Source organism: Thermobia domestica, chromosome 12 (genome assembly GCF_964235325.1).
Source record: "Thermobia domestica chromosome 12, izTheDome1.hap1.1, whole genome shotgun sequence".
Taxonomy (NCBI): Eukaryota; Metazoa; Arthropoda; class Insecta; order Zygentoma; family Lepismatidae; genus Thermobia; species Thermobia domestica.
This window is the reverse complement of record NC_137465.1, coordinates 149,739,104-149,864,593: the sequence shown is the minus strand read 5'-3', so window position 1 is coordinate 149,864,593 and position 125,490 is coordinate 149,739,104. Positions and strand designations below refer to the sequence as shown.

The 125,490-nt window shown below is 36.8% G+C and overlaps 1 protein-coding gene across 1 annotated transcript; it reads right to left on the bottom strand.

The window, feature by feature from the left end:
- Window positions 1–15,243: 15,243 nt before the first annotated feature.
- Window positions 15,244–105,511, bottom strand: LOC145666732 (uncharacterized). The gene is made up of 3 exons (XM_081734262.1): window positions 105,304–105,511; window positions 40,980–41,222; window positions 15,244–17,202 (listed from the first exon to the last, which is right to left on the bottom strand). Exons 2-3 carry the CDS (start codon window positions 41,191–41,193, stop codon window positions 16,871–16,873), a joined length of 546 nt encoding a protein of 181 aa, XP_081590388.1. The 5' UTR covers window positions 41,194–41,222; window positions 105,304–105,511; the 3' UTR covers window positions 15,244–16,870.
- Window positions 105,512–125,490: the final 19,979 nt, after the last annotated feature.

Genomic DNA, 125,490 nt, shown 5'->3' with positions numbered 1-125,490 from the left:
GTCGTGTACGAGTGTATATACAATTAAATTTAGCGAATTCAACATAATTTAGGTTTTAGGATTATTTTGTATAACTGGAGTGTGGAGTAAGTCTAAGTATTGTGTTTTGATGCGTTCCAAGAAAGTGAAAACCACCTAACGGCCACGTACATGTTGCGGGAAGCTGCAAAAGCAAGTATTTCTTTAAATGTCGTAGCATATGCTTGTATTTACTGTCTTATATTTTCTAAGAGAAATAATACACCCTGTTTCAAAAAGAATATACGTATTACGAAGAATTATTTTGTTCAAACTATCGATCGCTGCTCCTCGGCTTGACCATTGGGGAAACGATGAGTTGAGTTGATTTTTAGTTTAGCGTCCCCTTCAGCAGCGAGGCTATATGAGACGTGGACCTACTGATTAACGTGGAATCCGAACCACATGAGCTCCCGCCGGGAATCGAACCCGGGTCTCCCACGCCAAATGCGCGTACGCTAACCGCTTAGCCACGAGGGAGCTCGCCATTGGAGAAACGAATACATAGTCTAGTTTATATTAATAGCCGCTAGATGTCAGTTGTCTTCTGTTTTGCTTGGTAACCGTCATATGTTTAAAATGTCTGCTCCGCAGCAGAAATCATTTTGTGTTCTCGAGTTTGCGAAGTGCAATTCCGTGTTTACAGTGCAAAGACGTTTCAGGTTGAGGTACCAAATTGATCCTCCGAAGGGGTGGAACATTCGCAGATGGTATCGACAGTTTGTAGATACAGGATGTGTATGTGAAGGAAAGAGTCCTGGCCGCCCTCGTGTTCCTGAAGAAAATGTTGCACGAATTCAAACTGCTTTCCAACGTAGTCCTTCAAAATCACCTCGTCGTACCAGTCGGGAGTTACAAGTGCCGACAACAACAATTTGGCGTGTTGTGAGACGTCGGTTGGTTATGAAGCCGTACAAGTTACAGCTGTTACAAGCTCTGCGTCCTGATGACAAACGCAAACGTTTGGCATTTTGTAACGAGATTCTGGATGCTATTAACAATGATAACACTTTTGCACAACGCATCGCGTCCAGTGACGAAGCGACTTTCCGTGTTAGTGGTCAGGTAAACAAACAAAATGTTCGAATTTGGGGCCTACAGAACTCACATGCAGTCATTGAACATGTACGAGATTCGACCAAAGTCAATGTGTTTTGTGCGATATCCCGATCATCTGTTTACGGCCCATTCTTCTTTAATGAAAACACGGTTAACAGTCAGCAGTATCTCGCTATGTTACAAAATTGGTTGTTTCCGAGGCTGCACGAAGACAACTTCATTTTTCAACAAGACGGGACACCTCCTCACTGGAGTCGCCAAGTGCGTGAATATCTGAATGAAACTCTACCGAACCGTTGGATTGGTCGTCAAGGAGCTGGCGACTTAGCATGTCTCAGCTGGCCTCCACGGTCACCGGATTTCACACCCTGTGACTTCTTCCTGTGGGGTGTCGTTAAAGACAACGTTTATGTACCACTACTTCCACAGAACCTGGAAGAGTTGAAGAACCGGATCCGTACTCCCATAACATCAGTGACGCAGGACATGCTTGCCCGAGTATGGGAGGAATTTGAGTATCGATATGATATTGTTCGTGCCGCTGATGGAGGACATATTGAACATCTGTAATTTGAACTTGAGAGGTTCGTAAATATGTGTGTAAAATTTCATATTTGTATGTCTTAAAGTTTAATAAATATATGCATTCGAAATACGTATATTCTTTTTGAAATATGATGTATGCATTTAATAGCAAGTGTAGGATTAAAAATTAAGTTGTTCATCAATCCCGAGTTTCAATACAACTTCTATAACACAAACCTCATTATTCATTGCTATGATTAAAATCATTCTTTCTATTTATTTGTTTTTCAAATTTGTTATTAAATAGTCTGATTACACGGTTTTTTCAGACAGATTTTAAGATGTTCATGTGCAATGAATCAAATCTTTTCTTACATCTTATTTGTTTAATAGTACTAAAGGCTAGTACATCTACATCTAATACAAAGGGCTGGAGCTTACTTCCGTTGTTCTTGTCAATTAATAAAATATGAAGTACGATACGGTATTTTAACCGAAAAACATAGTATCCTATTAGTTATACAACATTTCGTCAAACAAAGTTTTAGAAACAACCAGGGAACTAAGATTGATATACAAATATTCAGATCATGTCTTGCCCCCCCCCACACACACACACTTTCAACGTCCAATTGCCACCAGTGGTTCGAGCCTTGTTAAAAATTATTGAATGGCATTTAGCATTGCCCGCTATAATAATGGTCGGTTCACGTAGGATGGAAAGAGATTCCTGAAACTAGGTAGGAAATATAGCTTGATTCATGTCTTCATGAGAGTTTCCTGTTATTTCAGAGGTAAACAGAAGACAACAGTTTGGCATGAATTTAGAGCACGTACCAGCAGGAAGTTTAATCTTTCCCCCTTTACTTATGGCAATCCCATTGTCCCCTCAAACGTGTCATCAATCTTCCCTTTACTAATACTGTGATTGACGTTCACCCACGTTTCACCAAGCCACATTATTTAGTCGAAATTATGCTTTAGCATTTCCCGAAGAAATCTACAATACCATAAAGAATCTCCGGCATTTCCATAAGAACTTTTCCTCCATTTATTATCTTTAATAAAAATCCCAAATTTTTAATGATTGCTGTAAGCGAACTTTTAGTTCCCTGGTAAAGTTTAGCTTCTTTGAGTGACATGTACAATTTTGAGGCTGTGGGATGTTTTTTTTTTTTTTTGTGTGTGTGTGTAATAGGTATAAACATGTCGCCTAATAGAATCCTTTTGGAAACTAATCAAATTTGTCACTCGTTTTCCCTAGTGTTTCTGACTTTGAAGACGCGGATTGATTGTCTTCTATTTCAAACCCTTCTTTCCCAATTTTTACAATAATGCTTTTGTTTATTTTTGTAGCAGCACCAGTTCTATCAACTACTTTACTTATAGGAATAAGAGGCTCTCCATTGTTCCTTTACTTGTTCGAAGTAATCTCGAACCGAACAAATAATTTCACTCGTTTGTCCTGTAATGAAAGTGCTCTTTCTTTGAGTTCTTCCTGTGGTTCGTTTCCCGCGGAGAATCTCGTCCGATCCACTGGCTATGGTTTAAAATATACAGACTGTATTACTTACACCCACAAACACGCACACAACAAATACATATATACATACATCATATTGTGTATATATATATACACACACACACAAGGACACGTATAAATACAAATATAATTAGCATAAATAGATTATTTTCACGAATCCCTTCTAATTTGTGTTATGCATAACATTATATCTGCCATAAGATCAGTTCTAAATTGGGATAGTGAAGTATCCAGAACAATGGAATTTACAACAGTATAATGTGATCTAAACTCTATATAGCGTGACAATGCGTCCTCTGGGTGCTGTATAGTATGCAGAGCTGTCCGAGGTAACTAAGATCAAATATTCTTTATATACTGGGTGTCAAAAAATTCCACCGACAAACTCCGAGAGGTAAATCCTCTCATACGAAGAAACAAAAACGCTCAGTAAACTGGGTCCGGAAACGCGTTGTGTCGGAGATATAAGGCGCCGAAACCGTGGGAAATTAATCTTCAAAGGCGTATATTTCAGAAACTATTCAACGTAGAGGGTGCGGTTTGAAAATTCACCAGCGAAGTCATATCTGCTCTTGTTAAACATGCATGTTTCATAATCTTGCAATGCCTGCGGAAGGGATTCCCCAAAGGAGCATAGGGATTCCCGGATAATCTGCCGAGTGAAGATGGCTCGAAAGACGCTCCCCTCAAGATCTGTTGTGTTTTTCTCTCAAGATCTGTTGTGTTTCGTGAAATAACAGCAGGAATTTCCTGATTACTTAACCATCTAAATGAATGATTTTACTTAGAGCCATCCCGTCAAGTCGCGTTGCCTAGGACTAAAATAAATTAAGGGTCAATAATGAAGATGAGACTTCCATATCAAACATGAAGAGACATGTGGATCGGAGATCTATCTTTGTTCGAACTTTGATTTTTCAAATCAATGATGGGAAATTATATTATGAGTACAATTTTCGAAAGTAATAGTATACGATCGTAAAAATATCTTACAAAACGATAGTTTATTGCAAAATACTTTGACTCAAAGAATAAATTACAACTTGTTACTTTTCCTGAAGAGTCTAAGTCTTGAATGAGACGGAGGCTCTCGAGCGTAGTGCTTCGAACGATTGCCTCACTTGTTCTACCTTCCCGTGGCGCAGCCTTAATTCTACTTGATCCTAAACGGGTTATTCAGAAGTCGAAGTCGGAAGATGTTCCCCGTTTTTGCAAAACACTCTTGGTCGATTACAATCTGCCTCACTTGTGAGGAGACAACCCCATGCCGTAAGCGTCGGTGGACCACCGTTAGTCAACTAGCGACATGTCCCCAAAAATTGGCGGTCCCGCAGTGATGATCGGCGGTGGTCCCACTTCCGTTTTGAAAATTATACCACCAGCGGCAGAGAAGCGACGGAACGCCAACGAACCACAAAATTATTCCCCTAAAATACGTTAAATCGCCAATATGCGTAATTTGTTTTCATTAAGGTGAGTCTAAAAACATTTTTAAAAAAGTAAAAAAAAAGTGCCCTGAGCTGGGCGCGAACCACCAACCTTAGGATTACTAGTGCGTGTACTTCGGAATTCGCCACGGAGGCGATTATGAGAACACAGCTTGTAGAGTGATAAATCGTTGACATATCTGGAAATGTGCTGACTGTATTCGCTATCCTGCTATTTGGGGTTTTCCTTTGCATTAGGTGTTTTCACAATTTCAATCACTCTGCTTCGTGTGTTATGCTGTAGCAACACCGCACGTGCCTCACTACGAACCTTCGATTGCATATTCACATTCACAGTACTTCATATTCCAAACTTCATTATTGGGCACCATCCGTATGTGGCGGTTATGCAACCACACACAGCAGGTATATAAGTGTCCACCATTTTGTATCCGTTTGAATTATCGTCTTGGTATAAGGAAGTACTGTTAACAGGTGAGGAAGTCGTCCATTCATACCCCTTTCGAGCCATCTTCACTCGGCAGATTATCCGGGAATCCCTATGCTCCTTTGGGGAATCCCTTCCGCAGGCATTGCAAGATTATGAAACATGATTGTTTAACAAGAGCAGGTACGACTTCGCTGGTGAGTTTTCAAACCGCACCCTTTACGTTGAATAGTTTCTGAAATATACGCCTTTGAAGATTAATTTCCCACGGTTTCGGCGCCTTATATCTCCGACACAACGCGTTTCCGGACCCATGTTTACTGAGCGTTTTTCTTTCTTCGTATGAGAGGATTTACCTCCCGGAGTTTGTCGGTGGAATTTTTTGACACCCGATATATATATATATATATATATATATATATATATATATATATATATATATATATATATATATATAGTCATTCAGGGGATGACCGACAGTTGCGGAACATCGACACTTCTAAGCTTAAAACACTGTCAATTCTACCTGGAAATGAAGTAATTGGCGTAATCTGTACTAAGTGAAACTGTGGGGTGTATGGAATGTATATCTGTAAAAGTTTAAAAATGAGTAGAATAATTTGACGAGAAAGGTCTAAGTTTATGAAATAAGGTGTGAGAGATATGTGAGTCACTGTAAAATTTGAGTATGTTTTGTTAAGCTCTTGTTTGTTAGTAAAAGTTAGTAAAAGTTGTATTGTTCAGCAGTCATGATGGTCAACATACAGCTGAAAGTTGTGCAATTACAGGTGTGCAGTGTGCCGTGTTTCTAACTTGCAAAAAATATAGTTAAGTGCAACATATACATTCGGGGTACTTTCGACACACACATTTGGGGCACTTCCGACAAATGCTCCCCCCTCCTTTCGTTGTGACTTTTAATAACTACATCAAAAATACTACATTAGTATTAACATAAAGAAAATAAAATATCTGCATCCTTTTTCCATTCCATTATATGAGATGCTCCTGGAATTTGAACAAAATGTCAGTAGCCATAGAGGCCGTAAAGAATGCAATGCTACTTGCTACTGCTTCAAGAGCTTTACAAGTTCCTCGGATACATTACGTGACAGGTTATTTAAAGTTAACTGCAAGAAACATTTAGGCGAACATACAGTATTTACTGAAGAAGATGAACACGCACTAGAAAAAGTTAATTATATTAGACTGGTATGGGTTCATCCAAGAAAATGAGATGTGGTACTATAAAGCGAAAGACAATAGTGCCAAACTTTTAACATCTGCACAGAAAAATAGTAAAATAGAAAAATCAAAAGGTAGTGACACATAAAAGAATGTACAGACATAAAAATGTTGCAAAACACAGTAACAAAAATGAGAAAACTCAAAAAGAAAATTATTGTGCTATCTGCCGAGGTTAGTTTACGGCAAAAACAATTCCGCTGATAGAGTTCAATGTACAAAATATTTTCATCGGTTTCACGAGGACTGTGTTCTTCATCAAGACGATCCCTTCTTTGTGTGCCAACAATGTGAAATCTCAGACAAATATGAGTACAATGTTTGCTTTTTCTTGTATGAAGCTAGCACTAATATTTTAATCTATAACCACACTTTTAGTAACATATGATTAACATAAATTAACAAATACTTTATCATGAAGTACAGAATTTTTCTGCTCTCTGCACTAGCTCACATTTAGTACATTATTTTTTAAACGAAATTCTTGTTTCATATATTTCTTGTAACTGAACGAATATTGTGATTATTCTTTCCCTCATTTGTAACTCAGTGACATTTTTAATATTTTCCGGAGCTGTAAATAAAGGTATTCTACATTCCTAAACTTATAGATTCCCGTGTTTGTTTAAAGTCTATAAACTACTTTACGAACAGTAATGTGCGTTGTGGAATTATTAGTGACACTATCATAGTATGTAAGGTTTTAATGTTGATGTCAGTATTACACAAACAACCCGTCAGTCTTCCCCATACACTTCTTCATCGTTCATTTCAATTGTGCCTCCACAGCCACACATTGCTTTTGTGTTAACATGTATTGTATCTGTCAACTAGCTGAAATAATGTACTTAATCATGGGCTATAATTCGTTTATTTAATAATTCATTACAATCTTGTAGTAGCGTTAATGTCCTTAGGTTGCCGGTATATATATTCACGTTGCCCCAAATGACCACAGGTTCCTAAATTTTGTGCCGCGAATGTCTGGATCCTCGCAAAATATTCATTGATGTGATTATATATGTGATAGAATTAATACATTTCAAGAACATCGCACACTTAAATAGAATTTCATTTTTTTTATTTCATTGAATATTTCCTTGTGGCTCATCAAACACAACGATCACTTGGAGACACTAATAATTGGAATAATTGATATTAAATAATGACAACACCTTAGCCGTACTGGAATATCATTTCTCGTGAGGTCAAAGAGGCAAGCAGTGTCGGATCAAGCCACAGGAAAGATGGCTCACCGTGTGTCCTCACCAGATGGTGTTGGCATTGTGGCATCCACACCGCACTGTGTTGTGAGAATAATTGATGAGCTAATTAAGAAAAAAGAAATAGCGCACTCCGGTCTAGATATTTAGCATTAATAGCAAGGGATGCCGATGTGATGAACACACATCGCCCAGAAGACATGAGTGCCCCAAGGCCCACTAGTAGGCCGCGGTTTCCTACCTGTTGTTGCGTGAGGAGTTTAGTTCTTAATTTGAAAGAGTTATTTCCTCTGCAGCAAAAAAAGGAAACCCCTTTCCGTCTACCAACTGAGTGAAGTAAAGAGACTAAAAATAATCCTGACATCAAAACTGATTTTTGATTACTTTTTGACCCTAGTGTCTTGATTGTTACATCGCCGAGACTATGGACGGAGTTGGTAACTTTCCATTCCAAATACATGTATGGTCAACATTATAGACAAATTTCTTAGAAAACTTGCCTATACGAGGTTTGATGGATAAATACTGAATTATTAATTGTATATAACATATTCACTATGATACAAAACCTCCCCCTTCCATGCAGTGCCATTAGCGTTCACTTCAATATATGTTGCTTGCGTATGTGGAGCACAAATCAACGCATTATAGAGCTTTGAAATTTAGAATACATTAAATTATAAAGTGTTTATTGTGAGGAGAACGGGTTGGTGGTTTAGTGTTTTGCCATTTGGTGTGTGTGTGTATTTAATATAACAAAAGGTATCACGGAACAAACCTACCACAAGAGGTATGACAGCTCGAGATGTAAGAAAATAAACTCAGGGAATGACATGTCAAGTACACACTCTTGTTATTATTTTTAATGTGCATCAGTCGAATGTGAAAATGAGAATGATCCACTTGATTCTCTGAGAGGAACGAAGAAACACCATCATACAATATGTATATGCAATTTTCTTTATATTTCACGAAATTAAATTATATTCTTGATTCAGGCCGCGGTGGTTCAGTGATTCGCACTCATCTCTGGTGTGTAGAGTCTCTGGTTCGATCCACATTCTCGCCAAGTGAGTTTTGTGGTGGACAAACACCGTATACGTGGGCTTTCTCGGACATCTTCCGTTTCCTCCTATTTTCTTCATTCCATCAAGTCGTCCAGTGTTGGGTAAGTTACTTGTAAAAGTGTAACGCGTTACAAGTTACTTTACTTTCTCTTAAAATGTAACGCGTTAGTAACGCGTTACTTGCCCTTAAAAAGTAACTGTTACTTTACTTCGAAACGCGTTACTTTTAGAACTGTTAGTAACGCGTTACTTTTAGGTCTGAAACTTTAAAAATGTGAACAAAAATTATGACTTCAATTTTCCGTACTACTATTACTACCGCTATTATTATTATTATTATTATTGCACGCTCTGAATCGCTGTATGTAAATGCAAGGACAAATTTTTACTTTATATATGAACATTTTTACTTAATGTAACATTGACAAAATGCCATACTGCGTTCCTCGTAGGGATGGACACGAGCGAGTTCGAGCGAGTTTTGTTTGACACTCGATTCGACTAGAAACAGACATCTTTGCGCTCGACCCGAGAACTCGACTCGAAAAATTTCCTCCAACTCGACTCGAACTGGGGTCGAATTTCGAGTCGACTGGAGCCAAATCCGGTGTGTAGTTTCGAGTACATTCTTCAAGTAGGCCTATATTACATAGACAGTATAATTATTATCAATGACACTACTACTACTACAACTTTTATTATTATTATTATTATTATTATTATTATTATTATTATTAATTACAACAACGTTGTATATAAAAATGAAAGATAGGCGGTTTGTATTTGAATACTAAAAAACTAGTTGATTGCAACCTCGGTAGTCGTGAAGTCTAGGAGTCAAGGACATTGTTCACGAGCTTCTGAATTTGGGTTGAGGGTCTAGGTTGAGTATTCGGGCTCGAGCTAAACACTGTTAAAAGTTCTAGGGCACTGGCCAAATATCTCCAAAACTGCTCGGCCTGGGTTTAGAATTGTCAACGACTCGAGCAGCTCGGCTCACAGCTCATTCACTATCGACCCGAACCGAGAAGTGAGCCGAGCCAACAGCTCACCCAACCGACTCGGCTAGAGCCCTCGCCTCAGTTGAGCCGAACCAAGCAAATGGCTAATCCCTACCAAGCCAGCTCGAGCCGATGATTCACCCCAAGTGAGCCGGCTCGAGCCATCTTCTCAGTTGAGCCGAGCAGAGCTGAGCTTGTTATAAAAAAATCTCTTGTGGTCTCGCTATCGAGACGAGACGAGATGCGAGCAGTGTCTCCTCTCGTGAGCAACACTAAAAGTATTCCATATTACTGTTTAGCTTACATTTCTCATGGTTTTCATTTTCCAGTGTAATCAGGCCATGATTTCAAGACGACTTAAAACTAACAAGCCATTTATCAAACTTGACTGGACTCGAAACTCGACGCGAAACACTGAATCGGCTCGGAACTCGACTCGAGGATAATACCCTTGAATTGACTCGAAACTCGACTTGAATTCGAGTTGAGTCGAGTTTTAGCTTCACTCGTACTCATCCCTATGCGTTAGAAAAAATGGTTGCTTATTATTATTCTGCTAAACTAATTATATAATAATAACAATGTTGTTATGTAAAATTAAAAATACAGAATATAGAGAAACATTACACTACTCTATAATCAACGGGATCCTAGGATAAGCAAACTGATCTGAAAGAATTCCAATATTACAAATCATCAGCAAACTATTTTCTAGTAATAAAGTAGGTCTGCTCATCAGAACACAGTTTATTCATATTAACCCCTTACTGAAAATCGTTAATTATGGCACCCTAGTTGTTGATAAATATTTTCTGCCGGGACACTTCAGACACTTTACTTTTAAATTCTGTCCACCATCGTACTCAGCTCTTAAGAAAAAAGTATTCTTTCAAATGTTCGAACGGAAAATATTTTCGTTCTCCATCTTTATAAAAACAACACCAATCAAAGTAAAATAGACTACCGGTATCATTGCACTCCTAGTTCACTCACTGAATATATTGACTTGGAGCTGTCAAAATCTACGACAAAATCTTCCAGGTGCTTGCAATCAGTACACGTGATTTCCCTAAAGCTGTCTTCATCTTCAAAAAACAGCAAGTGGCACTACGAACTTCTCTGTTTCTCTGTGTGTCGGCGATTGTCGGTCACTGACATATGTAGTTCATGCTCGATTGTTTCATTCTGAAAAATTCACTTACAGGAAAGAAACATTTGTTTCCGAAAAAAATATACATATATTGTAGTTACTCATCCGAAATGTAACGCAAAAAAAGTAACGCAAACTAGGTACGTTACTTAAAAATTAGTAACGCGTTACCGTTACAGTTACTTTGGAAAAAATGTAACGCGTTACTAGGAAACGTTACTTACAAAGTAACGCGTTACTTGCGTTACGTTACTTCCCAACACTGAAGTCGTCCATAATGCAATCATCATCTCTCTTAACTTCTGTGAATAAACGTGGAACATTAAACTAATATATATTTGTAATTGAACTGTTAAACTCCCTTTTTATTACCTGTAGACTAAAGCAGATAATAAACAAACACAATGATAATTGAAGAATTAGTGTAATTAAGATAATGGGAGGAACTTGGAAAACTCCGAGAAAACCCAGGAACGCGTTTCCACCACAAGTTTGTAACGATTTGAATGGACACAACATCAGAGGTAAGCGCTTTATTACTGAGTCACAATGTAATCCGTATTTATATTTCATGAATTAGTGTCCAGCACGTAATTGTTTCCTTATGCAAGATTTTTGGGTCTCGGGATAAATATAAAATAAATAGAATATAAATTAAATAGAATATAAAATAAAATAAAATATAAATATAAAAAGTATCGGGATAAATATAAAATAAAATAAATAGAATTGTAGAACATTGACTTTCGATTTGAGGATCCTAAGTTCGACCCATCATGGATCTTAATGTAGTTATAAGCTACCTTGAATCTTATTTGCATTCGTTGTCTCGTGAAGTTCCGAACAAAACCGAGGTATTATTCATACCACATTTGTAACAGAAAATAGTATTATTAATAAGACAATACTATGATGATGGTTATTAGTGTCATAATAACATACTGGATATTGCTCACGAATACCTTCGTTACACGCAACATTCGCTCAATGAAAGCTGGCTTTTTTCACCAGAGATTTGGCAACAGTGCGCTTTGGGCTCATTGGTTGACGCCATCCGCCAGTTTGGCTGACGCGAATTTTAGAGTACAATGTGGAAAGAAAACCTGAAACTAATAAATAAACTTTATAAAGTATGATTTTAAAAATTTATTGTTCAGTTAATAGGTATACTGTATTATTTCCAAGTGTACTCGAATACTTTAGATAAGAATCTACATCAAAACAATGAGGAAATTATTCTCAAAAGGGAGTATTTCCATTTTGCGAAATGGAGCATGCCCAAAATTTGAATGTATTTATCTCCCTTGATTTTTGTTCAAGGACAATAGTCCGCTACTCCTATTCTAAGTTGAGCGTGTTTCAGTTGTAAAATGGAAATGTTCTCTTTTGAAAAATTAACCTCCTTAAATTTAAAGTAACGTTCATAATTATAAAACAATACAAGTATAGTGTAAATAATAATATATTATTATTAATTATAGTACAAAAAACTAAGTAAGACGTTACATAAGTATTGTAACAATTATATGGAACCTTTCAATTAAAACAGAAATGGTCTAGGTAACGTAAAATGTTAATTATTACTTTACACGTAACATAATCATAATGGAGTTAATAAAACTTAAACCATATTCTTAAGAATGTGAAAAATTCCATCAGTTCTGTACAACAGAGACCAGCAGTGAACGCAGGATTTCAAGGGGAGTTCAAGCACTTAATCATATATCCTTTTAGGACAAGCGTAATTGTATATATATATATATATATATATATATATATATATATATATATATATATATATATATATATATAATATACACTTTTATACGAGGCGCATTTTAAAAGAAAGGACCGATATTTAATTGGAAACAGGTAAGTAAGTTTAGCAACATTGTTTTATTGGGTAAAAACAAGTACCATTATTCATTTTTCAACTTAGTGATCATTATTTTCCAAGCACTTTCTGTACCGTGGCATAAGGTTTTTTATACCCTCTGCATAGAAGTTCGCCGCCTGGTAGTTCAGCCACTTCAACACTGCCGTTTTCAATTCATCAGGTTCTTCAAATCGTTGAGATGAAAGCCACTTTTTTAGGTGCAGAAACCTTTGGAAATTCGATGTGTAGAGCGGTAATGGTGAAGCGACGATTTCCTTTAACTTTTTCATTCACTCGCTGCACCAAGTCGTCAGTCTGAATGCTTGGTCTTCCACTCTTCTCTTCGTCGTGGATATTTATACGGCCTTCTTCACGACACCATTGCCGTATCTTTCCTTCACTCATTACACTGTCGCCGTACACTGCACACAGTTCTCTATGAATTTGAGCAGCACTTTGTCCTTTGGCATGAAGAAATCTAATCACAGAGCGGACCTCGCACCTGGCGGGATTGTGTATGCGCGCAGCCATTTTAACACGCTCCAGCACACACGAAAACAAACAGATGAATGGCGAAACTATGGTTGTTTGATAGCCAATGGACCAAGTGATGTTACTGCACAAGTGTGATCCGATCACTATTGCCAGTCTGTTATAATAAAATATCGGCCCTTTCTTTTGAAATGCGCCTCGTATAATGTCTAGCTCAAGGGAGCTTTAAACCCGAAATCCCCTTGCATGCGTCACTGACAGGAATAAATGGATTATAATAATGAAGACTTTATATTCGACAATTCGAAAAACCTCTATCGTCGCTGTAACTTGGCATTAGATAACGGAAATAAATAAAGAATGGGAAGTTAATTTGATATACATGTGCCATAGAATATTAAATTACACAGTATTAGTAAGAATTGGAAAACGGTGACTTAATGAAATAATTATGAGGACTGTAGTATCACCGACAACTAAAGGACAATTTATTGCGTAAAAAGAAAAATAATAAATTAATTTTGAAGGAGAAAGAACAGTGCAGATAAAATTTCAAAGAATGCAAAGAACAGAGCGTCATTTCTTTGAAAGAATGTTTTGAGTGAAGCTAATGTATCATATTTTGTGTTCTTTAATTTTTGTATTATTTTATATTATCGGTGTATAAGTAGTCTTTTTGGAAATAAAAGTAAAGAAAAATGACGCGTCTCACGCGAATGATAAATACGTCTATCTAGCAACAGAATATCACTTAACTTGGTCCGTGAGCAGCAGGAGTGCAACTAATAACAACTGGGATAACACGCTTTAAAGCACGTGAGAAACCAAACAGTGGGAAACAGGTTCAGCTTTAAAGTTTGAAAATAATATCAAGAGTATAACCATTATCAAATAGCCTAAAATGCTTTAATACAGGTAAGAAAACAAATAATATGGGAAAGGTTAAAAATTGAAGTGTGAAAATAATACTAGAAAATTAACAGTTACAAGTGGAATACCAAGCTTTGAAAAAGGACAGAAACCAAAAAGTGTGAAACAGATTGAGATTTAAAGCGTAAAAATTGTTGCAGAAGTGGAATCACTAACAAAAAGGCTTACATTCTATGATTTAAACCATAAAGATAAATTTTTGATTGCACTGTTTCTTTAAAAAAAAAAAAAAAAGTATTGGTAGTAATATTTAGTATTGAATACATACATATACAGATAAAATGATTTATCTAGGGAAATGTTTAGTCAAGTTGACGTATTGTTATTTCTTAGCTGAGTAGTTTGTGTCTTGTATTGTGTGTTTTGTATTCTCTCCATCTGTATCAGTCACGTTTCTTAGTCCTTCTCCTGTCTATGTCCAACTTAAAAATATGGATATAAAAATAAATAAATAAATAAATGAAGAAAAATATCCGATTATGATAGCACAATACTGTTTTAAGTACCGGCCTAAAGACGGATCTGAGCCAAAATGTAAAAAAGAAAATGTCCACTCCTGTATTGATGGTGATGCGTTGAATCGGAAGTGAGACGATTAGCAGAAGTCTAACAAATACATAATTTTGTATGTCATTATATCAAAAGTGTACATTATAAAAAAATGTACTTTAAAAAAATCTCTGTGCGTTTGAATTTTGCTGTGTATGTCAATAGCCCTTTTGTGTCTGGATACCCAGTAGCGATTTCTTAAAAAAAAAAAAAAAAAAAAAAAAAAAAAAAAAAAAAAAAAATGCACTGTCTCTTTTTCTTTGCATTGTTACAGAATTTTCTTTCTTCTTATTATGTATGACTTGGATGGAAGTGTGGCAAAAAAAAAAAAAAACTATAAATGATGCATTACTAAAACAAGGAATGTTTACTCCCATCTCTTTGACAACCCTTCGAATATGAACCATATATGTTTATATTTCGGACTGAAATATATCTTTATTAATGCAGGTCAATATTCACATAATACTACCAATCACTTTGCATAATAATGTAAATAATTAAAGTGTCGATTTGGATAAGGGTTCAATTTGTTTTCGTCTCATCTTTCAAATGCGTTGTTCTCTTACTTTGTTTGTATGGATAAACGCTTGTACTAATTTAATCTTATATTTTAATAAGTTTTGCATGAATACAAATTCATATACAAACAGTAATTTATGTAATAAAATGCATTTTGAAGGAAATTTGTACATAAGCCCATATCCAAACCACCCTTCAATCGAAGTACAATTACAGAGTCCGCCAGAAAAACGTATACACTATTAAAAATAAACTATATATCATATTTCTTAATTACATTTAATTATTGTTCAAGCATGTGTTACAAACCTTCAAGTATGTAAATGTTTACATTAGATGTTCAAAATATTGGCTGTTGGCGGCCAAACACCTAACAGAACAACAACGAGGGGTAGCTGAAGCTACAGCAGTCAATATATCAGTGGAGATTGATTAATATGCTTTTGTAATCTTCTGGCTAAGGTTCTCGAGCGTGTGCGGCTTACTTCGATACACTTCATCTTTCACAGTTCCTCACAAGAAGAATTCCATGGAGGCATAGGCGCCAGAAGGGGGTCCCGGCCCCCCTGGCTCACGAAAATCTATATAGGAAACCACGTATATTAAATACCAGACGTAATATAGCAATCATGGAGATGTCCCCCAATAGAAAATTTTCTTCGGGCGCTCCTTAATGGAAGTAAGATCTAGCGCAGCGTTTCCAACCTTTTTCAACTTGCGGCACACTACAAGTGTAACTTGAATTCTCGCGGCACACCCATATATATATATATATATATATATATATATATATATATATATATATATATATATATGGTATTTTTATGTGGTTACTGATCTCCTTCTTACAGAGAAAAAAGCTCGATCACTGATTTTCCCTCGTGGTAAATCATTATGCTCATTTTTCATTCTAATATTAAAATAGAAAACAATTGCAATGAAATATAGAACTCGGGTTTTTAAAAATCCACTTTCTTTTTCGAAAACTGTATCTAACCTTTCACTAAAAGAGAAGATCACTAAATAACGAACAAATAAACAAATCTCCTATACTTTTAAAACACAAATGTAGATAATTTGTATGCATGTTTGCTTTGTTGAATTTATTGAATGATATGTTAAAATTTCAAGTTACGAAATAGTCTGCAGCAATAAAGAAGCAATAATGGTCATGACAATGATAAATACGTTTTTCAACATTAAAAATGCACAGAAAAGTAACACAGTATGAAACTTAAAATTGTAGATTTATAGTAGAGTAGAAGTTCATAGTAATGTGAAATACAAGTACACATTTTCCCCTATGTCTTGCAATTTGGTTCCTATAGAATTAATAATTTGTTTCGATTTCCTCGCGGCACACCAGCGGCCCATTCGCGGCACACCGGTTGGGAAACGCTGATCTAGCTAATAGGGAGTGATTACTTCAAAACGTACTTATGCTGCTCGAACTTCAAGCGTACACCTGTCATTTTTTTTTTTTTTTTTTTTTGTATCTCACTAACCGTGCTGACGGTACCGACATCTGTTGAGCGAAAAACCTTACTACAACATAATTTTAACTGAAAACAATTAACAAGACAATGCCAACATCTGTTGGGTCAAAAACCATACTTAAATTTCATCTCATACTGATACAAAATGACAAAAAGTGTATACATTTTTCTGGCGGACTCTGTATTATTTCCTCATTGATTACATACAATATGCCACCTCTATACCAATTTCACAGCTAAGATGTTCATGATTGCAAAAGTAACATCTTAGCTTAGTTGTTAAGATTGTGAGTTTTAAATCATGAATTTCTCAGTATCGGGACAGCTATTCCTATTACAACTGCAATCACACTAACAACGGTTCCAATAACGGATGCAGTTTCTGACGTACAATGAGACTTGATTGCATTTAAAATAACATCTCCGAATATTTCTACGAATTTTATTAACCAGTCCTGGCAATTTCGACGGCGAAACGTGTATGGAGTGCCATTTTTTTCGTGATTCACTGCTCTTTCTCGTAATTTACTTGGCGAGGTTTCCACGGAGCCTAAAAGGTGATATTCCCCGTCCTCTTTCGGTTCTTCTCTTTTATATGTCGGAACCAGAAAATTTTTCCAATTTGAAAATGCTGAAAATAAGAGAGAGAAAAGAATTATTAGTTGAAATATATTTATGTTATTGTTATGTGAAATTAACACTGGCTCAATTAATAAAAGTATAGATAACGGTTAATGACAACAAGCTGTAACTTCCACTTTGCATAAAGTTGGTGCGAACGAACGTCTAGTGGGAAACTCACCTAAGCAATAGAAGACAGGCATAGACAACGGTCACACTTCTAACATCGCACACTCTGTACATGTCTAGCAAACAGGCTGGGGTTCCCAGGCAGTCAATAGGATGGAATGTTAAAGAGGGTAATATGAAAAGTGCACCATGGAGAACACACACTTGCGAGTGATTATTTCTTTTACTGGCTCAAGCTGAGGCATTCTACTCAGTAAGACGCAAATTAATATAATATATTTGGGCGAAGAATGGAGAACAAATGCACCATTTGACATTGGTTTTGTCTAATTTTGTTCCAGTGATACTGTAGTGCAAAATAGGCCTCGTGGGTACCGACCAACATCAGGTTCGGATGAGCTCCTCAGGAGTCTGGTCCCTCGGAAATGTTTTCGTGCCACTCCAGACGAATTAGGCATGCACCCAGGGGTGTAGCCAAGGGGGGGGCCATCGGGGCCGGGCCCCCTCAAATGGTTTCCTGGCCCCCCCAAATGACCAGCTTTTAAAACATCATAGTAAAATTATCTCGCTTCATTCATTTAAAAGTAACAAAATTTATTGACAATTAATAATTTATGGTAAAATAGTAAGGAGAAATATTGTTTTTTTCCCATACCGATCGAAAATAGTATAATGTCTCTTCCTTATACCGACCGAAAAATAGGATAGTTTTTTTTTTTTTTTTTTTTTTGTGACAGCAGATTACACAATTTACTGCGATTTATATTTGACAGTTGGAAGACAAACGTTTTAACAAGATACTACAAATACAGCCATAAAACAAAGGTACAAAACTGATTTGTAACTACAGTATATTTTTATATGCTTTAACAAGTGTTTTAAAAGACATAGAGGATGGAAAATTTGGCTAGGAACAATGCTTTTATTCAATTTGAATTTCATTCGCTCTCTCTTTTATTTCTACTCAATGTAATAAAATAATTATGTTTTTTTTAGTCACGAATAATAAATATTTTTGTCAGGAAACCGTAAAGAAATTAAGTGAAATTTCAAAAAAATTAATCTTTGTGTAGATAGGTTCTGTATACAAGGTCTTAAATTTAAATATAAAGGTAACCAAGAAAGGTTTTGTTGCTCTTTCACCCACCACCTTCGAACATTGATATGTCACCTAACCTGGAAGATCAAAAATAGTCCCCATCAGCATCAACGACCTTCTGAAAACGTTCTGGAAGGCCATGGAATCCATCGCGGTAGAACTTGGTGGGCCATGAAACGAAGAAAGTATCAGGTGCATTTTGGACTTTTACTAGGGATTTGAACTAGCGTCCTCTAAGGTGATTGTTCAAAGAATGGAACAGGTGATAATCGGACGGTGCAATACCCGGGGAATATAGTGGTTGCAATATTGTTTCCCACCCAAGGCGGAAAATGGTGTCCTGAGTCATCTTACCCACGTGGGACTTAGCGTTGTTCCGTAAAAGAGGACCCATTTGCAATTCAGAAGCGATGTCTCCAGAGTTTTGAGTTTTTGTTGAGCACAGCTCAACTGCTGACACTACACAGTTGCATTGATACTCTGACCAGCTGGTAGCAGTTCCCGATGCACGATGCACCAAACACACAGAAGGACCTTATTCTGGTACAGTGCTGGTTTCGGCTGTTTTGAAATCGGTTCATGGGATGCTAACCAATGATGACGGCGCCGTGGAGCTTCGTATAGGACACATTTTTTATCACATGTCAGGCTCTGTCCAGAAATTGCTCCGAAACAGTAAATAAACACAAGCGACTGCCGCGTTGCCTTCTGGCCCGGATCAAAATATGTGAGACCCATTGACCCAACTTGTAGTGCTTCACAAGTTGATGGATGTGCTGCCGAATGGTTTCTCCACACACTGAATTGTAGTCCCAGTTCCTCTTCGTACATGTGTTGGTCTTCTGGCACGTAGTGTTTTCGGGTGTTTCGTAATCGTCCTTAAACTTGTTAAACCATCGCTGCAGTGTCCGCGTCGTCACGACACCCTCACCAAAGGCCTGGCATATCTTCTGTCCCGCTACAGTGGCGTTTGACCTCCATTTGAACTCGTTCAGCATACATGCTCTTATGACGCTCTGTGGATTTCCCATGTTCCCTCTGTCTTGACGCAAGTTCACGGTGTGTCTGAATTGCCACAACCAGGTAGTATGTTGGATATACCCACACCAACAACTGACGTTCGCCTTATCTCCACTCGCATTCAACTCACGGTGTGAGGTCCAATTGAACACAGACCTCCACGAAAAGGGACAGAACTTTCTTGGTTACCTTTATAGTTATGTACAAAAGTATAGCGTTTGGTCCCGGGCAGTAGTTCTTGATTAAGCATAATAAAAACTATCTTGAATATAATTTATATAATTACATTGTTAATACATGTTAATTGTAAATATATTATTAATTATAATCATTTATGGATAATAATAATAATAATAATAATAATAATAATAATAATAATAATAATATAAGCTAAAATAGTGTTTTTAGACTTCCAGAAGGAAACCAAAATTTTCCTTTCTTTCAGGCCTCAAAAACACTAGCAGCAACACTTTTTTTTGGCTTTGTACATTGTAGCTGCCCCCCCCCTAAAAAACGACGGGCCCCCCTACACAAACCTGCTGGCTACACCCCTGCATGCACCATATCACTGTCGTGCAGCAGCTTCATGTAATCGGTAAGGTGAAAAAGTTGGACTCATGAGTGACACGAAGAATCACCGTTTGGATGTATGCAGTTCTCTAAGTGTAAGAAATAATCGGAAAAGTTTGCTGCATCAGATTGCCACTTATGATGCAAAAAATGGGTCTCCTACGACAATTGTAAGTGGTCAGAAGAATCTTGGATCTTATAAAAGTCCAGATCGGTTTCCAAAACTCCTAGAAGATGTTGCTAATATGGATATAAATGAAGGGGTTGATCCATCATGCCTTTCCCCATCAAGACCAGATCATCACTGTGGATCGTTACAGTGCTGATCAGCATGAAATGCACCGCAACCACCCATAAATGTTCAAGATATGTCTTTTTTGCATGATAACGCATGCGCAAATGTCTGTCGAAAGACATTGCAGACTTTCCATGAGATTAGTATGAAATCCTTCCTCGTACATCGTATTTTGCTTTCTCCCGCCGACTATCACTTCTTTCAGCGCCATGATTATTACTTGGAAGAGAAAACCTTCTCTGATGATTTGGCGGTGCAAATTCAGGTTGAGAATTTCTTCGTACCGCACATTCCAGACTTTTTTTTTTTTTTTGCTACGAATCCAAATGTCAGCTGAGCGATGGGAAAAGTGTGTGGTTCCAGATGGCGACTATTTTGACTACTTTTCATTATTATTATTATTATTATTTTGGCATATGAAAATGATGCACTTGGGGCGGATATTTCATTGGCACCAACCTAATAATATTTGTAGGGGGGAAAATTGATTTATAATTCCTTCAGTGATCAATAAAGTTACACACGAGTTGACACAAGACAGAATTTTCGTGAAAAGACGTGAGGCGAGACAGCTCTTCCAGTAGAAACGAGACAAAATACATTACTTTCAGGACTCGTTTTTGAGACGAAAGTCTCAACTCTTGCCTTGTGCTTTTCCTCAGTGATCAAGTAAGCTTTTAAACGCTAACTATTATTTCATTGGTCGACAGATACGAAGAAATTTCTACGGAGAAAATTTCAAACTGATTTTCGCGATTTATGCTCTCATAGCTTTGCTAATGACTAATAAGATTAGAAAATAAGCCTCAAACAACAAATCTTGCAAATTTCAAAACAACTCAATACATTTTATCAAAGAAACAAAATATGGTATGTTCCGACTTATACACACGGCCCTTTTGTCATTGATGACTCTGCATAACCTTCAAGCAATAGTTTGAGCTTGCCTGCTGTGCATCTGAAGAATGATCTTGGGAAGGACATGCTCTTTTTGGTTTGTAATTATTCCTAACTTCAACCTCAGTATTAATGAGAGCTTCAACCAAGAAGCGAACTCCCAGTTGGCGGTTCTTAAACTCAATTTAACTAATATCTAATCCAGTGATGGCCAAATGGCGGCCTGTGAATAAAAACGAATGGTGTATAGTTTTATTTATTTATTTCGACTTGTTTTACACGTCGATGTTGAAGTTGTAAGAAGCCTTATCTACCACCTAAACATGATACAGAATTCAAAGATTATAGTCGACAATAATAAAGGAAAAGAAAGTAAAAAAAAAATAAATAAATAAATAAATAACAAAGAAACAGACTCTCACTTATACACACTCTCGCTCACACACACACACACAACACTGATATTATAGCGCTACACTAGAATAATGTATATATAAGTTAAAATACGTAACAAGTGTTAAGTTTTACATCCTTACGACGAGCTTCTCTATTGGCTCTTCTGTTTCTGTGTACATTTAACCCTGCTTCGGTAACAATAAATTGTAAACTGCTCTTGTGAAAGAAGCTCCAGAGCTTGATACACTCATCAAGGTTAGCAAAGCATTCCAATCACGACAGATTGAAATTATGCATGACTTCAAGAAATAAGTAGATCTATGGAGATGCATTGCAAGCTGGCCGTCAAAGCCTGATCTTGTGTCCCTGTCATGGAAATTGCTTTAAAAATTAAGGTGTTTTAGAAACAAAAGAGAGCAGTACCTACAAGTGCAATTTATGCTGCTGCTGCATCTTCAGCCATTGTAACTTTCCAAAGAATTGTGTTACATGATCAGAAAATTTTAAGTTAAAAATAAAACGTATGCAAGCAATCCCTCCCCTCCTTTGCAAACGCTTTTGTAAATGTATATCAACATCAGTTAATAGTGGGGTGCGCTATGTCTGAATTTACACATCCGTGTGCATTTCTTCTTAAAATTGAACTAACACTTGATTTTTGTCCTTTCGGTGATGATTTAAAATTCTGACACGGTTGCCATTTTTTTCGTTCATCCAAATCCAATATGGTGGCTATCAAAGATGGCCGCTTTCGCGAATGCACAGCGCTGTCTTTAAAAGCCTATCTTTCCCAAACTAATTGACCAATCTTCATGCAACAAACACCAAACGACGTAGAAAATAATAAATTTTTAAAAATTGACAAGAATTATTACTTATCAATGCAATTAATAACGTGAGAAATAATTTTATTTCAAATTTTGCACATTTAATGATGTTTTCTTTATATTTTTTAAAATAACAAGTAAACGGCAAGTAATTCAGAACAACGTTGTGTACCTTTTAAAAGAGTAATAAATTGTTTTTAAATTGTCATGTATATCATTCAGTTTGGTTAAGAAACAATGAAATTATAACAAATTAATATTTCCTTTTTGCTTGATTTTCCCACATGAGTAGAGGGAAACCGAGACTTATAGGAAAACCAACCATCAGTACCGGTCTGGCGCAATCACGGGCCCTCGGCTAAAGTTGGTTGTGAGGCCCCTCATCGAGAAACTTTTCACAGCGTATCTTCGGTACTTACAACAATGATTAAAGGTTTGTTTATGAAAGAAAAAGTTTCTGAAGTATGTTACGATAAATGACAAGGTAAAACATACTTAAGCAATATAACGTAGATATAAATCATGATATAGGTTTCGGCGTTTGTTCATCATTGTACTATATGTTGTAATGAGGCCATGAGTGAAATAAAGGGAAATATGTTGATATGGCAAAATTATGCGAAACCGGTGTAGTTATAAACAACTTTTTTATTCTATGAGATTTAATGACAAATATTGAACGTGTATTATAACATTTATATGACCACATAACTGTAAAAAGACGAAAATATTGGCATGCACAAACAAAGTGAAGCTTATTCTAGATTTATATTAATACAAACAGACAAATTATTGATTACTACTAATAAATGATTATAATATCATAAAGCACATAATTGTAAAATTAAAATTGACTTAGACACACACAGGAATTACGAAGTATCAGGAACATATCAATACATTAATTTTCTTTTCAAAACTTCGTTTGTCACCGCAATTTCATCAATGACTTTATTTTTGTCCAAATTTATAAACAAGTCTCTCTCAACATTCATCAACATTAAAGAAGATAGTAAGTTCTCGCTTAAAGAAAATCTGAGTCTGTTTTTTTTTCAATTTTCAATTTCGAAAAAACTCGTTCACAAGTCACCTGAGTGGATGGAATGGTCATTATATATTTAAACACAGTATATAAATTACTAAATAATCCAGACTGTGACGATAGTTCATAGAGAATGGGAAATGCACATGAGAGACATCTGAAACATTTCCTTTTAGTACCACACTGAGTTTCAGACTTTTTCTTTTTATCTTCAGATTCTTCTTTAGATGTCACACTTTCATCTGAATCACCATCACCATCATTACTTGTAATTCTCACAAATTTACACACTTCTTTCTCTTCTGGTTCTTCAGACTTGTCACTAAAATCTGCACTCAAATTACGATACTGGCTTGCAAACTGTTTCAGTTCTAACAACAACTCACTTCTATTCAAGTTTGCTAATTGAGAAACAGTTTTCTAGCAATCATCTGGAAAATCTTCTACCTCCATTGCAACTATATCCTTGTACGTTTTTGGGTCTAACCAGGAACAATCAAGCAGTAGAGTCTTGTTGGGTACAAACCGTTCTTCTATACTTTTACTCGCATAATCGAGAATGTTAAAGTATAGTGCTTTGTATTTCTGGTCATGTGACAAATATCTAGCCTCGTCAGAAACTTATTCACAAGGCATTTTCTTCACCTTGGAGTTTTTTTTTTCTGGAAAATCACCTTCTATATCAATTTCCCCATTCCTAAAATAAGCTTTGATGTCTTTAACCAGGGATTTACATTTGTCATACAATCTTTTAAAATTTTTGTCACTTCTTTTTCTTCTAATTTCGTCTAATAATGGGTCTACCGACTGCCAGGCCTTTGCATAGTCTAAAGACTTGCTTTGGAGAAAGATGGACACAGGAGAAGTAACTGAAAACATGTCTAGCATGACTACAGCTAGAAACAAATTTTCGAATTTGCACCACTGTCCTAGAAGGGAACGCACTGTAAATTTTGTTTTGCAATCGAAATTGCCTGTTGACATATCTAACAAAAATATAACGAATTTAGAAGATTGAACAAGTTAACGCTGACCTCACCCCACTGTAAACATCCAATAATAGACTAAGCTACCGCTTCAATCTTTTTTCTAGTGATTAAATGACTGTTTTAAGGAAGTTATACATGCAGAGAACACACACAGGAAAATACGAAAAGAAAGGAACAATAAATCTATGAAAACTGTCACAAAGGAAAGTGCGGCCACTATAATGTCCGAAGGGAAATAGTATAACAGATAAATAATTTTCGGTACTGTATCTAGGTAATGTTATTAGAGAAGATACCGTATGAACTGTGAACTGAAAATTAAAGTTAGATAGCAAAAAATGTCATTACATCCAACTTACTTTTTTTTAATATTTTGGGGGCCCCTACAAGAGTGGCGCCTTAAGCTATAGCTTGTTATGTGTAAATCTGGTATTGGTTGTTTTTTAACTGGTTTTCAAGCATTACATTAAACTATGTTGTTGTGTTTTAAAATAATCAGTAGTTAATTCTGTTTTTGTATTCTAAACATCTGATAATTAAGCTATTTTTTAAGTTTTAAATATTTATTTTCCTATGGGCCCGGGCCCTCTCAAAGGCTCTCGGGCCCTCGGTGATTGCCGAGCAGCCGACCTAGCCAGACCGGCACTGCCAACCATGAATCCGTTATCTACTCTCCAAGACAAGTAGTCGCATGCTATACACTGACAGACACTCCTATTAGCGCACCTTAAGTATATCATCATGCAAAACTTCTGGAAAGTCCAGAAATAGCCATAAAATTCTAATGGAACGTTCTAGGAGGCTCTAGAGGCTTCCATGGCATTTTGTTAAAACGTTCTAGAACTTTCGGTACTATTTCTAACATTATAGAACTTTCTAGAACTTGCCCGAACATTCTAGAACTTACCTGAAAATTCAAGAACATTTTAGAACTTTCTTGAAAATTATAGAATGTTCTAGAACTTTCTCGAACACTCTAGAACTTTCCATTAGAATTCAATGGGGTTTTAGAACGTTCCATTAGAATTCAATGGAAGTTTCCGGAACTTTCTAGTACTCGGGCAAAGTATATAAGTGCGGCGGAAAGCGGAACTACTCACAGCAGGAGAAACTGTGCGGTTACTTGCCAAATTTCAATTGCAACGTAAGTATTGTATCTTATCACTTGCTTTACGTTACCTTTAGTCCTCTTGTGGCTTACTCTTCGTTTCTAAAGTGTTTCCCCAATTCTTTCTTGCACTTTCAGAAATGAAATTGTGTAATTAATATACAAGATGGAGTCACCAAATGTGAAAGAACTTGATTATAATCTCTGTATCGTGTGCCAGGATCAGAAAAGAGGAGACGTAACTCGAAATCCATCTCTTGAATCACTAGAAAAGCCAATAACAATTGCAGTGGACGGAAGCAAATTTGATGATCTTCAGTATTCAGCGGTCGCATCTCTTCTTAAACCGTTATCTCCTGAGCATCTGCAGGAAAATGCAGCATTCTTCCACAAAGTCTGTTACTCTAGTTTAGTTCACACAGGACACTATGATAAATCGAAGCGGAGATATGAGGAGGCTTTAAAACATGGATCCATAGTACCTACTGTTGCGAAAAGAGGACGTACATCGAAATTAACAGTGAATAGTGCAAGTTTGGAGACAACAGTCGATGCTCCAAGTTCAACAAGGTCTTCTACCTTTCCATTTGACAAAAACAAATGCATATTTTGTCAAGAGGCTGAGGGTGAATTTCATTTAGTGCAGACGTTGCCCATGGGACAAAAAATTAAGAACGTTGTTGAAAATAGTTCTGATGAATTGAAGTGCCACCTTCTCGCCTTGTTGAACGAACCCGGGGACGCAATTGCATATGACATGAAATACCACTTAAAATGCTTGGTGTATGCTGAAAGAAGAAAATCTTTATCAGAACCACATGAAACTGGATTGTTAACATCTTCGGCAGAGGTTTTGGCTGACATCGAGTTACTAAATATCTTGCAATGCACATTTTATCGGGATAAAGATGCTATAATAAAAGTATGCTGGATGTCAATACAACTTATCTTAATCTTCGCTCTGAGAAAAGTGGAAAGATAGTTGATGGCAACTATAAGCGTCATCTGAAATCACAAATACAGAAGTTACCAAATGTGAACTTCGTCCGTCCACCACAAATGAACGCTCCTGAGAGTCTCTGTGCTTCCAAGACGATTGAAAAGGCCGTTCGCTTCGAAAACATTTCTCATGCTGACGCATCTGCAGTACTCAAAGCATCACAAATAATTCGTGACGAAATCCTTGCCAGTGAACACTGGAAATTTGGTGGACCTTTCGACGGGTATAGCTCTCCACCAATCCTCCAACAGTTCATACGTTGGCTGATACAAGGCTGTAAGTCAGAGATTCAGACAATACGACGAGCAGAAGAAGTTAATAAAGCCGAAACAACTTATGCCAATTGGTTGTCGCTAGCTGTAGATCTGATCGTCAAATTAACTATCATCCAAAACATGACGATAGTAATTTCCGACAACAAGCTGATACACCATTAACCATTGGGCTTCCGCTACTCATTCATCATAAAACAAGAAGCAAACAGCTTGTGAGTGCATTGGAGAACTATGGAATTGGAGTTAATTATAAGAAAATAGAGGACATTGAAGTTAGATTTGCCCATGCAATGCAGACAGAAGTGAGACAGTATGATAATGTTCATATGCCTCCATTCACAGTTAAAGAGAAGCCAGTGTGGTTTGCTGTTGATAACATCGACTTTAATGAAGATACAGTCACAGGAAAAGACACTTTACACGGAGCTTGCACCGTAATGTATCGAAAGCAGTATTCCAATGAAGTAATGATAGTTCAGAAGTTGCGCTTCAATCCTGAAGGTAAGATCAGTCACGAAAAACTTGCTCCGAGTGTGTGCATTCGTCAGTTTTCAGTTCCAGTTCCTCAGCCATAGACTCACAAAGGTTATTGTACAAATGTGTAATGACAAGAACATTGTGTAGATTATGTCATTATGTGCATGCATAGCAAATTCAAGGACATGTGATTCACAAGAAGAAAATGAACGTTATGGGCCAAAACCTGTTGCGAAGTTCATGATTCCTTGGACATCGTACAAATCTTTTCTGTCCGAACCAGTTAACAAGATCAACGTTTCCGTTATCACACCCATTTTAAGAATTTCACCCACAGAATATTCAGGACTATTTAGCGCTCTGATGAATACACGACGCATTTGTGATTTAGTTATGGGTTTCAATTCGCCATGTGTTGTAACCCTTGATATGCCTTTGTACGAGAAAGCACAGAAACTCATGGCCCGCGAGGATATGAGAGGAAAGTTCGTACTGCATTTGGGTGAACTACACACTGTCTTGGCATGCTTGCGTTCTATAGGATTCTATATTGAAGGTAGTGGGCTTGATGATTTGGGTTGCTGCTGGAATTTACAGCCCCACTACCCTACGTCAAGTTATTCAGGGAAAACATTTATACAGATGAATAGAAGCACACACGTCTATGGTGCTCGTTCGCTATTCCCATTATCTGGATTGCATATGGCAGAAATATCCAGAGAAGAAGACAGAAATATATCCAACCTTGGACAAGCTTCTTACTGCGGTATCTTCTGATCCAACATGCACACAGGAAATTAGAGAACATAATGTTATGTGCACTATTCAGGAGGAAAAATTTGGAAGCATTCTGGAAGAGGGAGATGGACAATTGAGTGATATGGCTAATTTTGTAAGGAAATATATGAAGCAATTTGAAGCTATGCTGCGCTACATTCGGGCCACAAGGGAGGTCAACTGGTTTCTTCATCTTTCTGGTCAAGAAGGCCTCATAAAATATTTCTTTGCAAATGATCAACTAAGTACGCCAGAATGACCACTCTGTATTGTGCAGAAATGCGAGATCTGCAGAAAAGCAAGCCTGAAGTATTTGGAAACCTAAAAGAAGGAAGCTTTTGCTTCAACAAGTCCGGTCATCCTTTTACATCGATGGGCTCAGATCACAGGATAGAACATCAGATTCGATCACTGAAAGTAACAGGATGCATCACTGGATTAACACAAAATGAGTCAGCTCTAGATCGCTATCTTTGTCGGCACACGTTGTAACTCAAGTCCTCCAAGAATTTGAAATGTTATATGGTTCAAAGATATACTTGCAGTCACATAACCATCATCGTCTCGTTGGAACTTTAAAAACTCGAGTGCTGCAAAATGCAGACGAATTGAAAAAGATTTTAATTCACTATGGTAATCCTTTTGCAGGAACAGGAGAGCTTGTAAACATCACAACCAAAGCAGTTGTTTCCGAGAAAATAAAAACAGATATTCTTCTCTATGATGACAAGGAGACAGAGCAAGCAGATCAGTTCGTGAAATCTCTCGACTGCACGGTTCCGCGCAGACAGTGTTTGATAAAATGAAGCTTAATTTGGGGTCCTTCAAACATCTGGCGAAGAAGCTAACAAAAACTGTAGCCGGTAAAATCATCAAATTGAAGAGAGAGAAGTTTGTTAGCGCGTTTTGTAATCATCTGTCGTAAACGCAATGACTTAAACATAAAAAAGGGATTGGAAAGTTTGAGCTATCTATGATCCTTCGAGCACTCTTTACTGCAGATGGTTTGCTCCTATTAGGCACAGATAACGGCCACTATTATTCGCACTTTGGAAGGCATGCTAGATTCACGCAACAGTACCGAGCCAGAAATTGATGAAAACTCGAGCAGGAGTGTTCAAAGTAAAAACATCATGATAATTGATGGAATGTCAATTGTACAAAGCATGAAGAAGACCCTGACCGATAAAACCTGCAGTGATTTTGCAACCGAATTTGTGAAAAAAATAGAGTGGTTCTCACGATCGTCAGATGAAATTCGCATTATATTCGATAAGTACATCGAAAATTCCTTGAAAGAAAAAGTGCTAGCTAAGTGAAGTGGAGGTACACCACTTGAGTTCCATGTGGATGCTTCCACAAACATCAGTAATGTATCTATGAGCTATTTTCTTTGACATTCCAGAACAAAACGACATTTAACAGCATTCTTGGCGAAAGAGAACATCGATTACTTCCGAAATATGTCTTTACAAAAGCAGCTCATCATTCTGCGGGAGGATTGCGCAGAAGCAGCATCAGGTTTGCTGGAAGACGAGTTGAAAAAGCACAATCACGAAGAAGCGGATACATTCATTGTTTTCCATTCAATCCATGCTCAAAGAAAATACCCTGACGCTCACTTGACAATATAATCACCAGATACAGACGTAGCACTGCTTCTGTTACATTACTTTGAAGACATTGGCCCGCAAGTCACCTTTGTCGGTGATCCCCAGGGATGACGCGTAATTCATCTTTGGGATCTCTATTCAGATCTCGGAACTAATTTGCGTAGAGGACTATTAGGTTTCCATGCATTCACTGGCACAGATGTTTTTGGAAAATTTGCTGGAAAACTGAAAAAAAAAAAAAACAGCATTTAAAATCTATCAAAACAGCGACAAAAATATTAGAGTCCTTTGCCTGTTTAGAACAGACTGTGGACCTACCAACCGAGAAAACATGCAGCAATTTAGAGCGATTTGTTTTTGGTATGTACTCAACAGGCACTGACTTCAGTAGCGACCTCTCAGAGTTGCGATGGCAACTCTTCACACGCAAAAATGCTGAAGGGGAACGACTTCCACCAACATGCGCAAGTTTAAAACTTCAGATTTGGATAGCCCATTACGTGTGCCTTTTGTGGAGAAACAGTCACCTTCCCCATCCCGAAGTTCCACCCCCAACAAATTACAGATGGACAGAAGAACAACATCGTTTCAGCCTATTCTGTGTTTGCAGCCACCAGCACCGGACGCAATTTTGTTTGAATGTTCACTGTGTCTGTAAAACTGGATGCAATGCGTGCCGTTGCAAAAATACGCCAAGTACCTTGCACGGAATTGTGTCAGTATGGAGATGAGTGTGAAAATTCAGCAGATCATGTGTTAGACTATGAAGGAAGTAATTCTGAAGAAGAATCAGTGTAACTATGAAACAGTTTCACAGTTTGAAGGGAAACAAAAAAACAAAAAAAACAAAAAAAAAAATTCAGAGGTCTGATAAACACTACGGTCACAAACATTCGATACTCTACATTTGTCTCCACATTCATGTATTTTGCGTTTTAAAATATTTTTTATAATTACACAGCGTTGTGAATCAAGTAAATGGGCAATATGTTTTTAAATAAACATATTGATGCATATACCAACAGAGAGATATCCTACGTGCACAAACTTTTTTTTTTCCTTTTGGAAACAACAAATGGTGCTAATTCCTGATTATGTATGTTACCATATTGCGCATAACGGCTGCTGTATAACACTGTCCAAAATACTTTCTATTTCAGCGTTATCTTAGCAAAATATAATTATAATATACAATTTAAATATGTATTTTTGTGTTCACAAAGTTTAATAATTTTTCAAATGTTTGTGTTGTCTGACTATTTTCACCGCCCATTAAGTGTTCTTAAGTTTTATTAAAGATATTGAATTATTATTATGAAGTGTGTTAAAGCAAATAAAATTGTGTTTTACAATATTTAACATGATTGAATTAATACAAAAAAAAAAAAAAAAAAAAAAAAAAAAGAAAACATGAGCAGGACGTAGGAATTGAGGATAATTTATTTACATGTGCTTGCACGCTCTGAATTCGGTTGTCAGAGGTAAAAGCAATAACTAGAGTACCAATTTTCGCTCACCAGAAATATCATCCACGCAACAATATAATAGGTGCTTACCGGGTGTAAGCGAGAACAATGTTTTCGCTATGGCAGTCATTTTGATGGCCGCCATATTGGATTCGGTCAGACTGGGACCACTTCAATTCCTCTTTCATCAACACATCCAACTGGGAAGATTTCAGCAAAGTGACTCTTTGGTTATTTTATTACTCTTAGCCCCCTCTATTAATGTGGGAAAATCAAGCAAAAAAAAAAGGAAATATTAATTTGTTATAATTTCATTGTTTCTTAACCAAACTGAATGATATACATGACAATTTAAAAACAATTTATTACTCTTTTAAAAGGTACACAACGTTGTTCTGAATTACTTGCCGTTTACTTGTTATTTAAAAACAATATATAAAGAAAACATCATAAAATGTGCAAAATTTGAAATAAAATTATTTCTCACGTTATTAATTGCATTGATAAGTAATAATTCTTGTCAATTTTTAAAAAATTATTATTTTCTACGTCGTTTGGTGTTTGTTTCATGAAGATTGGTCAATTAGTTTGGGAGATATAGGCTTTTAAAGACAGCGCTGTGCATTCGCGAAGGCGGCCATCTTTAATAGCCGCCATATTGGATTTGGATGAACGAAAAAAATGGCAACCGTGTCAGAATTTCACAGCATCACCGAAAAAAAAATCAAGTGTTAGTTCAATTTTAACAAGAAATGCACATAGGATTACACGATACTCCCACTATAAGGCGGTGTCACAGTACCCCAGATGTAGTACTACTAGAGTCAGAACAAGTTTTTTTTTTCAACTGTATTGCTATTTTTTTTTTTTTTTTAATTTGCAGAGCAAATGAAGAATTCCAAAAGTCTTCTTGCATGATGTGTTAATTTGATCAGACCAAGTTAAATATTTGTTAAATATGACGCCAAGATTTTTCACAGAGGAAGAGAAGGGAATATTTTCGCCATCTGAAGTCATGTTGGGAACAAATGAAGCATCTATTAACGTAGTCGAACGTTTGGAAGCAATTAAAATATACTTTGATTTGACTGGATTTACATTCAAATAATTATCTGCTGACCATTTAGCCAAGGCACTCCAAAAAGAAAAAGAAAGAAAAAAGCTCTAGGTGTAACGGGGAGTGTGTAGCTGGCCAGCTGGCCATCATAGTATACCTGAATCGAGATTTAATTTTTAACTGTGAAAATACAATATTGGCTTCGGAATCCGAACGTTTCAGATCTCGAAGATCTTGGAATATGAACGAAAAATTCGAGCAAATTTTGCCTCGGAACATGAACACTGCTTTGGAATCCAACGTCCGAACACGTATTTCCTATGTTTTTGCCAGTGGCGTACAGTACTTTCGATCGGAGAAAAGGTTATGAATAGTAATACACCCTTTGGCATTGTCAAACCAAAGTAATATTAGCATACGTTTAACACGGAAAACAATGTTCATATTTTTTTCTCGAGGATCTTCTCTCGTTTTCTCCCACATCATTCTACACACTTTCCTAATCAGCCAGCTTCTTTAGCCTAAATGACATAAACATGGGAAGTTAAATGCTTCATTTCATTTAGTGCATAAAGTTTTTTATTAACATGGAACAGAATAAACAATTAAAATAATATTTTTAGTGCGAATATTTCGTACGCGGAAGGTGAGCAAATAGTTAAAGCATCCAAAAGTAAAAATAACCTTAGCCAAGGTTGTGTGAACTGGAAAATAAACTTTTCCACAACAAGCTATAACATAACACATAGCTAACCTCGATATGTGCATTTGTGTTCTGATATATTGTTTGCAAAAAAAGTTAAAAATAAAATATTTGGTGATGTTTTGGTGGCAAATAAACAAATTTTTCAAAACTAAACAAAAAATAAAAATAACCTTTATATTTGTATACATAACAATAATATTTATTTAAAAAAAAATTAACTGGTTTAAAACTCAAAAATATAGTGCCAACTAGTTGTAACAAACAAGGACATTTACGAGTATAAAAAACAAATTTTAGAACCAAGGAACCATTCATTCGAAATCATTCAACGATCATTCATTTGGCTTCCACCATTTCGGATTTACCTCGTTCCATTCAGAGCTTCTACATGAAGTCTCTGAGTAGCTGTCGTCAGAACATTAAATATAAACTCAGAAAGAAAGTATAACTAATGTATGGTATAATATAACAAGTCAAAATTATCTATTAGCAATTTATATGCTTTTGTAGTTATTGTATTTTTTTAATACTGTAATATATTTGTGCATTTGGCCTATGTGTAATTATTTCTTTTATTCTAAATATTAATTAATTATATTATGCATTCTTCTTATTATTTTTATTCAATCTCTTTTATTCTACAATCTGTCACATCTAAATGAAATGCCATAAATCATTTGGATAATGGTATCCATGTGACAGGCAATACACTATAACTATAATCCCACTATACTACCCGTTCCATTATTGTAATATATTTTACCCATTACACCGTTAAAAATCAATTTTATTTATTTTCTTTATATATGTTACTATGTTATCTAATATTCTACTCTACACTGCTAAAGACAACCTCTGGGACTAATCACACACTCTCTTGTACGTTTTTTTTTTTCACATTTTCATTATTTTCAACTATCTCATAGTGATGTTGATAACCTACTGTACTTGACAGTCAATCCTTGTGTAATCGAATGTCTTTGCGTAGTACTTGGATGGAGATGGCTTTGAGACTATTCATGGCATCTACTGTTTCCGTAAAAACGGCCACTAAATTCTAAAACATTATAGACGTCTTTTCTGAAACAAAATAAACATGACCAGTACGGTAATTTATGGCTTGATGAACACCCAATCAACCGTTTCATAGAATTATAGTGACTACTTAGAAAATGCCTAATGAAGTATTTTACTATATTTTAGTTTTAGTGAAATATTTTAGTTCTAATTTCTGTATGCCATTTAAAATAACCGTACATTATCATAAAATTCAGTGAACGGAAATGACATAATTTCGCTTGATCTATCATACACTGGTTGGTTCATTTCTGGGCAAAACGAAATTTCTGAATACGTGAACCGAAATCAGGTACCATTCACCTGTTTTGCTGTCGGCTTATTTACACAGATTTAATTACCACTATGGAAATCTAAGCCTGTCTGGTTTATATTTAAAAAAGTTACAGAATATCACATACAACGTTATACAAATGATGAACAAATTTTTTTATTCCTCCTTATCATCATCATATGTATTCTGCTGCCATTATTGGCAGGTCACTTGCCGCAGTTGAGAAGATTCCATGCTCCAAGGTCTCTCGCTAACCTCTTCGTCTTCATGTACGATTTATCTGCTTTGATATCATCCATTAATTGTAGTCTCCTTCCCCATTCCCTCTGCTTCCTGCCACCATACCCTCTACACGTCCCTCATAATACAGTTCCTTCTTAGCCAATGTTCCAAACAGTTTCTCTTCCTCTTCTTAATAATATCTAAAATTGGGGAGCAACTGGATTGCGCACACTATAGATCCCGAATTGCTCACAAATCTCTGTTGGCCTTTCTGAACACAAATTTTTGCCCAACGTTGCCACAATGGTAGATTTAAAATCTGTGCGCAATGAAGGTTTTCCTTCAGACTAGGATAGAAACAAAAATTTGAAATAAAATTCATATTAGGCCTATATTGAGGATTAACTAAATATAATTTGGTCAGTAGATACAAGAAGTCATGATACCTCCAAATTTACAATCCAAATGTTAACATTTCTTGTCTCATAATCTGAATCCCTTTGGAGTTCTAGTACCTATTTTTAGGTACTAAAGTAGCGTCTTCATTATTCGATTCAAAAAGAACCAATAAAGCTTTTTACTTTTTTTTTTCAAGTCTAGAGGCACTGTAGAACACGTTACGTATGGTTTCACGCCTTCCGCGTCGAGACATACGAGGTGGTGACATCATAACTTTTAAAAAAATATTTTTGTTAGGCCTATTTTCATTATTTTTTGGTGGGCTTACTTTCGCACCTAGAAGATTGAAATTTTGTACAAACATTCAGTCCACCGAGTACTATTTATTAGATTTTTTCGGATCTCTGCGTTAGCACAAGGTGGATCCAGAGGGGCAAAAAGGTAAATAAAAAGGTTTTTGTTTAAAAAATCCTTTTTTTTTTTTTTTTTTTTTTTTTTTTGCTATTTTCCCGCCTGAGATACATGATGGAGACATGTAAAGGGTCCGTTTGAAAGACAGTTTTATGATTCTAGGATAAATAGAGATGTCCCAGGAAATGTTCTGCCTGAGATAAAGGTATTTTACAGTAATCTGGGCATTGTGGGGATTATTGATATCTTTCTCGCCTTGACTGTTCAAGATAAAAGCTTGAAATTTTGTACAGGCATTTAGTACATCTCATAGTGTTTTCCAGTTGACTTTCAGGTCTCTGCATTAACACAGTGGGGGTCCAGAGGGGCATAGGCGCCGACTTTGGGGGGGCAGGGCACTTTTGGCCCCCCCAATATTTAAAGGTGGGGTCCTCGCCCCCCCCAATATAATTCAGTTGAGGAAGAATTACCGAAGAGGAGCAAGAATTTCTGTCGTTAATTACGTCTTACCTTTAATTCAATATTAGGAACAGCCTTCTTATTCGATAAAAAGCACCGTTTTCAAATCGGCGTTTAACCTTTTTAGAATTTCCACTTTTTGAGGTAAATTTTAGACTTTCACTCAAACAGCTACTGCTTCCTTACTATTTATCGTAGGATCGTGGTTTATACCTCGTTTTTCTCAGGATAGATCATACTTTCCAACGGTACCACTCCCTTGTCCGTATTAAACACCAGAAATAAGAAAATTGAAAAAAAATATATATGAGATTTTTTGAAAAATTTCGAAATTTTTGTGTCCCTCTGGCCCGGGCCTGGGTTCACGTAGGGATCTGAATCTTTAAAAAAGTCTTGTTATATACATAATACGTGCGCAAAATTTCGTTCTTGTATCTTGGAAACTGAGGTCGGGAGAAATTTTTGAAAGTCTGAAGGTGACCCATCTTTTCATATATTATATAAATAGAGGAAGTTCGGGTATTATGGAATAGTCGGATAATATGGAATACCACATTAGCTCGCCTGTGATGTGTTGCTTCCAAGCGGAGAGGAAAGAAACTACTACCTCACGTCCCCATGATGCTCTACAGTCGGTCTTCATGTGATTGTGACATTCGTTGTGTTGGTAGACGTGAAAATCTGATTTCTTATTCAGGAATACTTTTACAGGTAAGTGTTTTACAACCTGCATTTTCCTATTGAAATGTAATAGAACAACAATTCTTTATTTACTATGACGTTGGATATACAGAGTGGTAGTTTGATAAGCGTCAGTATCCTATAAGCCTTCGAATGCGTTTAACAGCTCTTTCGTTTCCAAGCTGGCGTGGAGGGCAATATGGAATACCCGCAAGAAAAGCATGGTATTCCGTATTCTGTATGGTATTCCGATTAAAAAAATATCTATTGTTATTTGGGCAATTAAACATACATTTATGATGACAACAATGCTAAGTGTATTTTTTATTACAGCAAATTTTCTGATGATACAAGGGGTGAGCTTGGGTCCAGCGTTCATCATGTTTAATGTGAGCACACAATGACTGTGCCGATCCTGAAGCAGAGTATTATATTTATGACTTTTGCAAGTAATCACAATCAGTTATGGCTTGGCATTCAGAATTTTCATATATTGTCACTGTGTTCATTGTATGTTCAACAGAAAACTTTTTTCTTTTCTATATAGCATTTGCATTCCATATTACCCGACTATTTCATATTACCCTCCAAAGTGATTTCTTTACAAATTATAAATTTTACCCACCCCCGTAACGAAACTTTATCAAGATATACATAAATAAAGCCAAATATGTAATGCGTATACTTGTTTACCTTTTTGTTTCAATGTGCAATTATTAAGTGAGTTGAGTTGAGTTGATTTTAGTTTAGCGTCCCGTTCAGCAGCGAGGCTATATGAGACGTGGACCTACTGATTAACGTGGAATCCGAACCACATGAGCTCCCGCCGGGAATCGAACCCGGGTCTCCCACGCCAAAGGCGCGTACGCTAACCGCTTAGCCACGAGGGAGCTCCAATTATTAAGTGAGTTACAAGCGAAACAAAAATGGTATTCCATAATACCCGAACTTCCTCTATATATACCTAGGTATAAAATATTTTAAAAAATGTACTGCGTCATTCCTATTTAGCCTAGAGTCATGGTTCAAACGCCATTTTCTTCAGTATAATAAGCCCTTTCCAACGGTATCACTCACCTGTCCGTATCATACACCTAAACCAGATAATTAGGGAAAAACTCGGAAGTATTTTTACAAATCCAACCAAAACATTTTGCCCCTCTGGCCTAGGCCTGGGTTTACGTAGGGATCTGAATTTGTTTCTAAAAATACATTGTTATGTACATAATACGTGTGCAAAATTCCAATCTTGTATCTTAAAAACAAAGGGCAGAAAAATTGTTGAAAGTCTGAATTTAGGCTCTCTCTTTATACACACACATACGTATATACTAATTATAAAAAAATACTGCGTCATTACTATTTAGACTAGAGTCATGGTTTAAACGTTATTTTCTTTAGTATAACAACCCCTTTCCAACGGCGCCATACACATGTACGTATCGTATTCCTAAACCGGAAAAATTGGGAAAACTGAATTTTTTCTTAAAAAAAAAAAAAATCAGCCCCTCGGAACATTTGCGGCCCTCGTACCCGGACTCGGCTTCACGTAGAGATCTCAGAACATTTGAGAAATATCCAAAGGTACATACAATTCCAATCTGATATCGTGAAAACTACAGGCGTGAAAATTTTTTAAAATTTGCCTTATGAAAAAGTAAAAAGTCACGCCCTTCCGCACCCACTTGGCGCAGCCAAGTTGACCATCTGGTTCCAAAACGCATCTGGGGTGTTCTTTGCTCCATCCTTGACTTGACTAATAAAAAAATAACTTAGGTACCTGTTGTAGAACCTAAATAAGAGGTCAAAGACCATAGTACGCCATGGTAATAAAAGTTACCAAAAATCCTAAAAGAGTTAATAGAGCACTGAAGCTTCAACCAACACTATGGTAACACTGATATGAGAAGTGAAGATCAATGTGGTGCAGTGAAGTTTCTAGAATTTGAACTTGAATTTGTTTTAATGTGTTCACACAAATTTCACTTAGGTCATGAATTTAGCAGCGGCGCGGATGCAGCAGACCGAGATATGGAGGGATAGGTCCTTTATTCAGCAGTTGATAGAAAACGGGTGAATATGATTATATATTTATTCATTGTTTTGGCCCCCCCAATATTTTCCTCAAGTCGGCGCCTATGCAGAGGGGCTCAAACTTTTTTAAAAAAGAAATATTTTCAAAGAAAAATCCCGATTTCTCACAAAATTTCCCGCCTCAGAGACATGATAAGGATATGTGAATTGTACCATTTGAAAGGTTGCTCTATTGTAAAAAGAAAACGAGGTATGAACCATGATCCTATGATAAATAGGGATTATGCTGTAGCCGCTTGACTGAAAGTCTGTAATTTACCTTAAAAAGCCGGAATCTATAAGGGTTAAGCATTTCATACTGCTTCAATATAATGTTATGTTTCTTTAAATCTTCCTTTTTTGTGTATTGGTATAACCTTTTGCAATTGATCTTAATTTCAATTTTGTTTCTGATTGTATCTTCAACAAAGAAAAGATCATCTGATAAATATCTGGACCAAGTGAATAGAATTATTAATCGTAATGTTTGTGAAATATTTCCGCCCTATTTTCGTTCGAGGAGCTACTGAGGATTCTGAAGCCCATATTCTAGGTGGAAACCTAAATACAACGAAGCAAACATTTATGATGACATTCTTAATGTTAATGATGATAATAATAATAATAATAATAATAATAATAATAATAATAATAATAATAATAATAATAATAATAATAATAATAATAATAATAATAATATAGTATACATACTTCCCACTACTAGCCAAGTTTTATGGAAAAATTGAAAATTGAAAAAGTGAATAATTTTCTCCATTGTAGTAAAGCTTTGATTTGGTAAATTTATTAAGGTCTGTCGTTAACGTCTGGTCATATAATAGGATACTTGTTACAATAATATGTGCGATACAATAAACTTAAATTACAATATTATTAGTATAATACAACGATGTGAGTAAAGAACTTCCTCATACTAATTACACTGCATTCCAATATAATCCTTGCAAAATTACACGATTTACTTATTAATAATATGGAATATGTCAATATATATGTTAAATCACCTTCCTAAATCTAGTTAAAATATATAAATAGAAACAGTATTTTGTAGCTACCTGCTAGTTTTATTACATACGGTACACTACGACTATGCACAGTAAATGCTATCATTGTTCGTACCTAATATTACTCGCACAAGTTAGGACGATAATCTTAGCTTCTTCATTTATAAATAGTAACTTTTCTCCATCATAACTCAACTTCTCTTTCAATCACTTACTGAAGCAGCCTCTGTAATATTTCTAGGAAGAACTGGTGTGAGATTTTTTTTTTCGAATACAGTATATAGCTTCCCTACCCTTATGTGTTAATTCCTCTGTATTTTCTAAATTAGCTCAGTCCTAATAATTTTATTCGGGCCTTGGTTCGGGTATTCCGCTGCTCTTTTCTTACAGATTTACATAACAGAAGAGAAAATATTTTCCATCTGACAACATTGCTTAATTTTTCTGTGCGCAATCCTGTACATAATGACAGCTTGTCAATGACTTATCAGATAAAACTGATAAAACTGGAAAAGTGTGCGCAATCTCATTGCAGCCCTAAAATTGTTCTTTTCTCCCCGAACATCTCAAGTACCCTGTCATTCATGTTATGTTCTACTCAGCTAATTCGTTCCATTCTTCTCCACACCCACTTTTCGAAAGCTCCTTTACTCATGAGCAAATTAAAATCACATAAGCGGACTGAACTGAGGGGCTCATTAGATATTCTTTTTTTGGCATAGATTTTAAATCCTTTTCTTTCCCTTAAAATACGCATTTTAATAGAAGTAACAGGATAAAAACAACAGTTCGAGATAGGTACTATGCTCGAAAAAATAGTTTCAAATGGTTCAGACGTTTTCCCGTGAAGAGATAGACAACGCTGAATGGAGTATGGAGGAAACACAATAGAAATTGCCCCTTCGATATTAAACCAAATTTTTGAAAACACCAAAATCTGTATAAAATTATTTTTAATGAGAAGTTTATATGCCGAGTTTCATCTCCGCAACTTTAACTTGAGAATCTCCCAAGTTTATTTTATTTTCGGCATAAATTTTGAACTTTGAATTTCCCTTTCGGGTACGTATTTTCATCAAAGTGACATGATAGAAAAAACTCAGTTCGAAGTAGGTGATAACTAGACTCAAAAATTAATTTTAAATGGATCAATCTTTTCCCATGATGTGATCACAAACAAGATCACTTTCATTTATGTATGGGTAGGTTTATTTTGCTACGAATGGTTTGGATCTTCGCACCAAATTTAGTTAAGATCCATGAAGAAAGAAGAAAAAAACTTGGAAAAGTGTTGCATTTCTTGGAAATTAAAATAAAGCTCCGGTCGCTACATTTAATTATACTGTACTATATCCGTTTTTTTAGTATCTTGAAACCTAAGAAAATATGCTTTAAAATTCTACAGTTAATATTTACTAGAACTTACCTTCTACGGTAACACTTATTCCATCTATGAATTTGAATACAAGTGCCCAGTGAGATGCGAATCCTAAGTTTATACCTAGATTTTTTACTGGCGTTTTAAACAACCACACAGTGGCAGTTCTCTTTCTGTTATCATATTCTGCTTTTATATCCCAATCCGAATTCCTCATCTGTGAAGCAGAACGAAAATTTCCGCTAAATGTACTTTTCCACATGTTTAGTGATTAGGTCTACTGTTTTACTCCTGAAAAATAAATTAAATACTGTATAATAATCTAACATAGTTTCAAACTAAGGACAAACAAACATGAAAATAATTAATTTCTTGCTAATCATTTTCAGAAGTATGTACAGGAACAAAAGTGCATTCACATTTCCATTTTTCATATCCTGCGACGTTAGACAACCAACAATTCTGTTAAGGTTTGTAGATTGAGAACTACACAAGGCGTTCTACAAGTGCTCTAGTTTCTTTGAAAAATGTCAGTGTAGCAAACTTTAAAAAATAGAAAAATATCCATGCCTCTGCGACGAAAAGAAATCAGTTAGAAGACACCGTTTAGTATCAACAGAGCGATTGATATCATGAGAGAGTTAGAAAATTTTTATTTAACCTTCGATATACCAAGGAAAAATCAATGTTGGTGAAACATTCATTTTATTTCACAGGTTACAATATTTTGTAAAATCTCTGAATGTTTTACATTATTCGTTTCAACGTTACTTTCAGTTTTGTTAGTTATCAGTTTTAATATCTCTACTAAAACTTTATGAAAAAATATCAGATCGAGAGTATTTAACTCCGAACTTTGTTTCGCGAGAATATTTTTTTACTCCGAACTTTGTTTCGTGAGAATATTTTTTTATCAGCAAAACCATCGTAGTTTTTATTTTTTAAATGTATTATTATTATTATTCATTTACACATTAAACCTAACAAGAATATTTTCTGGAGTTATATTACTGGTTTTCAGTGTGTTCGGAAATTAAACAAAAAAGAAAAAGAAACACAACGGAAAAAAGAAAAACAATTTAAGAAAGTAAAAACAAGATGTGCAGTGCGTATCAGTTCAATTTGCGAAAACCATTGCATCAGTAGAAAACATGTCAGTAGAAAACATTTCTAAAATATGACAAATAGTCATATTATGTGCGCACATGAGTTTGTGTAATTTACTCTACTAATAATACAAGCATGTTTTTATTAGAAGCATATACTATATCAAAAGAACACGAGTTCTCCCTTGTAATACGCCGTAATACCTGGTATATCATTCACTATCTCTTGCTATATTGTAAGTAATCGAGAACTGTAATTTCGTAAAGAAAAATAAATAAAAATGAACTAAAACAATCAAATATGAATATCGATGAATGTTTAGGATAGTATTTCAATTGAAGATATCCCCACTCTTTCTCTCTCGGTTAACATGTGCATGATTCTTGCATCTCATCTCTAGATGGAGAACTTTGAACAAAGAGAAGTTATCATACACCCTGCAAGAACAAATTACATTTAAAAGTATTAAGCTGACTTTGAGTAGACTTGAACCTATGACCCCCGGATTTCTAATCTAGTTCCTATAACACCTCGACTATTCTTTCACTACTGCCGAAGTCTCCCAACTTGAGAGTTCTGCCATGAAATCATGGTCGGAGGGAGAAAGAACGGAAACGAACTTTGATTTATAAAAAAATAACAGAAATAAACAGAAACTTTAGGTTTGCCGAATTAAAGCTTAAGTAGCCAAGTCTCGGTTAGGACAACCCTTTTGAAGAAATCTTGAGTGTGACACAATATTTCTTTTCTACTATAGAAACATGTGTATCTTGGTAGGTATTTAATTAATTACGCTGAAATCTATAAAAAAGCGTCTTGTGTGGTGAAATAACACATTACTATCTGTCAAAAAGATTTTTTGTCGCGGGTCTGCATTGTTTAACCCTTCTTGGAATCCATATTATGAACAATCAGTTCATACTTCGTAATTTAATTATATTTAACAAAACTATTCAAGTGGCAAATATGAATAAAATTGTTATTTATATTTATTTTAATGTTGCAGCTTAGACAACAAGCTGTAAAAATAAAAAAATAAAAATCAGAACAAATCTTCATACTTAGCACTTAACGTTAATACAAAAAAAGTATTACAACTAGTCCGAGATATTAGGTTTGTTACTGAAATTTCTGCTGTGTATTAATGGATGAGTTGATAACGTACTTGGACGGTGAGATAGTTATTAAATGTCTTGGGTTCGAATCTCCACCCCAGGTATTTTATTATTCTTTTTTGTAATGCTTGTTAAAAAGCAACCATAAATAAATTGAACACTTCAATCATTTCCATTTGGAACTGACCACGTGATCTTTATGCTTCAATACTACGTCGAACAAACGTTTGTTCATAATTTTCCTTTCTTTCAGCAAGCAACTATATCCCTGTATTCTGGTGTCTAGATCGCTCGCTGTGAGTGTCGTACGTGCAAATCTCGCTCTTAGTCGAGGAGCCGTACATAGGTCCTGTTGGAAAGTTTGACTTCAGAGAATTTCTCTTCAGATATTTGTTAGACAGCTGAAATGCATGATTTTTGGCTTGGGTACGTTGTTCCAGTACCGTCAGTTTTTTTTCAAAATGGCCGGCAAATCCAATATGGCGGCCAGATTTAACATGTTTCAAATAATAAAACAGAAAACTCATATATTTTTTTAAAATACGTTAATTTTTTATTGTAACTTTTTCTACATAAAATTAGCTTTCCAAAGACATATAGAACGTGTGTTCGAATTAAACTTTTGGATTGAGGGGTGCTTGTGCTTATTAGTATAATAGATATAAATTAAAATGTAATGTATCTTATAATCTCTTTTTGTTTCGTTCGTTCTCTTCAGATATTTGTTAGACAGTTGAAATGCATGATTTTTGGCTTGGGTACGTTGTTCTAGTCCCGTCAGTTTTTTTTCAAAATGGCCACCAAATCCAATATGGCGGCCAGGTTTGACATGAAAACTTGAGTTTAGTCACCCCAGCGTTTATTCACAGTTCCTTGCTGGTGGCTTCGTTGTGCAGCATGGAGATCGTAAGTTTAGCAGCGTTGCATGGATCAAGCTATAGAGCAACTGTACATCAAGCCTGCAAAAGATCACAGTGGGATTATCGGAATAACGCGAAGAAAACAATCTGTAGCACAGCGTGACCTCATAAAGCATGAAAAATCGAACATACATCAGTTCCACCAAAAGATGTGCGGTCTCCTCAAAGAGTCTGAGTACACTGTGTATCACTAATTTTCTTCATCAATTACCAAAAGGGATGAAGCAAACATAAAATGCATCATGAAATACATCAGTGAACGTGGAAATCCATTTGACTTGAAGCTAAATGGTATGTTTGATATCATCACTGGGAAGCACTTTGAAGATGATGATCAGCACTATAAATTAAATTTTGTTTCACATGACGAGAAAGAGTATGACTCTTTTAAACGTGAACGTTTCGTTGATAAGACCAAAAGGCTATTAGATCCTCTCCCAAGGCTGAAGAAAGTTATACCAAAGAAGTTGCAGGAACCAATCAGTGTTGAGAAAGAAACTGCTGAGGCACTCCGTACTATTGATGTTGCTCGAGAAAGAGAATACCCAATCGATAAGTTACTATGTTGGAAGCTGACATCGACTTCATTCTTTCTAACGAAAGATGGCTTTCTTCAAAAACCTAATAAGTCGGATCTCGTTCATGAGCTGGAAAGAGAACTTAAGGAATGTAATATTTCTCTTCTTCCACCTGCAAGCTTAAAGACTGCAACTGTGTTTGACTTCATGCTGCATGCTAGAGTAATTTCTTCAGTCAAAACATCAATGAAAACATTTGGAGATTTTGCACATTTAATTTTACAGCGTATTCAAGCTATTTCCAGTTGTTCTTCTCGAATAGATATTGTCTTTGACGTTTATAATGAAAACAGTGTCAAGTCATCGGAACGTTGTCGAAGAGCAAAAGTAGATCCCATAGAGATGACTATTTCAGGGTCAAAAACTCCTCTTTCAAAGAATATGGAAGCATTCTGGGCATCGGCAACAAATAAACTTAGATTCCAGCCATTTTTCGTGAAATATATGCGATCGACAGACATTGAATGGCCTGACAGAGAGATATACATCGGTGGATTTGGTGAGCATGGAGAAAAAAGTGGGATTATGAATGGTAAAGAATTCATTGAAATTGCCGATCTTTCGTCACAACTTGAAGAAGCAGATGAACGATTATTTCTTCACATTCAGCACGCTGTAACTGACACAGGTGTTAAAAGAGTAGTACTAGCTTCATCTGATGCTGATGTTTTTGTCTGCGCAGTGTATTACTTTTTAAACACTTTTAGGAGCAATGGTTTGAGCAAACTTTGGGTTCTGTGCGGAAAGGGAAACACTTCACGTTATGTCCCCGTTCACGTCTTTGGCGATGTTCTGCACTACAAAGTGATTCAAATCCTTACCGCTGTTCATGCATTAACAGGGTGTGACACAAGCAGTAAAATAGGAAGTAAACGTTCAGCTCTGAATTGTGCCAAGCATAGCCCACAACTTTTAACACAGTTCGGGAAAACTGAATTGTCAGACAATATGGTGGACGACGCAGAGAAATTTCTTTCTCAAGTCTTATCACCGGAATTCACCTCAATAAATGCTCTCCGCATTTATCAGTACAACAGAATGAAGAGACTTGATTTCACTAAATTAGCTCCAACATCTTCAAGCTTACGACTGCACATAAAACGTGCATACTTACAAAGTTATAGTTGGTTTCATATTTTTGACAAGATGCCCAAATTAACTCCAACTGAATACGGTTATATGCGTAAAGATGATGATATTATCCCAGAAATTATTGAAAGTAGTTTGCCAGATGATTTTCCTCATCCATGCCATTGTAAAAAAGTGTGCTAGAGAAAATACCTGTGTTTGTCGAGTTCACAAAATTACCTGTTGTAGGTTCTGTGCCTGTGGGAGAAACATTCATTGTCGCAATCAGTATGAATGAAAGTTCTGCGATGAACGCTTGAGTCTTATTATTTTATAGCTGAATAATCATTGTGATAAGTATATCAACACATGTACACTGTTTCTTTGTGATGATGTGAAAGTAATAGTGTGTAAGTTATGTTAATGTGAAATTAACAAACCGGCTGAAAGAAATTTATTTCGTTTTTATTATGTTTGGTGCAGAATGTTTTGTGGGTACTTATCCTAAATAATATGAAAATGGACCTAAAGTGCAAGCGACATCAACATAGTCTAGATCCCATGGGTCCTTTTTGAAAGTTCTTGTATAGGAATTTCTCTTGAAATCAATGCTACTGAGTCCTTTCATCAAAAGCATCATTTCATATTTTCGAAAGAAAACACGTTTTTATTTCATTGTTTGACACATGTCAGTTTTGGCCGCCACATTGGATTTAGCGGTCATTTAAAAAAAAAACTGACGGACTGGAACAACGTACCCAAGCCAAAAATCATACATTTCAACTGTCTAACAAATATCTGAAGAGAACGAACGAAACAAAAAGAGATTATAAGATACATTACATTTTAATTTATATCTATTATACTAATAAGCACAAACACCCATCAATCCAAAAGTTTAATTCGAACACTAACGTTCTATATGTCTTTGGAAAGCTAATTTTATGTAGAAAATGTTACAATAAAAAAATTAACGTATTTTAAAATATATATATATATATATATATATATATATATATATATATATATATATATATATATATATATATATATATATGAGTTTTCTGTTTTATTATTTGAAACATGTTAAATCTGGCCGCCATATTGGATTTGCCGGCCATTTTGAAAAAAAAAACTGACGGTACTGGAACAACGTACCCAAGCCAAAAATCATGCATTTCAGCTGTCTAACAAATATCTGAAGAGAAATTCTCTGAAGTCAAACTTTCCAACAGGACCTATGTACGGCCCCTAGACTATCTAGACATGGGCGTTTTTAAGTTTTTACGTCTACTTGCACTCGCATTTTTGTTTGATGACTGGCGGCTAATGTTAGTGTTGCAGCATTGCGAACGACCAAAGTATTTCAAGAAAAAATATTAGCAGCAGCAGCAGCAGCAGCAGCAGCAGTAGTAGTAGTAGTAGTAAAGAACAGAAAATATTACTTTCTAATACTCCCATATATACTTTAAATAACATATCTTTTTAATTCCGTAACTGCCCATTCCGTTAATCCATTTTAAAAAGCGAAAAACAATCCGCCATAGAGTCTAATTTATATTGCCTCGCAGCGAGCATACAACGACCAGATTTCTACAGCGCGGCAGTTGGAGCTTATGGCATGAAAGATGCACTAAACTCAAAATCAAATATATTAACATTATACGCGTTTTTGGTGTAGGAGTAGGGATGGTATCAGGACGAGAAGATACTTTGTACACTCTCGGTCTCGTCTCGGTTGATAAATAGCTATTTCGGTCTCGATCTCGTCTCCAGTCAAAAATCACCGAATTGGTCTCGTCTCGAAAGAAGTAATGCAAAATTAAAATTGAAAAAGTATTATTATCATATAGTCTGTCGTTTCCGCTTATTAGTTTTAGCTTTCACTCTTGATTTAGAATTATAATGTGGTGTATCTCTTTATAGCTAATTTGCTAGCGCCAGTGGCGAAGCTAAGGGAGGGCCAAGGGGGCCAGGCCCCCTTGCTCAAATTCTTGGCCCCCCTAGTGGCTCCCCTACACAGTGATATTGCTATAGGTCGGCAAATGGTGAGTGGGTCGTTACTACAAGTGAAACTACTACCAAAACGTCTCTCGACAACAGAATTACCAACTGCAGAATACCGTATGTTGCAATAGTCTGCGTTCCGAATAAAATACCGGTATCGTTACTCGTTTTTGCTTGTAGTTCAGCAAGATCTAATTCACTGAAATCTGTGGGGTGTATATGCGATTTTTATTTGTATATGCATATGCATTGATCTCACCACCTGAACATTCCTTTTAACCTCTGTCCCTTATCTAGTTATTTCCTTTGTTTTAGACAAAGAACCAGAAAGAAAAATCAAATCAGTCAGCATTCTCATTCGCTTCAATGTTGAAGGTCATACTAAAATATGAGATGCTTACTTACAAACAACATACACTACAGAAAAACATTACACTTGCGTTGGACGAAACAAGTTTTCGTACATTACTTATTAAAATTTGTGCACCAAGTAATTAATTACCATGGATTATGGCAACATAGAACAAATGCATAGCATCCATTAAATAATTTGGCATTATTATTATTTTCAAAGCATCTTAATATCGAGCCGGCTTGTTTAATTAACAATAAAAAGAAGAGAACAGAAGTTTTTATTACTTGTGAAATAATCATTCCCTCTGTTCGCATCCTGATCGTTTTGAGAAATATTAGATGCTGAATACTACGAGCAAGTACTATTTGCTACCGATACTGGTTCTCCCGCTCGATTACCTTCTGGTCTTGTCTTTAGCACGTCTAGTTTCCTAACGCTCTTGGCCATTAGCAATTCTGTAGAATCCTTCTGGTACAATGTTAACAAGCGATACTAGCGGCCTCCAGGAAAACGGAGTCAGAGCTTAATGGACCGATACTACTAACTAAAGCCTGGGGAAATGTAATAAAATTCAGTGATTCTTTGAAAATAAATCGTTCAGAAATATTTTCCTTTAAAAATTTCAACTGTAGTTTCATCCCTAAAATGCTACTTCATACAGAAATTTGAAAGTTTATCACAAAGCCAGTGTTACAATCTCCTGATTACTAATCATCAGGTAAGATACCGAGATGATACAAGTTGGTCGCGGTAGTAATGTTATTTTGTATAAAAGTAATAGTTACTCCCGTGACCAGGTTGTGTCATCCCGTTATCTTATCTGATACTTAGTAATCAGCGAGATATCAGGAGTTTATGGAACTGGTCTATAAAGACTCCATTCAGTGAGTTCAGTCACTGAATAACAAATTTTATCGCAGATTTATATTTGTTCTTCGTCAAAATATGCTTAACCATTTCCGAGACAATTACATTGTAGGAATTATGCAGAACAGTAAATCAGTGGTGACGTGAATTTTGAACAGGATATAAGCCTACTAGTTAATGCTGTGCCTTCATATCCAATCTCGAAACTAACAATATTAATTTAGCATCGACTACAGGATAGTAGCGTTAAGTTACTTCAACTACATTTGAATTTATTTTAAGGTTTTGAAACATCCGAGGCTCAGAGAATATAAATGAGGGAAATGAGTCAATTGGACCATAAACATTTCGCTAGTGAACTAAGGAAGAATCTTGGTAAACTCCTAAGTCGAAATATTTGCCCACGAGGGATCGATCATATCATCTTCCGAATCTGAAGTCATTGTAATACCGCTAAGCTCAAATGCACATGGTTGATCATACTTTTGTTTTTGTATTCATAAGCAGTTTTATTAACTACCTAACTAAACTACATACTTTTTTTTGTAATGTAAACTGTTACAAACTGGTATTGATCAATGTTTCTATGTGTTACAGCTGCCAAGCACACAAGTGAAATTAGCTATTTTAACAAGACAATATAGACGAAGCGCTGTTTTTGAAATGTATAATCTTCCACCTTTTCTGATATAATACTGTCCGTACTACCGTTTAACACAACATAAAATAATTTGCCTTATCACGTAATAATAGTTGTTTTTTAAAAGATTTAGAAAGGTAACGAAAGTGTATAGTTTATACAAGTGTTTGAAGTGTTATATTTAATGTTTTTCTTTGTTGTGAGAGTGAGGAAAATCATTACAATAAATAGAATAAGTTCAGTTTACCTTTAATGGAGTTTCCACTAGTCTGTTTGTGAGAACCTAACATAGCAGTATGCATATCAGCTTGATTCGAAAGTAGAGCTAAAGTTCTGGTAACTCTGCCTTCGTATATAATAAGCAAATTCCTAAAATAACTAGCATCATGATATAAGTGCAAATTTCAACGAGGCACTTTGTTTCCTTTTGATTTTGAGTATGTGTGTGTGCATATTTCTCTGCTTCTACGTTTCACCTAAATCAATCAGCCACACATATTTTAAACGCCGTGATTAAGTAACTACTTATTTAGAATGAAAATCAATTGTATAAATGTACCCTAGTTAGAGGTAGTAAATTCTTATATTTTCGCTGTTTTGAAAACAGTAAAATCATGAACAACAAAGATGGAAACATTCATCTTGAACACACACACACATATTTTATATATATATATATATATATATATATATATATATATATATATATATATATATATATATATATATATATATATATATATATATAATTTAATCAAGTTTTTCATTCATTGGAGATGGCCCCCTCAAAATTTTCTTTGGCCCTTCGTTGGCCCCCGCTGAAAAATATTCTACCTACGCTACTGGCTGGCGCTAATGCTTTCCATGCGTGTGTTCCAGGTTCAATCATCAGTGGGTATATCACATCTGGGATAAAACCCTAATAGTAACCTATATTTCACTTTCAGCAATAGACTGTCTCTATAGCCTCAGTACTACATATACATTTAAATTCTAGTAAATTAACTCCAGTACTATACAGTAGTTTCTTTCTTTCCTTTGAATCAGAATTGTTCAATACCTCCTAACGGATAACGCAACATAGTAACACAAATGTATTTAATGGTACCGAAATTGAAATTTTATAATTTTTCATTTATTATCCAATACATTCTGCTTTGACTGTCATTTTAAAAACGGAATATAACGTTCATTACCTTAACAAGTAATGTAAATTATTACTATAATATATTTTGTTTCAAATTGATCAAGTGCTTTATTACCGTTTCACATCTCCGTGTTTAATTGACACTTTAACACAAACTTACTGAACTTTGTGGTGGGAGCTACGGTACTCATCTTTGCTACGTGTAGTCTCGGGTTCGATCACCAAATAAGTTAGATTCGAAGTGCGATGTTTCGCAAAGTTCGCGTCTCACTTTAAGTACTCACTGTTTCTTATACAAGTTCATAAGGTCGTAATGTATCACGTAAGCATATATCCACTGCCGTAACATAGATTAAGCTTATTCCTGAACTCTCAGTAGTGCATGTGGTCTGTATTCGAGGAAACTAATAGTGCGTTCACTACATTTTATATTGATTGAAAATTACTTGCGAAACATTGGTATACATATTATATAAGTATATAGGTAATTCGAGCTATCAGTATCTATTTTCTCTTTCTCGCCAAAACAAGTGATTCTTAACTTTCTAGTTTTCTTTTGTATTAATTTTTGTACTTTTGCAGCAACATGTAAGATTTAATAGTCAAAAATATTTTCTTCGCTGTACGACTTTCGTTAAATTTTGAATTCATTTTTACCCTATCTTATCTAGTAATAGTTTATAGGGTGAGTCAAAAGTCCTTGGACACCTGCATAAGTTTGAAAATCGACGGGAAAAGTAAAAAGTGATGATGGGAACAGAGGTTTGATGAGGGGCCGCAACTTTTGGAGTGTATGTCATTCATGTCCGCCATCCTGAAATCCGCCATTTTCGATTCGAGTCACTTTTTTTTAAATGGGAAGGTGGGTGTATGACCATTAGCTTGAGCTCAGGAATTTAGTAATGTAATTTGTTTTTTCTATCTTGTACAGTTTAGAAGTTATTAATGTTCAAAGGTGGGAAATTACCTGATACTGAATGCTACAACACATGTTCTACGCGTTGTCAATCCTGTGCAATGCACAACTGTAGTCGCCGCAACCACTCTGACTGCACACGGAGGAGAATGTCTCCTGAAATTTGGTCACAGGCTTGTTGGATGAGTTCCTCCAGGTGTCTCAAATCACGGATTGTCTCAACATACACTATTTACTTAAGATGTCTCCATAGATAAAAAGGGGCGTTAAGTCAGGGGATCTAGCCGGCCACTCCACGGGACCACGGCGACTAATCCACTTCCCTGGCAGTTGTTCATCCAATCATTTACTGACATCAAGTCCATAGTATGGAGGTGCTCCATCGTGCTGAAAATAAGATGGGAAACTGCCGTCAGCGTTCAGTGTGGCAGGGAACACAAGGTCCTGCAGCAGCATCAGATACTGTGGTGCAGTTAAGGTGTTGTAAATGAAAAATGGCCCAATGATGCGGGTGTCCCATATGCCACACCATACCATCACCTTCGCTGGACTATGTTCTCGACTCGGGTCAACCCAGTTCAGATTTGCGTCACACCAGTATCGACAATTATGTCGATTAACCTCCCCGTTCAAAGTGAAATACGTCTCGTCGCTGAACAGTATGCCCTTGGCAAACGCAGGATCCAGTTCGTGTTCTTCAGTAGCCCACATGCAGAACTCCAACCGGCTATCAGGGTCATCCTCGTTCAGTTTATGCTGCATGTGCAGCTTGTAAGGATGCCACTGATTGGCATGCAATATCCGGACAACGGAGGATTGGCTTATTGCACATGCTAGGGACACACGACGGGTACTTCGTTTAGGACTTTCCACAAACGACACAACAACCGCAGTTGCAGTTTCCTCATTGGTGGCAGTCTTTGGTCGCCCACTACGTGCCCTATCTTGAACAGAGCCCGTCTCCCGGAATTTGGTGATCACGTGAGCCACCGTGCTGTGCGATACCGATTCTCTGTCTGGGTGCTGTCTGTTGTAGTCAGCTGCTATTGTTCGGTAGCTGCGTTCCCCTGATTAAGGATGATTTCGATAGAGAACTGGGTCAGTATCAAGGTAATTTCCCACCTTTGAACATTAATAACTTCTAAACTGTACAAGATAGAAAAAAAAAAAACAAATTACACCACTAAATTCCTGAGCTCAAGCTAGTGTTATTTGATGTGTCATACACCCACCTTCCCATTTAAAAAAAGTGACTTGAATCCAAAATGGCGGATTTCAAGATGTGGCCATGAATGACATACACCCCAAAAGTTGCGGCCCCTCATCAAACCTCTGTTCCGATCATCACTTTTTACTTTTCCCGTCGATTTTCAAACTTATGCAGGTATCCAAGGACTTTTGACTCACCCTGTATATATATGAACTTTAGAGGTAGGCTACGCTAACTCATTTTTTGGTCTAAATTGAGTTAAGAATACTTTTTAATAGACTATGTTCTTTCTAGTGGTGTAATAATGTAAGTCTTAAAGCATCCTACTACTTTGTAATTACTTAATATTGTAATATCCTATGTGATGTCGTAAACAAGCAGTTCCACGCTTCAATGTTTACAAACTACACCACATGGTTCGGCAAGAGGATCTTCCACCAGAGGGACCTGTAATCACATGCAGACGACGGCTTCTGGCCCCTCCCATGGAGCAGAAGACGACATCGGAGCAACAGCGCCACCGCCACCCAAAAGGACCCTATAAATTGGATGGACGAAGGCAACTCGAGACCAGTTCTCTGGTGACCCTCCTCTAGTCTGCTACGGGACTCTTGGAGTAACCTAACCCCAGGCCTCTAGTCTGCAACGGGACTACGCCTATCCTATCTCCTGGCTTAGCCTGCTACGAGGCTCTGTCTGGGAATCCCAACCTCAGCCGCTTAGCCTGCTACGGGGCTCTGTTGGCAACTTAACCTGCCTCTGCTTGCTACGGAGCATTGGTTCCTTAACTCCACTCCTCTTAGCCTGCTACGGGGCTCTGTTGGAGATCCTGTCTGCGACCACTCGGTCAAAGACTACCTTTTACTCACCCTTTTAAATAGAGACCAAATTGTATAGTATTTTGTACAAATACTCATATAGTGGATTTTTATAATAAAACTGGTAGTGGGAGTCGATTCCGGACACTCTTTTTATTATCTGCTCTACCTCTTCCTTATATGAGACGAATTTACACAAAGTTTTACATGGTAGAGGCTTGACCGACTCAGAATAAGCTCTGAATACTCCCCTACCGGACAGTATTTTTATTAACCGGAAGTGGACTTTTTTTCTTTGGAAGGTATGTGAATTTTAAAGTGTTAGTGCTTTTAGTGAAGTGAATTTTGTTTATGCCTCAAACTAGAACTGGTAAAAACACTTTTCCAGAAAACATTTTTAACATGGAGCAAAATTCGCGCCCTTCTTTTAATATACCACACCTCACTAAGTATTCGGGACACGTTACGGAGGACCCCGATAGATTTTTTATGCTTTTTGACCATCTTGCATTATTGCATTCGTGGAATGAACAGAAAAAGAAAGAACTATTACCTATGTACTTACAAGATGTAGCACTTGATTTAGTCCTACAGTTAAAGGCCCAGAATCAGTTAGACGCGCTTAATTATGAACAATTAAAAGACAAATTAGTTGCACTGAGTAGACCAAGATTACCGGCATATCGAGCGGAATTCGAAATTTTTCAAGTCCAACAAGGTGAAAACGAGCCAGTAGATGCTTATTTTCTCAGAAAATTAAGGGTCATTAGACAAGTTCTGCCTCAGGCCACCGAGGAGCAGAAAATAAATTATTTATCTTTAGGTTTAAAGAAAACTTTTTTGCAAAAGATAGCGTTAGAAACATTTACAACTGTTCACGCCTTACAAACGCATTTACACAACCTCGAGAAAGCAGATGACCTAATGAAGAAACGTGATTACGTGGAATTACAACAGGCATTTTATTCACTCTGCGATCAGAGTACACCTGTCAGCAGTTTACATTCATCAGCAATCGCTGGCGCTTCCTTCCCTGTGCATCAACAACAACTGACCTATCCAATATGTAACCCAACACCTAGTTGGAATCAATACCAGCAACCAGCTTCAGTTTTTCCTACACCTTCAGCACCACAGCTACAGGGTGCATCACAAAATCAGATAATTCCAAATTCTTTCCCCCAAGTTGCTAATCCGAATCCCCGTCCCGAACCCCCCGCGCCTAGCACATCTAGTAATTCCAGTGCAAACAATTCATTAGATTTCACTAAATTAGCAAATCAAATGGCTGAACTATCTCTTCTTGTAGCTCAAAATGCTATAAAGAACTCACAATTTAGGAGAGGTGGCCGTAACAATTATAGGTCGAAAAGTACAAATAACGGAAACCAAAATCGGCAGAAAAATGGAAATAAGAACAGTTCTAAAAATAATAATAATAATAATCCTAGACCGGAAACTGTTACAGTATGCGGTACGTGCTATAAGAAAGGTCATTCTTCCAGTACATGTTATAAGAACAATCAGCAGGGAAACGCCTAGGGGGGGCCCAGGACAAACCCTCTGAAGAACATGTTCTGAGGGCCGAGAATGAGGAAAAAAGTGAACAACAAAGATTGGCAAATACATCACTTTATGCAGTAGCTCCGTTATCAGATAGAAGGGAGAACATTAAAATGTTAAATCAGGAACATAAATTATTAATTAATGTAACAATTAATAAAGAAAAATATCCTGTAATCATAGAAACTGGCAGTTCATTGAGTCTTTGGCCTAAAAATTGGCTTCCACCAAACACAAAATTGATTCCTTTTAGCACTAATCTACGAGGAATTGAGAATTCTGTCGTAAACTTACGCTATATAGCTTTGATTACATTCAGAATTGGCTCAACAACATTTTCTCATTATTTTAGAATTTTAGAACATGGAGATTTTTTGCCTTTATTCGGTGAAGACATTCTAAATCGATTACAGACCAAAATTGACTTAAAGAATAACATGTTGTCAGTATACAAGAAACCACGGCCTCCGCAGTATCCAATTGAAATTGATACTCAGGAAAAATTATCTGCTAACGCTATGTATACAATAAAACAGCACAAGTTGGCTGATGTTTTTACAACACGAAAGGTTACCATACCAGCCAGGTCACATTTCTTTTTACCAATTAATATCAAGAATCGGCAAAAGAATAATAAATACTTTTTTATCTCTCCATTAGAAAATTTGCTGGACAAATACGGACTACAAACGTTGCCTACTAAAGTACCTAAGAATAATTTGACTTTATTGATATCAAATCCTACTAGTAGACCGGTAACGTTAGTAAAGAGCACCCCAATTGCGTATATTGAAGACAATGTTCAAGAAGTAGATTTACAGGGAGATTACCAAAAAGATGAACAAAATGACGAAACATTTTATAGAACGGAACAAGAAATTCAGAATAGGCTGGAAGAGACCAAGTCACTTTTTGATATTAAATTATTTGACATCAGTCCAAGTTTAACGAGTCAGCAAAAGAAAGCTGTGCATGATCTACTTTTTAGATACAGGGATGTCTTTTCTTATACACCAACTGACATTGGCTACTTTCGTGGCTATGTACATAAAATAAGGATAGATAAAGGAGCCTCTTTTCATCAGAGATCACCTCCCATTCCATTGGCAGTAAGACCCCAAATTGACTTACAAATTAAACAACTTTTAGATGCCAATATTATTAAAGAAACTAGTGACAGTTCCTTTTCATCGCCACTTCTCATAGTAAAGAAGCCAAATACTTCAGAGTTCCGTTTAGTTCTCAACCTCCAAGCTTGCAATAGGTTCTCACACTACTTAAGTATACCATTTCAAAATACGGAGGATATTCTACACGTTTTAAGAGGAAAAAGCTCTATATCCACAATTGACATAAAAACCTCGTATTTCCAGCTATTATTGCATCCCAAAAGTCAAAAATACATGACTTTTGAGCTCAATCATACTAGGAAGGCATATAAGTTTCAACGTTGCGTAATGGGACACACTTCGTCCGCCGCTGCCCTAAGTATAGCTGTACGAATGCTTTTAGAGGGACTACCACCGCGCATAACAGCCTTTGCGGATGACCTCGTTATAGGAAGCAAAAATTGGAAACAACAATTGTCAGACTTGGAATTGCTCTTTAAAAGGTTAGGGAAACACGATTTTAGAGCAAACCCGAACAAGACCCATCTATTATACTCGGAATTAGAAGTTTTAGGATTCACAGTTAATGGAAAGGAGATTAAAATATCACCTAAAATTTCCAATAAAATACGCAATTTTAAGAAACCAACCTCTAAACGCACCTTGAAGAGTTTCCTCGGACTATGCTCTTATTTGAGGGCACATATTAAAGATTTCACGGAAAAGGTGGAACCATTTCAAATTCTTTTAGACAAAAATTCAAAATTTAAATGGACAACAGAGCATGATGATCTATTTGAAAAACTTAAAACGGATATTATACAAGCTCCATCTTTATTTCATTTTGATCCATCATTGGAAATCCGAGCATATTCAGATGCTTCGTCAACCTCCGCAGGCGGCATATTGGCTTGTTATGATACTAAAACCAATCAGGAACGTGTTGTTTCCTATTGTAGTCGACGTTTTACTAAAACTGAGAGAAAGGCCTCCACATGGCAAAAAGAACTATATGCCCTCATATATGTTCTTCGAAAATTTCGTTATTTCTTACTGAATAGAAAATTTAAATTATTTATAGACGCTAAATGTTTGACTTCACTCACTACCCAACCGGACAAAGTCGGAAAATTTAGTCGTTATAAAATATTTTTGGCAGATTACAATTTTGAAATACAGCACATTAAAAGTCAACAGCATCCTGCAGACATTTTTAGCCGCTTAGAAGACAAACAAGATATACAAAAGGACGAGAATCAAGAAGTTGATAACTTCTCCGACACAGAAGATGCTAAAGTTTTTGCTTCACATTCTTTAGAGCACACTTTTCAAATTGACCAGTCCATTATGTTACCTAATTTAGCAGATGAACAAAGGAAGGACCCTTCATTTTCGGACATCATTACTGTATTGGAAAATAAAGAACCTAGCACATTATCTACACTCCGTGCGGCGAAATATTTTTCTCTTAAAAATGGATTATTATATAGGACTCAGAAACACCCTCAATTAGGACTGCTGTATTTACTTTGCGTACCAAAATCTTTACTAGGCAAATGGTTCGAGGCTATTCATAACAACCCAATGGCACCACACTTTGGTTACACCAAGACATACCAGTCGGCGCTTAGGAAATACTATTTTCCTAACATGAAAGCTTACATAGCCAATAGAATAAAGACATGCAATCTTTGTCAAAAACTAAAGAAGTTACCAGCTAAACCAGCGGGCCAATTGCTGCATCACCCATCTAAACCCATTGCCACTGCTTGGCAGTACGATTCAATTGGGCGAGTGCCGGTCGGAGATGGAAAATTCAAACACATACTAGTTGCTATAGAAATGTCCACGCGATACTGTGTCACCAGAGTTGTAGACAACATCACAGCAGAAGAAATTGAACAATTTCTCATATATGACATTATTCTTAAGTACGGAGCTTTTTCATACCTGTATTTGGATAGACACCCTGTACATAACGCTAAGAGACTGCAAAACTTAGCAAAATTCTACAATTTTGAATTTAAATTTTGTCCAGCGTATGACCACAAAAATCTGGGTGTAGTGGAAACATTCCACAGAATAATACAGAACGCTCTTAAATTTTTTGTACAGGAGAATCAAAATCAATGGCCAAAACTAATTCCATACATAACATTCGCAATTAATACATTTGTGCAGGCCGGAACTAAATATTCATCTTTTTTCCTCATGTATGGATACGAACCTAAGACCATCTCTGATATTGCATTAGCGTCAACTCCAACATTATGTGTCAACAAAGAACATTTGAATAAGATACGAGGGATCGTTCAGGATAATTTAATCGCAAGTTATAATAAACAGAAAAAATATTTTGACAGCAGACATCAACAAACTAATTTTGATAAGGAACAGAAAGTACTTGTATTCTTTCCCAATCGTCAAGTTGGGATACCAGAATCATTTTCATCCAAATATGTAGGACCTCTAGAAATTATCGAAAGAGTTAATCCTAATCTTTATAAGATCAAATTTCCAAATTCATATCGTCAAACAATACAGGAGATTTCAGTAGACCGAATCAAGCCATTTCATGAATATAAAGATCATATAGAACAAGAATAAATAACTTCATTTTATTTTCTACACGAGCGAAAAAAAATGCAGTACTCACCACTAAGAAGAAAGAAAATACAGAGACGCGAGTTCAGCAGATAAAACACTCTTCATAACGACACAAACATTCATTTCCTTTTTGTTTTATAAAAAGCTGATTCATTTATTTTACGGCTGAAGAAAAGAATGCTGACATCTCCATTTTTGCATTTAAAAGGCAACTGACCTTTACAAGAACAATCAACTTATAATCATACAACTTCTTCATTCTTTGAGCTAAATGGTGCCACCAACATAGAATATAAATATTCTACAGGACGTTCCAAAAGTTATGACCACTTCTACATTATACAGGATGATCAGGAATTCAGGACCACCATTATTATTGTCATTGACATTTAAAATTGGATTATTTTATTGAAATACATATCTTTATTGCATATATTTTAGAAACTTTTACACCTTATACAGGGTGACCAAGAAATCACGCCGTTCGAATCAGAACTTTCCAATATAAATTATCTTTATATCTCAGTGTCAATAGTAGCTTTTTTATTACTCCTAACTCTTATAATTTTAAATAGATTATATATCAGTCTTCGCTCGTTACCAAAAATATCCAAAACGCCGCTTAGAAATATCTCCTCCAATTCCGATGGACACATTTAATACCAATATTTTAACTATGGAGCAACTGACATTACAGACTCCAACACCATTCACTATAAGTGAACTAATATATGTGTATTAAGCCAAAGCTTAAAACAGCCCTACCTCGAGGGAAATGAAGTGACATATTAAAATGCACCGATCCTGCCTGTGATTAGGGACTAACTGTTTAGTGCTTTCTTCCGCTACCTTATTACTGCTCCGAAAAGTGATTTTTTTGTGTGTTGCAAGTGTTATTAATGTTTTAGTGCTTTTTTGTGTGTGTGATACCTCAGTGTTGCCAACCCTCATATAAAGAAAAATAACCCTTCGGCTTATTTTTTAAACAAGCCAGGGTGGTGTAATATCCTATGTGATGTCGTAAACAAGCAGTTCCAATCTTCAATGTTTACAAACAACACTACATGGTTCGGCAAGAGGATCTTCCACCAGAGGGACCTGTAATCACATGCAGACGACGGCTTCTGGCCCCTCCCATGGAGCAGAAGACGACATCGGAGCAACAGCGCCACCGCCACCCAAAAGGACCCTATAAATTGGATGGACGAAGGCAGTGAAGCAAGAAGACGTGCGCTTTTTTGCTCTCGCGATACGTGTGATACTTAGTGAAAATAAAGACAATCTTTCCCAGAACTTATTAGAAACACTTCCATAAACACTCAAAGTCACCCTGTGAACTCTCTGTTGTGTTGTGAAAGTGATAGTTTCAGTGGAAAGTGCTTTGATTTAGTTAGCTATTTTGTAGAGTAGTGTGTGCACGTGCATGTTTTGGTCACACAAAGCACTGCACCCACACTTCCCACAAAAGAGAAGACTGAAAAGTAGTCGTTCAGGAGCGCGGACACGAAGGAAAGCACCCTTGCGGGATTGGCCAGTTGCACATCCAGGGCTCGCTCCTGATTGGCTGTTTTAAACTAGACTACTCCAAGCCCTTTAAAAGGCAGAACCCAGGCGCTCCACGTTCATTCCGCCACGGTGAGTGGAGGGAACAACACCTAGAGACCGACTATACCAGAATATATAGTGCATCAGAAAAACTTTACAAGTGTATACTCCCATATGAATAAACTCTCATCCTACTAAGAACTATCTCAAGTGTAACAAACAGTAATACATTGATAGGCAAAAAGAAAAATCGGCCGGTCGGGAGCACGCCCAAAAAGCTCCCGGCACCCCCCCCCCGGGAAGTGAATATCAGTGATTTCAGGGTAAGCGGCCCTTTCAAGAGCCACTTCAATAACAACCCGTCAAGTCGGACCATGAACCAGGGGAACACTCCAGCCCCCGCCCCTCGCAAAAGCAAGACATCATCCGCCAAGGGCCCCCGCGCCCGGAAAGCCCCCCCCCAGCAATCTCAACTCAGTTACGAAGCAACTCCAGGGCCTAAAGTTCACTGCCTTAGGCCCAGTCAGGAAACGCAGGGTTACAATCAAAAGCAAGAAGCTAGCAAGACACCCCCAAGAACCCCCCCCCCGGTGAAAATGCAGGAAGACCCAGCATCAGCCTCAGAGTCACCGGAGCATTTCCCCCCACTGGAGCAGAATGAAGAAAAGCCACCAACCCAGACAGAAATTGAAGGAGCAACAGCACCCTGGCCCCCCCGGAAGATGAAACTAACTCAGATGAAGGATTTCTTCAACCCCCCAGGAAGTCACTGAAACGGGCTTCGTCCGGGCCAGTCAGCTCCCTGGTGGAATTCCGCACTGAGTGCCGAAACAGATTCACCGCCCTGACCCAAGGGGACCAGCACCAGACAACCACCCCCTCAGATGGACCATCAACGACTGAAGTGGAAATGGGAGAAGAGGAAGAAGCGCCCAGGGCCCCCCGTGACCTTCGCCCCAAACAAGTTCCCCCCATATTCATATATGGAGTGAAAAAGCAAAACACACTGATGAAGTCACTAGCGGCCACGCTGGATGCTCCCCCCAAAGTGTTGTTCAACTCAGACTTTATCAAAATCCATTGCCTCAACATGCGAGATCACGCAAAAGTGGAAACGTTCTGCAAACAACAGAACTACCCCTACTCGACAGAGCTACCGAAGACCTCCCGCCCCATGAAGGTGGTAGTAAGGAAACTCCCCATAGACACGGAGCCGGAGGACATCAAGAGTGAACTTCAATCTCTGGGATTTCCTGTACAAGCAGTACACCAGATGCGTGGCAGGCCGGACGCTCAGGGCACTCGGCCCCTCTTCCCTCTCTACTTCGTTTCTCTTGAACGAACCTCAGGCATGAAAAATATATATGAACTAGAAAGACTGTTCTGGTATAAAGTGGTCATTGAACCATATAAAGGTAATGACATCCTGCAGTGCCATCGCTGCCAACGCGTTGGCCACTCGCAGCTAACCTGCCATGCTGTAGCCCGATGCGTGAAGTGTGGGGAACTCCACGTGACTCAAGAGTGCCCCAAGAAGACTCGCGACTCGCCTGCGAAGTGTGCAAACTGTCAAGGAGCACACCCTGCAAACTATCAAGGTTGCTCCTACATCCAGGCTGAGAAGAAAAAACGGACGAGCAACAAGCAGCAGTTCCCAGCACCCGCTGCCGACCCACCCAACCCTGCCCCAAGCAACGCTCAAAGCAAGACTTCACACCAAACAGGATCATCCAAGAGCAAGGAGCCCAGAAAACCACCAACGCCAGAAGACCAGCCTCCCGAGCCTACTACCCCGCCCGCCACCGAGCAGACTCCAGCAACAGCACCAACAACAAGTCCAGAAACCATGCAGCCACATACCCAAAATGCGCAGGCGCCCCAACCTGCAACTGACGCCGAAGCACCAAACACGGACCCAGCAGTGACAGCCACAGACCCCACACCACCAGCCACTAATGCCTCACCATCAACCGCCGACACACCAACGTCAGCCACAGATTCACCAGCGTCAGACTCCAGCCTGGCATCCTCCATCCGGGAAATCCTCAGCCTCCTGTCCGGCCTCAACGTCAAGAGTTTCCTCCAGAAGCTCAAGGAAGGCATCCGGAAGATAGCAGCTGCCAAGGATCCCATCACGAAGATGACAACGCTCCTCGACGTCGCCGCTTCCCTCATTGATGATGGCACAGAATAGGACAGTTGTACATCGAGCGGTTCGCATGGTCTGCTGGAATGCGGAAGGTATCAGCAAGCAGAAGGCGGAGTTCAAGGACTTCCTGGTCCGAGAAGACGTCGACATAGCCCTGCTATCAGAGACTCATCTGAAACCTCATCTGTCCCTCAGGGTACGTAACTACACCACCTACAGGAACGACCGTCAGGGCAGAAAAGGAGGCACGGCAGTCCTGATCAAGTCACAGATACCGCATGATCACCTTCCGCTTCCGGCCATGCAATCCATTGAAGCGACTGGAGTCACGCTGCACTCACCGGATGGGCCCCTGCACATTGTGTCAGTGTACAGAGCTCCAGACAACAGACTCCATCCGCCGGACCTTCTGCTGCTCCGAAGACTTGGCCACCGCGTGCTGCTTGCAGGAGACTTCAATTGCAAGCACCCGGCGTGGCACTCCAGAGTGTCCAACGAGAATGGCAGGGCGCTCCACCGTGCACTCAGGCAGATCGATCTCATCCCATCGGCACCGAGGGAACCCACACACTTCCCACGGAACGGAGGACAACCAGATGTGCTGGACATCACCCTCTCGTCCAACACCGCAATCCTGGACGGGCCTGTTGTGCTGCACGATCTCCAGTCTGATCACATACCTGTGCTCTTCTCTGTCGCAGTACGCCATCACCTACCAGTGTACAGCCTGCCGAAGAAAACCTCCACAGACTGGGACGATTATACTCGTCTGTTGACGCCTATGATCGACACCAGACTTCCAGTGAACACCCCGGAGGACATTGACACAGCCGTCCAAACACTGACCACTGCAATCAGGTCAGCGTACAGACTGGCGTCAACCACGCAGCAGCACCAAGCTAATCAAAAACCAGATGATCTCCGCACAGCAGCGTTGATAGCCATCAAGCGCTGGTCCCGACGCCGTTGGCAGAAGACCCGCCACCCACAATACAAAACCTTGTGGAACGCAATGACTAAACGGGTGAAAAACCGCCTCCAGCGACAGACCCACGCCGCCTCGGATGAGACACTTCGCGCCATTGATGCACCGTCAAGGGACTTCTGGCAACTCTTGAGATCAGTGTCACGACCACCAGGGCCTCCCCGCACACAACCACTCCGAGGAAAGCATGGACTAGTGTACAGCCCAGCGGAACAAGCCACCGTCCTCGCAGAACACCTGGAAGAAACGTTCCGGCTGAACACCATTCCTCCTGACCACCCCACAGAAGCAGCGGTACAGGAAAGCCTCCGAACCCTCCAACAGGAGTACGAGTTTCCGCCAGCAGCCCTCACGACACCGAGGGAACTGACCAACATCATTAAACGGCTTCACAGCAGCAAGGCAGCAGGCCCCGACGCCATACCAACGCTCGCCCTGAAACGTGCACCAAGAAAGGCCGTGGTACTCCTGACACGAATCACCAACGGGATCTTGAGAACTGGTCACTTCCCGCCTGCATGGAAGGAAGCTCGAGTCATCATGATTCCCAAGGCCACAGGACACCGGACGGAGCCGAAGAACTACAGGCCAATCAGTCTCCTCTCCCACCTGGGGAAGACAGTGGAAAGAGTCATTCACAGAAGAATGTTGAACCACGCCGAGCAGAACAACCTCATCCCGAAACATCAATTCGGATTCAGGCCGGGCCACAGTACCACCCACCAGCTGGTCCGAGTAGTGGACAAAATCACACTACAGTATAATGAAGGCGGCCACACCCTGGGCCTCTTTCTGGACATCGAGAAAGCTTTCGACAGGGTGTGGCATGATGGACTTGTCCACAAACTTCTCCAGGCGGGACTCCCTCAATATCAAGTGAAACTTATCCAGAGCTACCTCCACAATCGCCGCTTCAAGGTCTTTCGAGAAGGGCAACTGACGGATAGCAGACAGATCCAAGCAGGAGTACCACAGGGATCTTGCCTTTCTCCGCTCCTGTACTCACTCTTCACGGCTGACATACCGACAGATCATGGCACCTTCCTTGCTACCTACGCGGACGACACAGCTGTCTTCGCGCAGAACCGCAACGTCAGATATGTCGAAAGGGCAATGCAACGCCACATCACGCAACTGGAAGAGTGGGCACAGAAGTGGAAAATCAAAATCAATACAAACAAAACCACACTGGTCGACTTCACTTGGGCACACAGGGCCAGAGCCTACAACCTGATGATGCACGGCAACATCCTTCAAGTCTCCAACGAAGCCAAATACCTCGGAGTCATCCTGGACCACCGGCTGACCTTCCGACGCCACCTGTCAGACACAGCCACCAAGGCAACAAGAAGACTCGGCGCACTGATGGCAATCCTGCTTAGTGCCAGCTTCTCACATGAAGCAAGGAAGAACATCTACACCATTTGCCTTCGACCAATCCTAGTATACGCACACCCGGCCTGGGAGCACGCTGCACCTTCTCATCACAGACAACTGCAGATTGTCCAGAACAAAGCGGCAAGAGCTATCACTCGACACGAAATCGGCACAACAACCGCCCAAACACACGAGGACCTGGAACTCCCATTCCTCCGAGAAGTCAGGGAACAGCTCTCCGCCAGATTCTGGGCAACAGTCCAAAATCACGTCAACGACGACATTGCAGCCATAGGAACAATCGCCCCCCGAAGAGCAACATTTCGAATGCCACGACCTCCGTAGGAATGTGTTAGCCTACAACGCCACCAAGGAGGGCTCGCGACAGTCGCAGTCCCAAAAACACAAATAAGAAGAAAAACACAAGCCAGAAGAACACTCAACATGGAAGGCAAGAGCAAAAGCTCGGAACTTAGAAAAACTAAAACCCGCCAAGACCAACTCAACTCAACTCAACTCGAGACCAGTTCTCTGGTGACCCTCCTCTAGTCTGCTACGGGACTCTTGGAGTAACCTAACCCCAGGCCTCTAGTCTGCAACGGGACTACGCCTATCCTATCTCCTGGCTTAGCCTGCTACGAGGCTCTGTCTGGGAATTCCAACCTCAGCCGCTTAGCCTGCTACGGGGCTCTGTTGGCAACTTAACCTGCCTCTGCTTGCTACGGAGCATTGGTTCCTTAACTCCACTCCTCTTAGCCTGCTACGGGGCTCTGTTGGAGATCCTGTCTGCGACCACTCGGTCAAAGACTACCTTTTACTCACCCTTTTAAATAGAGACCAAATTGTATAGTATTTTGTACAAATACTCATATAGTGGATTTTTATAATAAAACTGGTAGTGGGAGTCGATTCCGGACACTCTTTTTATTATCTGCTCTACCTCTTCCTTATATGAGACGAATTTACACACAGTTTTACAATATAGTTTGAAAAACAGTACTAGAGGTCTTACTTAAGGAACCAGTTTTTCGCTTTTCCAGTAAAATTACGAAATTATGACTTTATTTAGTTTACCTCTGAGGTCCAGATATAATAAAATTATCACTATCATCATAATCAACCATTATCAATCCACTGCTGGATGAAAGTTTTTCCAAGTCTTATCCATAACTATCTATCTTGGGTAATACTTTTCCAGGTTACTCCCCAGTGATTCTTGATTTTGTCACACCTTGTATGCGGACGTTTCCTAGGCTGTTTTTGTCTCGTGCTATCCAGTCTAGAATTGTTTTCGTCCATAGATCATAATTTCTTCTTACAATATGTCCAGCACATTTTTCAGAACATGTTAAAAATGATTTCATTAGTGCCAGTCACTAGTTGCCAAATAACTTATTTCTATATATTTGAGCTACAAATAGTTCAAATCCGCTACTTCTGGAGCACAGACATGCTACTTTTTGATTTCGGATCTTTCAACACTGATTCAATTATTTCAATCAACCCAGTATTTGGATTCCCATTTGGTCTAACGGCTAACACGCTTGACTTCGGTTTGCGTGGTCCCGAATTCGATTCCCGGTGAGCGTACAGTTGAACGACCAAAGTGGTTTGGATTCCACTATAATAAGTAGTTCCACGTCTTTTTTAGCCGTCTTAGCATAATCGTGGGGCGTTAAACTAAAACAAACCAAACCAAAAATAAACACAATGTGTATTACTAACTGTAAGTCCTTGAATAATTGCATATAACTATATGGTATGGATCGAGTTTAAGGTGGTCGGTCGTCAAACTAAAACAAGTGAAATGTTATTAGGGTGTAATGAGAACTTTAAATTAAGCACGGTTTTGTGTACACCAGGCCTAAATCTTAGGAAAACAACTAGTGTTACTGAAAAGTTATCAGTTACTACGCTTAATTTCAGTTACAATTTGCAATTACATGTACTGTAATACAAAACTTTGATATTAACATTATAAGTAGCCCAAACACTATGAAAAACGTCGTCTTTTGAAAACATTCTTGCACCATAAAACAAATTTAGAGTAATTTAAAAATATTTTGCAGTTTAGCTACGTTACTTGCATGATATTTAGTATAATATTTAGCAATTTATTTAAGTTAGCAACACTTCTTAAAATAATGTAACTGCGAATCGTTGTAATTGAAACCACCAAAAACCATTGTTGTAATGTTATAGAAGCAAACGAAAGCAACACTCATTATAAAAATTTAACACAAATACGCCATATTATGCAGTATAACAATCACTATCAATGTGTTTGGTATTTCTGAAACGGTTTTAAATAGTTGTTGTAAATGGCATTATGATCATTTAAGCATCATAATAAGCTTTTGGAAGCATCTACACAATAAGAACCGATATGTTAGCACGTTTTCGATAGGGATGGCCACAAAGTTCCGGTTCTCGGAGATCCGGTTTTCAGAACCGGTTCCAGAACCGGATCTTAGGAACCGGTTCCAGATCTGGATCCGAAAACCCGGTTCCAGAACCGGATCTTAAAAACCGGTTCCAGATCTGGATCTGAAAACCCGGTTCCAGAACCGGATCTTAGGAACCGGTTCCAGATCTGGATCTGAAAACCCGGTTCCAGAACCGGATCTTAGGAACCAGTTCCAGACCTGGATCCGAAAGCCCCCAAAGACCCGTAAAGGAGGCACAAAGTTCACCTTCAAAAACAATGCAAAGAGGACCGTGCGCTTGTGCCTTCCCCGCCCAGACCCGCTTGTGCCCCCAGAAAAAAAATGTTGGTCCACCAGTGGGTGTTTACCCAAATGAGTTGGCCAGTTTGCCTGTTTAGCCAATGACATTGCCAGTTACCCAGTTTATTTAGCCAAATGAAACAAGCTGCCGACGCCTGGGCGCCTGTCTGTCGCTTCCACCATTTCATCTGGCATACTGTTCACAGCTTGCCAGCAGCTCGCGTTTAGCGTAGGGATGGTAATAAAGTTTCGGTTCCAGCGGAACCGGTTCCAGACCTGGATCCGAAGAACCGGTTCTAGATATGGATCCGAAGAACCGGTTCCAGATCTGGATCCGAAAAACCGGTTCCGGAACCGGATCTTCTAGAACCGGATCCATTCAGACCCGAAAACCGGTTCCACCAGGAACCGGTTCTGGCCATCCCTAGTTTTCGAAATAAAGTCTTTAGAAGAAGTTTAATTTTCCATTTCTTGTAACTTTGTTCCTTCATTTATTCGAAATATATTCATTATACCATGATCATAATATTTGACGCTACGATACAATTGATGCGCATTGTGCCGTCCGTACCATTTGAGTTATTAGAGATTTAGAAAATGTTGATGTTAGTGATACTGTATTGTCCTTTGTTACACTGAATAATGTATGCGGTATTGTGGTTTTATTTAATAACTAAATGTGTAATACCTTACGCAGTACAATTTGAAAAAATACAAGTTTATGTTGCGTACGCAACACTGCTTTGTTATCTAGTGGTATTGCAGAGTATCTAGAAGAATTTCCCCTTCAATATTTCACACAACATGCTACAAAATTTTAGCATTTTACGCGCGGATTCAAGGGGAGTGCTATGGCGGGGGCCCGTACTTGACGTTCGGGTATACACTGGATAAAATGGTCTTCAGTACTCCTTTCTTTACACTGGATAAAGCAGCAAAGTATGGTTTAGCCCCTCCCTTGAGACTGGCTTAAGTCTCGTCTTGATTTATAGAGGTCTGTCTCGGTCTCGGTCTTGTCTCGGTATATAAAAGTCCGTCTCGATCTCGGTTTCGGCTCGGTATATAGAAGTCCGTCTCGGTCTCACCTCGAATTATGGAGACGAGACCGAGACTTTTTTCTCGCTCTCGGTACCATCTCTATGTGGAAGACCCGGGTTCGATTCCCGGTTTGAGTTCATGCGGTTCGGAGCCTACGTTAAGCTGTTGGTTTACTTTTCATATAGTCTCGCTGCTGAAAGGGACCCTAAACTCAAAATCAAATATATTATTATTATTATTATTATTATTATTATTATTATTATTATTATTATTATTATTATTAAGTAGGGAATAGAAAAAAAGGTTTGAGGGTACTAAATTTGGTGACACATTTTATTTCTTCCCAGTTTGTTGCTACATCCAAGGCCATAACTTGTGGAGGGCAGCGGACATTTTTCCCCTAGGGAAGCTTCCCGCCGTTTGATGGGGGCCCATTTTAAGACACTTTTTTTACTCCATATACGACACGAATATGAAGTAATAAACGAAACATCAAACAGGTCCACTTCATTACATAAACAAAACAGCACACAAAAGGTAAATAAACAAAACGAATCTATTGCCCATTTCAGTAAAAAATCTCTATTAGGTGCCGCAGAAATAGTATGTATTAGTATGCTTTGAGATTTGTCAGTATTGTCCCCTTAATTTGTCATGTATGAAAAGGGGTCAGGGGCGCAACTAATGGTCCCGAAGACCTTGTCATCCGGGAGGGCCAACAGGCTCCAGGGGTCCATAAAGAGTAAGAGAAAGATGGAAAGAGGGTGCCCAAGGATTAGAAAAACAACTTTTCTATGGGGCCCTAATACGCGTATTAATGCTTGCACTTCCCCCCAGAAAAAAATAAGTTACGGCGCTGGTTATGCCTATGGAATGTATGTTATCTTGATGTATCAGAACCATTTTAGATAGTTTTCCACGACGATCTCACATTTTTTCACTTAAACATCTTAATAGCTCTCAATAGTATCACCGTTTGCTAGAGTCTATCTCACAAGAATGCCCTCAGTTTCATGAAACATTGGTCATCATCTTACCCCGAACAATCTCTCATGAGTATTTTGCGAGTAAAGATGAGGTGTGTTCTCTACTGCTTTCAAATCGTTGTTTTTCAGGTTCAAAGTGTTGTCAACAGCTAGAGCAGCTCGGCTCCCGGCTCAGTCACCACCGAGTCAAACTGGGAAGTGAGCCGAGCCAATAGCTCATCCAACCGTGCCGGCTCGCGCCGATGGTTCATTCTAACCGAGCTGGCCCGAGCCAATATCTTACCTAAGCTGAGCCGAACCGATCTCATGGCTCACTCCAACGGAGTAGGCTCGAGCCGATGGCTCACCTGAGCCTAACTAAGCCGAGCCGAACCGAGCCCGTGGCTCATCTCAACCGACCTGGTACTAACCAATGGGTCACCTGTACCGAACAGAACCGAGCCAATGGCTCATTCCAATCCACCCGACTTAAGCTGTTGGCTCAGTTGAATCGAGCCGGAGTTCAAGCTGAGCCGGTGGCTCAGGGCTCGAGCCAAGCCGGTTGACACCACTATTTCCAACTCGATAAAGTATTTGCATAGCTATCGTGAATAAATAATCGATTTAAGCAGTGTTTACTAGTTTTCTTAACCCTTCTTTGGTTGTGACCCAGGTACCCTATATTCTTAACTTGAAGAGTTTTCTGAGCATACAGAGAACTAACTGAGAAAGGCGATAAATTTCCTTCTATCGCTTGTTGAAATCGAGGAAAGCAAGATCGCCTAGAATAGACCCGAGAGGCACACGTAGGACCAAGTATATAGTATATTCACCATTTGCCAACATTATTTTAGCATGAGCAGTGATCGGAAAGCTACTTTTCAAAAGTAGCTGCTTTACAGCTACATGATAAAAAATGTAGCTCGCTACAACTATTAGCTAGTTTTCCAGAAACGTATTTTCTACTTAAGCTCTTCTCACATAAAGTTTACTTTGCATCATACATTATAATATATGTGTCATGGCATCTACATGCGTAACTGAGCTTAAAAGTTTGGTTAAAATATTATATAAAAGCTTTGTCAATTTGCATTTCACAGTAAAGTAGGCATTTTGTCTGTTCTTTTTTAAGGTATATATATATATATATATATATATATATATATATATATATATATATATATATATATATATATATATATATATATATATATCGTGAATTGAATCTGATATATATATATAACCAGAAAACCGAATCTGAAGTCAAAATGCATTTATCTTTATGTGGTAAACAGTTATCCACAATTGCAGGTGTGACTTTCGTATTACATAATGTGCTCAATATGTTGTCCGTGCTGGGCAATGCACGTGTTCAGACGCTTCTCCCAATTGCTATGGACACATATTAAGGTTTCTGGGGATATTTGTTCACAGGCAGCCACGATATGTTGTTCCAGATGGCGAACATCACGAATTTTCACAGCATACCCCATAGCCTTCACATGTCCTCACAGGTAGAAGTAAAAGGGGGTTAAGTCTGGTGATCGGGCAGGAAATTCCACTGGTCCACGTCAACCAATCCACGTCCCAGGGAATTGTTCATCCAGGAACTGACGCACCTGGATGCCATAATGGGGAGGTGCAACATCTTGTTGAAGAACCTGGGGAAGGTACCATCCTCGGACATCAGAGCCGGCATTATGTTTTCTTGCAACAACGCGAGGTATCGGTCTGCATTTAACGTTCCTGGAATGAAATTACGGACCGACGATCTTTGTTTCCCATATGCCTGCCCATATAGTTTTCCCTGCACCGGTCATTTTCGAGGGATCTGTCCAAGCAGGGTTGTCACGGTATCAATAGCGCATGTTTTGCCTATTGATCTCACCATTTACGTAGAAATGGGCTTCATCCGAAAAAAGTATCTGCATAGCGAACTGCGGATTTACCCTCAATTGCTCAATAGCCCACTCGCAAAACTGGACGCGACGAACGGGATCGTCCTAAGACAAATGTTGCTGCAATTGCATCTTATATGGATGCCACTTATACCTTTGGAGCACCCTGTGCACTGAACTATGACACACGGCACACTGCATTGCTAAACGACGTGTGCTTCGCTGCGGCGACTTCGAGAAGGAGGCCAGCACGGCAGTAGCTGTTTCTTTGTCCGTGACTATCCTTGACCGTCCACTACGGGGTCTATCCACAACTGTTCCCGTTTCCTCAAATTTGGTCAATAACTGTGCCACTGCAACATGCGATACAGGAGTTCGTTGTGGATGACGCGCACTGAAATCGGCAGCCACTGCGCGGGCACTCCTCCCGCCCCATATTTTGATGATCTGGATGCGTTCGTCCCTCATTAACGGCATGATTCACAACCTGCAACACAAAAGAAACGCAGTCAAATTCACAACTTCAATTGTGGATAACTGTTTACCACATAAAGATAAATGTGGTAAACAGTTTTCGGTTTTCTGGTGAAATTCTAGCCTATGGTCATGTATCACATGACCCACGTAGCGTTTATAATAAAAAAAGTTAAATTCAAGATGGCGGCCGTCCGCGTAACCTACGCCAGAAAGTGTCCCCCTAACAATCAAGTTCACCTACCACATCAAATTCGCTGAAAGTACATCCATTTGGATTTTAATGTGTGGTAAGGGATTTTTGAGATACCCTATATTATATATATATACCGATCGTCAGTACGCAACTTATTTCAGAAAATTTTCTTGTAATATTGTTCCAAAATAATTGGAGACAGAAATCAGAAACCAATGATACTTTCTCCCTATGATCATATAAAAATTTACTAAAATTGTGAAGAAATGTTGGAGTTAAAAAATATTTTTGCGTCCTGGAAAAGATTTATTTGAGGCTTTAGTGCAAAATTCGCTACAAATTATAAAAATATATAGCTCAGCTACAGCTACAGATTTAGACTTGTAGCTCCGCTACAGGTAGAGCTACAAAATTTGTGGCTAGCTATTGTAGCTTCGCTGCAAATAGCGCGCTACTGGGTCATTCCACATGAAAGTGAGCCTGAACCCAAATTTTCGAAAACTGTCAAAACCAATGCATTTTTACATATATATGAAGTAAATAGAACGAAATTTACTTTTTCACAAAGAAAAAACTATTTATACTTAGAATTCACGTAAAATTTTAAGTCTAAAGTGTGAATTTGTAACATGTCAGCTGCGAGGAATTTTTTTATTCTTATCGGCAACATTTTATGGTATATCATGCATGTTTGGCTTAAGTAATTTCGAGCTATTCAAGATGTTTTTTTTTTTTTTTTTTTTTGCTACAAGCTGCAGTTGAAAAAGTGTTTACAGGATAAAAATTGTTTGTAATATCATTAAAGATATAAAGGTCAACTTGAATATCCTGCCCGTGAGAAAAAACTACCAAAAGTTATTGTATTGAATTACTAAATTTGAGAATGTGGTTCGTACTTAGTAGAAGTAAAAATTTGCACATGTACTTTACATTTACCAAATTTTGGACTAATGCTAATAATATATTTCGATTTATTCAATTTGAAAATTTGTCCTGCCCGTGACAGTGGGCATACCACTGGTGGGAAAGTTTGTGTACATTGGTTATTGATGATACAAAATGATTCCATGTGTAATAAAATATCGTTTTTTAAACATGAATATTATTAACTTAAATAGAGGATTATCTATTACTGTCAGTATGATGTTTTAACTTAAAATAAGTGTCGTATAAATATTATCATTAGCATCACCTTTTTGTTCGTTTCAAGGGAGCAGTGGATGGGATTGGAGTACGTATAGAAAGGCCAGTATGGAACTTTGTGAAACAAAAGAAAGTAGTTGTAGAATATGCTGCTGATCTCGTAACAGCATTAAGCTTTTCGTTACAAAATATATCTGTTTTACTACTATCATCAGCAGAAATTGAAAATAAAGACGCTTTGAATAAGAGACGGGAAAATGCTCCGTCAATTGAATGTCTCCAATCAAAACACTTTTTTCCTGCAATTTGACAGCGAAAATTTGGTCCTTCGTCGAACTATTAAATCAGTCTCTCATCCGTATAAAATCTTTAAATTCCTACCGAAAGTCATTAAGCTATCCTGAACGACGACTTAGATTTGCATGTTAACAAGGCTTGTGTTAGGCCAGCTGTTGAAGATATAACACAAGGAACGTTTTTGTTGATGGAATTTTTCTCCAGTGGACAGAAGAAGAAAACATACAGACATGCAACTATCGCACAAAGCCCAGTGGAAGAGGACGAAGAAGTCAAGGAAATTTGTATTAAAACCGTAAGCAATTGCGATAAAATTTTCAAGGCTGTTGAAGATGTGTCTTACATGCATTTCGATCAAATAATCTCTGTGATACCAGCAGTGCCGTGCCGTGGGGGGAAGGGGCGACGGCCCCGGGCTTCAACGTAAGGGGGCGCAAAATTCAGGAGGAAAAAAGATATACAGTATATATAAAATGGAAGGAAAAAGGTATTAAAAAGTGCTCAAAATCAAGGAAAAGCAAGGTTTATTTTTGAAAAATTTCTTAGGCGTCGCGCCCACCATGGTACGCTTTGCGGCTGGTCATTCGACCTCACTCATATTTAGGGGGAGGGGAGCGCCGTCGTATACTCTTGTCCCGGGCGCTGATTTTCCACGGCACGGAACGGCACAGCACTGGATACCAGCACCTATTTTTATATACTGTTAGACACTGTTTTTTTAAATACGAATTTCCCTACAACATAGGTGTAAATGGGCAAGTAAAAACATTTCCTAAAGAGTATGTGGTGAGAAATAAGTGTACTACACATTATTATTTTTATGTGATAAAAGCGAGCCTCAAGTAAAGTAAATAGAATTATTTGTGTAAAATGATATAACAAAACAGCAGAAATTGACTTATTTTCGATTTTATTTCATTTTTGAAATAATTCTTATTGAGATTTTATATGTTGATTTACACGGTCCATATGTCCTGCCCATCACACAGTAAAGTTTAGTTTTTTATTAATATAAATATTTGGAAAATTTCTCTTATGTGAAGTTTGTTGGAAAATTTCATCATTTATACATTTCCGTTTAAATAAAAACATTTTGAGCTAAGAATTCACAGAGTTTTGTAACATTCACTTGGTGTGTCGAAAGTCACTTCTCTTTTTTGTCCCCGCCCGTGACAGACGTTTACGAATTAATATTTTCTACTCTAAACAGAAAAAAAAATATACTGAAAACATCACCTACATATACTCCTAAGTCTGTACTACTCATATATCATACAATTACCAGAATTTATGCTGTACTTTTAGAAATATACAACTTTAAAGCATCAAAAATGTAGTGTAAATGTCCTGTCCGTGACGATGGAACGGCCCTACTTCCGAACCGACTATGAGTTCTATTAGTAACAACTATCGCCTAGTATAACTTGTGTCATATACAGTATATAAGGAAAAGTTGACAAAGTAACGCGATACATTTTAAAAGTAATTTAACCAACAGATTGAACTCTAGACTAGATATTTCACGTTTCTGTCTAACTATATTTTTATATCGTCAGTTTGCTTTTAATGTGCCTATTAGGCCTATTCAAAATTACTATAGCCTATACTTGGACTACCTTTTAGAAAATTCATTTCCGATAATTCATGAATCTTCACGCTTACGCTGTGAAGCATGAGAGAACATCAGCGTGTCGTTGTTGCCCAAGTTGATACTCATTCAACACTTGTACTGATATCTGCAACAGAACAGCAAAGTGCATTAACAGTAAAGAAAATGTGAGTTAATTGTCACTTGAATATCTTTTCTCTAATGAAAATCCTGCGGTGCTGTATGGATGCAAAACATGGTGTTGTAAACAAACCCTGTGAAGTTTTATTTTCAATAATAAAAAAAAACATCGTTCTTTCTAGTATTTGTTTTTCAAATGTTCAATAAACACCATGGCCCTACTCACCTGAACCGATGAAAGTACTGAACACAGCGTAAATCCATTAGTTCTTCAAGATAACTATACAAGAAATTTATCGACTTGGAAATTTACACCTGACTTTACAAGAACTTTGTTTTGTAAGAATCCTCTTCACAGCCGAACCAAGAATTTCTTTAAGGAGAGATCAGATATAAGAAGACTCACTAAGCCGGACATACAGTCACTTCCATAAAAGCGACAACCGATCTAACTTCTAGCGACCAAACTCGGTCCATTTGAATGCGCTGTGAAACGTGCCGACTGTAATTGTGCAATTGGTTTAAATTTTTAGGCTCGCGGCTTGTTCACCACAGAGCCGAGCTCAGAAAGACCGCTCATATACCGTGTCTACCGAGCCGATGGCGCACCTCAACGAGACCAACTCGAGATGATGGTTCATCTGAGCCGAGACGAACAAAGAGGATAGTTCATCGCAACCTAACCAGCTCTGTCGTGCGCATTACCGAGCTTTTATTGGGTACCTTTACTAGAAGAATATCATCTCAAAAATCCATCTAGATATGTGTCAATTGGTGAGGAACCGTGCAGCTTCTAACGCTACTGTGAGAATTTGAGTTGAAGATTTCTGAAAGGTCAAAGGTTTATTGTTAATGAACTTCGTTGCAGTGCATCTTCAAGAATACAGACAAAGAAAACATTGATGTTATCTATGACAGAATTGCAAAATCAAAACCTTTGGTGTGCTGTAGAAATTATAGGCATTTTGCATCAGAAGTTACATCCTCTGATGAAGTCTTGAAGATACAAATGTGTGGCAGAATATGAGGAAAATATTCAATAGGCAGGTTCCCAAATTTGCATGCTGAACACAGTCGGCAGCGAGTTCAGAGTTTTTTCTAGGTGTACCTTTCCCCTCAAAGTTGAAAAATCGCCCTGCGCAGGATCTAAGATATACTAAAGTTTTCTACTACTCAACTCATTTTGATTTCTCTTCAGGCAAGCTTTTCTATAGGAAAATGTGAAAGAAATCTCACTTTTGAGCACATCATTTATCTTTAAAAAGAGGATACAACCAGGTTTTTAAAAGATCGTAATTCTATGTAAGGCTTACATCCACTATTTTGAACCCGAGACAAAACCGATTTGAAAACAGTAGAGAAAACACCTCATCCCCTCTAGTAAAATACTAAGTGAGTGTTTGGGATAAGGTGATGGCCAATCTCTTATGAAAATGAGTGCATTCTTGTGAGGTAGACTGTAGAAAGCGGTGATACCTTTGAAAGCTATTAAGACTTTTAAGTGAAAGAAATATGAGATCGTCGTTAAAACCTATCTAAAATGGTTCTGATACACCAACACAACAATAAAGTCCATACTGGGAAGAAATAAAATGTCTCACCAAATTTAGTACCCTAAATCTTATATTCCCTACTACTACTACTACTACTACTACTACTACTAATAATAATAATAATAATAATAATAATAATCTAAATTGCGTTCTGGAAGTGTTGAAGGAGGTATTAGATCTGATACTGACTTCCTCAACACTAGATCTCCGAATTTATTTAGAGTTTACGAAAATTTTATGATCGATGCAAGAAGTGATTTGCACTAAGGGGGAATCACATTGGAATATATGGAAAAGGTTCTATACAAACTACTCGACCAAAAACAAAGATCATCATAAAAACAAGGGTAGTTAAGGAGTTCGTTTTCTATCAATGCAACTGAAGGAGCGTTTTGTAGTTGTCGCGATAGCCATGCGCATTAAGTAGTCTTTTATTGTGTTGATGTTCTAAATGTGCAAGCCTGTTATATATATATATAAAACTTTTTAAATCGGAAACCAGTAAGGAAAAAGGATATCTTCTGGTGAACTGCAAGATAGTCTGTTTCAAGTAATCTGTGGCTGAACTTGTGTCAATTTGTATTAGTGTGAGTATATTTTCCGGTGCAAAATCGCATCCTAATATAGGCAAACTATGCAGCAAGGAACAGTGAGCACACTTGCGGAGGACTAGAATGATTTGTAAAAAGTAGTCCTTACAAATATCATCAATCATCGTAATATAACTATCAAAATAATAAAATTACCTACCTTTCCCTTCAATATTGATTCATCAAATTTGAAGAAATACATATAATTAGTGAGATGATGTAAATTTAATAGGGTATGGTAGGAGAACAATAGAAAGAAATGCAGAGATCTTATTAAACGCTTGCATAGACATGGGTTTAGAAGTAAATGCAGAGAAAACTAAATACATGGAAGTGCGTCGGGACCGGAATCCAGCAAATTATGGATGCGTTAAAATATTAAATCATACTTTTGATAAAGTGGATAGTTTCAAATATCTAGGATCAATATTAATGGAGGAAAATCATATTCACGGAGAAATTAAATGTCGACTAAAAGCAGGGAATTCGTGTTACTATTCGGTTCAAAATCTCTTATCGTCGCGAATTCTGTCAAGGAATTTGAAGCTTAAAATATACAAAACGATAATCATACCTGTTGTTCTGTATGGTTGCGAAACATGGGCGCTTACTCTGAGGGAAGAACATAGACTGAAAGTATTTGAGAACAAGATCCTGAGACGAATATTCGGACCCAAGAGGAACGGGAATGGGGAATGGCGAAAACTTCATAACGAGGAACTACATAATTTATACCGTTTACCCAACATTGTTAGGGTCGTCAAGTCTAGAAGGCTTAGGTGGGCGGGTCATGTAGCTAGAATGGAAGAAAGTAGAAACGCTTTCAAAGTCTTGACTGGTACACCAATCGGAAAATGACCATTAGGAAGACCTAGGCGCAGATGGGAGGACAATATTAAGATGGATCTCGAAGAGATTGGAATACAAAGTAGAAACTGGATGCAGTTAGCTAAGGATAGAAGTCAGTGGAGAGCTTTTATGAACACGGCATTGAACCTCCGGGTTCCATAGACCATAGAGTTAGTTATATCACGTGTAAATAATATATAATGTGGCAGTTTAGCAGTGGCGGAGGAATACAGTCAAACAAACCCTGCTGATACGCTCATTCTGAATATCACGCGCAAAACAAGAGGAGGAAATGTACAAAAGTACTGCAAACATTATGTAAAAGTAGTAAAAAAATATTATAACAAGTTTATACTTGTTTGTACTTTTATAGTGATCACTAAAGTTTATTGAATATGTAAACTAATAATAAAGAGTACGAATTTCGCGTCGTTATCGTAATCGCCCGTGTGCGTGTTGCGTCGGTGTATTGTAATATGGGCTAGAAACTTTTATTCATATAGTACAGGTTTGAATTGAAAATTAATGTTATAAAGTTCAATCTATAAACTTACGAAATATAAAACATGTAAGTATTTGTGCACAGTTAAGAGGGAAGTAAAACAAACGTCACTAAGACAGCCCGAAAATATACGTTAAACTAAATTGAATTTGTTTAATGAAAAAAATGAAAATGAAATGAAATCTTTGAGTTTTACGTCCCACGATTATGCCGGTTAGGCTAAAGGAGACGGTGATTATGAGAAATGAATGAAACGGTGGAATGAAGAATGTGGGATGAAACGGGAGAACCCCGAGAAAACCCACGCACACGGTGTTTGTCCACCACAAAGTTCACTTGGCGAGGGCTGGGATCGAACCCGGGACCCCAAGCATCAGAGGTGAACGCTCTACTACTGAGCCACCGCGGCCCTTGTTTAATGAAAATGTTCCTATTTATTTACATGGTTAGTTTCAAGCTATCTACATGCTAAAAAGTAATGTTTGTGCTTCAATGTGGATGACTAAATGAAAATCGTACCAGAATTTCATAGTCATTCACATGGTGATTTTCAGTATGTTCGCGCTCTATTGAAGGATCTGATCACTAAATTGTTCACAGTTTTGGTTCGAATCCCAATATGGTAATGTAGCGCACCGACAGAATCCGAACCACAACGATTATGAATAATAGCATCCCAAACAAAAATATAAAAAATCAAACCCCAACCGGTTACAAAAATGGCTTTCCAAACAAGAAGGTACAAGAATCGAACCCCAAACGGTTACAAAATGGCGCCCGAACAGGGACGTACAAAACTCGAACCCCAAACGGTTACAAAAAGGCGCCGAACAGGGACACAAACACTGAACCATTAGTTAATAACCAGTAACAGTGACTTCAAAGCGTGACAACTGAATCATTAAAGTAACTCTGTGTCTATATAAATTTCTAGTGTAAAATTATTTTGTTTAAGTGTAACAAAATGGATCAAAACGATGTCAAGTTATTGTTGGTCGCAATTAGGGCAAATAAAGAAGAAATGCAATCCTTGCACGAATCATTAGAAACTAAAATAATAAAAATTAGTGAGAAAACAAAACAAATTGATGATAGGTTCGAAGCACAATTCCAATTGGTAAAAGAGGAATGTTTGGCTAGGTATGAAGAAATATCTAAAGATATAAATGGAAAATATAAACAATGAACGATAAGTATAAAAACATATTAGGTAAAACAGTTAAAAATTTGTAATTTAATAATAGATAGGCATAGATGTAACTAACATGAGCCAGGATATTGCTTTAATAACTGAGAGATTGTCAGGATTGGAAATAAAAATGGATAAAACTCAAACGCAGTTAACTTCCTTAGCTGAGAATGTTAATAAACACGGGAATGAACGTGATTTTTTATTTCGTGAAAGTAAGTTAAATAGATCGAATATATTTCATGACGATAGAAGTAGTAATAAGTCAATGCGTAGTGAGAAAAATTTAGTAGTTCTAATCAAACGGATTCTAGTTCTTCGTCATATAGTGAGATAACTAGGCTGAAAAAGCGAATCAAAATAAAAAAATCCGATAGGAGTGATGTGAACAATGCTAAACGGCGAATATTACGTCATGGTGATATTGAAATGTTCCCTAAATTTTCAGGTTTGGATCATAATGAGTCACCAACCGTTTTTAGAGCAGTTTCAAAACTCTGTACGTGCGATAGATTTGCCAGAATCTCAATACTTAAATGTTTTCGGATTCATTGTTACATGGAACGCACGTGAATGGTATAAGTCAAGATTAGGTACGTTCCGCTCATTCTCGGACTTTACACAAAAAATTACAGCTCCGTTCGCTACTGAACAAATTATTGCGAGTAAGTTGTCAGTGTTACAATCGCAAGCGTTCGATCCAAAAACCGACGGTACTGTTACCGATTTTGTTTCGAAAAGATTTAATAAAATACGTGGTTTGTCATCTTCCATACCGGAAACATTTATTGTAAACACAATTAAGCAGTTGTTAGCCATTTCTTAAAGGCGACAGTTAGCATTGTTTCCAAATTTAGATTTTACTGCATTTTTAACGGCTATACAAAATCTTGAAGCTTTATATTACAACACTAGGAACAGCAGAGATAGAAATAACTTTTGTAGTAGAAGTGTTCGAGTTAATCAGGTAGACGAAGTCAAAAGTAATGATAAGAACTATAACAAAAAGGGTAAATTTAAAAATGAAAATGGTGAGAATAAAGGCAAACAAAAATTTAAAGGATCAAATCAAAAGGGAAATGGGAACAAGAAAAATTTTCATTGAAAAAATCATAAAAACGATCATGTTGCAGGTAACGATAGCGATCAGGGTCGAAGTACAAGTAATGATAATTATGACGGCAATTACAATCAAGCTATGTCAAATCAAAATGAAAAGGTTAGTTTTGTAAACAGTAATCATAATAAAACTATGAATAGACAGCAATCAGTGTCCTCATATTGTCAATCTGCACCACAATTTCCATATTTTAACCCAAAGGTCATGTTTCCACAAAATAAAGAACATATTAAACTAAATACGCTCTCCAACGCGAGTTCGGTTCGTAGAGTTGGTAATGAAGTTGGTAATGAATGTATTCAAAATAAAAATGCAATCAAACAAAATTCTCGATGCGAATTTGTTGTAATTAGCAAAAATATAGTAAATGTGGTCAATTAGGACGTCGTTTCATCAGAGAGTAGCGATGATGACCAAATTTTAGAAAATCAATCTAGATCAGCTGAAATAATGATGCAGGTTTTAAACCAATTTATTGTTGCCTTGTGCGACTATGGAGCTTCTGCTACATTATTGTCTTTGAAGGCATGGAAACAAATAGCGTCTGTAATTTCCCACCTTCACTTGCGACCTGCTCCACATGTTTTGTTGATAATTTCTCCGGAAAGAAAAAGAAACAGGTGCAAGATAAAACTGTATTATGTATTGAAATAGGGATTATTGCTTTTGATGTACGGGTGTTAGTTGTCTCTGATTTCAATAGAGAATGCTTGTTGGGGAAAAATTTCCTTACTCAGTCTAAGACTAAAATAGATTTTGGTACTAACTCTGTCATTGTTGAAAAGGAAGGAGAAATTGTAACTACCTATGTTAAGTAATACAGGGAATAACATTAAGATTACTAAAATATTGACTAAACATGAAAAGCAGCAAAAGGTAAATTTTGTTTTTGAAGCTGATAATAGTAATGTAAATATTGTTAGTGATACTGACGATGAATCGGAATGTTTATTTGAGATTGGAAAGGTAAATCTAAAATGTCCCATAGTAAATAATTTGATTCGTGAAAACGTAGTTTATAAAAAGAGTGAATAAATCATGTGGTTGAAACTGACCATATTTACACTAAAGTTCAAAATTCTTGCAATAATGAAAAAGAAATGAAAGGATTGAATTTAGAAATTACCAGTCAGGATAAATTTTTGTCTGAATATTATTTACAACAAATTTCGGAAATTGATAACGAAATCCGACAATCGCATTGTAATATGTTAAATAGAGTTGTAGTTTGTAGTGCAAATGTTAACCAGTCAAAAAGTGAATTTGCTTCTATTTCGGAAATTCAGGAAAAAGTTAATGAAGCTAAATTATTTGAGGTAGAGAAGAAAAAATGGTTCAAATTATTGCTAAAACAAAAAAAAATAAAAATACTCCTGGTCGTTGCAATAAGTTTGAGTACACAATTGAAGTAGATACGAATGAACCTTTGGTAAAAAGACAATATACATTACCTTATAAATTTAAAGAACATATAAATTCTCAAATAGATGGATGATTAAAATGCGGAGTCATAGAACCTTGTGTCTGGATACATTCTCATCCAATTTTTTGTGTTCCAAAGAAAAACGCCAGTAAAATGAGAGTAGTAGTGGATCTGACAGTTTTCAATTCGCATCTAAAAATAAAACAACTAAAAGTAAATAAAATTGATGATTTGTTGTTAAGTTTCAAGGTGCTAAATATGTAACAAATATTGATTTAGTGGGAAGTTACACGCAAGTTCCAATTTCTGAAAGTTGTCGAGATTATACAGCATTCTCCTGGAATGGAAAAATGTACAGATTCACTTCTATTCCTTTTGGCTATTCTAATCGAGGTGTAAAATTAATGACATGTCTTGTAATTGTGTTAGGCCATGCTTTATTTGATAAATTAGTAACCTATAGGTGATATTTCAGTACTAAGTTTTTCTTTTGATGAACAATTAGAGATTTTAAATTTGTTGTTTACAAAATTAGAAGCTAAGATGACTATAAATTTGAAAAAATCGTCCTTTTGTAATACAACTTTTCAATTTCTTGGTTTTGTGGTCACACCTGAAGACGTGAAAAAGAATCCATCGTATGTTGAAACAATTCGAAAATTACCACGTCCTAAAAGCGTTATCGTTTTGCTCATTTGGCTAAGCCGTTATTTAAACTTTTGAAAAAGAATAAAAAGTGGGTCTGGACTGATGAATGCGAACAGAGTTTCGTTAAACTAAAGGAATGTTTAGCTGAAGAAGTGTTAAATCACCCGTTGTTGGATCATGATTATTGTTTTTAACAGATAGTTCCTTAGTAGCGGTTGGAAATATACTGTTTCAGGAGGTAAATGGTGAAAAACACATTCTTGGTTTTAATAGTAAAACTTTGAACAGCGCACAACAAAATTTCACCATAATTAAACTGGAAGCGTATGCCATGGTTGTTGGTATACGAAAATGGGGACATTTATTATATGGGCATCATGTAAGGGTCTATACGCACCATAACTCTTTAGTGTTTCTAAATAAAATCCGTCATTGGAATTCTCGTTTAGCTCGGTAGAGTTTAACCCTTTCCGGATCCTGGCTTTTTGGGCTATTTTTTTGACTTTCAGTCAAGCTGCTACTGTATCGTCACTATTTATCCTAGGATCATGGTTCATACCTCATTCTCTTCAGAATAGAGCTGGCTTTCGAATGGTACCACTTGCATGCTCATACCATATACCAGAAGCGGGAAAAAATGTCAAAGTGAAAATTTCGGAGGGAAAAATTTTTTCTCAAACTTTGGCCCCCCTGGACCCCTCCTGTGTGATCGTAGCCATCAAAAAAAAAATCTGATAAATAGTACTTGGTATACTGAATGTGTGTGTCAAATTTCAAGTTTCTATCTTGAATAGTAAGGGCGGGATAATTTTTATCAAAAATTCCCACAATGCCCCAAAGTACCATAAAACACTATGATCTCAGGGAAAAAAATTCCTGAGACATCCCTAATTACCCTAGGACTATAATCCGCCAATCATTCTCTTCAGAATAGAACTGTCTTTCAGGCGGTACCATTCACATGTCTCCATCATGTATCTAAGGCGGAAAATTCCTGAAAAAAGGGATTTTTGGGGGCAAATTTTCCCTTTTTTCAACTTTTGCCCCTCTGGACCCCCCTGTTTTTACGCAGAAATCGGAAAAAAACTTCTGCTAAATACTACTCGGTGGACTGAATGTTTGTGCAAAGTTTCAATCTTATACGTGAAAAAATAGGCCCGCCAGAAAAAATTTCCCTACCATGCCCCACTTTTACCCTATACAGAAGTATTTTTGGATAAAAATTCACTGAGACGGCCCTAATTACCCTAGAATAATAATTCGACCGTCGTTCTCTTCAGAATGGAACTGCCTTTCAGACGGTATGACTCACATGGTCCTATCATGTATGTAAGGCGGGAAAATGACGAAAAACGGGATTTTTGGGGTAAAAATCCCTATTTTTACCCCTTTGCCCCTCTGGTTCCCCCCTGTTTTAGCACTGACATCGGAACAAAAAATCTGGTAAATACTACTCGGTGGACTGAATGTTTGTGCAAAATTTCAATCTTCTACGTGAAAAAATGGGCCCGCCAGAAAAAATTCCCTACCATGCCCCACTTTTACCCTATACAGAAGTATATTTGGTTAAAAATTCCCTGAGACATCCCTAATTACCCTAGGATAATAATTCGACCGTCGTTCTTTTCAGAATGGAACTGCCTTTCAGGCGGTATGACTCACGTGGTCCTATCATGTATGTAAGGCGGGAAAATGACGAAAAACGGGATTTTTGGGGTAAAAAATCCCTATTTTTACCCCTTTGCCCCTCTGGCCCCCCCCTGTTTTAGCACTGACATCGGAACAAAAAATCTGGTACATACTACTCCGTGAACTGAATGTTCGTGCAAAACTTCAATCTTCTACGTAGAAAAATAAGCCCGTCAAAAAATTTTGAACATACGCTTAGAAAATGAGAAAAGAAATTTTTGACTTATGACGTCATCACCTCCTATGTCTGGACGCAGGACGGTCTGAAACCATACGTAATGTCTTCTGCAAGGCCTCTGGACTTGGAAAACAATGTACCATGAAAAGTGCATATGGTACAAATTGTACCATAGGATCCCGAAGGGGTTAAAACTACAAGGTTTTGACCTGGAGATAATACATATTTCAGGCAGAGAAAACGTTGCCAGTGACGCGCTTTCTAGAACAGTTTGGCCCCTCCTAATGAAATTTTGGACATAAAGAATTTGGAAGTTCTTTCATTTTTCAGAAAACTCACACCAGGAGAGTTAGCCAAGAAACAAAAGGAACACCTTGAATATGATAAAATTATGAGGTATTTAGAGAAACCGGATAATCCTTACAGCAAAATTAAAAATCGAAATGTGGAAAAATTTTATAAACTAGAGAACGGAATCTTGTTGTACAAGAACTTTCATTTTCCCAACAATTGGAGAATTTGTGTCCCACCCTCTTTGGTTAACTTAGTCATTAAAGAAATGCACAATAACCGTGGACATTTTGGATGTAAAAGAACATTAGGTTTTATTAGTGAAACATGTTATTGGAAATCTATGCGGCGAGATATAATGAGTTATATTAATGACCGTCTCAATTGCAAAAAAAAAAAAAAAAAAAAAAAAAAAACCTAAAACTGATACCACACCACCAGCTAGACCTTTAAAATCCATACAGGTGAAAGCCCTTAGAATGTTGATTTCGATCAATATAATTGGACCTCTTGTGCCATCTCCATCAAAATGTAAATTTATACTTTCTGTTTTGAATGTTTTTACTCGATACCTTGTCCTTTATCCAATTCGAAATGCTACTACGAAGTGTGTTTTTAAATGTTTAGAATCCTTGTGCTTCGTACATCTTGCGTGGTATTTGCAAGATAATTATCATTACGCAGAGCAGAACAGATTGAATAAATGTAACTCTTATAACGAAATAGTATAATGATGGAATTCTTTAGTAGTATGTTGAAATACAAACATACTGTCAGTCGATTAGTTCCGGTTCCAGTTGGCTGTATTCATGTTTTCCGTCTAAGTTGCTGAATAATTGCGTATTCTGATGTTTTGGAGCCTAATGTATATTCTACGAAACTATTGCTATGAATCCAATCAATTTTCCTTTAAATGCTATTGCTAACCTATTTATAGAAGTAGATCCACTGGTAGATAATTTTAGGTAGTCTATTGTTGTATACAGAGGGTTCGAGATTTGTTAAATTTGGAAGAACTGCGACCAGGGAACCTAAAATCGATATCCTGCAAAAAGTGAATGAAACTCGCTGAATGCTGATTGGCTACCACAGGCTACTTCAGATACGTTTCTCCTTCCTACGGAGCAGATACGTTCCTCATCCTCGCTGACGGACTTAGTGCTGCATTGAAAAAAGATTCATACAATAATCCTCTGAAATCCACTGATGACTTAGATACCGTCATCCCGCGATGAATGTGCAACGACGTATGTATTTATTTATCATTGGATCATTGATCCAACTGCAATTTGTATATAGCCCACCAATATGATATTACACTGCACAAGTGAAAGCAAAAGATAATACGCACAACTAGAGAATATAAATCTGTTACACATTATTAGTGGAAAACGTGGATAAGTTTCTAAGTTTGAAGTTGGCAATAAAAAAAGCACTTAATGGCATTAAAAATTTATTAAATGTAAATTTTTATAATATCTTGTTCTTCAAAATTCCTTTACTCCTAACAGAATTCCCTGATTTTCCCGGTCTCCCCAAATTTCCTGACTCTTCCCGGTTTTCCCAAATTGTTGTCACCTTTTATTTTAATACTTGACTTAATCGTGCATTAATATGTAGCTTTAAAAGTTAGGACAGAAAAAGCACGATAATCAGAGTGAATTATGTGACATACGACGTATAAAACGTTTGCATAAACCTCTAAAATGTTCCTCTTTTGCAGAACTAAAATAAATTGGTTAAATTAGAGTCGTGATAGTTTAGTTGTAAGGCATCTACCTATACAAACAGAACACTTTCAATTCTCAATGAGACAGGACTTATTTTCCCACTTTACCCTGATTGAAACGTCTCTCAGGGGTTCAGCCAGCTTCTATCAAATGGGCACCTGGGGAAGCCCATGGTTGTCGCGTATGAAGCGCTGACCTATCGTCTTCTCTCAACACCGAGGTCATAGAAATGTAAAGCCGTACCTTCACACCATTCTAGACAATATTGATCCGAACTAAATAGACAACATATCTGAATTTTCTACTTTCATAAAAGTAACTTTCTTCATCATGCATCTGTTTTGAATTCAATTATTGAATTAAATATTGATATTAAGGATATCGCAAAGTAAGCATTAGAAATAGAGTGTTTTACACTGTATCTATAAACATTACAAATCTGTTTAACAGTGAAGTATTTTTATTCTTTTTTTAACGTCTTTAATTTGGCAGAAGTTAAGTTTACTTTTCAAATTTTACTTAAAGGATTTTATTTGCTACTTTTTATAGTACGTTTTTGAAGTAGGTTAATTTCTCTTTTCAAGTTTGTTTAGATTTTGCACTCTCGATGGCCAAGATGCTCCTCGTAGTGGACAACCAATCATTGAAAAAGTTCACAATATTTTAGCAAGAGTCAAGCAAGGCCACAGCAGTTACATCGCCAATCGCAGACATTACTAAACATTGCTAAACCATTTGGAAAAGCTAGGCATAAAAAAGTTTGCAACCTCTTCGCTATATGTAACCCACATAACTTTATTATGAGGTTGCCGCACATTTTAGGATAATGTTTTTTTTATCAGGTTTTGTACGAATTATTTGAATAGTTTTTATTAATTAATTAATTATTAAAAATAAAATATTTTCTACTAAGAACCTTCTTTGAGAAAAACGTTGTAGGTCTCATTAAAATATGACCAACAATTCACAATATAATAGCGACACAGACACAGACACACACACACGCGCGCGCGTCATTCTGAGAGCTTTTCTTTCTTTCTTTCTTTCTTTTTTTTTTTTTTTTTTTTTTTTTTTTTTTTGAATGCAGTTAAAAACCCAGCACTCTCATGAATACTAGTCTAAGATATGGCTGGGACAGGTAAGGTTAGTGTTGTAAAGGCCTGGAAAAAACCGGAAATTTTGGGTAAAAAACCATTTTTTTTACCGTTTTTTCCCGAGCTTGGAAAAAAAGGAAAAAATTGGGAAAAACTGAAATTTTCGAATATTTTGCTACAGTATGCTTTTAAAATGAAAACTATTTTATATTTACTAGTTTACGGTTAAGATCATTGAGTAGTTATGTTTATTGTATTAGAATAGGGAAATTTTGTGGCAACAAATATATTTGTATCACTCCTTTAAAGTTAGCACCGTGATAGAATGGAGTTATGACTACAAAAGATACTAAAATATGACCCTGGTTAGATTAATTAATATAGACGCATTTAAATTATCTTAAGTAATCTTATAAAGTTACCGTTTTATAGCAGGGAAGTGTTAAAATAACAGAGTTAGAATCATTTTAGTTAATACAAGTATGTTAAAATCAATGTGCTATGTAAAATTTCCTTGAATTTTGAACCCATTAGAAAAAATCTTTTGTTCGGAAATATTGGCAAAACCCGGAAAATATAATTTAAAAACTATTTCTTTGCCTGATACTAATCTTATTTGCTGTGACGTGTCTGCAGCATATATACAACGTATTTCGTTAGCGGGAAAAATACTTAAGCAATAGCTTTTAATTTTACCTTTTAGTTTTCTGGTTTCTGATCAAAATCCCTCTTTATTATTTGTAATTATATTTTTCGAACAACTCAAAAAGGGAGATGATCTTATTTACATATACACACATACATCGCACAAATGCGTAAATTTAAGCAGCGACAAATATATTAAAGAATTTAAATGTGAAATTTCCGTTCGTTATTATTAAAGACTGGAAGAATGTCCGTTCTTCGCACGTTGAGAATACGTTTCATTTTGGGTATAAAGGGCACCAAAACTGTCACTAATAATGAACTTAGGGACCCCAAAAGCTATGAATTCGACACTAGTATCGGTCATTTTCAATTACTTTTACATGTCAACCTTCTCTTTAAGAGTACTAATGGGGGTTGAATATGGATTTAAACAGCATCGGAAGTGTCACTGTTAATCTCAGCCACCCCGAAAACTATGGATCGACACTAATATCGGTCATTTTCGATCATTTATATATATATATATATATATATATACTTCCCCTCTCCCCGCCCCGAAGTTACGAGGAAGAATTTTGATTTAAACGACATTGGAAATGTTACTATTCATTTCAGCGACCGTAAAAACTATGGATTCGACACTAATATCGGTCATTTTCGATCATATTTATATATCTCCCCGATCCCAAGCTGCGTGAATGAATTTGGATATAAACAGTATCGGAAATGTCACTGCTCATCTGAGCGACCCCGAAAACTATGGATTTGACACTAATATCGGTCATCTTCAGCCATTTTTATATATCTCTTCATGCGGGCCTGAATGTGGATTTAAACGGCATTAGAAGTATCACTGTTCATATCAGCGACCCCGAAAACTTTGGATTTGACACTAATATCAGTCATTTTCGAACACTTTTTATATATCACCCCTTCCCCCTCACTAAAGTTTCGGCGTTGAATTTTGATTTAAACTGCATCAGAAATGTCACTGTTCACCTCAGCGGCCTTGAAAACTATGGATTCACACTAATATCAATCACTAATATCATTTTTATATATCTCCCTCCTCCCCCAAATTGCAGTGCTGAATTTGAATTTAAGCTTAATCGCAAGTGTCACTGTTCACCTCTGCACCTCCGAAAACTATGGGTTTGACACTAAGATCGGTAATTTTCAATATATATCCGCACTTCCTTCCTCCAAGTTGTACTTTCAAAGTGAAATAGTAAAATCCATCCCAGGCCCGAACCTCATGAACGTTGAAAACTTTTATCGAGATCAGTTTGGTGGTTCAAGAGTTGTTAAGTTATAAATATAGTTACTTTCATTTTTATATATGTAGATAATTTCTCGCACTAGAAAACATGTATTTGTTTACATACAAAATTTTGTACATAAAGTTTATATTGAAGTCTGTATTTGGATATTAAATAATATTAATTATGTGGTGTAGTGCATGAATATTAGTGAAATTTGCCTACTGTTTTCTCTTTTAAGAAGTAATTTGGTTAAAATCAAGAAAATTTCACCAGATCGAAGAGCACATTAAGAACTCCGTTTCGTTCAAGAGCCCTATTTGCTGCAACAGAAACGCTTCATGATGGTATATGTGCATGGAACTGTAAAAGTTCTGTAACTAATGCATAACCAGGAGTAAACGACTAAAAGGCACATAAAGGGAATGAGTGCAACTATTAATTTTCAAGAATAATTACAACAGTTTTATTTTCGAATGCTTCTTTTTTTTTAATATTCACAATATTGAAATTTCTCAATTCACATTTTTAAGCGTTCGAAAAAAAAAACGGTTCCATTACTAGTAAAACTAACCTAATACAAAGATTTTTGTTATTTTCCCAATTTTTCCGGAAAGAAACCGAAAAAAAAAAGTTTTTTTACCAGCCGCTTCAAAATTTCCAGAAATTTTACAACACTAGGTACGGCCATTGATCAAAAGAGTTACAGTGTCCCTCACAATTAATTTCTAATTTCAATACAAATATTTGAATTGCATCTCAAAGTATAGACCGTGGAGGGAAAAAGAGAGAACCGTTTTTGGTGCTTTTATTGGTTAGTAAAAATAAACTCTTAGAAATATTAATACCATCAATTAATCAGAATTGGTAACTGGTCTCCTTTCTCTCATAAACATGGCTATGACCGTGGTCAATCAAAGGAAATCGTCCCATTATCTTACATAGAAGTTAACAAATGTCAAGAGTTTTGAATAAAGGTAATTTCGTTTTGTTTTTTTTTTTTTTTTATTTGAGACGAGTTTGAGACTGGGCTGGTCCCGTCTTGAATTACAAGTGTCGCGATTTCGCTCTCCCTTCGAGCAAGCATCAATATGTTGAGTCTCAGTCTCGTCTCGATTTTACTAGCTGAAACGCCCGTTCTTAGCATGGGAGAGTAGATTTATGAGAAATTTGAATCTCCTTCCCCATTAAAATATTTGTTTCAATAAAAATGTAATGATAAAAATGCAGGAGATACTCTGCTCTTGGCATAAATATTGAAACACCCTACCCCCCATAGAATACGCCTTTAATGAAATTGATATGCTTTTAAAAACTCAGCTTGAAGTGGGTATTAACTATGTTCTAAAAGTCACTTCAAGCAAATCAGAAATTTTCCCGTCCCTGGAAACAGTGGCGGATCTAGAAGGTAAAAACTGGGTGGTCAGCCAGACCCCAGACTACGATAGGTATATCATGAGCTTACTATTAACTTTCAAATCCATATAATATCTTCAATTATTTTTGTCACTCAAAAAACTAGGGAGACCTAGGGCTCCCGACCCCGGGCTGAATCCGCCACTGCCTGAAAAAAATGAATTTGACAGAAATCTCAATCACATTTGACATTTTATCTTTCATCTCCCCCACCCACACCCTCTACCGATCAGTTGCTTCAATTTCATCAGATGTTCGGTGGAGTGCATTTCTTCTACAAATACTGCCGTCTTGTGTACGTCTTCGTAATGCGCTGAGCAGAATGGGTCGGTCGGTCAGAGTGGATCATGGTGGATCACGGTGGGTGGTGGGTCGCAGTTCGGTCACGTTCTGTTAGCTCACGACCTACTGACCCACTCCATCTCTGGTGTTAGGGAGTCTTACCTTGCCGGAGGCTGAATTTGAACTTACACTAATCCGAACTGCCGCCAATCAACTTAGGGACCCCAAAAACTATGGATTCGGCACTAATATTGGTCATTTTCAATTATTTTTAAATATCAATATTTCCCCCTTTCCTCTAGGAGTCATACCCCAACTGGGAGCTGAGCTTGGGCTTGAAGAGCGCCAATACTCTCACCAATCAACTTAGGGATCCCGAAAACTATAGACTCGATACTTTATATCAGTCATTTTGAATTATTTTTACATATAACATTTTTTCTTCCCTCAGAAGTATTAATGGGTGCTGAATTTAGATTTAAACGGCATCGGAAATGTCACTTTTCATTTCAGCAATCGCGAAAACTACGGATTCGACGCTAATATCGGCCATTTTCGATCATTTTTATATGTCACTCCTTCTACTTCCCTAGGTGTACTAAGAGATCCCTTACTGGAGGGCTAAACTTGAACTTAAAGGGAATCGGTACTGTCACCAATCGCATCATGAACTCCAAAAACAATGGATTCGATACTAATATCGGTCGGTTTCGATCGTTTTATGTCTTCCCCTCGCACTCTCCGTAGATGTCTTAGGGGTCTTATCCCAACAGTACTCTTTTCCAGACGGTAATTAACATATGTATCAAGTTTGGTTAAAATTGCTCCTGGCACTCCAGAGTTATATTTGAACATATACACATCTATTTTTATTTGTATATATGGAAGATTTATTTGTGACGAGATGGGACTACAGACTAGTCTCGGTCTCGGTACCACCCCTAAATTTATCCCTAGAATAGAGATGCAAAAAAGCCGGCTTTTTTAAATCGATAGTTTTTTTCACATAAAAAGCCGGCTTTTTTGGAAAAAAAACGAGAATTTTGGAAATTTTGCCTTTTTTCATTTTCATGATTTTTCTATCCAAATAGCTTTCTTATAGTATATTCTATAGTTAGATAAGATTTCCACGACCTGAATGCCATATTTAGCTCTGTAATTCACCATCAAGATGGATGGAGCACATATTTTACGAATTAAAGCTAACATGAAGAATGTAGTATTTGAGGGCAATTTTACAGGTTATTTAACTTTATTTTAACTTTTGAGTTATCGACATTTTTTTCCTTCTCTAGATCATTTTAGTTTGTCATCCGTGTTTTATTTCTAAGAGCCTAGTACTCCAGCTTCTAGCACGAAAGTTAAACTTAAGTTTTTCTATATATCCGTCAAAGCATGCGTTTTTCAATATGTCCGTCAAATCGTATTTCCACATTTCTGTTATACTGTAGTTGTGCAATGATTTAGCAATAATTTTCCAGATACAACCTTGAATACCAATTTATACAAATAATCAATAGCGGATTTAGAAAAGTACTTTGGGAGGGGTTTCTCTGATTGTTTCGTTTTCTAAAAAGTCCTAATTTTATTTGGGAGCAGCTTGAAGTTTATGAGTACAGGCATAACTAATATTTCGTTTCGTTTATATGTTTAGCAATAATCTTCCGGATACAACCTTGAAGATCATTTTATACTGAGAATCAGTGGCGAATTTAAAAAAGTGTTTTGGGAGGGGTTTTCTTACTACTAATGTTTAGTTTTTCTAAACATTCGTAATTTTTATTTGACGGGAGCTTAAAGTTTATGAGTAAAGGCATAACTAATAGATATTTCGTTCGTTTTAGACATTCCACAACTTTGGAGAACAGGCTTCAGTCCGAAAGACCGATCCTCTAACCTTCGCAAAACCGTCACTGCTGGTAATTAGTAATAATAACGATTTAAAAACAATAAGAAAGGAAGTCGGCCAACTCCTACACTCCTAGTCGGCCAGTACACGCACTATTTCTACATTCTCAGATGGAATGAAGGAAGGCTTTGTCAGAATGGTCGAATGCTGGGTTGAATCCCGGACTTCCCGATAGAAGCGCAAAAGCCAACCAATCAGTCACGTTTGTTGTGCAGTTGTATTTAGCTTAACTTAAATATATTCCGTATATATATATATATATTTTTTTTTTTGTTCCGTAATGATATGTTGAATCCCTCTTGTTAAAAATTCAGAAAACTTGAGGACTGGGTAAACCGTGATGGTGGTCAAGGGCGCCCATGTTGTGGTTTCCAAGGAGGGGCAAGTATAAGCGACGTTTCGAAAATAGTTTCAAATTTTGCTGTAACTAATGTAAAAATCCTATTGGATTTTCAATATTCTGAAGTACATTTTCCTCTAGGGGGGGGGGGGGCAAGCGCCCCCTTAACCCCCTGATGGGCGCCCTTTATGGTGGTTATAAAAAAACTTGACTGTAGAATTTCAAGAATATACAGAACCATGTGCAGCCTTTAATTCTATCATACAAATCTAAGTATTTCTCTTATGTTTTATTTTAATTTTATTTTGTTTCTAAAAGAGGGTATGGAATATTTTGAAGTAAAAATATTACATACAATTTTGCTAGTTATTTGTGTATTTTTTGAAAGAAGTTTTTACTCTTAGGGTTGGCTCGTTTACACCAGCTGTTTTTTTTTTTTTTTTTTTTAATAACTGGTTTAAACTAAAAAGAATTAAAAGAACAAAAATGCGAATCGTGTGAACTTCATGGTGACGTTTCACATGTCAAACCATCTGCATTAGTCTTATTTCCTTTTCACCTATTAATCAAGGTGTCCCATGTTCAATTCTCGGTCGAACCACAACCCTTCTTTCATGTGTAAACCAAGTACTCTTTCGGATGTCACTTTAAGCGAAAGTCTTCTCCTTGATAACCTCGGTATTACGTAAGGATGTTAAGCCTAAACATACAAAACGAAACCAAATTATATATTTCTGCATGCCTGTTGTTTTATAAAGAAGCGAAGGTTGCTTAAATATATTGATTAAAATTGGTAAAATTTATCGATTGCCTACTTAGCTTTCAATATTAGCTTGGATTGGACTTTCAATTATACCTACATACTAAATTTGTAATTTAATACCTCAGTTTTAGAAAAATAAACACACTGCTGAACAAGACGGCACTTATTTAATATAAAAACACATTTACACGTGACGTTTCGATCTTCTATCCAAGATCCTCATCAGACGTACATTCACGTCTGATGAGGATGTTGGATAGAAGATCGAAACGTCACGTGTAAATGTGTTTTTATATTAAATATGTAAGTGCAGTCTTGTTCAGCAGTGTGTTTATTTTTCTGATTTTATTCGCAAGACGTTGACTATGATTGTGTGTCACTCAGTTTTAGCGTACTGATTATAATACGTTGACCTTTAAATTTTACATGCAAATTAAATTTTACAGGATTTTCCCGTTATTGTTTTACATTTAAAAGAATGACGGGATTTTCCCGATGGCTAGGGCGGGAGTTTCTCAATTTAAGAAATTTACTGACCGGACTTCTTTAAGCTTATGGGACCTCTTCCAGCATAACCCCGTTGTTGAATAATAACACCAAGGCGAAACAAACTTATTTCTGTGAATATCTAATATAAATACATAAAGCAAAATATCTAAATCAAAAAAACTGGTTTAAACCCCAAAAAAGCCTGGTTTAAACTGCCCCCCCAAAACGGGTTTTTGGCATTTTCAGAAACAACCATGGTTCTTACCAACTCTGCTTACTTTTGTATATAGGAGGTTAAAATGTGTTTATTATATACATTGGTTAATCCTTTGGAATTCATAATGTAAAAATGTTGAAGTAAAATTGTTTAAAATATCTTTTCGAAATTCATGGTTTACTTTCGAGGTTTTATATTATTATCGGCATCAACCACTAATTAAATGACTTTCTCTGTTATAGAGAAGCGAAACAAAGTCTGCTTTATCGATTTAAAGCAGAATTTTGAAAAAAGCCCAAAATTTCCCAAGCAAAAAAGCAAAGCAGAAAAAAACGAGTTTTTTTCCAAAAAAGCCGGTTTTTTTCCGAGCCCTTGCATCTCTACCCTAGAATAGATACCACCTCCGTCTTTTCTACTTCCAATTGGATCTCCATAGAACAAAAATAGTAAGAAAGAGAGAAATGTTTTGAAATGAATTCAATGTTTCAAGAGTAGATTTCATCTCTGTTTTACTCATCTATTGAAACCTAGAGCGGTGTTTATTTACCACTTCCGGTTCCAGTAATGGATACTCAAAAAAAGTAAAAATGGTACGGAATAGCAAGATAGATTAATTAAAGTAGATTCAACATCCCAAATTAGATCTCACCCCACCCCACCCTTATTTCTCTATTGAAACCGAAGTTACTGAAATCTGCCGCTTCCAATTGCAATAATGAATTTTCGTAGAGCAAATATAGTAGAAGAAAGCGAAAAGTCGTTCTTTGATACAGGTTGTGGGCCCCGCCCCAAAAATAGGTTCCATCTCCCCCTTATCACTCTATTGAAATCGGTACTGATATATCCTATCATTTGTGATTTGAATATGGGACCAACATAATCAAGAATCTGTTATATAACCAATGATTTTTGAAAAGAAGTTGAACGCGCAGTGAATTAGTTACATGAAGAAAAAAAGAAGCATAGTCTTAAAAGTGCTCTTTCTCTCACATCGTTAGTATTAATATATACAGAAAAATTGTTAAAATTGCACTTTTTTTAAAAAAAAGGAACTTTAATTAAAACTTAACAATTTTGCAAAGAATAGCAGTTCATCAGGAACACACTGAAGAGCTGGGTACCAATGACATGTTATACCACAATATAAATAAAGTATTTTGAATTCAGTCTCTTCCAATGCCTTAAAAATTCTTACTCTATTGGCGACTATAAGTCAGTGGCCTCATTCGGGGCTTCAGGGGAAAATAATTGTCCTTTGAAAAAATGAAATGAAATCTTTCAGTTTTACGTCCCACGGCCATAAGCTGGTTAGGCTAAAAGAGACGGTAATAGTGAGAAATGTATGAAATGGTGGAATGAATAAAGTACAAGAAAACGGGAGAACCGTTTCTTAATCTGTACTACAATTTAATAGTTCTTTTTCTTCTTCTTTTTTGGTTTAACGTAATGAGATGGATGATAATAGCGGAATGAAGAAAGTAGGAGAAAGCGGGATGATGGTGACAGAAAACTCACGCAACTGGTGTTTATCGCTGCAAAGCCCACTCGATGGGGCCTGAGGTTGAGCCAGGGACTCCACACACGATAGCATCACACAGTGACGATCGTAACTGCATTTAATTACTTGGAAGGGCGAATGCAACAGCAGAGACTTTTAGTATGGAGGAAGAGGGAGGAGAGAAGCTACCGAAAAGAATAGTTTTACATCACTTAACCTACATTACAATACACCATATCTGGTGAGGGGTGGACGTATCCAACGTGGAGCCACTTTCCTCTTGGCCCCTTCTGGCATCACTGGTACCATGTTAACGATTAATTATTCTTTTGAGTTGATGGATGTCCATGACAGCCATCTAGATTTTGTAACACGAGTGTCTTCTGGGAAAGGGGGAGAGAGGCATGTAAATCCAAAAGTAACGTGGGGCTGCAGAGGCTCAATGGTAAAGCTCTCACCTCTCGTGTGTGGAGTCCCTGGCTCAACCTCAGGCCCCATCGAGTGGGCTTTGCAGCGATAAACACCAGTTGCGTGAGTTTTCTGTCACCATCATCCCGCTTTCTCCTACTTTCTTCATTCCGCTATTATCATCCATCTCATTACGTTAAACCAAAAAAGAAGAAGAAAAAGAACTATTAAATTGTAGTACAGATTAAGAAACGGTTCTCCCGTTTTCTTGTACTTTATTCATTCCACCATTTCATACATTTCTCACTATTACCGTCTCTTTTAGCCTAACCAGCTTATGGCCGTGGGACGTAAAACTGAAAGATTTCATTTCATTTTTTCAAAGGACAATTATTTTCCCCTGAAGCCCCGAATGAGGCCACTGACTTATAGTCGCCAATAGAGTAAGAATTTTTAAGGCATTGGAAGAGACTGAATTCAAAATACTTTATTTATATTGTGGTATAACATGTCATTGGTACCCAGCTCTTCAGTGTGTTCCTGATGAACTGCTATTCTTTGCAAAATTGTTAAGTTTTAATTAAAGTTCCTTTTTTTAAAAAAAAGTGCAATTTTAACAATTTTTCTGTATATATTAATACTAACGATGTGAGAGAAAGAGCACTTTTAAGACTATGCTTCTTTTTTTCTTCATGTAACTAATTCACTGCGCGTTCAACTTCTTTTCAAAAATCATTGGTTATATAACAGATTCTTGATTATGTTGGTCCCATATTCAAATCACAAATGATAGGATATATCAGTACCGATTTCAATAGAGTGATAAGGGGGAGATGGAACCTATTTTTGGGGCGGGGCCCACAACCTGTATCAAAGAACGACTTTTCGCTTTCTTCTACTATATTTGCTCTACGAAAATTCATTATTGCAATTGGAAGCGGCAGATTTCAGTAACTTTCGGTTTCAATAGAGAAATAAGGGTGGGGTGGGGTGAGATCTAATTTGGGATGTTGAATCTACTTTAATTAATCTATCTTGCTATTCCGTACCATTTTTACTTTTTTTGAGTATCCATTACTGAAACCGGAAGTGGTAAATAAACACCGCTCTAGGTTTCAATAGATGAGTAAAACAGAGATGAAATCTACTCTTGAAACGTTGAATTCATTTCAAAACATTTCTCTCTTTCTTACTATTTTTGTTCTATGGAGATCCAATTGGAAGTAGAAAAGACGGAGGTGGTATCTATTCTAGGGATAAATTTAGGGGTGGTACCGAGACCGAGACTAGTCTGTAGTCCCATCTCGTCACAAATAAATCTTCCATATATACAAATAAAAATAGATGTGTATATGTTCAAATATAACTCTGGAGTGCCAGGAGCAATTTTAACCAAACTTGATACATATGTTAATTACCGTCTGGAAAAGAGTACTGTTGGGATAAGACCCCTAAGACATCTACGGAGAGTGCGAGGGGAAGACATAAAACGATCGAAACCGACCGATATTAGTATCGAATCCATTGTTTTTGGAGTTCATGATGCGATTGGTGACAGTACCGATTCCCTTTAAGTTCAAGTTTAGCCCTCCAGTAAGGGATCTCTTAGTACACCTAGGGAAGTAGAAGGAGTGACATATAAAAATGATCGAAAATGGCCGATATTAGCGTCGAATCCGTAGTTTTCGCGATTGCTGAAATGAAAAGTGACATTTCCGATGCCGTTTAAATCTAAATTCAGCACCCATTAGTACTTCTGAGGGAAGAAAAAATGTTATATGTAAAAATAATTCAAAATGACTGATATAAAGTATCGAGTCTATAGTTTTCGGGATCCCTAAGTTGATTGGTGAGAGTATTGGCGCTCTTCAAGCCCAAGCTCAGCTCCCAGTTGGGGTATGACTCCTAGAGGAAAGGGGGAAATATTGATATTTAAAAATAATTGAAAATGACCAATATTAGTGCCGAATCCATAGTTTTTGGGGTCCCTAAGTTGATTGGCGGCAGTTCGGATTAGTGTAAGTTCAAATTCAGCCTCCGGCAAGGTAAGACTCCCTAACACCAGAGATGGAGTGGGTCAGTAGGTCGTGAGCTAACAGAACGTGACCGAACTGCGACCCACCACCCACCGTGATCCACCATGATCCACTCTGACCGACCGACCCATTCTGCTCAGCGCATTACGAAGACGTACACAAGACGGCAGTATTTGTAGAAGAAATGCACTCCACCGAACATCTGATGAAATTGAAGCAACTGATCGGTAGAGGGTGTGGGTGGGGGAGATGAAAGATAAAATGTCAAATGTGATTGAGATTTCTGTCAAATTCATTTTTTTCAGGCAGTGGCGGATTCAGCCCGGGGTCGGGAGCCCTAGGTCTCCCTAGTTTTTTGAGTGACAAAAATAATTGAAGATATTATATGGATTTGAAAGTTAATAGTAAGCTCATGATATACCTATCGTAGTCTGGGGTCTGGCTGACCACCCAGTTTTTACCTTCTAGATCCGCCACTGTTTCCAGGGACGGGAAAATTTCTGATTTGCTTGAAGTGACTTTTAGAACATAGTTAATACCCACTTCAAGCTGAGTTTTTAAAAGCATATCAATTTCATTAAAGGCGTATTCTATGGGGGGTAGGGTGTTTCAATATTTATGCCAAGAGCAGAGTATCTCCTGCATTTTTATCATTACATTTTTATTGAAACAAATATTTTAATGGGGAAGGAGATTCAAATTTCTCATAAATCTACTCTCCCATGCTAAGAACGGGCGTTTCAGCTAGTAAAATCGAGACGAGACTGAGACTCAACATATTGATGCTTGCTCGAAGGGAGAGCGAAATCGCGACACTTGTAATTCAAGACGGGACCAGCCCAGTCTCAAACTCGTCTCAAATAAAAAAAAAAAAAAACAAAACGAAATTACCTTTATTCAAAACTCTTGACATTTGTTAACTTCTATGTAAGATAATGGGACGATTTCCTTTGATTGACCACGGTCATAGCCATGTTTATGAGAGAAAGGAGACCAGTTACCAATTCTGATTAATTGATGGTATTAATATTTCTAAGAGTTTATTTTTACTAACCAATAAAAGCACCAAAAACGGTTCTCTCTTTTTCCCTCCACGGTCTATACTTTGAGATGCAATTCAAATATTTGTATTGAAATTAGAAATTAATTGTGAGGGACACTGTAACTCTTTTGATCAATGGCCGTACCTAGTGTTGTAAAATTTCTGGAAATTTTGAAGCGGCTGGTAAAAAAACTTTTTTTTTTCGGTTTCTTTCCGGAAAAATTGGGAAAATAACAAAAATCTTTGTATTAGGTTAGTTTTACTAGTAATGGAACCGTTTTTTTTTTCGAACGCTTAAAAATGTGAATTGAGAAATTTCAATATTGTGAATATTAAAAAAAAAAGAAGCATTCGAAAATAAAACTGTTGTAATTATTCTTGAAAATTAATAGTTGCACTCATTCCCTTTATGTGCCTTTTAGTCGTTTACTCCTGGTTATGCATTAGTTACAGAACTTTTACAGTTCCATGCACATATACCATCATGAAGCGTTTCTGTTGCAGCAAATAGGGCTCTTGAACGAAACGGAGTTCTTAATGTGCTCTTCGATCTGGTGAAATTTTCTTGATTTTAACCAAATTACTTCTTAAAAGAGAAAACAGTAGGCAAATTTCACTAATATTCATGCACTACACCACATAATTAATATTATTTAATATCCAAATACAGACTTCAATATAAACTTTATGTACAAAATTTTGTATGTAAACAAATACATGTTTTCTAGTGCGAGAAATTATCTACATATATAAAAATGAAAGTAACTATATTTATAACTTAACAACTCTTGAACCACCAAACTGATCTCGATAAAAGTTTTCAACGTTCATGAGGTTCGGGCCTGGGATGGATTTTACTATTTCACTTTGAAAGTACAACTTGGAGGAAGGAAGTGCGGATATATATTGAAAATTACCGATCTTAGTGTCAAACCCATAGTTTTCGGAGGTGCAGAGGTGAACAGTGACACTTGCGATTAAGCTTAAATTCAAATTCAGCACTGCAATTTGGGGGAGGAGGGAGATATATAAAAATGATATTAGTGATTGATATTAGTGTGAATCCATAGTTTTCAAGGCCGCTGAGGTGAACAGTGACATTTCTGATGCAGTTTAAATCAAAATTCAACGCCGAAACTTTAGTGAGGGGGAAGGGGTGATATATAAAAAGTGTTCGAAAATGACTGATATTAGTGTCAAATCCAAAGTTTTCGGGGTCGCTGATATGAACAGTGATACTTCTAATGCCGTTTAAATCCACATTCAGGCCCGCATGAAGAGATATATAAAAATGGCTGAAGATGACCGATATTAGTGTCAAATCCATAGTTTTCGGGGTCGCTCAGATGAGCAGTGACATTTCCGATACTGTTTATATCCAAATTCATTCACGCAGCTTGGGATCGGGGAGATATATAAATATGATCGAAAATGACCGATATTAGTGTCGAATCCATAGTTTTTACGGTCGCTGAAATGAATAGTAACATTTCCAATGTCGTTTAAATCAAAATTCTTCCTCGTAACTTCGGGGCGGGGAGAGGGGAAGTATATATATATATATATATATATATATATATATATATATATATATATATATATATATATATATATATATATATATATATATATATATATATATATATATATATAAATGATCGAAAATGACCGATATTAGTGTCGATCCATAGTTTTCGGGGTGGCTGAGATTAACAGTGACACTTCCGATGCTGTTTAAATCCATATTCAACCCCCATTAGTACTCTTAAAGAGAAGGTTGACATGTAAAAGTAATTGAAAATGACCGATACTAGTGTCGAATTCATAGCTTTTGGGGTCCCTAAGTTCATTATTAGTGACAGTTTTGGTGCCCTTTATACCCAAAATGAAACGTATTCTCAACGTGCGAAGAACGGACATTCTTCCAGTCTTTAATAATAACGAACGGAAATTTCACATTTAAATTCTTTAATATATTTGTCGCTGCTTAAATTTACGCATTTGTGCGATGTATGTGTGTATATGTAAATAAGATCATCTCCCTTTTTGAGTTGTTCGAAAAATATAATATTACAAATAATAAAGAGGGATTTTGATCAGAAACCAGAAAACTAAAAGGTAAAATTAAAAGCTATTGCTTAAGTATTTTTCCCGCTAACGAAATACGTTGTATATATGCTGCAGACACGTCACAGCAAATAAGATTAGTATCAGGCAAAGAAATAGTTTTTAAATTATATTTTCCGGGTTTTGCCAATATTTCCGAACAAAAGATTTTTTCTAATGGGTTCAAAATTCAAGGAAATTTTACATAGCACATTGATTTTAACATACTTGTATTAACTAAAATGATTCTAACTCTGTTATTTTAATACTTCCCTGCTATAAAACGGTAACTTTATAAGATTACTTAAGATAATTTAAATGCGTCTATATTAATTAATCTAACCAGGGTCATATTTTAGTATCTTTTGTAGTCATAACTCCATTCTATCACGGTGCTAACTTTAAAGGAGTGATACAAATATATTTGTTGCCACAAAATTTCCCTATTCTAATACAATAAACATAACTACTCAATGATCTTAACCGTAAACTAGTAAATATAAAATAGTTTTCATTTTAAAAGCATACTGTAGCAAAATATTCGAAAATTTCAGTTTTTCCCAATTTTTTCCTTTTTTTCCAAGCTCGGGAAAAAACGGTAAAAAAAATGGTTTTTTACCCAAAATTTCCGGTTTTTTCCAGGCCTTTACAACACTAACCTTACCTGTCCCAGCCATATCTTAGACTAGTATTCATGAGAGTGCTGGGTTTTTAACTGCATTCAAAAAAAAAAAAAAAAAAAAAAAAAAAAAAAAAAAAGAAAGAAAGAAAAGCTATGTCACTGTGTGATGCTATCGATGTCCATTTAATTAGGAAATATATTTCTCTACATTTGGCATCTATGATCTTTTGAGTCCGTCACTTATGATGGACGACATCCATCAGTGATCACACTCCTCAGGAAAGTGGGGAAGGCCAGAAGTGTCCTGGAACCTGAATGTTAAGCACCATTGCAACATTTAGCTGGTGTGAATTAGGAAAACACAGGAAGAGCCTCACTCAGAATGGCTGGCCTGAAAAGGATTATACACATTTCCAACAGAGTATCCATACTGGGAATCGAAGCCAGACCACTTGCACCAAAGGCGGGAGCATTAGTGACTGTTCTGCTCGAGGCTACCAATGCCCATTTAATTCAAATCATAATTTGTCCCGCATTTGTGACTATCGTTAACATCAAATTTATCAGGGGTACCATATGCATTGGGCCTGAGGGCAAGACTGGTCATAAAGAGAGGTAACCGCAAATGTCAGGGCCCCGGAACTTTGGGAGAGCCACGAAATGTACGGGCGGTCTTTGGCTCCTTAAATCGTTCCTGTCACTTATTTTGAAGTTTCCATTAAGTGAAAATGAACCATTTTCAATTTGATATATAGAGAAGAATTAAGAAATGTTATTGACATTTGAATCTGTTCATATATTTGTTTGCTTGTTGTTGAAGTTTAGCGACCCTTATCAGCACAGAGATTATACGACATGGAAATACAGCTTAAGGTGGGTACGAACCACTTCATGCGTAGAAATTTGTTCTAACTCTCCCATCCGGAATCAAACCTTTGACCATGTACATCAAAGGCACACATGCTAGCCACTAGACCAGCGAGAAGGGCTTAGAATCTGTTCATATATTTAAGGTTGTTATATATCCTAGGCTATATGGTCTATTATCGTTTCTACACAATATGATCACAATATGATTTTTTAAAGTTGAAGATACAACACGAAAATATGGAATAAATGTATCAAAGTGGGACATATACCCCTCTTTCCGTTCTTCTATACATAAGTTTTATATTTTGACAGGGACAATTTAAAAACATTTCGTACTGGTTTAAAACACTCTCTCCACAAGAATGAAAATTAGAAAAGTAATAGGTCTAATTTTTAAGAGCCTTATTTTTGCAAACAATATATTAAGCTAAAACTAAATATAAATAGTGTGAGCGTCCTTGCACGTAATCGTCCTCCACAAATAGAGGTACCATATGCCAACATTTATACGGACTTGTCTCAATTTTCAGAGTAAACATTTACATCTACATTTTCTAAACTCAAGTGTAGGTTTATTGATACTTGTATTCAAAGAAGGAATCGTTAAAAAGAATGAGATCTATTGAAAAATAAGAATAGGAAAAAATCAACATTACATTGTTTTCGTATAGGCTATTTCAATATAATTTTCACAATGTTGAATTCTGTCGAAAGTTGATGTTAGTATAAAGAGTTAGCAAGTTGGAAGTGTGTCCGCATTTTGTCTTTCTTTCCATAGGTTCACTGGTCACATTAAACTTAAAAAAAAAAAAAAACTCCAATTTTTCGGCGTCCTAGTTTTTTTTCCTTCTACAGAGTCCACTAAATCACGAAACCTATTCCTCCGTGATGCATATTTAATAAAACAGAAACTCGTTGTTAGAATAAGAGTTTATGAGGCATTAGGGGACTAATATTGCAACAAGATGGGAAAACTATACAGTTATTATCCTTTTACCCACCTCCACGTTGACATGTAAGGTTATTGACACTTACATAACTTATTAAATGTCTATAACTTACCAAAAGAAAATACTTAAATATTCCTTACAGACAGCTTAGTTTCGAATATCAGTTCACTGGATTAATATTTTGTTTTCCTTGTTTTCGTTACAGATGAAACTCCACGCTGGCTGGAACTGGAAACTTTCACTTCTGTACTCACAACTAAACCTAACAAGCAACTCTCCGCTGTATGCAGTGAAGTGAACAATATGGCGGACACATCTGTCGACAAGACCTGTTCAAGTTTAATAAACATACGTAATAACAAATGAAAATAAATAAAATAAATTGTATAGCGTCACCTAATATTTATCATGTTACGTCAAAACCTCAAATAGCCGATTTGAAAAAGAAAAGTTAAAAGACATTATCATTTACACGTTAAATCGGGAAATTCCCGACGAGGAGAGTTTTCAAGGGTTAGTTAACAAAGAAATAACATAGGTATCCATAAAATTATCAAACTATTTTTCAAGTATTATATAAGATCTTATCGATTTTATTTTTTCTTTGTGGTCTGACACGTCTAGTGTTTCAGGTGAGCACTAAATTAGAATTGAGGTTCAGGTACTAGCCAGTGTTGCCAACCCAAAACATGATAAAATAAAATCACGAGAGGCAAAAACTTTTTTTTTTTAATTTCCCACATTACACTAATTACAAAAATTATAAATATAAAAAGTAAAGCCATTCTAAATTACTCACTCTTCCCAATATCAAAGTGGGTTATCCATAAATTTTGATTTTCTATGTTTATAAAATGTTTATGAATTGTGTAAGTATTTTAATTAATCTAAAAGAAGCACGAATGAGATTATTGGCTCCAGGGGCCAACTGGCCCCTGAGTTTGATATATATGGAATAATAATATAGCAACGAAAAAATGTCAAATTTTATATGGAAGGGTTTTGCCTCTCAAAACAAAATCTCAAATGACGCTACTGGAAAGAAGTATATTTCGAAAAAAAACTGGAAAAATTGAAATATGAAAAAATCTGGAAAATTCCAAAATTTTGGGAAAATCCCGAACTTGGAAAACTGTGGTTTCATGATGCATAGGATATAAAGTCATGAAGTTACTCTTCAACGTAGCAGGACGATAGATAACGCAGACCACTACTTTTGCGAGCAGAGATCAACTAAGAGGTTTCGGAACATAACATCCGGACGACTTAATTTGAAAAAAGAAAAAGTATGAGCCATCATGTCTTCGATTTTCTCTGTCGTTTCCTCGATAAGTATATTTTTCCTCGATAAGTGAGAGAAAAAAAAGTATGCTTTTGAAATCCAGTTTTAATGTGTAGGCTGTAGTATAATTCTAAAAATATTTGTTTAGGTTTTCGAAAATGAGTGCAAGTGCGGCTCTTTGGTCACTTGAAAATTATATACTGTATTTAATTGAATATCAAAAAACGTAATTGAATATCACACTTTGACTATCGATTTATTGATATTTCAAGGTGTGGAAGAATGAAATAGAAATGATCCGGCCCGCAACCAGCCACAGAGGTTTGGAGGGGCCATGAATATGTTAGGAGGGCCAAGTCATTAAAAAAATCTCTTACACATAGCTAAATTGTGTTTTTTGTATTAATAATAGCATTTTGTGTTAAGATCTAGGGAGCCAGGCCCCCCTAGCCCCCCTCCAATTGCGGGTCTGGAAATGATTTGAATGGGTCAATTTAATCATTTCAATGTTGGAAACTGTGAGACTGTCGACTTACAGGAGCACTTTATACTGCTAGAAAGAGCATTCAACATCCAAATACACCAAGAGAGCATACTTTGTTTTCCCGGCAAACACCAGGTTCGTCTCATTAGTTGGATCTCCAACTTCTAAGAGGTTTTATTTATTAATTTATTTATTTATTATTTTATTTATTTTTGTCAAATTGCTTTCAAGTTTGAGTTTTTCTGATCTCTGAATACCTTCCTTTGTAGATTGAAGTATGTTCCATTTTGTGACTTTATTCGCTTTGATTGGGAACAGTGGCGTAACTACAACGGAGTGAGTGGAGCAGTTGCTCCAGGGTATACACTAAAAGGGCGCAACGGCGAAAGAAAAGAATACGGAAAACTGTTCCTTATGCGAAGAACGTTTGAAAACATTTCAAAAGGTACGCTGTGACTATTAGCAGTTGGCAACAGCCGATACGAGGGGCAGACCCAGGAATTTTGGAGGGGGGGGAGGGCGCAGGTCTGAAAAATAAACTTGACAACCAAATATTTTTCGATATTTGGTTCGCTAACTAAAAATGTGGACTGCAGCGCTTTATAATGTGTATTGATCTCCGCCTTTCTGGAGGCGGCATTGTGGAAAGCCATGTTGCTCAACAAGAGAGAATCAAGGATTACCATTTTAAAAGCTCATTTTTATTACCATTTTCTTTATTATTGTATTATTTTATTTTATTATTATCGTTATTTTTTATTAAATTAGATTAAGTACAGTAAAGTATTTTTAATTTAATTTCCTATGAACATAATTCATATTAAGTTTGTAGTGATAACTTAAGAAAAAGATAAGTAAAAACTAACTAACAAACTAACTAACTCTATGGCCTATGGAACCCGGAGGTTCAATGCCGCGTTCACAAAAGCTCTCCCCTGACTTCTATCCTTAGTCAATTGGATCCAGTCTCTACTTTGTATTCCTATATCTGCAAGATCCATCTTAATATTGTCATCCCATCTGCGCCTAGGTCTTCCTAATAGTCGTTTTCCGCTTGGTCTTCCAGTCAAGACTTTAAAAGCGTTTCTACTTTCTTCCATTCTAGCTACATGACCTGCCCACCTAAGCCTCCTAGACTTGACGACCCTAACAATGTTGGGTAAACCGTATAAATTATGTAGTTTCTCGTTATGAAGTTTTTGCCATTCCCCATTCCCGTTCCTCTTGGGTCCGAATATTCGTCTAAGGATCTTGTTCTCAAATACTTTCAGTCTATGTTCTTCCCTCAGAGTAAGCGACCATGTTTCGCATCCATACAAAACAATAGGCATGATTATCGTTTTGTATATTTTAAGCTTCAAATTTCTCGACAGAATTCGCGACGACAAGAGATTTTGAACCGAATAGTAACACAAATTCCCTGCTTTTAGTCGACATTTAATTTCTTCGTGAATATGATTTTCGTCTGTTAAGTAAAAACTAGGTTTCTTAACGGAAATTACTTTGTATATTGTTAATATATATATATATATACAGGGTGGCCCAAAAGTAGGTATACAGTCCTGTACTGATCGGTCATGACATTTTCTATCATTTACTTGTTGTTATCCATAAAGGTATTGACTTCGTTTCTTCCTTATTTGTGCTTAATTTATTTTCACTTATACCTTAAGCTCGGAACAAACATAAGCAAATAAATGCATTATATTAATAAATTAAACTGTCATACTTGATCGATGCTGGTCTGTATAGTTATTTTTGGGCCACCCTATATATATATATATATATATATATATATATATATATATATATATATATATAATGCAGCAGCTGAAATGCGTGGTGCAGGGGGCGGAGTATGATTAAATCGATGATTGATCGATCGCGGACTCGTAAAATTGGTTACGCCACTGGCAACCGCACCAGAAACTTTTTTGCTTTCATTTCTGAAATTGAATCACATTATACTACAGGGTGGCCCAAAAGTAGGTAAACAGTACGGTACCGGTACTGATCAGCTCATTGCATTTTATATCATTTCTTATTGTTATTCATCTGGTAGACTTAGTTTCTTTATTATTTGTTCTTAAAGGAGCAGTTCGACTTTGAAATGCATGTTTTACAAATTATTTCCATTTGTAGAGTTGAAAATTCTAAAAGGAATGGTGTTTGTTTGATCGCGATATTTTCAGTCGTTAGCGAGTAACAGAGGAAAAAAAGATTTTGTGATGATATCATACGTGGTCAAGCAGCGAGAGCAGGCTTCCTTCCATACACAGTGTCAAGCATGTCCGTGAGAGGTGCGGTGGCACGTTCTAAAGTGTGATTTCCTTTCCCAGAACTGATTGAAAAGACTTAGAAATGTCACGTGGGCTGCACAAAAGTTTTTTATAATATTATAGTTTTTCCTACAAAGCATAAGTTCAGCGTTTCACAAAAGGAACTAAAATTTCGAAACCAATACCATGTAAATAGATGGCGGACGAAATTGCTACAACACCTAAGTACCTTTTAAAAAAAAATCATTGTTTCGATCCCCAAACATAAGTAGGTTCAGTTTCACGTTCTGTTGCAATTTTTAACGCTGACCCTATAATTTTGTGCTTCAAGGTATGTACAGGTTCAGGATCGCGACATATTAGGCAAAAATGAAATAACATCTGTAAAGTTTTCCAGAATACGAAAAACACTTTACCGGTTAAATTTCTTTTATTCGCATCGTTCTCCGAGGAACAACCCCAATCACCCGTTTCATCATCATTGTCACTTGATATAGAAAAATTAAACGATGAATCAATGTTCTGAGGAACACTGTCATCGCCACTGATTCATTCTACAAGTCGGTATATTTCACTCCCTAATTCATATTGTATAGCTTATTTCTAAACAGTAATTTCAGGATCATGAGTGACACCGTCGCTATTACCCTCTAATGACTCGTCTTGACTACAACCGTCTATTGCGTCTTGTATGATATTTTTACGTTGGTAACTGGACATAGATCGGCGCTTGTTTAATGGTTCGGATTCTAAACTTTTCAATAATATACTTGGAACAGCATTCTTTCTCAGTTTGCGTGTAAATAATTCTCCTGGCATTAGCCAGAGGCGGATCTAGACGGTAAAAACTGGGGGGGGGGGGCAGTCAGAACCCAGACTATGATAGGTATATTATGTTTACTATAAACTTTCCAAAAATATCTAAATAATAGCTTAAATTATTTCTGTCACTCAAAAAACTGTGGGTGCCTAGGGCCCCCCGGCCTCAACCTAGATCCACCACTGGCATTAGCTTTTCTTTCAGTAAATCTGACTGCTCGAAGTAGGACTCTTCAAGATATTTGGAACACGAGTGCTTTTATTTGGCACATTTTTTTTTAATCCTATTGATTGTCTTGAGCCATAATTTATATCGATCTGGTGATTTCTCACGACTTGGAAACTTAAAAAGAGATACTTTATGTGTTCAGCTTTAATCGCACGAGAATTACAACCGAAAACACAGCACGTGTTAGACATTTCTACTTCACTTCGCAGACACAGCAAGCGCAGTATTAAGACTTGTTTTCTACTTCACACCAGTGTTTCTTTAAGAAACAATGTTCCAGGAGCACACGTAGTATTCGGAGGCGCACATTATTTTCACACAATACTATTATATTTATTAAATTATAGACGTATTATTTTGGTCTCCTCCGAGGGGCACTCTCAGAGCTCCGGGAGACAATGCTCCCCTAAAAACATGTCTGGAAGAAACACTGCTTCGCACAACACTACGTATTTACTGCTCTCTCTCTACTCTTTTTTATGCTAATGTTCTAGGAAAAACAACTAACAAAAACGTTCGTCAAGAATTCAAAACAAAGCAAGACTGCTAACAAACCCAAAACACAATCTATTAAATCCATTGTACTATGTGGTTGGTGACTCATATTGAGTTCCTCGCGAGCCCACGCGTGACGTCAGCACTTGCGATTCATCAAAAACAAATGTCTATAGAAGCTGAACGAGATGGCCTATGAAGATATTTTTAAAAAATACGGGTCTCTTATTTTTGTTACTCTTTCTATTGCACCAAACTTGTTTTTAACTCGAACTGCTACTTTAATGTGTTTTTACTTACATCTTAACCTCGGAAGGGCCGAAGCAAATAAACCCATAAACTAGAATGTTATAATTGATCAATGCAGGGGTATATACCTACATTTGGGCCACCCTGTATAGTTATTTCGAAAACGTTCACTTACAAAAATTAACAAAAATAAATCCTCTCGAAAAACTATATCGAAGGAAACACCTTCAAGGACAAACTATTCCTTGTGAATTTTTAATGAAAAACTATTTATACCATGTTGTAGACTTATTATTGAAACATTTATTTACCAAATATGAACATAATTGCCTGAGTTCTTTTTGAGAAAACCATCCCCAAAAACTCACCCTTAAGAGTAAACTATCCCTTCTGGGTTCTTCTCTGAGGAGCGAGTTACACAATAATATAGGGCTGTAAGTGAAATATTAATTTATGGAAAATGAACTAAATCGTTTGAGCCGTTTTCGAGAAAATATCGTTTTCTTAATTTTCATCCTTCACTAAAACTACCTTGTTTTTGGGAGTAAGAAGAAAATTCAGAATCCCCCCTCCCCATTTTGGAAAATGTACAAGAACCTTAAGTTTAAACTTTGGTCCTAATACGTCAAAAGATATGGGCTCTAGGCGATGTACATAAGGACAAACATCGACAAATCACTTCTTCGATATTTAGAGGCTATGGAACGTGTAAACTCGTTGAAATATCGAATTGATTGTTTTTCACGTTTATGGTGGACAACATCGTGCTCTTGCGTTTTCTAGGCGTACTCCCGTTTCCTCCCACTTTCTCATTCCATCAATTCTTCCATCGTCATTCACTTGCTTTCATCATCATCTCTCTTAGCCTAACAGGCATTACATGGGACGTTAAAGTTCTTTTTATTTATTTATTTATTTATTTATTTATTTTTACAATTATCATACTTCCTTCTTTATCGTCTCACAAAAGTAAAACAAGGGAGAAAGAAACCGAAAATAGTTTGTGTCATTTCCAGAAGATGGCAGGTCATTTCCAAATCTGTTAGCGCTGATACAGAGACATCTGCTGAATGTTTCCAAACTAATTGCTTATTTTATCTGTAGTACCGATGCCTTGCATGTTCCTCGTTCTTGCTTACTTTACCTAGCGTAAATCTAATTAGTGGGAGCACTCAGTAAGTCCTTCGAAGTGGGATAACCACATCCTTTTCTCTGTAGCTTTTTGAGAGAAAAAAGTAAATGCAGGGAACTGGAGATTATGGTGAAGATATAGACTGATAATAGGATTACGGATAGGTCTACAGTTTATACAAAAACTGACTGTCAGTGAGAAGGTGGGAAAGGTTTCATTGCAACAATTCACACTAACAAGCAATCGAACAGAGAAATAACATAACACAGTGGTTCTCAACCTAATTCCTCTGACGACCCCCATTTTATCACACCCTCTTGCCAGCGACCCCCTTATAACTTCTGGTTTGTAGTAAGCTTGTGTGGGATTTTTAATAAACCTACTGCGGAGATCTCATGATATCCATCTATTTCTATAATTCAATGATGCAAATAACCACTCGCCCAGGGTGAGTGGTTTATCGGTGAAGGCGAGTTTTTAATATCACTATTAAAATACCAAAGGTAAGCAAATGATTTGGTGACGTGCAGTTTCTCACGGTGCTCATTATCGAGCAATTTCACACTGTATTGTTTATGGGATTGATCATTCTGCAGGTGTCGTGCACTTTCACACGGTCCACCTGTCAGTCATTTGATTAATCCTGAAAATGCTTTTACTATAGGGGGAGGAAGGACAAAGAACAAGTGTCAACTGAGGACAGAAAAATAGGAAATATAATAAATAGGAACAATTGCAATTAATACTAGAGGAAGAGAGCTTGGGAGATGTTTTACTTTCACAAAAAGAATAATCAAAATAACCGGATATTAAAATAACTAGGAACAAGGCAGAAAAAATAAACAAACAAAAGTCATAGTAAAGAAGGAGAGAAAATAATAACATAAACAATATGAAATTGAAATACATAAGAAAAATAGTATAAAATAACTATCGCAAATTGAAATACATGAAAACAAAATGATTATAAATACGAACAGAAAAGGAACAATCAAAAATTGTAATCATTAGGAATAGAAGATAGAACAATCAGAAATTAAAATAAATAAATAATAAGTTAAAAAGCATATCAGAAAAGTCAGTCAGTAAGTTCAAAAATCGAAAAAAAAAAAAAAAAAAAGTTTCCGCCCCAGAGCGTAGAAAACGCTGTGATTTGTGTAACACAAAACATTAACTCCATACTCCAAGACGGTTTGAAGAAGAACCTTGTTTTGATATTTTCCGAGCGAACAACACATTGTTAAGGTGGAACTTCCATACTTCTGTACAAATCCATCTAGCACAATTCGTAGTTTATTATTCCAGCTTTTGGAGATGGGCAAGAGCAAGTTCGAGCAAGTTCGAGCGAGTTTTTTTTTTTTTTTTTTTTTAACTCGACTCGACCCAAAACAAACATCTTGGAGCTCGACTCGAGAATTCGGCTCGAAAATTTTCCTCCAACTAGATCCAAATTCAGCTCAAGTTTCGAGTCGAGTTGAGCCAAATCGAGCCAAATCCTGTGTGTAATTTCAAGTATTCTTTTCAAGCATCCTAGATAGACAATATAATTATTATCAATAATATTACTACTGCTACAACTTATTATTATTATTATTATTATTATTATTATTATTATTATTATTATTATTATTATTATTATTATTATTATTATTATTATTATTATTATTATTATAACAACAACACAGCGTATAAACAGGAAAGACACGCGGTTTATATCTGAATACCAAAAACTAGTTAACTGCCGACCTCGGTAGTCGTGAAATCTAGGAAGCAAGGACATCGTTCACGAGGTTCTCGATTTGAGTTCCGCAGGAGCAAGTATCCTTGTTCGAGTCAAAAATTGTTAAAAGTTATAGGGTGTCGGGCAAACATGTCCAAAAGTGCTCGGCGTGGGTTGCGTCGACGGCTAGAGCGGCTAGGGTCACAGCTCATTCACTATCGAACCGAATCAAGAAGTTAGCCGAGCTTACAACTCATCCAACCGAGCTGGCTCGAGCCTTTGGCTCAGTTGAGCCGAACCGAACCGAGCTGATAGCTCACCCCGATCGAGCCGGCTCGAGCTATGGGCTCAATTGAGCCGAGTCAAACCGAGCAGATGGACTGGGTTCAACCCAGCCTGCTGAAGCCATCGGCTGAATTGAACCGAGCGGATGGTTTATCCCACCCGATTCGACTCGAGTTGTTTGCTCTGTTGAACCGAGGAGAGTCGCTTATATCACTACCCGGGTTGACCTTCTGCTTGCGCTCAACAATTTGATCGTGCAGATCTCAGCTTTGATAGTAAGAACTACAGTATATACTTATATTGGTGCTCACAACATTAGAGGCTGTCTCGTTATAAAAATGTCTGTATTGTCGTTTCGTTATCGCGACGAGACGAGATGCGAGCAGTGTCCCCTCTCGTGAGCTACACTGAAAGTATTCGATGTTACTGCTTCAAACCTCATGGTTTCATTTTCCAGTCTAATCAGGTCATGATTTCAAAACCAATCAAAAAGGAACCAATGATTTGTATTATGGGCTAGTAGCTTTTTTTTTTTTTTTTTTTTTTTTTTTTTTTTTTTTTTTTTACTAGTAAAATTTTGCTGCTTAGTATTTGCATCCCTGCTATAATAGTGTAATCCATTTCTTGTATATAGTGGATACGGTAACTTCCCTTAAAACGAATGGATTAAAACCAAATTTAGTCAGTTCATTCATATTATAAATATCGAATCCGATCCGTCATACTATTTCAAAATGGAGGCCGTTTGAAAATTTTAAAACTTCGTAACTCCCTTAATTTTGAATCATATGATAAAAAAATAAAGTATTTTTTAATTTTGGTCTAAAAACTTGGACAGTTGTTAAAAAAAAAGTTATTAAGTATTTTAAATGACTTGATAATGTGCGTCACGAAGATTAAACCGGACATTGCCGCACTAGTGAAATCATATCATGCTCAGATACATCATTAGGTTTCAATTATAATTGTATTTGAATATGCAGGTTTTGTGGTATTTTTTTATTTTTCTGGTATTTTAATATACAGTTCTCATTAGTTTCATATCGTACCTTTTTCATTTAAATTGATATTTTAAACAACTCTGTTGAAAGTGTTTAGTAGACCTATTTTTTGTTGTTCTTAACAGTATGTATAAAAATAATATGCATATCAGAACAAAATTCAAACTGGTATTAAATTCTAATTATATTTATCTCTTTCGCTTATCGTCGCGACCCTCATGAAACCCTGGGGTCACGCCTGGGGTTGAGAAACCCTGACCTAACAAATAATTGTGCTATATAATATTACATAGTGTATTATTCCTTTATATAGCTAGGCGAGCAAATAATCCAGTAAAGGAGACCTAAATTAACAGATCCCTTTTTCCTCTTGTTCAAAAGAGTGTAAGAATAACTGGAAATTAGTAAAATGAGTAGCGAAGAAAAGAGATTGGAAAATAGAAAGAATTTATTAGTTTCTATGTTTGTACACACTGTCCGCGATTAAGAGTCCATGACTATATTTGAATTCAGAAGTCTATATAAAGCCAAGCGTCAGAAAAAAAAAGAATGATCGCAGTTTGGCTCAGAGTCAACGCTGACGCCATATAAAAGAAGCGTCATGATATTCTTTTAATCTTGGCTGTAACACAAGGTATGAACACCTGCCTATGAAGCATACTGAGCTCATTATTAGAAAACAAAATTCTCTTGGCGAACTCTTTCACACATCCAAACAAATGACGTCAAACTACTTAAGATGTTTTACAAATTAGAATGAGGATACAAGTACTTCCTTAATAATGGCATTGTCTTGCCACTAATGGTATAGTTTTTTTCTTTCAAAATGTTAGACGACTGGAATTTCTAAAGTAATGTATCTGTTTCTTGGCGAGTAAACCATTTGACGAAATAATTCGACATCCACTCTTTCCTTGAACTGAGAGAAACGTGCAAAATCCTCCAGTTAAGATGTCCTCAAAGAATTTTACTTGTGATCAGGATGCGAATTAACTACCAGGAGGTGAGAAGGATTTTCCGCATCAATCACATTTTGATCTCCTCCAAAGAAACCACCAGAAGAATCCCTTCCGGAGACTCTTGTGAAATATGTAAACTACACCCTTTTGGCTTCTATAGTTATCACTTGCAATCGTATTCTCATATCCTTGAGTTCCTCATCGGAGGTGAATTTGGGTGAGGATTATATTATCTGTGTATAACAAAGACATGTAAGGAAGGATTTGTAAACGTTTCACATTCTTTATATTTATTTACTTGTTTAGAAGAAGGAGAAAAAACACGAAGATTTTACAGAATATGTATAAAAATATGCATATAAATTTGTATAAAATTTAGGCTCTGCTTTTCTTCTTAATTTCGTTTAGAAGTTATTAGAATCTATTCGTGTTATAAGAAGTCAAAGAAACGTCTCATATAACAGTATTCAAACCATATTTATTATTATAGCATACTGTGCAATGGCCTGCACCTTTAAATGTCGTTAAATGCTATTCATTGTGTTACCTACAATCACTTTATCAATTTATAGTGTTTACGCTATAAATAATGTAACACTAAAATAGTGCTTGAGACTTAAGATTTGGTGAGACTAGTGTTGCCAACGATTCTTCTGAAATTTCTCGTCTTGCCTTGAGGCTAGAATTTGTCAGGTTTCTCGTCTCGTCTCGAATTCAGAAAGGTACTGTAGTCTCGTCTCGTCTGAAAATCGAGACGATAAGAGAAATGTTTCGTCTCGTAGGGAAATTGGGTTTCACATTATCTTTACTTTAATGCGTACAGGAAGTTATGTATTCAGCACTACGCCTCGATTGCCTTTTCCCCCTACCATTCCCCACCTTTTGTGATCATTTTACAGAAACTGGGAAATCCCTAAACTGCTTTTGAACGAGGATAGAATAAGCTTTATAAAAATCAAGTCCCCATCGTGTATCGAACCCAGGGCCCCCAATTGATGGGTGATCATAGGATCTTCTCCAAGTCCAAGTCCACTAATAGTAGATATCATATTGAACATATGGGAGACGGAAGGAACAGGTTGTAACTGCTCTGCAGATATGAAGATGTATATGTTGGTACAAGAAAATATATGAATAGTCAGTTACAAAATTTTAATGAATGGCCTAGAACAGTGATGGTCAATTTATGGCACTGCTGGGGACAACAAAATAAGAACCATACTTGAGAAACATTTTCCATTTTCCTTGTCCTGAGACGTCGCACAGTGGTACGAATTACTAAAAATGTGGACAAAAGTAATGTTTTGAATTATATATTAGAAACTCAAATTCATCGTAGAAATAATCTTTTATAGCCAATCTTTTAGAATGAAATTATTTTTTGACAGTTGTTTAATGGTTATTGTAGTTATGTGCGTGTCAAAATAGCTCTTCTTGTTTCAATAAATTCGCTAATCGGTAGCTTAATTTTAAATATTTCTCCCATGTAAACAATATGCAAAAAAGTGCATATTTCTTGTATTTAGGTTATAGTATGCTGTCTGTACACAAGTATTGCATCTACGCTTCTGACAATAAATACAATGTGTAGCACGCGTGTCAGTCAAAAGAATTTCATGAATTTATGGCAAACGTAATGAAAAATCAAAATTCGCAGAAGTACAGATGAAACCTTCTTATCACACCATGTTGAATTTGGGGGCAGAAAGTGACAAAGTTGCAGCGAAATTGTAAGAAATGACGACAATAACACCTACGAGAGATAAAAGCATTCAAGATACATGCTTACACGAAAGAAAGAAAGCCACAAAACTAGCAAAACACGATACTTTACCAATTATTGTGTCTGTAAATTTAACGAAACATTAGAATATAACCGTTAGAAAACTGAATGAAACACAAAACATTATCTATATCCGGATAACTATTGTTATGAAAGTGAAAGAATCAACCTATAATAATAATTAAAAAAGTGTTAGTGACAGTGAATGTAAAATGAAAATGCATATTATTATTATTATTATTATTATTATTATTATTATTATTATTATTATTATTATTATTATTATTATTATTATTATTATTATTATTATTATTATTATTATATCACATAGCAAGCAGAATTTTAGAACTTTTAAACAACGAGTGACCAAACAGCAACGGAACATTTTACAGTTCCGTTTCGACGGTGCAAATAAAGTTTTCACGGTGGCTATGGTTCCTGCAGATATAAACAGATACGAACTCAAAGTGGCAGTAGTGACGAAAAGTTACTTATGACATATTTTGTTTCTTTACTATTGGATAATAATGAAACGGGAGACCATGTGTGAAAGAACGAACGCCCATCAACCCAATTTTGTAGGCCTATTCTCTTTCACTGGATTCGTGGAAATAGGTATCCAAGCAGAAAGAGAATACATGAAAAAATACAGGAGAAATAATAATATGATTTACATTATTTCTTGTCATTGTCAATAGTTGATGGCAAAACTAAGTCACTAAGTCTGTGAAATGTTGGAAAGTAAAAAATGAAATATAATCTTTCAATTTTACGTTCCACAATTATGGCTAAGTAAAACAGTGATGATGAGAAATGAATTAAATGGTGAAATGAATAAAGTGGGAGGAAAAGTAAGAATCTCGAGAAAACCCACGCACACAATATTTGTCAACCACAAGATCAAACCAGAGACCCCACGCTTCAGAAGTGAGCGCTCTACCACTGAGCCACCGCGGTCCCGAAATATGGGAAGAACGGAAGAAACTTATCTAAGATACCTTTAGGAGTAAAGTGGAAGTCACTGTGGATGTGCCGAAGGCTGGTAATGATACTACAAATTACGACAACAGTGCGCAAAGTTACTTCCAGAAACCAGAAATTGGTTTAAAATTGGCGGAAATAGATCAAAAACTAATTTCTCGTTTCGAAACAGTATTGACAACCATTTCACGTGAGAACAAAAGTAAGATACCTGTATTCCAAACCTATAGCATGGAAACAGTTGAGTTATATGTGAGATTGCATCAACGTGTATGCCGTCAACAGAACATAAAGTTAAATCTTTCCGTTTAACTATCACGATTATACCCTTTAGGCTAAAGGAGGCGATGATGGAAGAATTGGTGGAAAACGGGAGTACCCCGAGAAAAGCCACGGACATGATGTTATGGACGACAACACACTTACTTAACCGGGAATCGATCCAGGGACTGCATGCACCAGAGGTAAGCGGTCTACCACTGAGCCATCGTGCCTCCATAGCGGACCATAAAATTATTATCGACAGAGCAGTAGTTCTGTAAGCAGCCATTTTACAAATTGGAGTTGTTTTCGAGGAGCCCATTGAATCTCAAAACAAAGATATAGAAACGTATCTACGAAACAATTCAAGAAGAGACATCAGTTCGAACATCTTCCACTAGTTAGTGTTAAGTTCTGACCCACTAATTTCAAGCTTTCTTGAATTTCCACAAGGAATAAAAAATAGCAATCCGAAGTGATTTGTGTTCTGTGAATATCTAAAGACGTGTTGGAGATTAAAGATGATGATGACAACTCTGTAAAATCTGCTCCCGAAGGCGAGTTAGACGGGAGCCCTACACTTCAAATTTAGTCTTAGTGTGAGTACCTATTTTATTAGTTTAGCGAATTACAAGTCATTATTTTAAATTATAATCCTGTAATTTCTTTAGTTAATTGTGTCAAAATATTTGTATTCATCTATTCCGCCATCAGGAGCACTGTGTAAATTTGCTGAATTTGTGTACGTCATACATCATATAAATCTTTCTTCTAATATTTTACGTACCTTACTTCTTGTTTCATGTGTCTAAGCAAATTAAGCTCTGAACTACACACATTTGAAAATAGTTCTTTGTAATTTGCATTTTTTAAAAAATCGGTCTCGTTCCAACTGTTTTACCTTGCAGAACGGGTTTCGTGGCTCGTTAACAAAATATTTTGCATAGTTAATTCAAGTCTTGATACAGGTACATTACGATAGCCATCTACATTGTTTACACATGGATTTTAAAAAGAAAAAAGTAATACATTTTTAAATTCTAATTTAATTTGCTGGACGGGCGAAACATAATCACTGGCCAGATTTTGTCCCGCGGGCCGACAATTGGCCATCACTAGCCTACAAGATGACCAAAAAGAATAATGTTTAAGAGCTATTTGGAGGAAGAACATGTAGAGTAAAGGATACAAATATGGAATAGTACTACTAATATGGAATACCGACCTATAGCGGATATATGGTGCTGCCGCGTAGGGGTGATAGGTGCAGACTGTTATAGAGTTACGGATATTACGCCACAACTGAGTAGAAAGTGTTAGATGAAAGAACCAGTGTGATACAGCTGTTGATACTTTTTTCTGGTTACTGAGTTTTCTGTAGGTAAGTTTTCAGTCGAGTAAATTTTATTCTTAATGAAGTTCAATTGTTGTCACTTTGCATTCTGAATTTCGACAAATGTCAACGATCATTTTCGTACAAAGCAGAAAAGAGTTTAAGTGTTTTGTACATTGCTACATCATGTGACATTCCAAGGAGGCAAGGATACAAATATGGAATACCAATGGAGTGATAAATATGGAATACTATTCCATAATTATATCTCATTATTTTATTTTTCCTCTTTATTTTGTATCATACATACATTTCTTCATCCAAAAAGAAAGAGTGTCATCAGAAACAATGGGCAAGCAGCCATCTTCTAGGTCAGAAGTAAGTAAATGGTACACCTAAAACGGGCCAAATATTATGTTCCCAGATCTACTCTATTTAGGTTTGTAAATAAAAATCCGCACTTTATACTTTAGGAAGTTGCCAAAATAATACTTGGACGCAAAACTGTATTACCTATAGAGTTGGAAAATCCGCTAATTTAAATTAGTGGAATATTTATTGCTAATGGAAAAAAAGAATATTAGTTCTTCACGAAGACAACGCTAAGAATATGGCAGAAGAGGTCTAAAAATAAATGTCTGACTAATCCTGAGGAAGTAATACCAGTTCGAAATCCTAGAAAGCAGTTGGGTACCATCGGAAGAAAACCAGAACTAGCTGCAGTTTTGACATCTTCACCATATAAGAATGCTCTTCAGTAGTAGGAGAAAAGAAGCCCAACAGACAACAAACAGAAAATGAAAACCCAGATAATAAACAATACACGTATAGGGCAAGGAGAACAGTACAAATGAGCCCACAGCTACCTCAAGATATCATGAACGAAGTAACAAACGTCTAAAACGACACAGAGAGAGCTCTTCCAATTCATCAAAAGAATGTGAAATCAATTTCGAAGACTCGTCTTTAGACTTATCTCAGCCAGACAATGAAGTTATCCCAATAGTCTTGATGCCGAATGTCTCTTGCGGTGGAAAATTCTCACAAGATAATCATGGAGGGCAATGAGTAATGTGTTTTATGTGTGAATTATGGTGCCACGTACAATGTTTTGGATATGACCGAGGATGTTGTTATATTTGTGAGTTTTGTAAATAGATTATTACAAGTATTCCATATTTAGACCCATTTACGTAAACAGAAAAAATCGCATGTTTTCAGTAAATCATTAATATATATCTTAGTCTTATTCATGTGATGATTGTAACTCCATAGTATGGTAGTAAACATTCTACTTTACCTTTCAAAGTATATTTTGCTGATATTGTTAGTTTTGGTGAGGAGTAATTACTTAATAAGTAAATGGTATTCCGTATTTATATACTTTCCTATATTAATAACAATATTTTTAAAAGAAACTTCTCAAATAACGTAGTTTTTTCTGTAAAATTAATTAAGTTATAACAAATCTATTCAGATAAGCAACGCCTATTAATTAAGCAGTACTTCAATAGAAGGCAGAGAGCTTTAGTAGTGATTCGAGACCTTTATGTGGCCCCTTTAACAGTAAAGTTAGGAACTGTTGCCTCCAACAAATGTTCTTTCACTCATTTGATATCAATGAGTACTAACCCTGAATACTATGGGGATTGGTAAGTATGTTTTTATATCATCAGGCTAAACAAGCATTCCATAGAAAAAGAGAGCTAAACATCATGAAATGTGTCGTTGGAGGTTCGTAAACGATTTATTAAGATCCTGGTATGGAGCGTGGTGCTTTAGAAAAAAATACGGATCAGAGACGTGAACATTGATAAAAGCTGAAATATCCAACTTAGAAGCATTCGAAATGTGATTTTGGCGCAGAATTCTGCTCATATCATGGGCCGAAAGGAAAAGGAATGAAGATGTACTAAAGGAAGCTAATGAAGGACGACAAATCATGAACATCATAGGAAAAAGAAGAAACAGCATGCTTGGCCATCTTATTCGACACTTCGATTGGATCACCGTGCTGATAGAGGGAAAGGTAGAAGGAAAACCAGGAAGAGGAAGACCAAGGATAGAATATCTAGATGTAGTTACGGAGAAGAGGCCTTATCAAAGTATAAAACAGCTCACCCAAGGGAGAGAAAAGTTTTAAAATTTTCATGTTGCCCACCAGCCTTGGTTGAAATGAACAAGAAGATATAAATTGAGAATTTTATTTGCATGTGCCACATATGCATTGTTCGTATATCTTTATTTTAAATATTATGTCCTAAGAGGGAACACGCGGGTCATTATTTATGCAAGAAATGGATTAGTGACATGTATAGAGAATCGAAAAAAGACCTATATTAATGTCTAGCAATAGTTTTCGAGCTCACTACGAAGAATAGTGATACACACGATGCTGTTTAAGTCTAAACTTATCCCCCCATCGACATGGAGATTATGGGTGGGAGTGGGAAGCAGTGACATGTAAAAATAATGGAAAACGACCGATGTTAGTGTTCAATCCATAGTTTTCGAAATCCCTGAGATGAATAGTGACACTCCAATTGTGGTCGGCATGCGGGTGAGAGGTGGAAAGGGAGTGAACTCACAGATTTTTATCATGAAACTTCCATTGTAACGCGTATTTTAAATGGGAAAGTGTTCAAATAATATATTTTCAGTAAATATATATATTTTTTTCCGTTCGAAGAATAAACGTTTGCAATTAGGAAATAAATAAACAGAAAAGGAATCTAATAAAAAGACATTGCAATAAGAAGCAACAAAAGTGATTTCATTGTTACCACTTCTCTATTTTGCATTAATTGAAAGCAGTTCCAGGCCCTGAATAAAGTAATGTTGTCGAACAACGGCAATTGCCTTGAAATTCATCTTCCGAGCGGCCAAATCGTCACACTAACAATTGATGCGGATCCATTGTTGATAAATCACCTCGTTCGAATTACCACCAAAACGTACAGAAACATAGGTATACACTATGATGTAAATTGTGCTAACGCAAGCGAAAATTAGTGTCAGGGTCGTTATTGTGTAATGTGTTAATGGCATATAGATTTTTTTTTTTTTAATTAAGAAAAACATTTTTACTCCACTCTGGAAGGTCAAAAATGCAACACCAGCACATCGTTGATGTCTGTTTTAGTGCTTCAGAGGAAGAGTGGGGGGGATGAGGATGATCCCCGTGTATTCACGTATATGAAGCTGTTATAAAAAGAACGTGAGGGACACGCACTGTCGCGTAAATAACTTCCACAGCATCCCCCTCTGGTTGTTCCCGTGATAGTTCCACTACACGGGACACCGCGTTACTACCACACACTGCATATTCTGTATAAAGTGACTTTTTTTCTTCGTTTATCATGATGAACTTATTATTCCTGTGTGTGTGGTGCGGTGTGATGGGAACATATAATCCACTTTACATTCAGCACGTAAGCTTATCCTGGCGTCATCGAGCTACCTGTTCAGATAAAAAGTTTACGCGTAGTTGGATGTGTATCCACGCTTTCACTTGCATATACTGATTGTAGAGGGCGGTTAAAATGTGTCAATTAGCTACTTAGTTGGTCATACATACTAGATGATACAGCGTACAAATGAGGATTTTAATTTTCCGCTGGAGTTTTCTCTACTCGTTTTTGTTTTTTCTAAACTCATACAATAAACAGAATGTCGCAGCATAATGGTTTCCACCATACTAATATTACAATCTAAATAGCACAGTACACGTACATTCTTTTAAAATTAATATTGCAGAAACATTTTAATTTAAACTCAGCAATATGTCTTAGTAGAGTGTATGTGACTGGTCCCAGGTTCGATTGAAGTGCTTAGATTGTTCCCATTTGATATAGGTAGTAGATACTATAAAACAAGTCTCATTGAAGATAAGTGTTTTAAGTGTATTCTTCCTGTGTAAATGCTCCTGGGTTCGATTCTGGTTGAAGTACAAAATTGTTGATTTTAACCCAGTTTCATGATGTGATTGCAGACTTGCACTTAATCAACTTCTCTGACTGGACAGATAGCACAAATTTAACTAGGTATCACGACGGCATTTTCTGGTTATATCGGAGTTTTCTGCATCTTAATTAAAACATCTCTTCGATTCCCTTACAATGTTCTTTGAAAAGAAAACATTTGTTCATTTCACGGAATCGAACATTCGATTATGTGCTAAAAGGTCATACTCCAACTAATACATAATTCTACTACAACAAAGCATACTTTCTTGAATTAAACTATCAAGGTAAGAGCAATGGGTGGCAAAATATTAATTAACAAGTTTTTCTTTGCTTTATTTCAAACACAAAACTTATTTTTAAAAATCATCAATATTTAACTCACTTCATCTTAAAGGCAATTCATATATATATATATATATATATATATATATATATATATATATATATATATATATATATATATATATATATATATATATATATATATATGTATATCTGCTGAGAGAGAGATCTGGGGAATAAGTTGCACTGCAGTCTTTGCTGATGGTAATCAATTTGAAGTCGCTATTATTATTATTATTATTATTATTATTATTATTATTATTATTATTATTATTATTATTATTATTATCTTTAAGACTAACTTTCTGCAAAAGGGGTTTTTCATGCTGTTTGAGGGAAAAGTTTAAAGGAAACGAACTGTTCCATTAATATTATTATGGCGTGTGAAAACATCAATTAATTAATAAAATTACGACCTCTATAACTTTTATTTAGTAGGATATTAGCTGAAATGGCCGTTTTTCGCACGGGAAGAATGTGGTTAATGCAAAATATTTAAAAATAAAGAAATAAGATAAATGCATAAATAACGGAGAACAACGCTTTGGGGGTTGCTCCTGTCAATATGAGTGAATTAAATAAATAAATAAATAAATAAATAACGACGATTCTCGGGTAAGCTGACATACCTCTTCTTGTCTAAACTTGGGAAATCATCGGGACTATCAACAATCAGCTTTGTGACTGCAGAAGCTATGAG

What these genes read in the sequence shown, in the direction of transcription:
- LOC145666732 (XM_081734262.1), bottom strand. Translation starts at nt 41,193, where the DNA reads ATGTGGAAAAGTACATTTAGCGGAAATTTTCGTTCTGCTTCACAGATG. An exon ending in AATAAGTGTTACCGTAGAAG is followed by an intron (nt 17,203 to 40,979) that starts GTAAGTTCTAGT and finishes TCTTATTTTCAG; the next exon opens with CATTTTCAAATTGGAAAAAT.